The 111,814-nt window shown below is 54.9% G+C and overlaps 1 protein-coding gene across 1 annotated transcript; it reads right to left on the bottom strand.

Moving 5' to 3' along the window:
- Window positions 1-20,188: 20,188 nt before the first annotated feature.
- On the bottom strand, window positions 20,189-70,500 carry EPHA8 (EPH receptor A8). Its single transcript, XM_075172073.1, has 17 exons — window positions 70,386-70,500; window positions 57,962-58,026; window positions 48,201-48,864; window positions 34,676-34,831; window positions 33,360-33,695; window positions 30,831-30,955; window positions 30,485-30,647; window positions 29,910-30,006; window positions 29,159-29,226; window positions 28,490-28,615; window positions 27,622-27,807; window positions 26,946-27,007; window positions 26,343-26,552; window positions 23,814-23,963; window positions 22,457-22,647; window positions 21,907-22,062; window positions 20,189-20,303 (listed from the first exon to the last, which is right to left on the bottom strand). The coding sequence occupies exons 1-17, from the start codon at window positions 70,468-70,470 to the stop codon at window positions 20,189-20,191; spliced, it is 2,955 nt and encodes a 984-aa protein (XP_075028174.1). The 5' UTR covers window positions 70,471-70,500.
- Between the last annotated feature and the right edge of the window lie 41,314 nt (window positions 70,501-111,814).

The raw sequence follows: 111,814 nt of genomic DNA on the forward strand, positions 1-111,814 counted from the left end.
GACGCGGGAGAGCATCCCCCTTCCCGTGCTCACCTGCAGCACAGGGCAGAGCCTGAGCTGCCCAGCCAAGCAGGGCATCAGCCCTGAAATAAGAGGTCTGCAAGAGTCACTATAAACCACGAGGGGCAGGAAGGACACAAGTGCTAAAGCCAGAAGACGACGTGAGCAGCTCTGAGATCTCAGGAATAAGGAAGGAGACAGAGGGGACAGGGCTGGACAGCCAGCCCCGGGTAGCAGGAGGCTGCAACATCCAGCATGGGGCATCACCAACCTCCCAGCTCAGCTGAGACCCTGAAGCAGGTACGGAGGTGGCCTGCTGTTGAACGGGAGCACACAGAGCGTCCGCTCCAGCAGCTCTGCACGGCTGTCACCAGCTTTACAGCTCCAGGTTTAACCCTCCGCGTTGACAGAATACAACAGATCTGGGAGGAGATGCAAAAAGTGATCAGAAAAAATCTTTGGGATTCTTTGGCTTGCAGGTGATCAGAAAAAATCTTTGGGAGTGGGAAATTGTTATTCCACATACCAGCATGCATACTCCTAGCACGTCTACTAACAGCATGAGCTGTGGTGGATGCTGGGTGAGAAGTGCTCTGCCCCAGCCCGGTACCTGTCTGAGGACAGGTTGCAGGAACAACCTTCTGGGGTTGTGTTCATTTGGCAGGAGGCAAGACCAGCATGAAGATGGGCTTCTGACCTGCCGCTGCTTCACCGCCCTCCTCTGAGTGCCCAGAGAGCCTGGGCACTCCCGGAGGGTCTCCAAGCACTTTCTTCTGAGCACCACTTGGACGAGATCAGCCTCTGGGCAGCACCTGAAGGCAGACACTGGAAACAGCTTTGCAGGACATTGGCATGTGCTGAACTTCCCCCATGGCCCCCATCAGCTCCAACATAGACAGCACCGCGGAGAGGCAAAGGGCATCCTCTGCAGGGGGAAGAGCAAACCAAGATGTGGAAGTATTCAGCCTCTCACTGAAATTAAAAGAGCTGAAGCTGGTCACCCTCCGTCTCCCATAAGAACATTAGCAGAAATACTTTCTTTTCTTTTACTTTCTACACAATAATTTAAGAAGGGCTGAAGCAGCTAAGCACAGCCCTCTGCCAGCATCCATCGCCTAGCTGCGGGATGTTGATGGAAAGGCAATGCAATGTTAGTGTCGCAGTGGCTTTTTAAGGCAAATTGCTGTTGAATAGCAGAAGTTCACCTGGGAAAAGCAGCTAAGAGGTGAGGCAGAAGGATGAAAATGTCAATGTGGGGGGGCACTGCCATTGTCTCTAACTCAGGTTGTGTGGGGTCCCTATGGAAGGATCCCTGGAGGGTGTGAGTAGGGTGCTGTACCCAAACACCACCAAAAAACCCGCTCAGTGCTCACCCCCCTCCAGGCTAGCCCAGTGGCTGCATAACTGAGGGTGCAAATCAAACACGCGTAGGAAGCAGACTGACTACAAATAGCAAGCTCCTTGGGACACCCAGATCAGCGACACAGGGTAGCAAACCTGTTCTTCTGCAGCAGAGGACCTTTCCCACCTTGTGCTTCTGACGTGATGCTCCAAGAGCATGATTTTGGGTTGCATCCCAACAGGAGACTACATGCACATCCCTGCAGTACCATCCTCTGATTGCACTGCATCCAGGAAGCTTTCAACCCCCAAAATCTCAGTGTTATGGCCCTTTGCAGAGCAGCTGATATCACCTCCTTCCCAAAAAAAGAAGCCCTTGAAAGCAGCTGCAGAGAGACACTGACAGAGCAAGCAGTGAGGGTGAGACTGTGCGTTTAGCAGGGGGGCAGTCCTGGGCTGCTGCAGTCTACCAGCCTGGGTGGAGATGCAAGCAGGGGTGAGAAGCCAAGGCACCTCTTGATTGCAAAGAAGATCTCGCAAACCTGACCAGGGGCTGGAGCCTGTATGCAATGCAAGAACTGAAGTAACCTAAACCCTTTCAGAGTGATTCCCATTTTTAAGGGCTCATGCGGTTGGGCAAGCATGTGCATGTGAGCTCCAAGGCAGAGGAGAGGGGTGAAGCATGGGGCTGTGCTCCTGAACTGCACTGGGACCCAAGCTGGGAGAGGCTGAGGCAAAGGCTTTTGGTTTTGGGGTGCTCTGCCCCATGCCCAGCTGAACGTGCTGGCCTCCGAGAACACGACCACTTGCTGCAGGCTGCATCCCCCTGCCAACAGCAGCCCTCCATGCCACCAGAAGTAGTATTAGGAGAGGACAAGAGGTGGCAGCAGCCCTCACCACTGCCAGCATCCCTACGGAAAGGCCAGGCAAGGAGGTCTTAGAACCTTCCAGCCCGCTCCAGCCCAGGGTAAAGGTGGGAGCCTGCTGGAAGGGGACACGCTGCTGGGGGAAGCCTGATGCAGGCAGGCACCGAGTCAGCTTCACGTCCCTTTGCCTAGTGCAGGGTCTCCGTTTGAAGGATGCTAGAGGAGCATCCCGCACCCTAAGGCAGCTCTGGTTTGTAAGTCCAGGAGCTGGCTGAACCTCCAAGGATCCAAGGTGCCCAGACAGCCACCAGGATTTGGCTCAAGAAGAAGGGACTAAGCATCATGCCTAGCGCTGGCTCTGCTGAACCCCGGGAGCCTTGGGACAAATGAAGAAAACGACAGACTAGAGGGAAATTAATAGAGCAGAAAATTTGAAATGATGTGGAAATAATTCCCCCAACTTAAGGAGAGCTCCTTGTGTGCTTAATTTCAGAACACAACTGTTTTTGTGTTGCTAAATTACAATATCAGAGCGAGGGGCCCTGACTGGAGCTTATGGGACACGGGGACATTTCCATGCACATGGCGAGCTCTCCCATCTGGAGCAGGATAAGGGTTGGGGGTGACCTTAGTTTGCCACAGGGTCAGGGGCATGGCATGGTGGTGGCTGTCTCGGAAAAGCCAGTGTGCTGCTTGTCGCCTTCCTGAAGATTTGTCCCATTATCCTTTTGTCCCTAATTTGGGCCTGCCTTAAGCAGCTGTGGGGGGAGGACAAGGGGATGGGGGGGTCTGTGAGGTGTCTCCTGCCCCCTTTCCTGCCCCCCCCGCCAAACTTTGCTCCCCCCCCTCTTCACAGAGGTTTCTGTCCCCTCTGCTGTGCCAAGCGAAGGGAGCCGGCTGGGCTGGGAGGGATGGAGGGAGCAGCCGCGATGGGAAGGGAGGAAAGGGACGCTCCTGTTTCATGGAAAGCTCCTGAATCCTCCCGCTGTGAGGGGTCTGGCCCCAGCTGCGGGGATGCTGCCGATGCCCTGACCTGGCCCTCTGCCCTGACGTTTCCTTGGCTGGCATTGGGACAGGCGAGGGCTGAGCTGGCCCTGCAAATATGTCCCACTGCTTGCAGCCATCGAAATGCAAATGCCTGAGGGAGTGAGCACTGGAGACCCAACTCTGCCCCTGTGCCAGGACCTGTAGGGATGAAACTCTCCCCCTGGGCACGTTCCCCATCCAGGGAGCTGAGGCATCTCTTGGGCAGAGGCCACAGAGAGCAGAGACTGCAATGACCCTAGGGAAAAACATGCATCCATGAAAATGGTGTCCCCTGCGCCCCATCCCAGCCCGGGCATCCCCTGCCCATGGGCTCTGCCGGCGGGTGTCAGGGGAAGAGGGCAGAGGGAAAGATGCTCTTTCAGATGCTGGAAATCTGTTGGGAACTCCCCAGGGAGCCCCTGGCGAGAGAGAAATCAGCTTCTTTCCTGACAAAAGAAGTTTTCAAGGTGCCCTTTAGGCTTCACAGCGCATAGCGAGATTGATCTGTGCTCAGCCCCCCCAGAGAAAATCACCAGTCTGTATTTTCTCTTTCCTCACACATAAATGGGCAGGAGCTGCCCACACGTCCCTGCCAGCAGAGCTGGGAGCAGACAGCCCCAGGCAGCCAGACGGGAGGCAGGCAGGGCCAGCATGGGTCCCGCGCAGCCCTGCACCGGGCATCAGAGCCGCGTCCAGCCCTGCCCCGAAGCCAGGGCTTGGTTTCCCCCTCTCTCTGCAGCAAACACGGCTGGACAGGGAGAAAACCTGTCCTGTGCATGCTCCAGGGCAGCCTCCATCATGCATGCGTGACCATGCAGACCTGCATCCCTGATGGGACGCTCCCAGTTAGGAAACCAGGGTGGCAGCTCCTCTGCTCCATGGTGCTGGGCATCCAGGCAGCACATCTGCACAGAAAACTTTCACGTATCACAGGGATGCTGCAAAAAGCCCTGACTCACATGAGCGACACTAGGAAGGGCCAGCTGGAGTGGCCTCTGTCCTCTTTCTGCTGAGCTAGACTTCTCCTGGCGTCCTTGCTAATCAAGCTGAATGGAGGTTTCAGCCTTCCTGGAAAATTCCCAGGCTTCCCAAGGCTGCATCCACAGCCCAGTTCATCCCTGCCTGCCCTAGTTTCGTCCTGCTCACTGCTGAGCACCGGCAGTGCTGTGTATTCCCCCAGCACAGGCAGCTTGACATAAGCCGAGGAAATTTCACTTTTATTACAGCAGATGGAGTCCGAAGCTCGACATCCGGGAGAAGAGAAGCGTGCCCGCCATCCTCCGCATCCACAGCCTGCACAGGGCTCGCCAGCCACCCCGCCAGCCTCTGCCAGGGCACAGACCATCTCTGGGCAGGGGACCATCCTTCTGCATCCTCCCAGGGTCAACGTCTCTGCTCTGATAACCTCGCCATGGACAACCAGAGGTCCCCTCTCACCATCCTCATGCACACATCAGCTATTTACCCTTTCGTACACAGATCTCAGCAGCATGGGATGGTGCTTCCCCTTTGGTTAGGATATTCCCAGTTCCCAAAAGCCTGGATTTGCCACCTGGACTGGACCGGTCCCTCTGGGCCGTCTCCTGTGCTTGGGTGGCCACAGCTGGCATTGTCTCAACGGTGTGTCTGCTGTCCTTCTCTTCCAGCACGTAGCATCTAGTGATGGTCTGCTGGCAGACTCATTCACTCTGCCCCCAAGGGCCCCCGTCCCTCTTTCCTCCAGCTTTGAGCCCCAGATTAGGCTTGTTGGGGAGACCTGGCCGAGTGTGGTGCATGGCCAACACAACGGCAGGTGAACTGCACCGCAGACAAATGTATAGAGGAAAAAACACATCGAACCCTCTGTGCACGTAAATGGCCCCAAACTGAAGTGCAAGAGCTGGAGAAATGGCCCAGGATTTAGGAACACCTGGAGGTGTTATCACCCACCCCATGGTAGACACAGGCTCTGGTCACCCCTCAGGCTGGGTATAGCAGAACGGGTGAGGGACCAGGAGGAGCTGCAGGGTAAGAAGACCTTCCAGGGCAGGACCACTGTAACCAGCGCAGGAAGGACCTGGATTTGCACCGCTAAGCTTGGCCCCTGGGAGTGCCAACCACTGTCGGGTGGAGCAGGGACGACGCTGAGGCAGACCATAAAGCCTGGCCACAAGAGACAAGAACGATAAATTCAATTTGAAAAAAAAAACCTCTATTAACCTATGGGACTAGTGGGGCGGGGTGGCTAATTGTTTGCTATGGCTGGGACATAGCAGGTCAGCTTGCCCCGCATCTCCCACCAGTGACTCCAGTCCAGCGGATGTTACAGGGGAAAAGCCATCCCCATCCCCACCAAGGCTTCACCGGTGGCCTGGGGCAGCCAGGCGGTGAGGAGTGGAGGGGCAGAGGAAGGCAGAGCAGGGGGAGCAGAGGCAGGGTGATGAGCCTCCTCCGCCACCCTTCCCCCAGCACAGACCGTCATGCCAGAGCCAGCACCCGGTGGCTTTGGTATGATGGCTGGGACAAGGACGAGCCCGGGGAACTGCAGGGGAGAAAAACCCCTGGCCGCTCGCTGTGTTGTGCCAGCAATAGCGTGTAAAGCGCTGTCTGTGCGAGAGGAATCGCGTGTCAAGTGCTCCCCGGGGCTGCGGGATCGCTGCTCACCGCCGCCTGCCTCCATCCCTGCCCTCCCCGCACCGGAGGCAAAGGCAGAGCGGTGGAAAGCATCTGGAAGCCGCATCCCGGCAGGCAGCCCACCCGCCGGGCAGGGAGACAGCAAAGGCTGCTGCAGGGGAAGGGCTGCATCCATCGGCACAGCCCAGACTCTCCTGAACCGGTGATGTCCTCCCAAAACCAGCCACCCCAGGACAAGGGGTGGGATTCGGGTGTAAGAACTGGGTCAATCCTTCGGAGGCTGAAGCGCTGAAGTCAGTGCATTTAGGCTGCTTTACAGCATCTCAGCTCTTGGCCTGTCACTACTTCATTTATTTCAGCAGACTGGCTTATACCTGTCACGCGTTGGAGGTCGTTCCTGCTCCATCACGTCGCCTCCCCTTGGAGCGTGGGCAGAAGAGCATGGAAACCCCTGTGCCCTTGGCTAAGGGGCAGTGCAGGGGAGGCATGGAGAGCTGGTGTATGCGATCCACCCACATTAATGGTGCCACTACCATTTCTCAAACTGCACCCAAGAAGTCACACCACGTGTGGGCAGACAGAAAAATTAGCTCTGGAGCTAATTGCACCATTTTCTGAATTGCACCCGCTGAAGGTCAATGAGTCTCTGAGCGGGAATAGAGCTGGTGGTACACGGCTGTGATTGACGTATAAGAAAGGACAGAGCTTTTCCCAGAGCAAAGCTACACCAGAGAGGATGGACTGGATTGTTCCAGCAGGGAAAGAGTGAAAACACACAGCCCGGAGGGTCCGAGTTGGCAGGGATGTCATGAAACGAGGCTCAGCCAAAGATTTAGGTTGGAAGGTCTCTCTTGAGGTCCACAGTCCAGCACCCAGCTCCAAGGACGGCTGACTTCAAAGTCAGATCAGGTTGCCCTTGGCCAACTGAGAGCTGAAAATCTTCACAGATGGAGATTTTTTGGCCCCCACCAATACTGCCTGGCAAGTTTTATGCGTGCACATGATTAACAGCAGAGATGCAATTCAGGGATGCAAAAGGCAGAGGGAAAGTTTTCAGCTGCAAAATTACCCAGCCCTTTCCAGATACTCAAGCATTTAATTCTGTGCAAAGTTCTGGTGCCTTTGATGCCTCCTGCGGGCTCTTGTGTGGCAAAGAGATAGCCGAGTTCCTGCCGAGCATAAGCCACGTGCTCGCGTGTGTGGATGGAGCCAGGGAGGAATGGCTGTTCTTGCACAAAGAAAGCTGAGGCAAGTTGGGATGCACAAAGATTTAAAGCCAATGGTACATATAGGCTTCAAGGTTACCTTACAGAAACACAGGGACAGAGAGAGAGACAGATGCACTGCGATCTTTGCTGTGCCCCTTCTCCCTGCCCCACGGAGCAGCTCTGGGGAAGCCCGTTAGCACTCACGTTGTCCCAGATAACTGAAAAATTTGAACAGTAGGAACGTCCTTGCTAGGTACAATTAGCTGCCTGAAATAACCCAGCTGAATTCTCAGGAGCCAGGCTTATTCTGCAGGCCTGGTCATTAGGAAAATCATCAAGATCTTGCTGAAGAGAGAGCATTTATCAGCCTGTTTGGGAGCCAACCCTGCGTCTCCAGGGCAGAAAGAGAAGCTGCGTCCTTTGTGCAGGAGGTACCTGGTTGCACACCTTGACCCGTAGCCTCCGCACAGGGCAGGGTCCAACCACCTTTTCCCTTCGTAGTGCTGCTCCGTGCCCGGCCGTACCCCATCCCGTCGTGAAAACAACTCTGCCTTTGGCGTAGGAAGCGCCGTGGCGAATGCCAGCCTAGGAGGAGGGGGAAAGCCAGATGCTGGCAGCAGCAGCAGCGAGAGCAGGCTGCAGGCAGCGGGGCTTGCTCCAGAGCGGCAGGGGGACAGCGGCGGGCAGGGACAGGGACAGGGACAGGAGGGAGGGAGCGGACGGCCAGCAGGCAGGCAGGAGCAGCAGGCAGGAGCAGCGGCAGGCAGCGGGTGGTTAATCAGCCGTCTGCTTCCGTGACTGAGCTCGACGTTTGCAGCAAAGAGCTCCGGAGAGGAGAAAGCTTCTCGCTCATGAAAGAAACATCAGTGCTAATCGAATCAGGGTCCAGCCCAGCAGCACGCGACAGGCCACGGCGGCTCATTCATATTTCATGCTTTGCTCCACTTCAGCAAGATAAAGGCCAGTGTAAAAGGTGGGGGAGCCCTGCCCGGCATGGGTAGGACCCCAGGACCATGCGGGGAGGCCAGGGGAGAGGGAAACTAAGGGCTGAGCTGTGCATGGAGTGGGGCAGGGGTGCAGGAGAGTGGCTGGGACTTGCCAGCGAGTCAGTGATGTCCCAGGTAAGCTCAAAGTCAGAGCTCACCCATTTTCAGGTTCTGGCCTCTGAAGGTCAGCAAAGCAGTGGGTTGCATGGAGCTTTGTTCCATCTCTTCCGTGGCTGCTGGAGGCTTTTCTTGGCCCCTGGTTGTGGGGCAGTTGCTGCTCCTCGGTGCTGCTTGTGATGGGTGGGAGCCCTGGGAAGCTCAAGCTGGTCATGGCTGGCAAGATGAGGAGACAGCTCCCATGGCAGACAGTGACAAGGCTTTGGTTGCCTCCAAAAAGAATCTCTTCAGGGGCTTTGCCTTTGTCTGCAAGAGACTCCAACGACCCTACTGCTGTGGGATGGGGGTGTGGGGCGCAGATCCCATCAGCAAGATGCACAGAGCTACTGCTGGTGTAGGAGAGGCAGATTGCGGGCAGGCTCCTCAGCCTACGGCAGGAGCTGAGCCGAGGTCTCTGCTGCAACAGCGAGGGGATGTGAGCGGCTGTGTGGGGCACTTTGCTGCAAAGGTCCCAGCAGGGACGGTGGAGGGAGACCTGCAGGGAGGAAAAGGCTGATGGAGCCCATGATCAAGGCTGATAAGCAGGAAGAGATAAAAACAGATTAAAGGACAGGCAAGCTGGGAGTTAGACAAATGGGCGGGCAGCCATCTCCACTCCTCTTGGAGCTCTGACAAGAGGGACCGAGGATCAAGACAGGAAACTCCCGTTTTAGCTCCAGAGACTTGGCCCTTTACTGGTGCCCATCCCCAGCGTGCCCAGACCAGTACACCAGCAGACAGCAGCTGGTGAGCCTGTCACTGGGGAGAGGTTTTCCTGTGTTGGGTTTCCACCTCCCAATAGCACTCTCTGCTCTGGCTCAGGGACCCAGCATGGAGAAGTAACTGGTTTTGGTGGAGATACCGCTGGTGCTGGCTCAGAGCAACCTATGGGTGTCTGCAGGACGCTCCATCCATCCCATCACTCTTCCCTCCCTGTCTTGCTTCTTCCCCTCCTCTGAGCCCATCGGCTTTGTCAGGAGCACAGAAAATAGCGGCAGTTCAGATTCCCATACAGTTCGGTGGCAGCTGGTGGGTCCTGCCCTCCGTGAAGCACAGCTTGGCCGCAAGCCAGTTGTCCTGACCCCCCAGGCTGCACTCCCGGAGGGCATGGGCTGCCTGCTGTGGCCAGACCAGTGGTGCAGGCTCCAGGAGGAGAGCAGGCAGATGCCAGTGAAAAATCTGGGGATCCCTGCACCCCCCTGCAGGCAGCAGACACTGCTGGCTCCCTGCGACTGCCTGCACCGCACCCTGCTTTCAGCCAGAAGCCATCTCCTGGGCTCCCAAAACTTTCCATCTAAAACTGGTGAGACACTTCAGCGTCAAATAAAGAGGTCTGGAGGCATTCCCGGGCAGGTCCCCCAGCCCTGTGGTGCCAGGAGCGTCACTGGCAGGGAAGACACCTCCTCCCCAAAGCAGACCTGTCCTACCCCAGGAAGATGTGGAAGCAGGGACATGGCTAATCCAGGCTCGGGGGTAACCGAGCCGTGCAGAAGCAGAGCAATGCCACCATGGAGGAAGAGTAAAGGAGGGACCCCTTGCCCTCCTTCCAGGGCTGTAGCACCCCTCACCTTCCTCCCAGGGCTACAGAGGATGCTAAAATGTTCTGGGCCGAAAGGGTGAGACACTGATTGAACCCTACAGGCTCCAGGTCCCCTGCAGGGCTGGGGTGTAAGGCAGCATCCTGCACCACTCAGCCTGTGCAGCAGTGTGCGGGCAGCAGGTCCCATGGTGGGACCTGTGCACAAGGAAGGGTCTGGACCTGGGCACCACACGTAGCCTACGGCAGCAAGGGGCTCACCTGCGGGCAAACCCAACCTCCTGGAGGTGACCCAGGGCAGGATGTACCTGTCTTGGCCTCCACAAGCTACAGGTTTGCATCCCCGCCTCTGCCCACAAGGGAAGATGCTGAAACCGCAACAGGGAAAAGAAGCATTTGGGGCAAACAAGCAAAAATGCCAGCAATTTCCAGCACAGCACTTCCAGATGGAGCCTTGCCTACCTCCTCTTACCGTCAAGTCTGTAAAGTCACGACAGGTCTGCCTGGATCTGCTCTCCTGTCCTACGCTCTAGCTCCCAGCACCTACACAAAACCACAGGCTCAGTGGGAGACAGCCGCTTGGCAGAAGCAGGAGCTGTGGGCAGTCATCACAAATGCCTCCCAGGGACACCGAACATCCTTAAAAAACTGGGGCATCTCACCCCAGCTGCAATGCTGGCCCTCGAAAACCAGTCCCAGGTGCCAATCCTGTGTCCCTCAAGTGACGTGTGCTGTTGAGTCCTTATCATCAACCACTCTTAAATTCCCTGCCTTGCAGTGCACTGGGATTTTAGAGAGGCTTGAAAAGTAAATGTGATTATAGACATGGCAGTAGGCTTGGAAAATCGAGTGAGAACAAGAGGATGCAGGACACTGGAGAGATGCAGCTGGCACAGACGCACTCGTCTTCCCAGGGGTCTTTCACCAGGCTGGTGGAGAACTGGGGGTGGACCAGGCGCGGCTCATCCTTGAGCCACTTCATTTTGCCACTAACAGCTTGCTCGTCACCCCCAGTCCTTCTGCCACAGTTGTAGCTGAGAGAATAAAGTTTTTGCTGGGCTGCACTGGGATGCTGTACTGGAACCTAGCAGCCTGGGGATGCTCAACGAGAGCAGGGCGGGCAAGGAGGGCTCTGCCCCAAGGGCAGGACGGAGTCCCCGTGCCAAAGGAGCGGTGTTGGGGGCTTGGCTAAAATGAGGATGTTTAAAAGCTGAGGATTTTGTCAGTGGTGGGAGCAGTCCTGGGAGAGGATGGAATTGAAGGCGCTGCTTTGCGAGGGCAGAGAGTCGGTGGCCGCGGCTGTCAGCACCGACACCGGAGGGCTTTTCAAAGCGCAGGGAGCTCCCCGCAGCCCACCACGAGCATCGCTCAGCCCAGCCACGTCTATCTGTCCATCCTGTCCTCCCAGAGGTGGGCATCTCTGACAGGCACTCTGCAGAGAGAAAACAAGAACTCGGGCTCCCCCCAGCTCAGTGCCCCTCCTGGCTCCCCCGGATTCATGTGCAGGGAATTTCAAAGAAGCTGAGACTCTGCTCTTCCCAGGGAGGAGCTCTGTGTTACCACCCTCTTGCAGACAACACATCGTCCCCATCACAGCTGTCCTCCTTGGGCACTGCCTTGCTCAAAGGACACAGACAGGGAGGTGAAACCCAGTGCAACCCATGGTTGTGAGCACCACAAGATCCCCTCACCACCAAAGATGCTTCACCACCCTGCCCGTTGCCCTCAGCAGGTTGTGGGACCAGCCCAGGGGGGCCCAGGAGGAAGGTGAAGGAGAGGCGGTGGGATGCTTTCAGGGAACAGCAGAAGACACAGTATCAGGAGAGCAGGCGACAAGGGTAAAGTATGGAAAACCAGAGAACATGAGCCACAAGGAGTCTCGGGGGCACTTTTCTTCAGGGCGGTGTCTCAAGGCTCATTGCAAGCTTGAAGCAAAGCTTTGCCTACAGGGAGCTGTCACAGGTCCCTCTTTCATGCCTTCTCCTGGACATATGTAGACGCAAGCTGAGGCTGCCATCCTCTTGTCTGCAGGGGCACTGCTACATCGCACGCTCTTTCTCCGGCTGTCATCTATTCCCATAAAGCCTGTAGAAACACGAGCTCCTCTGTGCTTGCTCTTCTCTGTCACATTTGGCTGAAACCCACCGCTGCTCCAGGAGGGGAGAGAGATGCAGGAGAGGTACAGGCTATGGGGGGATGCTGCCTACGACTGCATCACCAAGCCCTTTCTGGTAAGAGGTGAAAGGCCTGGAAATGTTTTGGAAAGCTGTATCATAATATTTGAGTGGTTTATGTACAGCATTTATTGATGAGATCTGCTGCTTAGAGATATTTTACTGCCTGAAAATTTCACAGGATCCAGCAGGGCCGGTGGAAGGGACCTTCGGGTTGTCCTGTCCAGCATCACGTTCACGGTGGAGCTGTCACTTGTCACACATCAGGTTGTCCCATAGCACCATGTTCCCCTCAGACTCCTCCAAGAATGTCCTTGCTGCGCATGGCTGGGTCCTGCCAGCCTCTCCTGATCACGGGACCTTCTGCTGCCTCTCCCCCCACCAGCACCAGCCACCGGGGCTCTATGAACAGGTAATCCCAGACCACTGCAAACACAGATGTCTGGTGGCACCTGGACAGACATAGTGTGGCCAAAGGACCCGCAGGCTGGAGGGGTGAGATCTGAGCTCCTGGCTCAGGCATGGGAGCAGGACTCTGAACGGACAAGGGAAACTGAGGCAGGGAACAGCACTGAGGACATTAATGCTTCATTTCGGGCTGGATGTCTCTTATCCCAGCAAAACACGAGATAGGTTGTGCTGGGAACCACAAGCCATGTCTGTGCCTATTCCCTTAAATATCATAGGGTTGATAAAGAAGTGAACTGAAATCAAAGTGCTTGGAAAAGTGAGGATGCAGGGAGGAAGGTCAGATATCGATAGGAGCAAGGGATGTTTTTTTTTTGCACGGTGAGAACATGCACAGAGATGTGCCCATGATCAGAGAAGGGGCCACACACCAACAAGTCCCATTCTGTTTTCATCTCTCCGAGCAGAGAAGCCAAAGCTGCAAATATTTTGCTCAAGATTTTTTTTTCTTTGCAAAGCTTATACTCAAGAAACCATTGCCTCTAGTCATGAAAAGCCCTTTTCCACACCAGGCATGGCTTGCCCAGACCTCTTATTTCAGCTCCTGCCCCACTCAGACCTACCTTCGCTCCCCTGTGCTCTCAGCTCATCCCAGTTCCTCCTGCCTCAGCTCTTCCCAAGTCTCTCAGCCACATCCTCGTTCACCCAAATTTGTTCTAGTTGCACTCCTTTTCCCACCACCCATCCCTCCATTCTCTCTTGAAGCGCCCCGTCTCTTGCACAAGATGCAAACGCATCGCGGTAGGGCTCAGCGATGGAGGAGCATCGATGGAGCTGGCAGGACTCATCTCTCCTCTGGAGCATCTGGAGTCAAGGAGGCTGTTGCTCTGCTCCCCGAGACCCCGCAGAGCCCAGAGATTTCCAGCTCCCCAAGTTCACTCCTTCCCGCACCCCAACAGAGGCACATCAAAGAGCACAGCCTTTTGTTGAGTCCCTGTTTGAAGTTTGCTGCTAATTTTTGATATGCATGCAGCGGTGTTTGGCTCGTGCTCGTTCCCAGAATAAATGCTTGTTGCATTGCTCTTAAATGATTGGAGACCTCCAATTTTAATCTTTTATTCATAATCTTCTTCCAGCTCAGACACAGAAAAAACCATGTAAATTCAAAACCTGCGAGAATTGAAAATTTCATAAGTGCTGCTGACCCTTCACTGGCAGCTCTGAATGTGAGACAAATAAAGGAATTGTAATGAGGAACCTCATCTTTTGACAACAGGTTTAGAGGAGCCCAGCACTGAAAGGGGCTTCATCCCTCCCTGCTGTGTGTCCGTGTGGGACGGGGTCAGTCCCGCTGGGCAGGGAGGTGTGAGCCTGCCGCTCCTGCCTCCCCATCACCTCCATCACCTCCATCTCCTCTCCTCTGCGCTGAGAGGTGTAAGCTCACACGCTGCCTTTGGAGCACGCCCTGCCTGTGTTGCGGCACACATCGATCCCCGAGCTCATGCCCCAGCAGTGCACCAAAGCACGTGCACCCAAACTGCCTCCGGCACCCCACGCTCCCTCAGCTCCTGCCTCTACATGAACCTCTGCACCTCTCCTCCTTGGTACACCCAGTTAATTTGCACCCTTCTCTGTGTTTGGGAAGGACACAGATTGCTCCCTGTTGCCACCCCACCCACACTCTCCATCCCACTGCCTGCTCCCTACAAGGGCCACTTTTCAGGACAACTTTGTGAGGGGAAGATGGGAAGGAGGAAAGGAAACGAAACATATGATGAGTAATAAGAAATCTATATGAATGAAAGACTCTGGGGTCAGGAAAACATCAGTGAGTGCCTGGGAACAATTTCACCTTCTTTCAGCATCAGCAAAATGAAAATCTCTAATGTGCCATGGATGGGAGTCTAGATGAACACGTTTCAATGCCTTCACCCTTTTCACGGGTTTTCTATGTGGTGTGCAATCCCTTAGTCTTTTTTAACTCTTACTTCCAAGAATAAGCAGCATGGTGTGTAGGGGAGGTGTTGCCAGCTTTGCACGCAGAAATCTCTGGCATCTGCGGGTGATCTGCAATTCCCTTCTGGAAGGACCAGCATAAGCAGGAGATGCAGCAACTGTGCACTGGGATTTCCCAAGACACAACTGCCAGGAGTTTTCATCCAGGAAATTTGAAAGGCTCTGTTGTTTGTCTGGATATTGCGGATATTTGACAGCCTGCTCAGACGAGCAGGTGTAATTGTGTCTGGGTTGCTGGATGAGGGACCCATAAACTGCCAAGAGTGCAGAGAGCCGAGGATCCTGCTCACATGCTGCACAGCAAAACAGCACATCCCAGGCTACGTGGGTGGTGGTGGGTCCCGGGTCCCTGAGGAGCTGGGCTGTCTGTGTCTGGGGATCCCCTGGTGCTCCCCTCTGAGTGAGATGCTTTAGGTTGCATCCCGTGGACCAGTGGGACCGCCCTGGGTGCAGGGATGGGATACATGTCGTGTAACTGGAGGTTAAATCAGGCTGATCAGTCCAGGTTCCCTTTTACACCCAATGGAGAGAGGAATGCACCTTCAAGGCAGGTGGTGAAGTGCCATTCGTTTCCTCCTTTTCCCACTCCGTGCAGCAGACGACTGCGTTTCTGCTCTGAAGCCTGTCCCATCTTCCCAGCCCCTGCGGCAGAAGTCAGGGTTGCTGGGGTCCTGACTCATCCCTCCCCAAGCCCAGCTCGCTCGAGGTGGGGAGACCCTCCCGGATTGCAGAGCAGGCACTTCTGTCAGCCTCTGTTCATCCCGGGCCGAACTGTGCTGCTATCCCACTCCTTGATGGTGGTTTCCAAGACGTGACCTATGGGATACTTCAAAACCCATGCAGAATTTAACCCCTAACCCTTCCAAGGGTTAAAACAGCAGCTGTGGATGGTATTTCTATCTTACATCATATTATCCTGAGTAATTTGCTTGGACATGATGCTAAACGACTGCGCTAAAAGCAGAGAGAGAAGGTGGTTTGGGAATACAGCCTTCCTTGGCAGACTAAGCTGGTATGTGATCAGACAGGAATCGTATCAGTAAATACGAAGCGGAGTTCACCATCTGTTAACACCATCCATGGAGTGCATCTGACCCCTGCAAACCTGGACAAAGTTGGCACAAACTGAGCGTGGGTGCAGAGCGAAGACGGGTGGCTTCATGCAGGGCTCTGCAGGTGCTCTGTAAGTCCAGACTGCCACCTCCAGGCGCACAAAGCTTGCAGAACCTCGCTTGCTAATGACACAGCCAAATTTGGCCTGGACAGCTGTAAATGAAATGCTTTGGAGATGACTTATTGGTAGCTTGGGGTAATATTGAGTGTGACTAGAAAAGGAAAGCTGTTTTACTGAGGAAAGACCAGCTCCCAACGGTGCAAGTTGGGATAAAATCTCTTGGGGGACATTTAAGAAGGTGTGAAAATCCTGATGGTTATTTTGATACGTGAAGAGGTTTATTTGCTGTCATACATAAGCCAGAGTTTCCATCGCTTCTCCTCGAATGGAAGAGTTTGCCTCTTGACCAGCTCCTTTCCCTGGACAGGTTCCCCAAACTCTCCCCACAAGGTTTTCAATCCTGAGCTGGTTCCCAGGATCCCTGGATGCCAGCCCTGTCCCCGGTTTGGCCATACTGGACAACCACTGCCTGTGGTGGGGCTCAGCCTTGGGAACATGGAGCAACGCACAACATCTGGAAACGTGGCTCTGTGTCCTGGAGAGGAGCCCCCGATGACTGGCCCTTGACTTTCATGGCAATTTCTTCCAGAAGGAGAAGAAATGACGTGTTAAAAATGACACAACCCTGTCTCATCTTCCTGGGGGTTGTGAGCGGGGTGGTGCCCTGGGCATGGTCCTCACAGTCTTTCACAAGGTGATGCTGTAGTAGCTGTGGAGCAGCTCTGGCCCCTACCCAGGCAGAGCAATGCACACCAGGCTACCGGAGTGCGTCTGCCCCTGCCCGTACCTGGGGGAGGGAGCCAGGCACCAGCATCACCCACCCTTCCGTGGATCAAGTGTTTGCTTTGGGACTGAGAAATGTAAGAAAACTTTGTGCATTTTGCACAATGTGGATGCTGGCTTTATTCATAACTGAAATAAATTAGTGAAATGTGGGTCCTCAGTGAATACTGACATGTCCCGGCATTCCCAGGCTGTCCCACTGTGCCCAGTGCCAGCAGTGTACCGTGAGTGAGGTGTGACATGGTTGCTGTCCCTGTCTGCATGGTGGGACGAGGGTCTGAGTAGAACCTGCACAGCTGTGGGCACTGGACATGCATGCAGAAGGAGCGGGATGAGTTGACCTTCAGAGGTCCCTTCCAACCATATTTTGTGAAGTCTCTGGCAGATAAACGCTCCAGCAAACCAGAAATGTGGAATATGATGCCTAAGGATGTGTTTGGTGGGGAAAGGAGGAGAGTCCAGGACAGGACAGGTCAGGAGCAACAGGAGGAGCAACAGGCATCCTGCAGTCATGATGTGGGTGTTAGTGATGGGAAAGGCAAATATCGAAATGGGGTACGTAAAGGGGGGTGCAGCGTGCAGGGCTTGTGAGCTCAGCCCTCAGTGCTGGGGAGGTTGCAGCTTGCCCAGCCTGGGGCTAGTGGTGGGCACTGCAGAGAGCGGTGAAAGGGGAGACCGGGAGGAAGGACGGGGCTGGCAGGATAACTTGATTGCACGTAGAAAGCTGGTGCAAGGAGGGGCTGGGGCATCTGGGAGGACAGGGCTGCACAGCACTGGGGGGGGCCAGGCTGGCCTCTCCCCGCAGTAGGGACGTGGAGTAGGGCTGCACTGCCGGGGGACGGTCACCTCCATCCCTGGAGGGCTCCGAAGGCTGGGGGCATGCGAGCAGGCAGTGACGTGGATAAAGCCAATCCCACCCTGTGCTGTGGTGCCCTTTAGATTTTATATGGCAAGAAAAATATGCTGCTTTCCTGCAAATGCTTGCGTTGTCTTTGTCCCTGCAACTCGTATGCTGGCAAATTCTTCACTGGAGGGCAGCTGGAACCACAGCAAAATGCCTACAAGAAGGGTTTTGCAAGCCCACCTACAAGATACTTCAACATAAAAGGCTCAGACTTCAGGGGAGGGTTGAGGTTTTACTGGTTTGTTTTTTTTTTTTTGCCTTTTTTAACAATTCCTGAATTTCCAGGAGAGGGTAAACCTGGATCTGGGAAAACCTGCAAGAGACTCCCAAGGTTCAGAGGAGCCCCTGCAAGCAAGATCTCCCGTGCTTGTGTGATCTCTTGCCCTACGTAGCAATGACTTGGTGGTTTTGGAGAGGCTTCTCCCAGCCCGCAGCACAGCAACCCCCCCGAGGGACCCTACAAACTCTCAGCCTCTTGACCCTTCCCTCACCTCTGGGCCCATCCCACAGACATTCCTGCTCCCCAGGGAAGCATCCTTCACATGTGGGACGCTTTCTGGAGCAAGGGAAGGTGGTGGCTAGCTGGACGTCCCAGTGCTGGCCCCCCTGTGCCTCTGAAGCAGCCATGGAGACCCCCACACTCTTTGCAAGTGGTGAAGCAGCTCTCTGCAGCACAGGGACAATAACAGGCAAGGAGATGGCCCATGGGAAGAAGGAGTTTTATTGCCCAGGAGGAGGTGCGCGCTCTGAACATAGAAGGCAAACGCTGCCCCACCATCCCCACAGCCAGGAGCAGCCCAACGACCCCACGCTGCAGGATCTGACCCATGAACCACCTGGAAAGGGGCCATCTGGCAGCTTCCAACCTCAGATCCTGCAGCCAACATTACCAGGGTTGCCCAGCAAACCTCAAGGACACAGGTCTGTGGCACTGGCCTGACCTCTGCGCTCCCCAGTTTGTCCATGATGGACTCACCCTCCGGGGAGTCCCAGATGTTGGGAGGAGAGGACACAGCCAGCACCCACCGTCCCGTGCTGCAGGGCTTGGACTGACCTCCGTCATGACGCTGACGCTGCAGGGTGGGTGTGGGACAGGTCTGAGTGCAGGACGCAGGGTGCAATAGAAATTAAACAACACATTGCATCTGTCCCCCATTACAAAGAGCTTCCATAGGAAGAAGTAAAGTGCCCGCCACAGTCAGAGAATCCATCAGGGCATAAACGCCCTAGATGCAAAGCTAAGCCAGCCCCAGAAAGGCCAGTTTAGCCAGGATTATTGCAACTGAGAAATGGCTTTAACCCTCCCCCCACCCCCCTTGTGCCCAAACAGCACTGGGAGGAACAGACCTCGGGCCAGGTCCTCCCAGTACCTGCATTTGAGTGACGCTGGATTTACTGTGCCAGTGCTAAGGACGGGATGCTGGGGGCCAGGCTGGTCCCTGGCAGTCAGCGTGGCTCCTCTCCAGCATTTCTCCTTCTCCAGCAGCCCCCTCCCCAGCCACGCTCCCAGCAGATTTTTTTGCAGTGAGTTCAGCCCCACGACTGAGGCTTCTGTGCTTTGAGACCATTTTTGTGTACTTAACATCATATTTCAGTAAAACACTTCCCAAACCCATAGAAAATTGTATTTACACCCAAGAGAAGCCTTCCCAGCCCACAGCCTGCCCCCCCCGCCCGCCCCGCTCCAGCACATCTGCACCTCTGCAGCCAGCTCAGCCTCTCAGACCAGCTCCACAAGTCTTTGGAGGCCACTGCTCCATGCCAGGCAAGCTCAAGGAGATGCATGTCAAAGGAGATGCTCCTGTGGAGGAGAGAAGAGAGCTGTGGAGGAAAGGCCAACCTCCCAGTCACCGGGCTGACCAGCTGGGTAGTGCTGAAGATCCTCTTTGCCCAGAGCCCCTGTCCCCAGCCATAGGACTGTGTGATCGCAGCTGGAAATGTTGCTCAGGACCCCTCCTCTGCAGATGACATGGCAGCCCTGGGCACAGGCAGGTAGCGTGGTGATGGGACAGTTCTTGGGTTTCTCTAGGGCAATATAAGAACAAAGTAGTTTGGCAGAAGTCTCTCTGTCCCTCCATCACATGAGATGGGAGCAAACTCTCTCACTTCTCTCTGCTCTGGTACAGATTTGGGGGAGGCCAGGATGGGTGTTCTGCTGGGGAAGAAACCTGAGCTTGTGGCCCTAGAAACGTGCCTGGGCTGCCATGGGATGCCTGTGCTGGATCCGGAGAGGAGCAGCGCTGGTGGGTTCAAGAGGTGGAGAGCCTCCTGCAGCACCCTGGGGCTTCTTGAGGCTCCAGATAGCAGACCCCGGCCACCTCTTCTCCATGCTGGGGAAGTCTCCTCTGCACGCAGAGCCAGCCGTTCCTGGCACTGACAGCTTGTACTCTGTCCCCTGCCCTCCTGGGCTTGGTAGAGGTGGACCATGAAGTCACCTGCAGGCTGGTGCAGTTCAGGAGGTCCAGGCTGGAGTACACTGGAACTGGGAGGTACTAGGAGCAGGGTTGTCTCTGCTGTGTGGCAGTGTGTGGGGCTCTCCTCAGTTCAGAGATCCAACAAATTCCCCAGTTGTCAGATCCAAAGGAGCTGTGTGCCATAGCAAGCCCAGTCCCACTGCTCCTGGTATTGCTGTTGCATCTGATACCCCTCCATCTGCAGGTGCAGCTGGGGCCATCCCGCTGTATGAAGGGGTTACCACCTGTCCTGCATAGTTGTGTGGGGACCCCCAGTCCCACAGGGACACAGTAGAGGATGGAGAGAGGCATGACATGTCCCTAGCCCACTTGGAAGGCTGCTCCCCCCTTCAGATGGGGGAAGGAGGCAGCAGGACCATCAAGGTATCTGGAAAGCCACGTTTCCACTGACGCTGAAATCAAAGAGATGCTGGTGGGGCTCCAGGTCCTGGTCTGGTGCCCCTTTTCCTGCTCACCACCCTGCTGCCCCTTTTCCAGGGTAAGTGTTAAGGAATGCCCGATGCGGGTCTGCAAAGCCAGTGATCAGAGATGCCTCCTAGGGCCATTTTTCTTCAGCAGCTGGGACCTCATGGCCTGGATGCTGCTCAAGATCTTCTTCTGGTGGCCCATCATGGTGATGCCCAAACTCCGAATGTCCCTGGAGAACAAGGACACTGTCAGACACCCCATGGGCTGAACCTGTGCCAGACCCCAGAGAGAAACTGCTCCTCCCTGTGTGCACACCCCATGGACCAGCCCAGGACCCCGCGCCTGGCTCCTCTCCGCTTGCCCATCAGCACAAGGCTGCTGCTGCTGAGGGACGGAGAGGCTGCCATTCCCTGGGGCACATCCTCCTGACAAGGCTGCTGTGACAGCCCCGGGGGGGGAGCAGGAGCAGGAGGGGGATCACTCCTGACAGGCTAGTAGGTGACAAGATCGATGCTCTGAAATTGGATTCAGTGTTAGCAAGATGCCCTCAGATAACCCAGTCAGAAAGACGGATGGATGATGAGCCTTCCCCACTCAAAAGCTTCCCTGATGTGCATGAGAAACAAGGATCAGTATCAGCTCAATCCCACAGCAAAGGCCCCAGGTACAGCCCCCGATCAATACACGACAGCCCTCTGCCTGCGTCTCTCCGTCTTCCCTTTCACTGGCTCCTTCTCTACCTGCCGCACCTCGACCAAGGCGTGGACTGTCACATCCTTCCGGAGTCACGGGAACTACCCTCTGGCAGCTCCGTGCCTTTTGACAGGGAACAAGTCTCCTCGGAGCAGGAGAGGTTGTTGCCAGCCCTGGCACTAGTGCTAACACCAAGGGATGGGGAATGTAAGGCCAGGGTAGGAGCAGGTATAACTGCCGTCTTTTCTGGTACCGCCTGGAGCATCAGCCACCTCGGAGACCCCCTAGACAGGTGGCAGAGCAAGCTCCTTACAGCAGGAGGAGAAGGATGGGTGGTGGGACACATCTTGCCCAGCTCTCCTTACTTAACCGAGCCTTGGTCACTTGGCTATGACCTTCCACTCACACCGAGGCCCTGGATGGTGCCTCCCTGCCTAGCTGCACTGAGCAGGGAGCCAGTCCAGCGCACTGGGGTCTGAAGAAGATCTGAGGTGCCCCTCAGCTCCATTTGTTTCCCAATGATCCCAGAGAAGTTGCGGAGTATGTGCAGCCACACTCTGGTCCAGACATGCCTTTTGCAGGGGAAATGAAGGTGAGAAGTGCAAGGAGACAGCAACCTCATATCTGACCCTGCTTTGGGCAGGAGGTTGGATTATATGACCTCCTGAAGCACCTTACAACCCGAATTACCTATGAACCTGTGATGACATTGGAGAGTCACCACAGGGCACCAGAGGTGACTTGGTACTCACACCCTCTCAGTACAACTCCCACACCTTCTCTCAAAGGTCAGCACAGCCTTGGACATTGTCCCAGGTCTCAACACCGGTTCCTTAGGGGTGTATCTCTGGCATCAGGGACCAACTAGATTGAGCAAGCCAAGGCAGGACGGTCACTGTTTGGGGCTAGTGGGATCATAGAATCATAGAATCATTAAGGTTGGAAAAGACCTCTAAGATCATCGAGTCCAACCGTCAACCCAACATCACCATGCCCGCTAAACCATGTCCCTAAGCGCCTCATCTACACGTCTTTTAAATACTTCCAGGGATGGTGACTCCACCACTTCCCTGGGCAGCCTGTTCCAATGGGATGGTGCAGGGCAACCCAACTGGTGCTGTTTGTTCTCTGGTACTCACTCGATGTTCATGCGCATCACCATGCCCAGGGAGGAGTACCCTGCCATGGCAAAGTTGTCCCGGTAGTGCCCCAGCCGGATGGAGTCCAGCCAGTCCTCCACCGTCAGACAGGTGGCCAGGTCGAGGAGACCCCTGTCGAAGGGTGTTTGGGTGAACCTGGGAGCAGGATGGAAGGGGTTAGCCCAGGAGGTGTTGGTCCTAGGTGGTCAGACTGTGAGGTCCACCTCAAGGAGCCTGTGACCCTGCAGAGGAGGGCAGGACAGAGAGAGCCCTCGCAGGCTGGTAAAGGCAGGCACGCCACTGTGTGGGCACTGCTGCACATGCTTGGCCAGACCCTGGCGTGGGGGTGCCATGGTGGGAGCAAGGCAGTGAAATGCAGGATGCTGCCCACCACAACCTGTGCCCGTGGGCCCCATGCACGTCCATGGTTGCAGAGAAGCCACTGCTGCTAGAGCTGGACAGAAATATCCCTTATTTGCTGCGAGCCACATGTTCTGCCCAGCATCAGCTGTCAACCCCTGCTCATCACGGAGGCTCAAGGAGTCCTTACCGGTTCACGGTGGCTGTGCACTTCAAGTTGTCAGGGTTGCGGATGAGCTTGTCCAGGATGCCGACAATCTGGGAGAAGCGTGGCCTCTCGCTGCGGTCCTTCTGCCAGCAATCCAGCATGAGCTGGTGCAGGGCTGTGGGGCAGCCCATGGGGGCAGGCAGGCGGTAGCCTTCCTCCACTGAGTTAATGACCTGGAAGGAAGCCACATGCCAACGTGGAGCTCCACTCCTACCCGACTCCGAGCACCCCAGACGGCTGCACACGAGAAAGATCCCTGGTGCATGAGCTGCTGGGGCCATCGGATGGGGAAGCAGGGTGGTGTATACAAGATTCATGCTAAATGACAAGTGCATTGCCAGCGAGCTGTGCGCAGTCTCTGTGGAGAGCTGGAAGCAGGCTGGATACCATGCACATACAAGAAATCACAGTGGATTTATTAAATGGTCCAACAGGCCTAAAATATTGCAGCTTCTCTCCAGCAGACAAGCCACGAGAGCTGCTCTCACATTCAGTTGTTCTGCAACCAGGGCTTGCCACCGCGCAGCAAGGCTGGAGGAAACCCTGCTCGAAGGAACTGTGCAGAGGAGGTAGTGAAAGCCACTGCATCCGTGCCCTGTTGTCACCAAAGCCACTTTCTAAAATAATAAAAACACTAGGGAGAGAGGGGATTCTCAGGACTCCCAGAGCAGGGAGCAGGTAGATAGGTTTATAGTCCCCACAGGTAAAAAAAAGGAGTCCTGCGGTTCCGCAGAGTCAAAATATTCATTTTATTGCCTCCTTTTGGAAATTTTGCTCCCAGGTTGTAGTCAGGAATATAACCTACATTTTCCTACAGTTTTTATGCTACTCTTGAGGTAAGAATGGCTCCACATAACTCTGACAAGCCCAAAGCCTACTGCTGGGCAGTACAAGCCTGGGGCTCTCATTAGCCTCACGTGGGCAGCGGAAGGGATGGACCCCCAGCACTGGGAGCAGGAGGGACTGGCAGACTAATGCAGTGATCCTAGGGAAGCCCTGACCCCTTCCAGGGAATGGGGAAGGTGGCACAGCACGTGCTGGAGCTCTCCAGCCAGCAGAAAGGCTTGTACAGAGCAGCAGGCGGCGGGGGGGAGACCCACAGGGCACACAAGCAGGAGCCACGGTGCTGCAAAGGGAAAGGCTGCGTGGTGCAATGATGGGCAACACGCTGATGTCCCCACTGAGGGGACAAGCACATTGTGCACAGCCCTGTGGGGATGTGAGGAGAGGCAAGGGCTGCTCTTTGGGTCCCTTTTCCCCAGCCCCCCCTGCTAGTCTGGCTTGGGTGAGGGCAGGAGGAGAGGCAGGCTTGCCACCATGCTGCCCCGCGTCCACTCACGTCCCGGTTGGTCATGTTCCAGTACGGGCGCTCGCCGTAGGCCAGCACCTCCCACATGACAATGCCGTAGCTCCACACATCACTGGCCGAGGAGAACTTGCGGTATGCGATGGCCTCCGGAGCCGTCCAGCGAATAGGGATTTTCCCCCCCTGAAAAAGTGAGCGACAGTGGAGGCTCAGAGCATGCAGGGCTCAGGCATCCCTCCCTCTCTGCAGCTGGGACAGCAGATTAGACAAGCGATATGCTGGGATGGCATCTTCTGGAAAGGACTGAGGAGGCAAGATAAGCCTGGAGTTGTACCTGAGGGATGACTTCAAGGTAGTTTCAGTAGAGCAAGGAGAAAGCTGTGCTGTTTTACAAGGTCTTCTTCATGCACAATTCTGGCCCTCACTGTTCAAGAGAGAGGAATTCAAAGTGATGAAGTGGAGCCGAGGGCTACCAGAGCACGAAAGCATGGAGCTGACCCTGGGCGCAGGCAGAGAGCCTGACTTGGGCAGACAAGGAGAGCGATGGCATGTGCTCCCTGTCCATTACTGCTTTGGCAGGCAAGCACTGAAGAGAAGGACTTGAATTAAAGGGCCATGCTGACAAAAATCAGCAATATATGAGCTAAGAATACATTTAAGCTGGAAATGTGGTTGCCAGCCATCTGAAGAGAAAAGTTGTGGTGTAGGAAACATCAGGTGGGTTTCCCAGAGCAGCTGGGGCAGGCGTGATGTGCCTGGGAACACCTTTCAGGTATCCCCATCTAGGGAGAGTTGCCTCCACCCAACTGAGTCCTGCCTGCTCTGGCGCACTCCTTGATGGGGACTGAAGATGAATGATGTGTCCTTTGGGAGAGTCCCTTTGGGGACCTGAGCAGATCATGTACAACAGAGGAGGAACACAGGATACCATCTTATCACAAGTTTCTGAACAAGAAAGAATTCCATTTTCAGGATACCCGGACTGAGACCTCGCCAGAGATCTCCTGCTCCTGCTCCTGTCACTGCATCCTTGGGGTTCAGCTCTATCCAGACTATGCACCTAGTCTTCCTCCAGAGAAACCAGCTCTGGTGGGTTTCACTATGCCAAGATGCCTAAAACCTCTGCTTGTGACATTCCCGGTGGCTGCTCCATCCTCTAGCGACCTCCCTGCTTGCATTCATACTGGGGACATGAGACAGTGTCTCTAGAAACTGGGCAGGATTGGAAAAGGTCAGCAGGTAGGTCAATAGGTGAGCTCTGGTCACTCAGGGCACCTTCCTGACCCAGTGTGGTCACTGACATACTGTCTCTGGAAACTTGTTCACAAAGATTAAAAGCACTGGGCGAAAGCTCAGAGACTGGGTTGGTGGGAGGAAGGCCAGACGATGTGTGTGTCTGTAGGCCACGGACAAGGAGATGGGCTGCTCTGACATCAGGAAGCCCTAGCTGATCTTGGGCCCCTTTTTACCCTTCCTCTGAGAGTCCCAAAGACAAGATGCAGAAGATGCTGTACTTGAAACAAGCAGCAGGAACCTTCCCCGAAATTAAAGGATCTGGAATATCAAGTTATTTCTTGAGATACCAAAGGCAGCAGCTGAACACAAAGACACATGCAGGACACGTTCCGGCTCACTTCTCCACTTGGCTGAAGCCAAGCCAAGAGCATAAAGGCCATGTTCTCCACGCTGGGCCACTGTGCACTCATCCCTCAGAGCTGCAACCGCTTTGGGCCATGCTTTGCATTGCCGTCGGCTACCCCAAAGTAACCTGAAGCTCTTTCTGCTTCTCTAGTCTTGGTCCTTCTGAAAAATGATGCTGGGACTCCTCAGCTGCAGCTCCAAACTGGCCTCCATCAGGAACTGTCTATCCACCACATTTTCCCAGCCAAAGATGTGCCTGGGGAACACAGTAATTCCTTTCAAGGCCAGAGAAGTGCAATAAGAGCACATTCCCTCATGTATTTCATTTTGCTGCTGATGACCTCCAGTGGAGGAGCACATCAAGATCCAGAGCTGTCAGGTTGGCCAGAAAAATCTTAAAATGGCTTCACAGACTAACAGTGTCCTACATTAAAACAAAATCATCTAGGTTGCAAAGCAATTCCCACCCTTTCCAGATCCCTGAATGAGGCAGAATGACATGGAAAAACTAGTGTGTACCATAACATCCACCTACTGACCTATGGCTCTAGGACAACTGAAGGAGTGGATGGAGCTACAAAGTCTAGAGAAGGACTCCAATGGGGACATGGGACTGTCCCTGTGCAGTGGGCCACGCATGCCCACAGGAGATGTTGACTGGGGAGGTTTGAACAGCTCCCTGCTCTCCCACCCTGCTTCTCTTTGTTCACTGCACACTTCAGTTCTGGGATGTCCCTGTATGAAGGACAATGCATTAAGGCTCAGAAGTTTTCTGGGTTCATGCTCTTGGTCCAGATATCAGCAGTGAGGTCACTATCTCCATTCCTGGCCCTTCCTATCTTGACTTCTCCATCTGTCTGTGGCCTGGGGCAATCACCATCGGTAAGGGTCAACAAGACTGCAATGCAAGGAGCCACGCACCGTGGTGGTGTACGCAGCATCAGGGTCATCCTCCAGGATGCGTGAGAGACCAAAATCAGACACTTTGCAGACCAGGTTGCTGTTCACCAGGATGTTGCGGGCAGCCAGGTCCCGGTGCACGTAGCCCAGGTCAGACAAGTACCTCATGCCCGCTCCGATGCCGCGCAACATGCCCACCAGCTGGATGATGGTGAACTGCCCGTCATGTTTCTGGAAAGGAAATAGCCCAGAGTTCATTTGTGGTTTTCACCAGCATCCTATTGATGCTGCTTTCATTAAACTAACCCCCTGGTACCTCTCATCTTTGGCTTAGTACCTCCTCTAACCCCAGTGCCTCTCTCTCGTTCCCCAGCCCACCTCCTGCCCTCCCAGCGTTTCTGACACGCCGCTCAGACGGGTGCCCCCGCCTTTGCAGTGCCGATCCCGGGAGCCGGCCACGATGCCCTGAAGCCCGTGTCTGCTGGAGAGGTGAGAGCCCACAGCACATCGCTCTCACACAGGGGTTGCGGTGGCCGTGAGGCTGAGGAGCAGGAACCAGTCTCTCCTCCAGCCACTCAGCCCAGGGGGATGTGCAATGAATAAAAATACAAAAGAGCTCCTTACCCTGAGGAAGGTGTCTAGCGAGCCGTTCTCCATGTATTCAGTAACAATCATTACCAATTTGCCTGCAGAAGACAAGGGAGGTCAAGTTAGCAGAGAAGTCACCTTCCTCCGGGAAGCCCAGTGCCAGGCTTTTACTGGGAGAGACATGAATCCAGGCCTGTGGATCTCCTGCAGCCCCGCGGAGTGGTCTCACCCCTGCACCACGCAGGACGGACACAACGATGGGGATGTGGCAATAACCCCGACACTTACCCCTCCCTCCAGGAGTTATTGATGTGGCTAGGTCAGCTTCATTATCCTGCTGAAATTTGCATACCATTAGCATAACTCTTTGCATCAGAATGTGCCTTTTTGAAGGAAGACTTCAAATTATGATTCAATACAGGCAGCCTTTAAAATAAACGCTAATGGGTAGGACAACTCCTAAACCAATAACCCTGACCTGGGGCACACTGTGGAGCAACTGCCACATGGAAAGTTTGTCCTGTAAGAGAAGGCAAGGGGGTGGGATGGAGGGGCCTCTGGGTAAATGGACATCTAACAAGCGAGCAACCGGGGCGGCCCAAGGAGGGAGTGCACCCAAAGTGATCCCTGACCCCCATCTCCCAGGGAGCCCCCAGGGAGATACATCCCAGCTCTGCCCCACCATCGGGTCCCGACTCCACCAGCCACATACTCCTGGTCACCACCCCCTCCAGGTGGATGACGTTGGGATGATCGAACTGTGCCATGATGCTGGCTTCGCTCAGGAAGTCCCGTCTCTGCTTCTCTGTGTAGCCTGCTTTCAGTGCCTTGATGGCCACGGGAATCTCCCTCTTCCCTGGCAGCTTCAGGCGGCCGTAGCACACCTCTCCGGACTCCCCTGCAAGGCAAGGGAAGGTGAGGGCATGGGGACCTCCTCAGCTTCTTGCACCGACCCACCAGCACCATGGATCACCCGGTGCATGCTCGCAGCGTGCTCCAGCCCCTCAGGACTCTTGGGTTCTTTGTGCGTTGCTGCCTCCGAGTACAGAAAGGGTTGCCCATCTCCGGCTTCCAGTGCCACCCTTGGGAACTGGGCAGAAATACAGAAACCACCTCTCCCTGATGCCTTTTACTGAAGGCGATGGGCCAAGAGTGATTACAGTGGTACCTGCTTTACTGCTTTCAATGAACAAATCTGGGAGTCTCTTAGAGCAGCAGGGATGTCCCTCAGCCAGGCTCCCTTATGCTGCTCTGCTGGGCTCTGTGCTGTCCCTCAGCACCCAGGGTGAGCCTCTGTAAACCCTTGGGATGTTCCAGCTCTGTCTCTGCCCCATGCTTCCCTGCAAGCCCCTGTTCCTAAGCAAAAAACCCTTTTGTTCAGAAAATTTACCATTTTGCTTGCAATTTCATTTGCATCTTGTCACCCCAGATGCTTGCTCCGAGGTTTGAAAGCAGGGTGGCCACGTTGGAGCATGTGGGACAGGCTGAGCCATCTGCTGTGTCAGCCTGAGCCATCAGTGAATAGCAACCCTCTGTGCTAGGCTGCCTCCAAAGAGTTTATTTCATGCCTGGGGGCTCACCGGACCCGATGACCTTCTCGATCTTGATCCGGGAGGCCTCGATTTCACGGGTGAACTCGTGCACGGCTTGGCAGGGGTCCTCGTACGTGTGGGGGTCCACGTAGAACTTCGACTCGGGGAACTTCACTGCCAGGTTTCAAAGGGGAGGGAGGAGATAAGCTCTTTCAGGCAGCCCTGCTGAGAAGTAGGGGCCCCCCAGCAGCCAGGCAGAGGATGGGCAGGGGCAGGACTTCTTGGGTTGACATGCTGAGGAGCCACAGAGGTTGCAGCCCCAAGGAAACCCAAGGCACTCTTTGGCATAGCAGTGTCCTCAGAGCAATCCAGGACCTGGCTGCCCAGGTGTCCTTCATGTGATTGTCCCCCTCCATCACCCCCTACCCCTCACCCTTCACCTGTGATGAATTTTCCACTCTTCTGGCCTGCTGCTGTCTGAGATGAATGTGCTGCAGTCCCATCTCACATTGTGCAGCCCTTCAACCCCATTACCATAAGCCCCTGGGATCAGAGCCCCCGCTCGGCTCTCCTAGACACATCCCTAGAAGCAGGCAGTGATCAAAACCCTTCCCCCTGGAAACCACAGCAGTGCCAGAGGGTAACGGCCCAGGTCCCTGCCCATCCACAGGGCTGAGGTCCTTCACATCCCAGGGGCAGCAGAAGGGAGGGTCCTACCTTGCCCGTTCTGATAATGCATCTTCTCCTCGTCGGAGTCCTGGAAAGCTTTACTGTAGCCGCAGTGCCTGCCACAGGGACACAAGGGTCAGAAGAGGTGCCCCTGCCCCTCGCTCCCACAAGAAGCCCAAAGGCAATGTGGAAGGCAGTGCGTGCCAGGGCTGTAGGCAGCCCAGGAGGAGCTGGAGCTAACACTTGGCCCTCCACCAGCTGCATCCTTGCATCTTGCTGAACGTCTTGCTGAACTTTGGCAAGGTACTTTCCAGGTGCTCTCCAAGCTTGACAGTGCTAAAAGCTGCAGCCCTTTTGTCTCCTCTGGGTAGCAGCATGTGTGCTCCACATGCCTGGCTCAGCCGTGCTGAGATGTGGCAGACACAGTCCCCCTTCGACCTTTCTGATGGAGAAAAGCTCTCTCCACTCCTGACCTACCTCCTAGCTCATCCAGTCAGCCCTCGTACTGGTAGTGGTACTGGTACTGGTATTGCTATGGCTATGGTTATTGCTATTGCTATTGTTATTGCTACTGCTACTGCTATTCAGCCTGCTGCCGTGAGGGGAAGGTTTGGAGACTGGCTCTGCCTCAGGGAAAGTGGAGACAGGGTGACCCCTAAATGAAGTCTCTTGGTTGCTTATTAACCCCTGACCTACGGATGCTCTGGACAAACTGAGAGGAGAAAACTTGCGCCCAAGTTCTGCCATCCCTCCTGCCCCGCTTGGTGACAAACCGCACTGACCTCCAAAAAACACCTACCTCTTCTTGCAGATTAGGACCACCAGCAACGCGACGAGGCCAGTGATGAGCGTCAGGCAGATCCAGACAATCGTCATCGTGTCGTACCGGAGAGAGACTGGAAGAAGCAGGGTAGGAGGGAGGCGAGCTGGAGTGAGGAGCACTCTGCTGTGCTCAGAAACTCACCTACCCCACTGGGGTCATGTTCTTCAAAGTTAAAGCACCATTCCCCATCCAGCCCCATCTTTGGGGCTCTCCCAGTGTACAGGGACCATTTACACATAGGGAAATCAAGCACAGATCTGGGAAAGTCATAGGGATACAGCAAACCAGTGCAGAGAGGAGTCTGGAGCCTCAGGACCTCACCAGGTCTTCCCTGCCCTACCTGCTATGTCCTTCCTCCCTCTTCTTTCTAATGTATAAACACATCTCAGGAGGGCAACCTCAAGCAAGCCCTGCAGGCTGAAACCCCGTGAGATGTGCCTCCAGCCTCTCTTCCCTGGATGGCAGAGGCACAATCGCCGTGGACAAGGGTATCGCCATCCCCCATGCTCCCTGCCCCACACTTCCCACATCCCACAACTGCATACACTCACCTGGCTTCCCCGTTTCCACTTCCACGGTCTGACTGAACCTCCCGCAGCCAGCAGAAGTCCGAGCCCGAACCTGGAAAATGTAGCGGGTTGCAGGCTTGAGCCCGGAGATGGTGGCAGTGGTGCCCTTGGATTTCAGAGTTGAATAGCTCTGCATTTCCTTGTCCTGGGAAAAAGCAACACCAAAAACCTTGCTGCATCAGCACAGCAACATCAAAGTCTTCCAAAATAGTCCTTTGTGCAAGGCTGGCTGATAGCAGCTATTGCACCAGCAGGATTTAAACCAGGCCATGCCCCTGTCTAAATCCACCACGTTGGGACCGGTTTGCGGCAGCAAGCTCAGCGTTACCTTCTCGTAGTACTTGATCTCGTACTCCAGGATGATGCCGTTGGGCTGGTCTGGCTCTTGCCACAGCAAGGTGACGCTGTTCTGGCCCGTGCTCTCCTGGTGGACCACCACCACCTGGGATGGGGCTGGGGACACAGACGGCAGGGTGTTAGGTGCCTGCTGGTGGGGGTCCTGCATGGGTGAGGGCAGCAGGACACAGCAGCAGGGAAGGGTGGAACTGGAGCCCCATGCAGGACCCCTGGTTTAAACCATGTTTCTGTTTTAATTAAAGCCATGTGAAGATGAGTGCTGTGAAGGGGCTTGCAAACAGGCTTTTGTTCGCTTCAGTTGCCTCCATCTCTTTCCCATGGAGTGAGCAGGCTCCGAGGAGATGAAAGAGGAGGGCACTGTCCCAGCACAGGCAGGAGGGGACACTGGTGCTTCTCTGTGATCTGGAGCCAGAAAGGAGAAGGGGCTGTGGGGCTGGAGGTCGTGGAGATCCCTGGCAGGACCCTGACCCCTTCTCCCCATCTGGGGAAGGGGGAGAGGGGCAGGGGAAGAGGGAAAGGGGAGGTGATAAGTGCCCAGAGGGGTGATCAGGGACTGAGCATCAGTCTAAAGGTGCCCTGGGGGTGCTCTCCTGCCCTGAGATACTTGTCATCTGCCTGGGCCTGGGTTGGGAATCGGTCCTGTGAATCGGTCCTTGTACCTGCCGTGTCCGAATTGGAGCTGCCACAGCTGGAGGAGTGAACTCACCGGCCTCTTTTCCCTCTGCGAAAATCCCCCCTGGAAGGACCCCAGAGAGTGTGGTGGGGTGCTGCGGTGGCCAGGGGTCTGACTGATGGGAAGGGGTCAGGCACCCAAACTGCCGAATGAAAAATGGGATGTGGTGGCTCTGGGGAAGATGGAGCTGCTGCCTGCCACGGCTGCAGCGCAGGAGTTGTCGCTGGAGAAGCACAGAGACCAAAAGAGGCTGCAGGGGCTGCAGCAGCAGTGGGGCACCCAGGGACTGAAAGGCAGCAGTTATAGCTCAGTTCCTCTTCAAGCCGGCTCCTCTGAGAAGCAGCAATCACTGTTGGGACACAGGACCCTGGGGAGCTGGGACAGGGTGGGATGGTGGGAATCAGCTAAACCCCACGGGCACCTGCAATGCCATCTTTCCAAACAGCCCCAGGGCATCTCTGCTGCACACACTCCTGCCCTGCTGAGCTGCCCAGGGCTGGGGGGACAACAGTGACCAGCTCCCAGCATGGGCCATCCCGTGCAGGGGTCCCTCAGCCCCTCCTGGTGGGCAGGGACGCTCTGTGGTGTGCAGCAGCTGGAGCACCGCGCAGGCACGGCAGCTGAACTTCAATCACTACCAAATTCCCAACCCCGCTGGTTTCGCAGCACCTACTCAGCATCCACTTTCCAGCAGAGAGGTTGAAATGGGAATATTCAGCCCTTCCTGAGAGCTAAATCATAGAATCATAGAATCATTAAGGTTGGAAAAGACCTCTAAGATCATCGAGTCCAACTGTCAACCCAACCCCACCATGCCCACTGCACCATGTCCCTAAGCGTCCCCCTCCGAGGCGTCAGGCTGATGCTGCGCGTCAGCACTTGGAGGCATCACGCAGGAGCGAGCCGGCAGGACGGAGCCGTTTCCACGTGGGCTCGGCGGATGGTGAAGAAGTGCTACGGGCAGGCATTAGTAACAAAAGGGCCTTGTTCTCGTGCCAGCCATGAGCTAACCCATCGAGGCTCCCCGGGTTTCTCCTGCTGGCACCACCGCCATGAGAGCAGAAGAGGCTCAGCATCACGGGAAATTCCCGTGGGCTCGTTTCCCACTGGGAGGATTAACAAGAAGGGTCCATCCCTGCCCTGTCCTCTCTGCCCGCAGCGTGCTCCATGGAAAGGGACTTAGCTGGGCTCTGCTCTGGGGAGATGCCCAGGTGACCCTGGAGCAAGGTCCTGGCCCACCTGGGCTAGAGCATCGCTCGGAAGTATTTCCTGGGGACAGAGCATTTCACATAAGGGATTTGCAAAGATGAGACATGCATGAGAGAGACTTCTCCTAGCAAATGTTGCTGTCACCTGCAGTGCCTGGCATAGGTGTGAGCTAAGAGCAGAGCATGAACTGCTGCTTGGCCCTTTGGGAAGGGACAGAAGGCTGGAGGAACAGCCTGAAAGATTCATGCTGCACTTAGTGTTCCTGTCAATAAACAAGTGTTCTCCATGCCCCTTGTCCCCTGCAGACAAGGAGCCTCCACCACTGGCTGCAGGCTGAAGCGGAGGGAAAGGATGAAAAAGGATACCAGGAATCAAAGAAGGGTAAGAGTTGCCTTGGGCAGCAGCTTGTCTCCAGCCCATCCCAGCTCCCTGAACCCACCTCCAGCAGCAGAGAGGATAGGGTTCACATCTCCTGGGGGTCCCATGCCCATCACCAAACCAGCCCTTGGCTGCTAGGGCAGGTTCTGGCTCCTGCAGATACTGGCTGGAGCAATGTTGGAGCAACATCAGCATCACCCACACAGGCAAAGCCTGGAGGGGGGTGTCTGCTCCTCCTACCTGCCTGGTTCGTCGTGATGTTGGCAACTGCAGCTCTCCTGGACTCCAGGCTGAGGTCGGACACGCCGTTGACAGCCTCCACCCAAAAGGAGTAGTTGGTGTGGGCCAGGAGGTTGGTCACCGTCAGCGCTCCCTGCACCAGGCTCATCTGCTGGGGCACGAAGCGGATCCCACTGCCGCACGCCTCGCACTGGCCGGCGTCCCCCGCGCAGCGCCTGCAGACCACGTTGTACACGATGTCAGCGCGTCCCCCCTTGTCCAGGGGCGGGCCCCACTCCAGTGTCACCGAAGTGCCATTTACACTGGAGATCAGGTTCACAGGAGCAGAAGGGGGCCCTGGAATAGAAGCAGAGGTTCAGGCAGAGCCAGGGCTGCTGAAGGATGTTGGGACTGGCAGAGCATGGGACCAACGGGGAGGTGCACTTTGGGCAGCATGTACCTGCGCCTACAAACCATGCTACAGGGAAGACAGAGCTGCCCAGAGCGGGAAATGCTCCAAGGAGAAGACAGCAAAGACACAGACAGGTCTTGAGGTGGAATGCCATGAGGTAAGGTGCTCTGGAGCAGGAGAGCCAAGGTGTCAATGGGCTGGAGGGTGGAGAGCAGGACTTGCTCATCTAAAGGGAAGGGTAAACTCACATTTCCTGGGGAGATTAACAATCTTGAGTGGATATGCCCTAGGGAAACACAAGTCAGATGTTGCTGACCTGTCTTTCACCCTGGCTTCAGCTAGCAGCCTTTCTGCCCTCCTGGACCAACTGCAGAGAGGAGGACTCCTCCTGGGATGCTCTCGTCCCCTTTTAATAGCACCGGGCTCCTCAAAGCAGCCTATGGCAGGGAGCTGAGTGGAAACCATATAACAAGCCTGGTGCCACCGTTCACCCGCAGCGAGGGAGAGTGCAGCAGCACTTGCACTGCCCCATGGCCTCCCAGAGGTCTGACCAGCCCGGGCATTTCTGCAAAGAAAAGCAGCCAGCAAGCGGCTGACACGCTGGCTGTGCGTGAGCAGGCGAGTTTGCTGGCAAAGCCATGGTCTCGCCCTGCTCCGTTGCAGGAGAGAGCCCTGGGAGGGGAGCAGACTCTGTCCAGATATGTTTGGAGAGCAGCAGGATGAGGATGAGACCGCGAGGGAGCACAGCTAAGGGGGTCTCAGCTTGTGTGCCGAAGGCAGACCCGGGGTTGAAAGGCTGCTACAGCACCTTAGGCAGCATGCACAGAGGCAAGGGTGCATGATGGGCTCAGCCCGGGAGCATCCGCAGTGTCTGAGGACGTGGCTCCTGCCCCAGGACGGGCGCCTGGGCAGCCGGGGTACTCACGCGTGCAGGCGGCCGAGGGGGGGTCCTGCATCGCCCTGTAGAAGCTGCTGTCGCAGCGGCAGACGCGGGCCGCCCGGCTCTCCGAATGACTGTGCAAGGGGCACTTTGCACACAGCTGGTCCCCGGGGGACGACTTGTAAAATCCCAGCTGGCAGGCTGGCGGAGGAGGGAAGGGGCAGAGGTCAGAGGGATGCGCCTGCACGAGGAGCACCCCACGGCTTGGTGAATCCCACCAGCACAAAGCTGGACCCCGCTCTTACCCCCGTCCCAGTGCATGGGAAACCAGCCCTTCTCCCCAACGTCCGGGTGAGTCCCCCCTCCAGCTGTCCAGCTGGAAACTGGGCTCTGTGAAAACTTTTGGCTCTCCCCCCAGGCTGTACTTACTGCCATCCCGGTACCTGTTCCCCACTGTTTCACAAGCAGACTTGGGTGCCTCTGCTTTTCGCGAGCTGCCTGCAAAGCTCAAGGTGCTTTCCTTGCACCCGTGCCTGCTGCCCAGAGCTCTCCCCACTGCAGCCACCCCTCTGGGCCACCGCCTGGCCCTGGGGCAGGGAATGCTGTGAAGATCAAACCAGGCAGCACTGGAAATCACCTTGTAAACTATTCTAAGAGCCATCATTTATGGGGCAAATTTACGGCACAGTCCTCACTTCACAGTGGTCACCTCACTACTCATGCCGGGTGTGCCCAGGTCCCCAAGAACATCGATGTGGGCGGTTTCCAGAATTAAAAGCTCCGCACCTGGGACATGGTGCACGTCCCTCTGCAAGCCCCTGGTGTGCTGCTGTACGAAGCAACAAATTTTCTTGCACAAAACAAGGGAAAACACCCCCTCTTGTTTCACGTTGCAGCAAACCGGCAGTGCATGCACGCTGCCTGCTCTCTGCGGAGGAACAGCAAAGGCTAAATGAGGCAGCCCGAGTTTTTTCTGACAACACAACCTGCCTTCAGTTGCTCTGCCTCCTCCTGGTGCTGGGAGCTGTGCAGCAGGAGCACACGCTCATCCCACAGCCGGGCTGGCATCGGTCTGCTCCGTCCTACCCCCACCTCTCCCAGCAGCCCCTCGGGTGAACCATTTGTTACACAAACAAACAACTCGTCTCTCGTTAGGAAAATCGATTAGCTCAAGAGTGACATGTGGCATGTCAGGTATCTGTCTGGGGGTGGAAGGATCTGTCCTCTCTTGCAGATTTCGATTCCAAGAAAGGAAAAACAGGCTCTGTCTGGTCCCCGTATTCATCAAGTACTTCTAGGACCAGTTCCAGTGATTCAAGCATTATTCCTGGCTCTGGCTAATTTCTGTTTTTCCCTACCGAGGTAGTAATACCTTCATTTTCCCGTCTTTAGCCCCAGTGACCAGCTCTGCATACAGCCTCAATTTTTGCTTCCAAGCATGTAGAAGGCTTTTGTTTGCGATTCAGCATCCCTGGTGGTCTGGGTCCCTCCCTGCTGTCTGTTTGTTCTGCTTCTAGGTGCTGATTTGTTTTCTTCTTAATAACACTCCTTTCCTTGCCACAGCTCTCCCTGGACTGATTGCTACCAACATATTTCACGTATCACACTTGCACAGTAACACAACGGCCTCTTCATAACTGAGCTACTTCCAGCAATGGCAGCTGAAGGCGGTGCTCCAGCCACACACATCCCTGGTGGCTTGCTGGTCCCTCTTCAGACTCTGTCACCAGCTTCTGTGGCACTTTTGCACCGAATGCTGCTTTAAAGACAGAGGAGCAATACCACCAGCAGGATGTACACGTGCTGCATGTGCCAGAGATCTTGGTACAGCAGGCTGGAAAAAGCAAAGGCCAGCAGTTCCAGAGTTTGTTCCTAAATTCCTGCTCCTCCACTCCCCAAAGGGCACCAGAGCAAGGAGCAGAAATGCCCAAACGTGGGGATGCAAGGGAAGGCAGATGTGACTTACGAGGAAATCGCAGCAGCTCGGGGCTGGCTTTGCTCCCCAGCTCTCTTGACACCTTTCACCTCCTCAAGGGCATCAGAAGAGGAGAGAAAACAGGGGAGGCAGAGTTGGGAGAGGAGGTTTGCTGTCCCCAGCCAGCTGCAGCAAGGACAGCCCGGGACGTTTGCCAAGTGCTGGTGCTGACTGGTCCTCGTGATGCCACGCATCAAGACAGCCAGGGACTCTCTGCCTTTACCAAATACCCTCCGCCCGACGCTGCAACATCCTCTGGTCTGCAACCCCTTGTTTTTGGGGGTAAGGCTGAGACGAGTGCTGTTACACCCTGTTCTCAGGTGGGGACAAATTTAGCAGGTAGCTAGCTGGGGAAAAAAAACCCAAGCAAATCTTTAAGAAAGAAAAGTTCCCAGTTTTTCTGTGTGGAAAAGGCTGAAGACACGGCATGAGCACAGCCTTCCAGGAGGGAACCGAGCAATGAGACAGCCCCACAGTCCGAGCTGGGCAGCGTGCATGTCAGGATTTGGTGCTTCAACTTGTGTGAATCCCCCTTGGACCTGCAAACCACCCCCATCTCTACCCATGCAGCAACCAGCAACCAGGGACTCTTGATTCAAGAGGCACTGGAATGGTTCCTCCCACCAATATTTAATTAAGAGCAGAGAAATTGGTGCTATATCAGGTATGGAGAGACAGGCCAGCAGGAAGGATGGGAACACGAAGCGCAGCAGATTTGCATCAAGCAATTGTAATCACTTAGCATTTAATGCTGTAAAAAAACCCCGTTAATTACCTGTAGCAATGATTCACAATTATTTTAGATGCACTCAGGGGGAAAATTATCCTAAATGACAAATTACAGGTGAATTTGTGCACCAGGGCAGAGCTGTTGGGAGCCAGCACCTGGACAGCACGAGCAGGCAAGGAGACCTGGAGAGCAACTGAGGCAGGGGCAGGCACTGCTCTGGATGGGGTCATGCACCTCTGTGTGTCCCAGTGCTTGCTTTAGATGGAAGCAAGACACACGTGCAAAACCTTTTGCAGGCCCGGGAGGGTGTACCAGCTTGGAACCCGCACAAGATATGAAATCTCTACAGTACAGGATGACAGGCATGTCCAGCTCTGGATTGAGCTCTCTCACGCCAGGCTGGTGACACGTGGAAGACCAGGACCTCCCGGGTTAGCTCTGGTAAGAGCAAACCAGCAGAGAAGTGGCCAGGAAGAAAAATTAAATCAAACGCACCAGGTCTAAAATCTACAGGGCTCCACAGCCATGGTTGTAGCACACACTGAAGCCACCAAAATCTGAAGCCACCCACCAGGGAGGTACAGAACGGTTGTCCTGCTGTCTTCACTGCAACCAGCTACTGCCACCTGCCAGAACTGCCCTCCCAGGAGCCCTGCAGAAGGTGAGGATTTCTTTTTTTTTTTTATTATTTCATGCAATTGATACGCTTGCTCTGTGTCTGAGGATCTCGGGTCCTGCCTCTTTATGGACCACCAGAAGTCCCGCTACTGGTGTCCTTCTTCTGTTCCCAGTGCCATTCCCCCTGTAAAACCCAGGCAAGGCTGCTGGTCCTTGCAGTATCGTCTCATGGTGTGGTTTTACAGTGCACATGGGACAGCAGCAGACCTTTGCCTGCAGCCCAGCTCAAGACTTGCACATCTACACTGGTCTTGCAACCCAGACACCTGGCTGGTCCCAGTGTCACAAGCAGAGCCTACAAAAACCAACACTAAACCTGCGCTTGGCAGAGCACATATCCAGCCCATTGTCACATAGGTGGGTCCCCAATTATCACCCCAGCCTCTTGGGGTCAATACCATGGGGCTTCCACTGACCCCCCTCTCTGCACAGCACATCTTGCCTGTTTTTCCCAGCCCACCAGCCCCACTCCTGCATGCATCACCTGCCCAAGGGGCCCCGGAGCAGCAGGCTTGTCTCAGAAACAGCGAGCGTGGGGAGGTCTCTGCCAGCCATCTGTAGTTCGGTCCATTTGTTTCCCTCCCTCTCCATCCTCTAGGGACAGGACAACATCTGCTAATAAGCTGGCAGAGCTCGGGAGATGATAGATGAACCTGTCGAGGACACGCTAGCCGGGAACGAGCCGCTCTTCTCAGTCCGAAGTCGCCGTCTGGGACTAGTGCTCTGCAGGTGGCCCTGGCGGGACCACCAAGGGCTACTTCAGTGGGGCTGCAAATGCAAGCGTTGACCCCATGTCACTCCCCCTTGGCTCCCTCCTCAGCTCCAGAGGTTTGGGCAGCACGAGGGCAGGGCTGGGAGGGTGCCATGGGGCAGCTCCATGGCACCGGTGCCACCAATTGCCTCTTTCCCTGACCCTGCAACAAAGCTGGGCATCGGCAAGCAGCAGAAGAGCAGCTGTGTACCTCCCTTTGGTGGTGCTGGGAAGAGACAGAGATGGAAATAAGGGTGTCATAGCCACTGTGACAGCCAGAGACAGGCACCAGTCCCAGAGCCCTCCAGGCTGTGGGAGAAGCTAACATACATAATCCCAGCTCCTTTCAATCCAGTTTCAGCGTGGTGCCTCCAATCTCAGCTCCCGCATGACACAGACACTGAAACAGAAGCATGTTGTTCACAGTCGTGTCTTAAAAAGAGGCATCCACCTCATTGCCCCAAACCTTGTGTTTTTGCAAGGCTGTGCCCCGCTTTTCCTGCAAACCCAGCCCAGGCTCTGTCCCCAGATTGGTTGCTGGTCTGCAAGGGGTTTTGGGGGCTGGCTGGGCTGGCTCTCTCAGGCAAACTCGTGGTCCCCAGACCATTCATCACCCCATGGCTGATGCTCTGTACATCCTTTGCGTGCTGCTTGCCCCCGCACTGTCTCACACCCCTGACCACTGCCTTACCTCCCGCGCCTGAGCACCTTACATCCCTTCACGCAGCCCAATTGCACCTTGCACCCCCTTCGCACAGCTCACAACCCTTCCCACTCCCAACACAACCTTACAACCCATCACACCACTCCACCCACCCGAAGTCGTCTCATATCACCCCAGACTCCACCTCACATCACCTCCCCGCTGCTTGGCCCTTCTTCCCACAATTCAACCCATCTCACACCCCTTCGCACCCCCAAATGTTGCAGAGTGGGAAACGGGGGCGATTTTCACCCACGAAGATTTTGCAAAGCTAGCAAAACCCTACTCTGTGAGCAAATGGCACATGCAACAAAGGGCACCCTGCACAGCTTCTTGCTCAACGCCCAGATTTCACGGCTGCCAGGACAAGTTGTATAAGGAGGGCACTGCTCTTCCAGGTGGAGTAATTCCATTTGTAGTGCTGGGCAAACTGGAATCATGGTGGTCCAGACTGGCTGCATCCCTAACTGGACTTCTGCATGGTGCTGCCATAGAAAAATCAGCACATCTCACCTCTTGCCTGGAAATCAGTACTGTTGAAAGCACCCCTGACTCTACCCTGCTCTTCTTCACTACATCTTTCAAAAAAAAAAAAAAAAAAAAGAAAGAAAAAAAACCAGGAAACATCCAAATCCCAGTTTGCTGCACGAGCTGCTCTGTTGCCTGGTGCAGACGTCCTTCTGCAGGAGCAAAGTCGAGGTGACACTGTGCAGACGTATGTAGGTGAGACAGCCTGGCACGCTCTCGGAGTGAAGGCTTTTTTATGAAGCTTATCTGGGGAAATGCTACAGCTTGCAGGAGTCGGATGGAAACAGGTGGTCTAATGCTAGAATTAGAAAAAAGCTGTTTCCAAAACTCAGTCTTGTCGGGGGGTTTTAGAACTATCCAAGGCTTCTGAAAAAAACACAGTTTTCACCAGACCAAAAACAAACCCAGAAAACGCCGTGTTCCGGAGGGAGCGGGGCCGAATGGGAGCCATCCATTCGGTGGCCGGAGGTAACATTGCATCCCTGCTGCAAGGCTTCAGGGAGCAAAGATGCATAAATGAAGAAAGGACATACAAACCACCAAGAACTTGATCCCAGCCCCTGTGGGAACCAGTATGCAGCTTTGGAGGGTTTGTGAGCCCTCTCACCACATGCACGTAGCTATGGATATATACAGGGGCTGAGCTTTACAATAAGGCTGCCCAGCACTCCAGCAGAAGCAAGTGAAGAGCATTGCAGGGGCCAGCACAGCCCTCGCCCCCGCACAGCTCAGCACCACCAGCTTTTGGATCCCTTTTTCCTTCACAGGGAAGTGTCAGCAGCAGCATCAGGAAGGGGAAGAAGTCGGCACACAAGAAGCAGTGACATGGGTGGGATCTGGATCTCATGCCAAGTACAGAACAAATTTTTGGCGCAGTTCTACTGCTCTGTGGGAACGAGGAGCATCTTTCCCATGCAAGGCGATCACACCAAGTCTCCGAATATGCTGGTAGTGAATTTAAGGGCCCCAGCCTCCCATTGCATTGCACCATCTCCAGTGTAAGTACTGGTGCAAAATGCCAGGTCTTTCCTGCAGACTTTTTCTAAACTCCTCAACAACAGTTTCCCAGGCACCTGCACACTGTTAATCCAGAGCAACAACTTGTGTTCATGACCTGAACCTGGCCAAATTCTGTGGAAAAGAAGAGTTCAAATAAAAAAAAAAACCAAAAAAAACCACATTCCAAAACTGGTGAAGGACTTCGAGTGTTGCCAGATCCATCCATCACAGTGCAGCTGCTCTTCGGCACTTCTTATGGGGACTACAGAGACCTACCAAGCACAAATGAAATTTGTTTCATCCCCATCAATAACCTGAACTCCAGCCTAGCATCATTCTCACCCTTCAGCTGTGTCAGTGAAACACAGCAAACTCAGAGGAAAAGTGGCAAACCATAAAATATTCAACCAGGGACAAAAGACATATTGTTCTGTTTGTGGGGAAAGGGCAGCTCTGCAGTCATCTCTGTCCTTTTTGTTTGTTCCTAACCAGAAAAAAAAAATGGTTTTACATGTTGGAGGGGCTGCTTTGTTTTGTTTTCCTAGTAAATGCAATTGGCCACTTGCTTGAGTTTTAGAAGAGGGAGTGAAGGTGCTGGAGATACTGAGATCACCTCGTCCTGCACCCTGCCTCCTCCAGCACGCTTGCTGTGCTGAATTATCCATGCACACACAGCCCAGCAGACCTGGGATCCAAACAGACTAATTAGCAGCCAGGTCTGGGACTATAAACTGGAAGCACTGGTATAAGACAAGTGTGAATCCAAGGATCCCAGCAGCACCCATGAAGAGCCTCTAGTGCTTGGACCAATTTCCTCATAATCCTGGGATTATCCCCAAAACTCCATCAGCGTGGTCATGGCTGTGTTTAGATTCGTCTTAGAAATCCCCAAGGAAGGAGATCCTGCCGCCTCCCCAGTGGCCCATCCCAGGGCTGGATAATCCTCTGGCAGAAGAAGTTTTTCCTAATGCCCAGCCCAAACCTCGTAAGCAATTTGTGTCTCTGACACATCTTCTTTACAGTCTGTTCCCATCTGAAGTCTGATACCTGGATCCTGAACAGTCCTAGCTTATGTGGTTTGGAAAATAAACTGGGTTTTTGGGGGGGTTTTTGGTTTTTTTACGGTGCAGGGCTTTGCACGGGATAAACAGAAGGCGATATAATCTTACCAGCTGGTATTGCCTGTATTTTATGAAGCGGCTGACTGGCTTGCAAACCAACAATGAAAATCTTGTGAGTCACTAAGTTTCTTTGATTTTCTTGCCTGGCATCACTGAAAGGACATTTGCATAACTCCCATAGCGCATCTTCGAAACTATCACTGCTCCTGCCCTTGAAAGGTTTATTTTGGTACCCTCATGGCAGAAGCCCTTGGTGGTGGGCACCCAGGGCATTGGTGCAGTCTAGCTCTGGGTACGACAGCCTGGTACCCTGCCAGCGGGCACGGGACACTCTGAGCAGGCGTCACTGAGGTGCAACACAGGCACCAAGCCTGCGGCTCGGAGCTGGCATGTGTGTGATGGGACTTGCATAGAAAGTCTCCTTGAAATCCACACCGATTTGCAAAGAAATGCGAAACGTATTCCAACACGTTTGTTTGGAGTTGCAATGAGAGGGTATTTTGACATACATTTAATTGTCACCTTGAGATATGGTACATATGCTTTCAGGCAGGACCTAAGGGAGGTGGAGCCTGGTAATGGGTGCACTGAAATCCCAGCTTTGCTGATTTACAGAGGCATGCGTGACCCCCAGGCACATTTTTGGGGGCCCCATGTAGCTCAGAGCCAGGAAAAAGGGTTTTGCTTGGAGTCAGCCCAGCAAGACCAGTGTCCTGTTTCCAACCAAGCAGCCCGTATCGGCTGTTTCACGTGAAGACACAACACAAGGAGCTCATGGTTGCTCTGTGATGTTCTTACACGGGTGGGAAAAAAATCAGTTAGCAGAAAAAGGGGAGAGAAGGCTGAGGCTTCTCAAAGCATCTCTGACTTAGAAAGGGATAAGGAGTTTGGGGAGAGAAGGGAATGGATCAAGGCTCTGGTGGGCTCCCTTAACCCACTAACATATCTTTCCTCCTCCCTGCATGCTTCTCCACTCCTTCCACACTGAAGGAAGGGAGCACAGCCTGTTGTCTCCCTGGGCAGGCATCCAGGGGCAAGCAGCATCCCCACCTGCAGTGCACTGGGCAAAAGGGGTCCATCCCCTCGCGCCCAAGCCCAAGGAGAGCAGGTCGCATGCCTCCACCTTTCCTCCCCTTCCAACATCAGCATCTGGACCACATCTGTTCACACAGCTGCAAAGGTTTGCTGCGGTGGCCGCAGGTCATTGCCCAGCCCAGCCCAGCTGGAGTCCGTGTCTCTGACCCGGCTTCCCCTGCCAATGGCTTCACCTGAGTCGTTTTGTCCCCTGGCTTACCCTGACCCTGTGTGGCTAGGGTTGTGCCCACCAGCACGGTACATGGGTGATGGGGTGCAGCTGGATGGGGTTTCCCCTCCTCTCACACCATATAGCTCTGCTCCCCCCTTGCCCCACCAACCGGAAAGTCAGTCTCCACTGTCTTCATAAACGTCCATGGACGCAAAACTGTATTCACAAGCACATAATTACCAAGCTGGGTATTTTCTCCTCTTAATTAGCAATGCCGTGGTGCTTTAATTGCTCGATTAAAGTTGCCCACGAGGAAGGTTTAAGGTACATTAAATTTGCTGATTGGTTCATCAGCATGAATCCCACCAACTGGAAAGAATTAACTGGCTTCCAGATTGCTAACCAGACTCTCCAGATCCATTTCCACCAGCCGTGTGCCACAGGCGGCACGAGAGAGCCCAGCAGTAGAGGGGTTTGTCCATGAAGGACCACCAGTCCCTCTCCTATTCCCATCTCTCCTTCAGTTTGGGAGCTGGAGGGGAAAGGGTCCCGGCAGTGACAGCCTCCCTCTCTTCTCCTTATCCAAAGGATACAGGCCATTTTTTCGGCTTAAGCAGAGCTGGGTAAAGTCTACGCCAGGACCAGACCCTCGTTCAGACCCCTGTTTGGTAACTGGTCTTGCTCAGCCCTGGCAAGCTACAAACACGCGTCCTCGTGTGCAAATGGGCTGATGGAGCAGGAATTGATTAATTGTTGCTCCCTCATCACTGTTTTCCAGCCAAAGGCGACAGCCAAGCTGAAACCCCTGAGCACCACAGAGGGAAAGCAGCCAGAGAAATCCAGACACCTGGAGGCTAAGATGCCTGGTCCCAAACTTTTGATAAAAATGTCTGAACAGTGAGTCCCACTCCTGAAACCCGTGGATATACCACAAAGATGCTCTTTGGGAACTGCATTTCTGCCAAAGGCTCATCCACCCACTCTGACAGCAGGGAAGGGGGCCTGTCCCTTCTGTTTTACCCTTTTTCATTTGTTCATTAAAGAAAAAGCTTCCTGGGAGATCCTGCGCTCGTGGAGGTCTCTGTGGCTGGCGGCTGAATGGCTGGATGGGTTTGTGTCAGCTCCCGGAGAGCAGCACCGTGATCTGTAGCCGAGGCACTGCTACCGATGGCCCGAACCGACTCCCTGCACGTGTACAACTCATGATCAGCTAAACGGATTTCAGCCCAACTTTCCAGTTTTGCTCACTGATAGCTGGTGACAGGCACAGCCCAAGGAATAATTCAGATCTGCCCCAAAAGTCTGACCCCGGTGCAAGGACCACGGCCCCAAAGCCTTGGTGGCTCAGGAGCCCAGGAGCACTCCCCAAAGAGGGGCTGGCCAGTGCTGGTACGGGGGGTGTGGGTGAAGAGCCACTGTCCTCACCTGCCTGAGCCTCCCTGTCCACCTCTCTGTCCATGCATGTCCCGGCTCTCAGCCTCACGGTGTTGGAGGAGGTGGCTTGTGGGTTTCTTCCTTTCCCACAGAAGCAGACCCAGGGTTAAAGTGCTCCCCTATCTCATTTCTCTAATTGCACTGACCTTATTGAAATGGGTCTCTATTTGTCCTGTACAGCAGCTGCATATAAATAAGGTGAATTACGCTGACTGTCATCTTATCTGATAAATTGCTGGGACGGATCCTTTTCACTTATGCTATTGCTTTTTCTGCTATTTAGGCAGAGCAGTTGCTATTTGCTGTGTGTAAGAGATACTAATGTGTCTTGCTGTGGACTGATACGTTTCAAGGAGGAAACAGCAGCACATCCGAGCCTGGCTGTGGATGATGGGGGATGAGGGAAGCAAAGTCCTTCAGAGCCTTGAAACCGGAGGGGAAAAGCAAGTCGGGCAGCAGGGCTGGGCTGCCCAGGGAGAGAGACCCCGAGGGGTTTCATCCTTGAGGTGGCTGTGGCAGAAGATGCCATGGGACTAGAAGCCGGGAATTTTAGGAGTCGGCAGACCCCAGGACCCCATCAGCAGCTGTGGCCATTCATGCTCAAACCCAGTTTCTGCCCAGTAAGGTACTGCAGCACCCATGCCCAGCTACAGCTGGAAAAGGGGGTCCTGTGCCTCTGAAGAGGCAGATGCATGAGGCACAGATGCAAGGGACAAATGTCTTGTGCGATGCAGGGCTGTGACACATCTGATGCCAGGCTGGCTGGCATCCTTAGCGTGGTCCTGATCCCGGTGCCCCTGGGCTGAGACCTGGCCCCCCTGATCCCATGGAAACTGCCCCTCACATCCTTATGGCAACCACCAGGACATCACAAGAAGATGTGGATTCTGCCGGGGTAAGTGCAAGGAGTCAGAGATCCCAGCCATCGCCCTCCTGCCCAAACAAAGGGGCATCCAAGGTGATGGCTGACAGGAAAGGGGACGAGAGGCAGAGAAGTTCCCCAGGTTCCTATGCATCCTCCACCACGCCCTTCCTTCCCATACCTCACCCCGTCCTTCCCACGGGGGAAGGCACAGCCTTTCTTCTCCTCTGAAGGGCTGGGAACAGCTCTGGCCATGATCTGGTTTCCTGAGGTGTCTTCCATCACTCTGGCAGGTCCTTAGAAAAATGAACGTTAAAGAGGAGGGGGAGAAACCTCCACTGTTCAAACATCTTTAGCTTTGACAAATAAGGTGTCCGGCTGTGAAAGGTGGAAGGAAATTAATTTGGAATCACATTTTAAACACTGCCATAGAGGCAAAGTATCTTCTCTCTAATTTTTTCCCCCCAAGCAAAAAACGAATTTCCCTGATATTTATAGAAATATTATTAGGGCCACAAGGAGTGATTTATATCATCTCATCCCTGTGACGGAGAATGAAAAATTGCTGGGGCGACAGCCACTGGAATCCTGCTTTTGTCCGCCTGACAATTAAAACGGCTAATTTCCAACTCCGACAGATCCACTGGGGTTATAAATCATTCCGGAAAGGCACTTTTCACCGTGAAAAATGAACTCTGCCCCAATCAAGCACAAGAAGCTTAGATCAGAGATTTGCATCTGTTTGCTTTCGTGTGTAAATATATGTTCTCCTGCTCCACACCCACCCACCAAAGGAGATGCTAGGAAGGAGGTGCTGCCCCTGCTCGCTTGATGCTGGGCTATCAAACTCCCCGTGCTAGGAGCTGGATAAATGGGACAGGAAAGGCAGGACGACACTGGGTTGGAGCAAGTCCAGTGACATTTCTGTCCTGTTTCTGATGCCACAAGCCCTGGAGAGCTTCACTTGAGAGCCTTGCTGGTTGAGCAGCATGGGTCTGAGTCCGTCTGGATGCAGAAGGGCCAGCTTCTGCCTGTGTCCACCCCATCTGGGGCGGCAGGTTGGACCACGCTTCCTCCTGTGCCGTGCCTATGGGTAGGGGCAATCCCACCAGAAAAGGGTAGGAGGGCAGAGAAGGAGCTGTCCCACAGCTTTGCTCTCAGGAGAGAGACAAACGTGTCCAAGGAAACACAGGAAAATGAGGTAGGATGAGCACAACACTGATGCCAGGCTTCCCTCAGCCTCCAGGCTTTGAGGTGGTGATCTCCTGGGGCAGATCCTGCTGTACGGAGAGGGGTGGAATACAGGGAAGGGGTGTTTGGACCTTCTGAACCAAATCTCCGACTCGCAGCTCCTTGCAGTCATGGGTCTGGGACCCAGCCGTCCAGGTAGCCCATGCCAGTGCCCCCTCCCATGGTAGCATGTGCCTGGCCCCATGCACACTTAGCACCCACTCTTTAACGTGGGAGAAGACAACCCTTTCTGAATTATCAGATCTATCCCAGGATGACTTTCAAATCAATGGTCGCATGCTGGAGGATTTTCAGATAGGAGCATTTATTCTGCTCGTCATTCCCACTCTCCGTAGCTGCGGAGCGGCCGGGGCCGGCGCGGGTCCCAGCGGCACCTGGATCTGTTCCAGTCCAGCGTCGGACGTCCTAACCTTGCATTGTCTCCCTAAGACAAATGCTCCACTTGATGTTTCCACAAAACTCAAACAAAAGCCCCGCACTCTTATTTGTGCTGCTCCCCTAAACACCTCCCATAAAGAAACCGAGAGCAAACAAATGTGTGCGGAGGGCTCTCACGGGGACCCCCGAGCGCTGTGTTCTGTACACACACACATCCCCGTGCCTGGTGCACGGCTGCTGCCGGTCACCCCGCTTCCTTATCGCAGTTTGTACAGTCGGCAGTCTGACGTCTGCCCAGCGGCACAGAGGGCCCCCAGGAAGGCTCCCCGCACCCCCGGACGGCAGGGCTCTGTGGCAGCCCCGGGGAGGAGCGATGGATGGACGCGATAACCTTGTTTCATAAAAGCTCGATGTTTTTCTTTTTGCATTCCTCGCTTTCAAACCCCCTGCCAAAGGGAAGAGAGCAGTGGGACGTTTTGGAGAGGCCAAGTTGTGCTTTGCTGGAGTGCACCAGCAGAGATCTCAGCACCAACCAGAGCTGCTGGGGGCACCGAGCTGGGACCTCTGGGCCACGCGCTGCACGGTAGGGAAAAATGGAGCCAGTGCAACCCCTGTCCCAATGCCAGCCCCCGTTGCAAAGCCAGTCCCCATCCCAAAGCCATGCCCTGTGCACCAGGACCTGTCATGGTCAGGCTCACAGGAGCTCCCAAGGAGCTTGCTGGTGGTACCAGTGACATATTTTGGAAGCATGAAGCCGGCCAGCAAAGGCTCGGGCAGCCCTTGGCCTCCACAGCGGATGGCTATCCAAGTTTTTGTGAGCAGGTTTCTGTCGTCAGCCCTTCCCCAAAGAGGCATGAGACCCTTGCAGCCATCCCTCCCCTTGCAGGCACTGCTAGCAAGAAGCAGGGACTCACCCATGCAGGAATCCCGCTGCTCTTCGTAGCCAGCACTGCACACACACTTCCCGATGGGCACCAACCATTCTCCCTCGGCACTGCAGTACATTTTGGGGGTGTCCCTCTCCTCCGAATGGCCCACGCACTCTCCCCGAACTTCCACCAAGGAGGACGAGTCCGCCCCAGTCACAGCCTCGGAGAAGGATGCCAAGTTCCTCACCATTGCTGGGCATTTCTTGTAGTACACCCGCACCGAAACGATGGCGATGCAAGCGCCTATGTCCTGGAAGGCCAAGTAGAAACCCCTCTTGCTCAGTGGCCCCAGGCCCCGCACCTCCGTGTTCAGCTTCAGGCGCCTCACCCCCAGGTCCACGTTGGTGAAGCTTTCATCAGCTGCGATGGTGTCGATCTTCATAAACTGGCTTTCCCGGGTGCTGGCACCCAGGTCCCGGTCGGATTCCAGGTAGTAGAGGTTGAAAGTCTCCTTGCAGGTGCCCAGCACGCCCGGCATGCTGTTACAGTCCCGCAGCGTGAATTTAATCTCTGCATAGACCCGCCGCGCGCCGTCCCGTTGAACCCAGTTGGTCCGCAGCCAGTTATTCTGGTTGGGGGTCATGACATTACAGACCTGGTAGGTGTGGATGGGGCTAAAAAACTCATCCATTTCATTGATCGAATCCCACTGTGGGACAAAGAGAGAACAGGTCATTCCAGATGTCCATGAACACCGTCGAGCACAGGACATGCAGGAGTCTGTGCCATCACCCACCCCGGGATGAACTCCCTCTGCTCCTGCAGCTGCATCTGAAGGAGAGATCACTGCTGCCACAGGCCAAAGGAAAATGAGGATGAGCAGACTTTACCCAGCACTAATTTGGACAGTAACTCTCACAGCCCACCCTGACGCAAAGCTGGGTGAAGTGCACCCCTGTTCGCAGATGGGAATGCTTGCATGAGTCTGATCTGCTGATCTGCTGGCAGAAAAAAATGATGGCAGTGTGTGTTTGGGAGGGCTCCAAACCCTCCAGACCATGTCTGCAAGTCCCTTTTCTTGGTGCTCAACCTGTCATTCGCAGCAGCAGCAGGAAGGCACCTGCGTGGTGCTCACCTGGGCCTCTTCTGGCTCGTGCAATCTCCATGCACAAACTAAACAGGCTGTTTCCAGTTGGAGATTGAGCTTTGGGGTGCATACCACGGGGTGAAGGGGAAGCATGCAGTGAACACAGGATGTCCAGCAAGAAAAGGGGGCCCATGGGGGCTCAGAGCCCCCTTCTTCCCAGGCAAGGTGAGATCAATGTGGTTCCTCGGTGTGAGCCCACAGTGCTCGGCCCAGCTGAGAGGCTGAACTGGGGGTTGGCTCTGGGAACCCGGGGGCTTACAGCTTGACAGCTCTAGAGTTAAAATTCAGTGTAGCAGTGGCAGCAGGGTGAGCTTGGGGAGGAGATGCTGGGCAAAAGCAGGCTGGAGCAAGCAGGATTGCAATGGAGGGGTGGTCTGGGTGAGTTTAGAGGGTCGGGGACATTTGTGTCATCCAAGGGAGGGATGCTAAGTGGTTTTGACTGATGAGAAGTGAGAAGAAGTAGTGAGATTTTGGATACAAATGAACTCCGTAGCTGAAGCACAAGTTGAACTTAGTTGTTGGGGGCTACAGGACACTTCTCGGGGCTCGCTCTTGCCTCACATGTCTCCCTCTCCACCCTTTTCAACCCCACCAACCCCTCACCAGGACCCACAGACCTTCCCTTCTCTGGGGGCTTCCCACCACCTCTTCAGCTCACATCCCTTTCCAAACCAGGCACCCCAACCACATCCCCCATGGACAGGTCTGGACCCTTGAATTCTTCTCATGGGAGAAGGAAGAGGAGGAAGAGGAGCAGAGGAGGACTTCAAACCTTCTGACTTTTCCCTGGACTTAGAATCAGAATCATAGAATCATTAACGTTGGAAAAGGTCTCTAAGATCATCGAGTCCAAATGTACTTAGCAATAGGCTTTGAAGATGCCTGAGTCCCACCACCATGCCCAAGTCCAGCTGTGAGGGGCAGCCCCAGACGCAGCCCTGCAGAAGTTGGGGAAGGTACTGGCACCTCTGCAGCACTTGCTGCTCCACCTACCAAACCATCACCCCCCCCAGCCTCAGCACCCCCCTGCCTGCACCCTCCTGGGGTTGCCGGTTCTGCCTGCACCTCTGAAGGCAGCTGAGAGGGAGCAGCCCCCCACCTCGGCACTGTGCGTGCCCTGCCTGCCTGTGTGCTCTCTGGGGGGGCTGGAGGAGCCAAGCAAAGCTCCAGCAGCGGTGCAGAGAGCAAGAAAACAAATCTTTTAAGCAGCATTGCAAGTACATTAAACTAAACCTCCGGGCTTGCTCTGATGAGGCAAAAATGGTGTTTTCTTATGTAAGTGGTGACCGGTGTTTCGTTACAGATGCAAAACCAACAGCAGCCCAGAGAGAAGGAGCCTGATGCTCAGCTCAGAGCGGGGGAGCCTGAAGACTTCACCCCAGTGACTGTGGGAGCTGAGAGGATGCAGATCTGCTGGGACAGGCACCCGACAGCCTCGCTATGTGGCCGCCACTGCAGGGACAGGACACGGCTAGGGGAGGGCATCACACCTCCAGAGCGTAAGAGATATTAGAAAGAGGTTATCGGTGATACCTGTAAGACAGCCTGCTCCCTTCTCCCCTCTCAGATGGCAAAGTCCTTCCTCATTTAACCTCCTCGATCTGCAGCTCGTGTTGCTGTGCCTTCTGCTAGTGCTAGGGTGATCAGAGCAGTCATTTCGGTGATGTGCATCTTCAGAACCCCCCCAGCATCTTGCATTTAGGAGAAAACTCTGCTTCTCACTCCTAAAGAGCTTACAGCAACCTGGAAAAGGCAGCAGCTCCAGGTGCAAACTTCAACGAAAGCTCATTCAGAGGGGAATATGCTGGCAAAGGGTGTGAAAGTCAAGCCACTTTCAGGAGAGAAAAATATTTCTGGTTCTTTTAAAAAAATTGTCCTCTGAATTCCAGAAATGCCCAGGTTTGTCCTAGGTCCTAGGATCACTGAAGACCTGTTCTGCACCCCAGCACTTAGGCAGACAACATGGAAAGGAGCCAGGCTACCTGTGTGCTTTGCTGGAGGGGTGAGCGGCAGCACCCCTCTTATCATTCCTCAGCTTCCCCAACCACAGAGATGAGCCTGTAGAAAGTGCTGTGACACCCAGGATACACTCCTGCCACTTGGCCAAGGGGTACAGGGGTGCCCTGAAGTGTGTGCAGGCACGGCATAGCTCCCTGCACGCCCTTGCACCGGGGCCGGCGGGAGCCAGCCAGCTCCCCGCTCCTGCATCAACGTCTGCACGCACTGCGGCGCTGCGGAGGGTGTGGAAGTCGTTGTCGAAATTAATTGAGCACAAATTAACACAACATCTGTTTCCTGTCTTTTCCCTGCTGAGTTCCCCGGGGGGGAAGTGAGGCAGAACTGCGCATGGGAGGAGACACGCGGGGCGAGGGCATTGCTGAGGGTGGTGAGCAGGGATGCTCCCCGCAATGCACAGCCAGCTCCCCTCTGCAACGTCTGTGGGGCTCGGGGCTCTCCAGGAGTGTCTGGCAAGGGAAATATGATGTTATTGTGTGCACCAAAATGCCAAATTTGGTTGCTTTGGGTCTCCAGACACTCACTTCTCTCCCAAATCTGGCAGAGGAGATGGTGCTCATGACCGCGGTGTCCCCACACCCCTGTGGCACTGCCAGAGCTGGCAGCGTCCTCACCGCTGGCAGAGAGCAGGGAGCTAAATGCCCATCTCCAAGCACTGACAATGATCGGCATCAACCAGAGGGGAGAACTTGGAGGGTTTGCATGTGCAGCATCACTCTTTCAAACTTGGTGCTTTTTTGCACAGCGGCTGGACTGTCAGGTCTTTCCTAGGGTTGTACGCAGCACCTTGGGATCCCAGTCTGAGAGCCCAAAACACCACACCTGTACCACTGGCCTACAGGGCAAGTGCTCTGCCATCGGTGGAAATGCATGGAGGGAAGGCAGGCCACCTAAACTGGCGGCTCAGATGCCACAGGTGCACCTTCCCAGCGTGCCAAAAGGCAACACAGGTCCCACGACCTGCTGGGCATTTGGGATGGAGGGACCCGCTTCAGGAATCCCCGTGACTTGAAGGGTTTTTCTGTTTCACCTTAATTACAGGCTCTTATGGCCAGGGAGGGGAGTCTCTGGTGCTGGGTATCATTGGTTCAAGAGCGCAGGCTCAGCTGACAGTTTGAAGTGGCTTTTATTAAACGAAGCTCAGCCCGCTCCCCATCATTGCGATAAGATCCCCTAGTGAGACGGAAATGAGGACATCATAATTAACGTGGTGAACACACACGTTGGGGGCGGACACATGATTGCATCTGTATTCAGGGGCTTGCCTAATAGTTTAAATTAAAGTCAACACCAGTTATAAAAAAATTTGCCAGATTATGAAAGGTGAAAGATGCAAACACCAGATATCCGGGCGGCTGAGCAAGGTCTTAGAAGTCTCCCAGGGCTTGTGTGGTGCAGCAGAGTGGGGAGGAGGAGGAGGAGGAGGAGGAGGAGGAGGAGGAGTGGAGTGGACGAACACACAAGGAGAGACCACGTCCCCCTGGAGCAGCAGCTCAGCCTCCCGCCACCCTTGCAGTGCCCACGGAGGGAGCCAAGGGACAAGGTCTCCCCAGCCCTGGGTCGGCTTCCAGGAGGGATACCAGGTCTACCTGGCATAGCAAAGCTCTTGCTGCCTCTGAGACATCCAGCATTTTCCTTCCTCCCCAGAGCAAGCACTGAGCTACGGCCCCTTCCCCAGGAGCTGCCAGGTCTTTGCACCACTGTCACTGAGAGAGGAAAAAAAGAGAAGGATGTTATTGCAGCTATAAATCATTAGATGGGAGGCGTTAATGGAGATAATCCCCATGAAATCAGTCACTGCTGTGGCTAAGGAGGGATTTGTCAGGCAGTTAACTACCCTCAGCTTCACTGCAGGTGATTAACTCCTGGTAGTGACCAGCATCTGGGGAATTAGCAATAACCCAGCATTTACTGAACAAGCACCGGGAGATGAGCATTTATCTCAATTACTAGTTTAAATCTTTATTTTCCAATGTTCCATTCCTACCCATCTTTTTTTTTCCAAAGAAAATGAGTTTCGTCGCAGCTTGCCCTGTAATTTGCTGATATTCCTGGATCCAGCCAGAGGCTCCGGGTTGGAAGAGAAACCCAAGAAATGGCACAAGGACATCAAAGTGACGGAGGGCAGAAGACTCGGCCTGGACAGATGGGAGAGCCCCAATATTTTTTGGTGCTCTGAGGAGAAAGACAGGACCCTGAAGGGGGTTGAAATGGCAAGCACACAGCAGAGCTTGGTCTGGGGATGGGGTTTTTGCAGGGTGGGCTTGGGGCAAAGGGAGACCCTGCTCCGTAACAGAGCTGGTGTGTCAGATGGGGTTCAGCCAAGCCATGAACTGGTTGTTGGCTGCAGGACCAGAGCCAGGCAAGAAAAAGTCCTCTGCTGCGTAGGCTTTGCTCTGCAAACAGTTCAGTCCTGGGACGTTTACAGCAGCACTGTACACCAGCATGAAATCCCCATCCCTGATGCGCAAACACTGCTGGGAGACAGTCGTACGGTCAGAAATGTGTCTGTGCTCTCAGCTGGACCTTTAAGCAAATCTGGAGCCTTTCTGCCAGTTTTCCCTCTGAGCTACTGCAGAAGAAGGGAAGAGCCCTCTTGGCTAATTGTGCCCAGGGGCCTCAGGATACGTCCCTTTACCAGGAGCGCAGGGGCAGAGATGGGGAGGTGCAAACCACCTCTGAAGGTCTTTCCTGGTGCTCCCACCAGCAAAGCCAACATGGAGCATGCCAGGCGTTGAGGCAGCTGCCTGGGTGGCAGACGCCCACCAGCTTTCTGGGCTGACCCCAGTTCAGCGAGGGGGATGCTGTGGGGCCAGACCATGGAGGTGCTGGTAGGGGCAGATGGGGAGGACGTGGGCAGCATGGGGGGCCTTTCTCCAGCACTCAAGGTGCTCCCATTATAATTAGCTTTTGCAAGGCGTCATTCAAGCTCCTTAGATACCCTGTGTCTGAACAAAATCATTTCCTGTTTGACTTTGTAAATCAAAGTAGACGATACAATAATTATTAATAATATGTTGACTTATCTCATCAGCGTTTTAATTAGCCAGTAGAAAAGCAATTTGCAAAGGGGCCGATCAGGCTCCCTCTGATCCAGCAGGTCACGTGCCAAGCAAGGAGAGAGGAGAGAAGGGCACTGGGGCACTGGGGCGTTTTGCTGGGGAGAGCTGGGAAACCAGAGGCGCAGAAGGGGAAGGGGCAGCCTCTTTGACGGCACTGATAAGAGTTTAATTTTCAATGCAAAGGGAATTGTTCTGGGGATGGAGCGAGCTGCAAAGCTTCTGGGAGCCCTTTGAAGTTATAATTGAGAGGAGCCGCAGCCCGCAGGACAGGGATGCTCCTGGTGACCCTTCCGCTTCCTGCACGTGTCTCAGGGGTGGAGGTGAGGGGAGGACGCAATTAAACCCCTGAGTGGCAATTACAGCCAATTACCCCTCAGTTAATTGTCTGGCAAGAGGAAATGTCAAAACAGGCCACGCATGCCTCCCTGATGGCTTGACACTCCCCAGGGCCGATGGTGCTGCTGACCCCCACTGTGCCCATTGCTCCCAGCCCCCTGCTCTTGCTGGCCACAGCAAACCCAGAGAGGGGAAAAAAAAAAACCTTCCTGTGAGGCAAGGTCACCTTGCCCACAGGTGTGATGAAAACATCAGGACTTTGCAAGTTTGGTGCTTTGGACCATTGCCCTGGCTGTGTGGGCAGCTCTGGGATCTCCCAGTCCAGAAGAGGAAACCTCTGAGACTGCTGCCTTTCCTCTGGCACCCCCAGGACCCCCAGAGAGGTGGGACAGGACCTGTAGGTGCTGGAAAAGCAAGCTGTAGGGCACTAGGGACTGAGCTGGTGGACACAAGTCCCCTTCTTAAGCTCCTCAGGCTGGGGACTGGGGCTCTGTGCTGTTTGGTGCCATGCAAAGACCCAGCCAGAGCTACCCACCTCCCCACTGTCACCCAGGTGGTGGCCCTGGGCTCACGCAGGGCAGGGGAATGGAGATGTGGGTAAAGCAAAAACAACTTCAGCTGGGGAGCCAGGGTCAGCAACGCTGTCCCTTTGCAGGAGGGTGCTGTGACGGATGTGTCTGCCCATGGAGCAGAGACACTGCAGGGAGATCCTGCACCCTCCGGCACCCAATGCACGCTCCAGGCAGGACAGCCAGCAGGCACCAAGGGAGGGTAGCACGGGCAGGGGGGCACTGCCACCTTTTTTCCAGCAGGATTATCTGAATTAAGGAAACAGCAGCAAAAATAAGGGGCCTCAACTAAAATCTGGTTTCACAGTACACCAACTCCATACTACACCAGCAACAGAGCTCTACCCAGCCCAGGGCTGCCAGAGTCACAGCACGCCGCAGTGGGCAGGGACAGTCCCAGGGACACCAGCCGTGCTTCTGAGATGGTGACCAGCAAACTCAGTCCCTTTCCCGGAGCAGAGGTCACACCAGTCTTGGAGCCATGTGGACCCAAGTTACCAAGCCTGCAAGTCACCCGGCATCTCTCCCACCTGAATCTGAACCCTGCTGTAGGGGCTGCTCAGGAGGCATCTGCTCAGTGCACAAATCATTGGCACTGAGAGCGAGTATCCTACAGCAGCTCCTCTGAGACAGTGGCACGCTATCCCACCTCCTTTCCGGTGATGGCAACTGGATCCAAGTGCAAATCTACTACTCAAAAAACACCTGGAGCTGAAGGACCAGCAGGAGGGTAAAGGAATGAGATGCTCTTTCAGGATGATGCGATGCAATGGCCCATGGAAGAAGAACCACAGTCCAGACAAGGGTTCAGAGGAGCCATTGAAACATTCAGCTGGAAAAAGATGTGCAAAGTTTTTTGTGCAAGAACGCCACATCGAAACCCAGGCACCCTCCTTGAAGGTGTTCAAGACAGTTTTCACGCAGCTGTATGGTCGTCCTCTCGGTAACAAGGCCATGAGTTGGGCAAAAGCACAGGGTAAGCAAAGACTGGTGTTACCCCATGACTTACCTAGGACTTGTAGGAGGACACAGCAGCATGTCCAAGAGGTGGCTTTGGCGTTAGGTGTTATACAAGTCTTTTAGGATGCAGTGAAGGGCAGAGCAGTGGAAGTGGACGAAGGAAAACAGCCCTCACTCCCAGGATCATCCCAGAAACGTCCTCCCTCCCAGGGGAGCAGAGGAAGCCCTGGTCCCTGATCCCCTGAACAAGCCCCTCCAGGATGCCAGGATTTGCAGCAGGGCTGGGATGAGATGGCAGCAGCAGGGTGACAGGACAGGGATCCACACGACCGAGGGCAGCCTGTGCACGACCATGAAGAGGACAACATCTCCCTCACCCAGGCAATGGCAGAAGAGGCTCCAGTGGCTGGAAACCAAAGCCAGGCAAACCCACGAAGCGATGGGTTTTTAACAGCGACCTGTTAACAACGTCGCTACAGGACCTGGAGGATTTACTACCACTGGCAATTTTGTAGTCGAGGATGTTTTTTTCTAAAAGCTGGGCTTTTCTGAGATGCGAGTGAATTGACAGGTCCGAAGGCCTGTATTTATGCAGGAGATCACATCACATTAGCTCCGCGGTCCCCTCTGACCTTGTACCTCTGAATCTATTACGTTTCCAGGATAGTCATCATTGCAACAGCTAACTGCTAAAATTAGAGCCGAGTTAATGATTTAATGTATTTACATATATGATGATGTCTGATATAAATCTGATCATTGTTATTATTATGAATTCACAGTTCTGATCACTCCTGCTCAAACAGCGCGGGGACTGGAAGTCTCAAGCAACAGATCAGTGAAAATGATAGGAGGCCTGGGAAGATTTCTGTAGGAGGCGGAATTGCAAAGATTAGGACCGTTTAGTTCAGAGAGGGGATGAAAAAGAGCGGACATGAAAAATCAACACAGCAGCGAAAGCCAGGTAGGCACCCCGATTTTGCACATTTTGTGCATGCAGCAAGCCCCACTGTGCCTTGCGGTTGGTCCTGTGTGTATTTATGGGATTGTTTCTGTTCACCAAGTGAATGAGCAAAATCCTTACAGCCAGGTCACCGCTGCCATCTGAAACTCACAATTACCAGAAAGCTGCTGCAGCAGGAAAACCTGGACATGGAAATGCAAGTGAAGGGAGCGTGCGGGAAGGATCCAGCCGGTAGAGATGGCAGGCTCACATGGAGGTCACCAACCCGACATCCCTCCTGGCCACGCCGCAGGGCTGTGCATCTACATCCCCATTCCCCGTAAGAAACCATCTGCAGGGGATGCTCCCCTGCCCCTCTTGCCCAGTTCCCACAGCAAACTCCTCCGATTACAGGCGGTTGAGAGCTTCCCAGTCATTTTGGGCTGTTTCCCCTGACGCTCCCCCGGTGCAGTGAGGAATGAGATGCTTCTCAGCGTGAGTGCTCATGGGGCGACCCAGCTCTTGAGTTCCCTCAAAGCTCAAGACCTGGTGACAACCTGGTCCTTACCAGGGGACATGGAGAGTTAAATGGCATTTCCAAACTGGCTGTATCCCACTGCTGGTCTTTCAGGCTGGCATTTTCCCAAAGGTCATGGTTTCTTTGCCCCATCAGCACTGACCAAGGCACAAGCCTGGGGCTGAGATGTCCCATCCACCCTGCCCACGGGGACCCGTGGTGACCCGTACAACTGCGTCACCCGCTTCATACTTACCCCGTGCGAGGGATAAGTCATCCAGCCCCAGTCCCCCGGGATTGTTGACGTGTCTAGCAAGTTCACTGGAAAACACAGGAGCAAAACGCTGCGTTAGAAAGCTTTCTTCCCATCCTCGAGGGGTGAGGAACTGAGCCATCACAAACGACCCCTCCTCGCACCCCACTAGCTTGATTGTCCCCTGCGCCCATCGATCCACGGGGCTCCTGCCAGGGACCTGCCTGGCTGCCGCTGAGGCAGATATGGAGCGAGGGGATGGCAACAAATGATGCTCCCCAGAGCTGTTGGTTCAGGGTAGAGTTGGGGTGGGGCTGTATCAGTCCTGACCATAGGACTGAGAGCAACGTGTCCTTTTGGAGGAGAGGGGACTGCAAACAGCAGGTCGGAGGGGATGCAGAGCAGGTCAGAGTGGATGCAAAGCAAGAGGGAGCTGGGGAAACAAACTCCAAGCATCAGGTTGTCCACCAGTCCCACTCTGGGCCAACATCGATACAACCAGAGCATCGTTCCTCACTTGGACACTTCTCAGGAGGCTCCACTGAGCCCTTTAGGCTCACATCCCTCCCAGCATCACCGGTTTGAAGTCTGCACTCCAGCAGCTGCTCTAATTACACACCACAGTGCCCGGCTCCAGCACAAAATGACCCCCCATGGTCCTGGCTGACACCCCACTGGAGAGGCCAGACCGTGGGGGACAGGCTGCAAGAGGAGGCCCATCAAAGCCAACCCTTCAAAAGCCCTGTCACCACCGGGAGCCCGGCTTAACGAGGAGACACGGGCAAATCTGCAAGAAGAGGGGAGTAGCTTCTGCGGGGGGAGAGGCGAGGACGCCTTTGAACGTGCTCTTCCCGTGGAAACCTGTGCAGTGTCAGCGTGGGGGGAAGCAGGATGCCACGGCATTGCTGCATGCACAGGGTGAGCTGCCCCTCAGTGTCATCTGCTGCCCGTGAGCCCCACGCCCCGATCCCGCAGCATCAGGCAGAGGAGAGCCTTGCCGCTGCCTGATAACCCCCCGACTTGCTCAGCACCTGGGGAAGGAGCCCAAGCCCCAGCTCCAGAGGGATGGAGGCTTGGGAGAGGGTGCTGGCAAGGTGCCCTGACCCTTGGGAGTGAGCGCAGCGGGCACCGACGCCAGCACCCCCACGCCTTATTACCCCTCATCAGCACCAGGCTCCCTCAGGGACCTCCAGAGCCTCCACCTTTCCCCAGTGCTCTTTGTCCTGCAGCCACCCAGTAAGGTGAAGCCCACGCTGGATGCTGCGTCCATGCTGCTTTTCCGTCAAACTGGACCTCCAGGCAACTTGGCGCAGCATCCTGGGTCTCGGCCGGTCCCTGGGCTCTGGAAGGATGGTGGTCTCGGTGCAAGGCACCGGCTTGTCGCGGTGGGGATGGGGCACGTCAGGACAGCGGCTCCAGCCCCAGCAGAGGCTGGGCTCAGCGTGATGCTGGTCCCAGCAGCCGGAGGAACGGGTGCCACTTTCATTTACTATTACCAGGCAGGGAAGGAGACGGGGGGCAGAAAGGAGCAGAGACGTGAGCTGGTTGTGAAATGCTCGGACGTCATGCTCCTGACAGAGCAGATTAGGAGCTTTTGAGGCATTTATTAATGTTAGCAGAACAATTTGAAAGAATTTCCAGGGTTTCTTGTGTGACTCCATTGGCCCAACAGCGGGCCGAGCCCCTCCACTCCCCGCACGGCATTGCTCCCACTGCTAAAGAGGCCCCTTGCCCTCAGCACGGAGTAATTACCTCGGAGATCTCAAATCCATTTTTATTTGTTATTGTTAATCTGAAGATTTTCTGCCTATTTTCCCTGGGTAATTCGCCCAGCAGGAGCCCGGGCTCGGGAGTTTCCCTGCTCACAGTGCAGGAGCACGGTCCCAGTGACCCTCAGCAGGCAGGCTGCGGGGAGGGGACCGCTTTCGTAGACCCTCTCTGCCCCCCGCCGTGGTCTCTGCACCCTCTTTCCCACGCTGAGATGCTCAGCGATGGACGCGGCTGCCTCTCGCTCCTCTCCGGGCAGCACGAGGAGCCTGCACGGACTGGAGTCCAGCTGGAGCATGGTGCCGTGGGGAACGATGCTGAGATCGGAGCAGGCAGCCCCACGGCGGGACGTTCCCCAGGCTTGCCTGCCCAGCGGTGCGTGGGACCTGGAGCCAGCTTGCTACACCCCATCCCACCATGTGGACCATACGGTTGTCACCCAGCCTCATATAGATGAAGGAGCCATCTCCTTGCGGGTGCTTTGGTGCGCAAATAACTAGGCAAGCTTGCATTCTCTGCAACACGCCCGTGGAGCAGATTGCTCGTGCCTCTTTGCAGGAAGAGAGCTAAGTTATTTCTTTTATTCCTTAACAAGCGTTTCAGCCAAGTGCACAGAAGTCCTACGCATTAAGCCCACTGCAGTGGGCATTGCACAAATATAAAGGCATTGCACGTCCAAGAGCTCTTGTGTTAACTCACGGTATAACACACACGTCTGTGGATCTGAGCGTCCATCTAGCAGCACTATTACATGCTGTGCTCAGATATGGGGAGGTCAATACTCTCCCGAAACCCAACCGTCCGTTTCAGGGAAAGGCTACAGACCAATGCCAAGGGGAACCCGCTGCATCGCATGCGACAAGTGCCCCGTCCAGCCCCTTGCGAGTGATCTCCCGACTGCTTCTCCGGGGGCGATGCTCAGAAAAAGTCTGCCCTTGATGCCGGAGGGCGAGTGAGAGAGCCACAAAGGACCCCTTTCAGCCAAAACATTTCTCAGAAAACGTGTGGGTTTGGGAGACCTCTCTCCTACAGCTGGGCAATTCTGTTTGATGTTATGGACTGTCTGCACGTATCAGTCTCAAACTGCGAGCTCCATTTTGTTTTCCTGAGCACCATTTTGTATTTTCCCTATTCTGTGCCTTGGCCTTGCCTCGGCGTATTGAGCCAAAACACCAGGAGGTGTCAGGGGAAATTCTCGCACTGGTGGAAAAGCTGTCAAGCCTGATTGCCCGTTCAAATGGAAGCACCTAGGAGCGAGCAGGTCACTTCCCAGGGCCAACTGGGGTCTTGAGCTGGAGTCTGACACAAGGCAGATCTACTTGCCCCTTTATAAAGTTGCATCATGTAATGTTGCGTGAGTAGTGCACATTGCAATCTCATACACGCATATTATGCAGGAGTCAAAGACTACATGTATGTATATGCATATGTATATGATGTGTATGTATATGTATATGATGCATATGTATAGTTTAGACCTACATCTTTATTTTTATATTTATATCTATATCAATATCTATATCTATATATCCGTATCTGTATCCGTACCCATATCTACCAAATTATAAACACTGCTTGAGATGAGTGAGGAAGCTGAGGCAGGGACTAGCATCCAGGGGATGTACGTTTTGCCTGGGTCCATATATCTCTTGTGCTGCATAAAGAGTGAGTGCTCAGAAACCCTTCCCAATACTTGCACTGGTGACTGCGGCTCCTTCAGGGATGTATTACATCCCTACAAACAGAGGCGTAGGTACGTTGGGGTCCCACATCCAAGCATCCCGGGCTCGGGAATGGTGCCATGGGAGCCACAGCTGCCCAGCCCAGGGGAGCCTGTGGACCCTCAGCCCACCCGGGGATGCATGGTGGGGTGGTGGGACAAGCTCGGGTGTGACATGCTGGGGGATGCGCTGAGCCCCAGCCTTTAGAAGAGCAGTGGGGGACCAAAGAGGACTCTGAGCTTCCTCACTAATTGTTAACCCACTGCGGTCTTCACTCTAATTACTCCGCTGTCTCCCTCCCAGGCAGGGGCTTTGTAGCGCAGGCGTGGGGAGGAAGGGTCAGTGGGAGCAGCCCTGTTCCCTTGGGCTTCAGTTCCTCTCCATCACAACTTCAAAGGCCTCCCAAGATTCACAGCAAGGCTCCCCCTCATGCAACAACGCCTTTTGCATTGATAATTAAACTCTTATCAACTCGGTTAGGTGCTCCTGCTCCCTGCTACCCAAAGACCGGCAGGCTCAGCCCCCGCAGCCCCACTGTACACCCCACGCCGGCCCCACAGCCTCAGCACCACTCGGTGGGGGAATGACACGGGGAGGGTTATCTGCAGCGGGAAGAGAGCATCGGGCTATGGGAAAGGGGCAGGGAGAGGCTCCCCGAGAGGAGAGGAACAAGAGCCAGCAGCATTCATTTCCCATAATCTCGGGCAGGACTTTGAAGGGGCAGGTGGGGCCGGGGTGGGTCAGCTATTTGTGTCCCACTGTTTAATCCAGGGGTGTGCTGAATAGCCAGCCGTGACCCTTCCAGCTCGGGAGGAAAAGCTGAGCAACAAAGCTGTGTCTTACTGGCCTCGGAGCATCGCGGGGGGACGGGACGGGATGCTTCGCTTTCAGCATCCCCCTCCCCGGGACAATATCTTTAAAGAAAGAAAAATAGTCATTTATTCACCAACGTACGAGGCTAACCGCTGGGGCTTCGAGGTAAAAGCAGCAAGCCTGGAGGGGAGGTCAGCTCTGCCCATTTGGGAGCTTGTGAGCAGGGGATGTGCCCCACGGCTCCGGGTCGGCACCGCGGCAGTGGGGCGATGCACACCAGTGCTCTGCTGCACAAGCGGCCGGATCCAGGCAGGCTTTGTCGAGCTGCTTGTCCACGAGGCTGCACGTACTAAGGACACAGCGGGGCTGGCGCTCGCATCAGCACCCGCTGGCCTCGGCTGCCCAGAGAGGAAATTTAGGAAAGCATTGAGGGTAGGTGTAGAAGATGACACCAAATCCGGCAGGAACGTGGGATTTCCACATTTCTGGAAATGCCAGAATCAGGCTGAAAAAAAAAAAAAATTAAAAAGAAACATTTTCAAACAATTGCTGTGAAAAAGTAGTGCTGCTTTTTGGACATGCCCTAATTCCCATTTCAGGATTTCTTCTCAGACCTCTGGATTGTTGCTGTGAACTTTCTGTATTTAATTTTATATCGTTTTGTAATGCATCAGGAGTGGTAATGCCCATAAGGACTGCCCAGAGGGTCACCCCTTTTCAGTATACCAGGAGCAGAAGATACTTTGATGTAGGAAGAAAGCTTGTTTGTTCAATCAGTGCTAACAAAAAGCCGCAGTTCAGATTTTAAAAATAAAATGATCAACCTGATCCTTCCAGACCCTGCATGATACCATGCAAGATAATGTGCAGCGCAAGAGCATAACCTGTGGTAGGACTGAAGTGTCATGAAATAATGTAAAAAATGAAACAAAACAAAACAAAACACCCTGAATAAAGTATTTCCAAGGCTAAAAACCTTGAAATTACAAAGCAGCATTTTTTTCCCCTCAGAAAAAAAAAAAAACACATCAAAAGCCAAACAACAAAAAAAATGTACCTTTCAGAAATATAGGTGAGAAAATATAGATGTAAAATGCTCATGTTTCCTCCTCGGTTTGAGACTCCCGATGCTCATATGCGGTGGGACAGCTAGGGTGAATTGGGCACGCTGGCTTAGGTGACCCGAATTAAAGCGCGCACACTGCCCACCGCCGGGCAGGGCTTATAGCACTGGTGGCACACGCAGGTTTCAGTGCAAACGGTGCATGGTCAGCTGGAAATGTTAAAAAACACAGGCTGTCCCAGGGCTCGAGGACGGGGTGTACGGGGCCAGACCCGAGGCTCAGAGCGAGGGGTGAGCTCGTGTTTCCACATCCCGGGTCCAGGAGCTCGTGCCGGTGGGGAAGGAGCTATTTCGGGCTCAAGGGGCAGCTGAGCTTGTTGTAATTCAGGGCAGAAGCCAGAGGAGGAGGTGGGAAGGCTCTGGGGATGGGGGGGTGAGAAAGGTCAGGGAGGCAAGAAATTCCATGGAAACATCCGATGTGAGCAGGGGAAGGAGCAGGACCGCGGCGAGGCTGGGGAGGGGGCAGGCACTGGGGAGCACCGAGGGCAGCTGAAGGGTCCCTGCAGCCCCGGAGGAGGGCTCTGCAGACCTGGTGTCCCCAGGTCTGGATTTGGCCGTCTGGGAGTCACACGAGTTCTTTCCATCACACTGTCCCCAGCTTAAAGGACAGCAAGACGACACAGACCCGTCCATCAGCAGAGAGGAGCCCGCGCCTTGCACGGGCATCTCGTTAGCTAAAACCCTGCGAGAGCTAATCCGTTCAACCCACACACCATCAAAGGACAGCTTCTTCCATCCCTGACCAGCGTCCCCAAACTCAGAAGCTCGAAGAACAGGTAATGGACGTGCAGCCGGACCAGGACTTCCCAGTTTCGACAAAGCTGCAATCCCGGGTTCAGGGACAGGCTGAATATCTCATGCCACCAGTAATGCAATATCGTGACAGCCTTTAAAAATTATACAGGAGAGTTTTCTAAGACAAAATACACCTCTTCTGCTTGCAGTAAGCAAAACCTGTGTGGTACAGGCTTGGGGAAATAGGAGCCCTCTCCAGAGGGGTTTGTGCTGGTGTTCTCACACCAGTCCGGACTCCCTCTTCTCTTTTCTCACGTTTGTTGGATATAGCAAAATAGACACAAATGCGCTTTCAGCTTTAGCTGCTGAGGTTTCTGACTTCTGCTGCATTTTTGGGGAGTCAAAGCTCACGCCAGGCAAACCCCTAATGCCACCCCAGGTCCTTATCCCAGAGCATCTCAGCACTTCCATTCCCTGCCCGCTTGGTTATCTCCTGCCTGTTTGGGATTTTGCAGATTTCTTACTCAAAATCGGGACTCCCTGGTGTCGCCCCCAGCCGCTTCCCATGCCACCCACAGCGACTCAGGTGGACCTGGCGCTGGAGACCTGTGCCTGTAGCAGAGCCCGTGAGTCCATCGGCAGGACAAACCCTGCAGCACCCCGAAAAAGACACCCTGCCCTTCCCACTGACTCCGGCATCCCAGCACTCCTGGCAAAGATTTGAGTTTTATCCTCCCTGGAGGATTCACTAGGGAAATGTGGATTTTTGCAAATGTGTTCACTTATCTGGATTATCTGAAGGGGCTATGGATGGCAGTTTTTCAGGCTGTCGGATGCTTTTTCCCTAATTTCTCTGAGGACGTCTTTTGCTTTCACACCAGTTGGCCACCGTAAACCATGCTCAACTGTTTGAACCCCGGTGACATTTTTAAAGCAAGTTAATTTCTTTTAAAGGCAATTACTTCGCTCTCTTAAAAATAGCTTTCTAAACCAGACCATTTTCATGGACAAAAATACCAATACTAAAAACGTTTGAGGGGACAGGCTGAATATCTCATGCCACCGGTAATGAAATATCACAAGAGTCCCTAAAAATTGTATGGGAGAATTTCCTAACACAAAAGGTTTTTCATCCAAGGAAGGATCCCGTGACTTGTGCACACCCTTGATGCTGGGTGGAGCTGGTCCATCCAGCTGCAGCCAGCACTGTTGCCACTCACTTACATGGTTAAGGCATTTTAAATATGAGAAACTGGAGACAGAGCAGAAGATACCACAGGCACAACCACGATACCAGGGCTGGAGGAAGAAAACTGAGAGAGGGGAACCTGCAGAGCCCGATCTGCTGGTGCCCACGAGGGGTGCGAGGCACCCAGTTACACCCAGCGTACTTTCACGGGAGAGAACTATGGGCTTTTTGATCCAGCAAAAAAAGCCTAACAAGAACAAATGGCTGAAAGGTGAAGCCAGGCAAATTTGTATCAGGGAAAAGAGGGGTCCAATTTTTTTAAGGCTGAGGCTGATGAGCCATTGGAATGAATTATTAAAGGCAGTGATGGGTCTGCCTTTGCCGATGTCTTCAGATAAATGTTGAATTCCTTTCTGGACAGTATCCCTGGGCCAAACAGAGTTCATTAGGCTTTATTGGTGTGGCTGGACCTGATCCATAAAGGAGTTACATCCTTTATGTGGTTATTTATGACCTTAAGTACCGCACATCTACACAGGCAGGACATGGGGAGATTTTTTGTTTCTTTTGGAAGGAAATACGACTGCATGATCCCACCGCTCACTTTTGAACTACCAGGGCCGAAGGGGTTAATCCTTTCTCTGTGACAGAGGAATAATTTTGAGTGTTGGTCATGCAAACACGCTGGGGTTAGGAGAATGAACTATCAAAAACTGTCAGGGTATGAATAGAGTTATCATATGAATGGATTTGCCCCTGGAGATAAAGGCAGCACCGAAGGCTGCCAGCGAGGCGAGCAGGGACGTACGAAACACAGGACACAACCGAAACAAAGAGCGGAGGTGTCAGGGTGTCTTGATGAAACCGGTGCTCCCCAGAGCCTTGCCTGCCGGGACCCACGCACGCCGACCCCAGCGGGATGCGTGGGACGAGCCGCTCTCCCTCCCTCTGGCTGAGCATCTTTTGGGGCTGGGGTTCGTTGTTTTGGTGTTTTTTTTTCTTTTGGGTAAAATATTTTTCTAATCATTTCTCAGCAATCGAAAAAATAGGGAATTCCTTCATCCCTGTAGCAATTAATTGGGTTTTCAGTTGTATTTAAATTTGGATTAATCAGATCTATTTCCACCGTCACCAAAATGGGTGCCCGTTTTTTTTCACTGTAAATAAACCCCTCACGATTTCAGGAAACAAGAATTCAAGGAGAATGAAAAAAAGCTCACAGAGTAGGTGAATTTGGTGCACCGCTGTGTTATTTTTCTGCAAATTTTGGGGTTTGATTTTCCAGAAGTTTTATAAGCTATTAATACCAGAAGGATGGAAATGAAAATGAGACCAGAAACATATCCCCATGAGCCCACCTAAAATCATGCAAGTATTTGCTTTTATCAGCTTTGGGAGCAATCAAAAAATTACACACCCCAAAAATGATTTTTTTTTTTTTTTTTTTGCAAATGTAGCCCAAATCAACTCCCTGTTTTAAACTAATGCTTTTCCATCCCCCCCATCCCCAAAAGTCTGTATACCTAAAACCTTGTTTCCTATTCTTACGGAGGAGCACGGCATCCTCACAGTCTTTTTACAACTGAAAAAGCTATTTCCTCTCCCTTTCAGAGCTTTGCTTCTCCCGCAGCCCCGACTTCGGCATTGCTGCAGAAGGGGTAGAAAAGTAGCATTAAATAAACGCGCAGATGAGTTTTTATCTCTTTTTCTGTTTGAGCAGAGGGGCAATTAATGAGATTACAATCGAGAGATTAACAGGGGAGATTGCCACAAACCCTTCTTCTGGTCCCTGTTTTGGCAGCGCAGCAAGCTGCTGGGTTTTCCCAAGGACCCTGGCGCTCTCCCGTGCCCCATCCCTGGTGCGGGGAAGAACAAAACATCTCCATCACCTACCCCGTGGTGCGGGGAAAAGGCGAGCATCCCTGTGTCATCAGCTCTGCATCCTCCCCAGTACGGTCCCTGTACATCACCCTATCCCTGTCACCCGCTGTTTGCCTCGGCCATCCCTACATACCCTGAAATGCTGGGGGAGATGTCCCCGGGTCTCCCTTCCCTGCTGCACCATGTTCCCCACCGAGGTACCACCCAAGCTCACCCGCGGGCCATGGGGTCCGTGCTGTGATGGGGAGGAAGGTCGCCCACCTCATGGACGGAGGGCAGAGCTGAGCCGGAGGCATCACCTGGGAGGGAGCAGACCCCAGCAGCAGCATTTGAAGTGCCATTTTCTGGCAGAAAATACAATTTTGTCACCCCCCGCCCAAGCCCCAAATGTGGTGATTTCTGCTCGTCTGATTTTCTTTCAATACCACAAAGATATTTCATATTTTATTATTTAACTTCAATTCATAGTGTCATATAAAATATCCGTTTTAATATTTTTGCCTATGCAACTCGGTGTGTAATAGTGTAAATATTTTAGTCTATCACACTATCTTCATATTATTGACAATAAGTTTTCTACCTCCTTGCTCTAAAGCAATTTAACAATTTCAGACAAAATTTTTTCAGTGCTCCAAATGAAAATCTTCCACATCCTGCAAATTTTCACCCATCTAGAAAAAAAATCTGAGTTTTGGCTTTCAATGCATTTTGCAATGGCTGCTGCGCTGAAATGTGGGCATTTCCCATGGAATGGCGATTCCCTTTTCCTCCCATTTCCAGGGCACCCACTGCACGCAAGACTGAAAGGAATAAAAAATATAAGCTCAAAACTTCTTGGAACAAATCTTTGAGGAAAGAGAAAGGCACTGGGAACTCTAAGAAGGGGAAGAAAATCAGACTGAAGCTGTTTCTTCAGGTTAATACACATTTTTATATACCAATTGCCTCCCAATACGCACACACAGGGTGCAGAACACACCGACCTTAAATTTGCTTTGCGGCTGTAATTTTCTACCCTGCAGCTCTTAAACGAGCATTGGGTTTGCTGGGTAGCACGGCCAGAGATGCACGGCAAGAAGCAGACTGCGGCTGCGGCAGCAGGCAGAGGTCACAGTCAGCAGCGGGGCACCTTTGTGCACCACGGCTACATCCTCACCCCGTGCCCGCATGTGCCACGTGCTGTAGAAATTGGGTAGCAAAGCTCAGCACAGCTGGAATGCAGGAGACACCAAGACTGTGCTGCACTTTGCAGCATCTCTCCATGTTTCTAGTCCCATCCCCGTGCCAGGGCGCTCAACGACCGGCACCGCAACCGCCCCAGCATGGACGCTGCCACCAGCCCATCCCAGCACCCTGAGACGCCGGGTGCTGGCAGGAGCCTGCAGCCACATCCCCAGCTCCACTGCCGTATCGTGGGGCCCGGCTGGCACTGAGCTGCCCCGTGCCACCGCCGAGCAGTGCCCCAGTACCCACGGAGGCATGAGCATCCTTGGGGGTGGCGGGTGGAGCACCACCAGCTTTCTACAGGGTCCCTCATGCCACCCAGCACCTTCTGCCCAGTCTAACCCAGATACAGCTTGGTCTTCCCCAGAGCCCAGCTCATCCCCAGCCCCATGCATCCCCCTGACCAAGGCTGTTACTGAAATTAGCTTTCCTTTCCAAAAAGTTTTGCGGGAAACCCAGGTCTTTCCCAACAGCAGTCCAGGGCCTGGCTGTCCATACAGACGCCATAAAACCCACCCCAGCCGCCAGCCATCTCCTCCGCAGAGGAAAGCAAAGAGGCCCCAGCCTTGCTTGTCCATGCCTAGGGTTAGCTGGGTTCAGGCAGGGCTGCCTGGTTTTGCAGGGCTGCAGCACCGAGAGCCCCGGGGCAGCGCGGGCAGCACCCTGCACTGCGCTCTACCCAGGGCTCGGGGCACGGGGCAACTGCTGCACCATGGAGCAGAGGGCAAGCAAGGGCTGGGGGTGCTGGGGTCCCATCCTGCACCCACACAGCCCGTCCCCAGCAGTGAGAGCCCCGGCAAGGGCAGGAAAGCCAGTGGGGAAAGGAGCAGGAGTGCCAGGAAGCGGAGAGCTGGCAGAAAACAGGGTTAGGACCAGCAAATAGCTGGAAATGGGTAACAGAGGTGAGGAAGACAGGCAGGTGGGTGTTAGAAGATGGCACTGGGCGCAAGGACCCGGCCCGGCGGGGTGCCGCAAAGTGCACGAGGCATCGCGGTGCCAGCCCGTGGGCCTCGGCATGCTGGAAGGATGGCAGGGATGCAGGAGCAGGAGAAGGAAGGGACGCCACTGCTGCCACAGGGTAGGGACACCGGCACCGGGGCTCGCTGCAGAGGGCTGTGCCGTGCTGGCCGCATAGCAGAAGGGAGGAAGGATGCTGCTGCCGGTGCCAAGGACACGCTCGGGAGTGGGAACGGCAGATCTCCGGGTGATGAAGATCAGCAGACCTGGGAAGCAGCCGTGCCGCCGCTGCCGGTGCGGAAGGAGGCAGGCAAGCGGGTGGGTGGCAGGCAGCGGGAGCAGCACTGCCGAAGCCGAGGGGGGCCCGAGACGCCGGAGCAGGGTTGCACTGCCGACAAGGGCCGGGGATGAGTGCAGCCGGCAGCAGGGTAGAGTGGCCGGGCGGAGGGAGCAGGCCTGATGTGGCTGACACCAAGATGTCGGGAATCTGGCTGCATCTCTGCTTTCCACTTCAGAAGTTTCCAGCCCTTTCCCTCATGACAAGTTTCCCACCTGAGTGCCCTTCCAGCTCCCTGTATCCTCTGCACGCCTTCCCGTGCCCACCCGCTTGCTCCATCACAGCCCACGCCGCCCGGCCAGCAAGCACGGCCGCACGCTGCCGCCCGCTCTGGTGATGGGGATCGCCATGGCTGAGCCGGTGCCTGTGTCCCCGTCCCCTCTGCAGCCACCCCTGCACGCTGCAGCAGAGCCCTTGCAGGGGAGGCCAGGCAGAGCTGGCAGGCATTGCTGCAGAAATCAAGTCCTCCTGCCCAGCTCCGAAGTTTAGCCTCTGGTGCAAAAGCTCCAGGATCAGCAAACTCAGGCAGGCAGGAACCCGGAGCTGCGCTCCCCTGGGAAGAGGGAGAAGCTAAGCCCAGCAGAGCGAGCAAGCCCATGCGGACACATCCAAACATCTGCAGCAATCCTGCAGGTCCCCCCAACACTGCCCCGTCACGCCAGGGCCACCCCGGTTCCTACCTTCGCTGGTGGTGGCAGAGAGGCAGGCAGCCAAAGCGATGACGATGGAGAGCGAGGATGTCAGAACCCCCTGTGCCCATGCCATGGTCTGGCAGGGCCACCAGCCGCGGGACAGGGCCACCCCGGTCGTCCCAGCACCTCTGCAAGCGAGTGCCCGGAGCTACGGCACACGCCAGCTAATGCAAAGGCACTTTGCGCACATTGCTCGCATCCACACAGGCGAGCGGCTCGGCAGGGAGGGAGCAGCCTGCCTGTCACTGCTCGCAAGCCAATGGGGTGGGTGGGCTCTGCAGCGAGCCCCCCTTCCCGCACCACACACGCACGCTGTACCCAGCCCGAGCATCCGGACGGCGGGCTCCCGCTCCCCCCTGCCATCCGTCCTCCCTCCCTCGTGATGCTCCAGCAGCCCCCGCCGCTTCTCGTGCTCCCCGTCCCTCTGCACTGCTCTCGTCCGGCTGCTGCGAGAGCCAAACTTGCAGCCCAAGCTGTGGTCTGGCGGGGAGCTCCAGGAGTGAAGGGGACAGGGTTGCCCTGTCCTGGTGTAAACGGAGAGGAAAAACCCTTGCACATGCTCTCCTTGCTGCCTGGGGCTGGGGAAGACAGGCAGAACCCCCCCCTTGATGCTTTTCGTGACACATCGTCCTGGGATAGACACTCTCCACTCGCCCTTGAGCTGGGGCAGCAGAAGCAGGGGACAACGCGGCCAGGTGTCACAACACCCAGCCTCTTTACAGCCGCCTTGGCCACCTGAGACAGGGCCAACCCCTTCAGAAGCAGAGTTTGGGAGGACGCAGCCGTTGTCCCAGGGTGGGCAAGGCCAGGCGCTGGGCAAGGGGACCCTGCAATGGGGGTCTGCGCTGCCTCAGGGGCACCGAGCATCTTCCCCACGGCCCTGCCGAGGAAGCTTCTGCATCCCTCTCGCTTGGAGCTGCCAGAATTGCCGAGCCGGGTGAGTACCTTGCTCAGCATTAAACACTCAGCATCTGTCAGGACCCCCTACAGCGGCCGTGACGGTTTCCCCATCTAAATGCTGAACGATCACTAATACCTGCCCCTGGTAACCACAGATGCTGACTCCCACCTATGCCACGTGCGGTGGGGTTATTTGCTCTTCCATGTGCTCATGGCCAGGGGACCGATGGGTGACTGCAGCCCACCCCTGCCCGCAGCAACTGACCCCAGGAAAAGGCAGATGAGGGAGGACGGGCATCTCTGTTGACTGTCAGGCCATCCCTTGGATAAAGCTCACCCCAGACTTGCTCGGTGGGCCTGGGACGGCGGCGGGGAGTGCTGCACACCCCCCATCCCACCCTGGATCCCAGCGTGTTCCCTGGAGATGCTGGACCCCATGCTGGGGCACCCCACGGCACTGCCAGCAGCTTTCTATGTGCTGGAGCGAGAGGGGCTCCCTGCCCATCTCGCAGCGCGTGGTGGCAACAATTCCCCATTCAGAGCGGATGAGGATTGTGCCTCCAGGGACACGTCTGCACCACTCATCACCAGGACCTGGGAACGGCCCGGGGCGTCAGGTCCCTCCAGGTTTTTTGCCTGGGAAGACGTCCATCCGGAGACAGCGCTGGAGAGATCCTGTCATCAGCAGTATCGCAGGATGGGCTTGCAGAGCGGCTCAGGCAGGGATACGGCCGTGGCTCAGGGAGGACTCCAGCAGTTCCCAAGGCAGCTGGCAGAGGCTGGGCAGTGCTGTCAGGCTGGGGTTGCAGCTAAGAACTGGTCTTTGCAATGGGCCTTGGAGCAAAGGGGTCAGGGCTGATGGTTTCCTGAATAGCACCAAGCCACCAGGAAGCCCCAGCCCTGATGCTATGATGGTTGCACCCCTGCAGCTGGTGGGAGCGCTGATTTTCCGCCAGCTATCGCGTTGCTACTCCAAACCAGCAATCTTCTTGTGCTGAAAGGGCTCGGTGCTGGATCCCTCGACTCTTTGTCACCCAGTGCCCAAGCAGAGCCCAGCGTGCCGGAGGGACACCATCCGCACTGCTACCATCTCAGTCCCAAGCTCTGGAAATGAACCTCTGGGGAAGCAGAAGCCAGCTTTGGACTTGCAGTACTGAGTGATGCCCACTCCCAGTGTGATGCTCTAATGCAAGGGGTTAACCCTGCAGACCTCCAACACAACCCAGGCACCCACACGGGCTGTCCAGTTCCCTGGTGCCATCCCAGCCCCATGCGTCCCAGGGATGTGGGTCCTCCAGGTCTTGCAGAGGTGCCCAGGGCTACCAGATACTGCACCTCTCCACAGCTTTTGGCTTTGCTGTGATCCTATCCTAGAGAAGCTGCGGTGGTTGGGCACTGTGACAGAGTGTAAAGCAGCTTTGCAGGAGCCAGGACACAGTGACTCCAGAATAGCATAACCCAAATCCCTCCCAGGGAATGGGAGGCCTCTCAGATACGCTGTCAGGTTTGGGGAGAGAGGATGACATGTACTGGGGTGCCTGCATGCAGCGGTGGGTGCAGCAGGGTGCTGAGCCTTGGTGGAGGGCTCTGCTGGCTCAGCGGGAACTGCATACCGTAATGCAAGCATGCACGCTGAGCACCGAAGGGGTGTGGGGGTAGGGGCAGGCATTCTGGTTTCACTGGACACTTGGTTTTGCGGTCAGGATGTGCCTCGTGTGCATAATTAGTGCATGTGCCTGGAGACTGGGCACTGTCAGGAGTGTGCGAGCTGGTACGGGATGCAAACACACGTGCCAAGAGCCTGGGATGCTCCTGTCTGGAAATGCGGACCCTTTCCATACCAGGATCTACGTGCAGCTGGGGACACAGTCACAAGGCATCCCAGGAACCCCAAACAGCTCAGGAGCCAGAGATATGGAAGGCATCACGCCAGGATTCCTGGCCCTTCTCCCCACCGGCATCCCTCCCCAGGCTCCCAGTCGCCTCTCCCTGGTCTGAGCTAGATGGGGCTTCTCCCCACCGGCTGCCTCCCTCTCTCACTGCGTGCTGCTGCCTCCGCTCCTCGGCGAGTCTCTTGCCATTGCCATGTTCCTCAGACGTGGTCCCGCACCTGGCTGTCACGGAGATGGGGAGGATATTTATAGATGCTGCGGAGAGAGGAAAGCGCAGCTCAGACAGGGAGGATCAGTGAAGGTGGGGAGCCAAGCCTGGCTATACCCCCTTTTAGCACAACCCAGGTTATTGTGCATTTACCAGGGAGACCACAGTCTTCTCGCTAATTCAGCAGCTCAGACCTGAGTGGCTGTTACCCTTTTCACCCAGCTTTGCACCCAGGGATTGCCCATCGCAGCCCTGCAAGAGCGAATCTGTGTCTGGGCTAGCGGGGAGGGCAGCCCTGCCTGCCTCCGGTGTCCCTGCTCCTCCCGGGTCAGGAAGGCAACGTCCAGGCACTTCTGCTCTCCTGTAGCATTTGCAGGGCCAGGTGCCTCCGGGTCAGGGCTGGTGCAGGCAGCGTGGGTGGCAGAGTCACTCAGGGAATGGCCCCATCTCCAGGACCGGTGCCACTCTGTGCTGGACCACCAGCAGACCCAGGACACCCCCCCTCACCCCTGCAGAGAAGGGGATGCTCAGGGTAGGGTGCAGAGCCATGCTGCAGGTCTCAGTAACCCCCTGATGCCTGTCCATCCCTCTGTCCCCCCTCTCCCAGGAGGAGGAGTGCCGAGAGATGATGGGGCATGGGTGCCCTCTCCCAAGCCCAGTGTGTCCCCCTGTCCCACTCACAAGGTGTCTGTGGGAGGAGGAGGAGGATGAGCTGAGCCGGTCCCCAGGCACGAGAGCTGCAGAGACATCTGGGAGCCTCCTGGCAAAGCTGTGTGCCGCTGTGGGTGGGGGGACAGGAGTCCTGGGTGGCTTTCCCCACACAAATGGCCATGCACAATGCCCCCTCCATCTCTCGCACAGGCAACAGCCCTGAATCTGAGGCCCTTTTAAAACTGGGATTGATTAAAAAAGTCGGGGTCCTACCTTCCCCCGCCCTGCCCCGACCCCTCCGCCCTGGCCTCCCCAGCAAAGCCCCGGGGGTAGCAGGACAGGAGGGGGGTGTTGGACCCATGCAGGTGGTACGTCCCCCCTCTGCACTTGCACGTGGCTGTGGCATCCACCAGCAAAACTTGCATTTGGTGCCCCAGCTTGAGCTGTAAGCAGTAACTCCCAGTGAACTGCAGTGTACCCCACGTAACGGTGCCTGTGGGAAGATCTTTAAACTGGCATCTACCATATAAACACGCTGACATGTGATCTACATCGATCTAACAATTCATCTGGAGCAACACCCGTGCTACATCAGTGTCACTAAGTCCTCATGCTGAATCAGGGACGGGATAGATTGCTTGCCAGCAAGGTCGAGCGTCACAGGGACCGCATCTCGCCTCCTCCCTGCCTCCGGCCTCTTTTCCCTCTCCAGTGCCCTGGGGTTTTCCCTTTCCTAACGTGTTGGGCCTCTTTTTCGGCAAGGTGCCTGCCCTGAGGAGCAGGCGGAGTGGTGCTTTCCCTGCTTGCCCCAACGCTCCCTGGGGCTTACCAGTATCCCCATCACTGCCTGGCCGTCGAGCCAGCATCTTTCACGCGATGCCACAACCAAGCATCCCACCCAGCCCCTCACCACGGCCAGGCAGAGGGTGCTGCTCCCCTCCCCGTTACCGCAGGCGGGTGCCCGCTTTCTTCCATTAACGCCAGCACATAGGGTCAGCCCTTGGCATCAGTCGCGACGCGGTACGACTGTGGGAGGTCCTTGGCCAGCTGAGCAATCAGCGCCCGATTAATTCAGGTCAAGGCTGGGGAGGCCTGGCATGCCTTTCTTCCTTGTCATTATCAGAAATGCTGTGTATTAATATCCTTTATATTAAAAAAAATAATCTTATCATAATTTTTCCTCGTTGAAGGAGATGGTTTGGAATTGGAATTGAGACAAACACAAGCCAGGAGCACTGGCTGCAGAAGGGGAGAGTTTAAGAAAGGCCTTTTGGTAATATCCATCGTTCCCTTATCAGTGAGGATATTAAACGTATTGAAATGCTAAGCAGCTCTTTAATGGCTGTCTCTGATTTTCATTAAACAAGCAGGGGATGAGCAGGAGGGAAGGGGATGCAGCACTGTTCTTTCTCTAAGAAATTCTGATTGCTGGATATTAACGGCATTAATGTTCTTTTATCCAACAGCGCCAGGGTTATGCTTGCCTTCTTGCCTATTTTCTGTCTTGCTGAAGTGGAACTAAGTCCCCGCTCCCTAAGGTGGGTGCACCATTGCAATGAAGCTGTTAGGGACCAGGGCTGTATAAAGATGCAAAGCAGGGCTCCCCCAGGGAACACTTTCTTGGTACCAGCATCTCCAAGCCCCACCACGTCCATGCTGCCCAAAGGAGAGAGATGCTCATGCCTCAGCGGGGCAGCCTGGTCCTGAGAAGAAGAGGAGATGGGCAGCCAGAAGAAGTTTAGCCCAAGTGAAATCACGGCAATACCCCCAGGTCCAGGCTGGAAGCATCACCTGCAAGCCCGGCAATAGCGCAGCCCTTATCCTGAGGGATGGTGAGGGATGGGCTGCCCCTTTGAAATGGGTACGGCAGTAAGTCCTGGTGATCCCCGGGCGTCTCCAAGTGTGGAGAAAAACGCATCTGTGCCCTGTCTGAAGGGAGGTCTGGGGAACATCTGTGCCCCCTTCTGCATCCAGTGCTGTAATGACCTCAGGGACCATCCCTCAGCTTCCCAAATGAGGACATTGCTATGGGGAGCGTTGGAGGAAAGCCATCATAGCAGGTAGTGCCACAGCATGAGCACACCGCAGGGCTGGGGCCACACAGAGCCCACAGCAGGGGTTTTGGGGGGCTCTGCAGAGGGTCTCAAGCCTGGCCGCAGTGCTGAACACTTGCAGGAGCTCCAATGCACAGTCACAACTCTGACACCCAGACAAGGCTGTGACAGCCTCTGGATTTCTCTGCAGACAGCCCAAGCAATGATGCTTTGCTGGCTGAAGAAGCAAAGATACAACGCAGTCAAGTCCGAGCACTTCAAAGACACATCAGGAAACAAAACCCATGAATCAGGTGCTAAAACGGCACGAGAGCCACAAAGATACCTCTCCGCTCTTAATATCTCTCCTTTGCCTTCCAGTTTCTAACCTTGGTGTGCGCGCGGCTCCGTTCTGCACGGTCAGAGGCCAAAGGCTTTGCTGTTATAATCATATGCCTCCAGGAGCCGGGGCTTGAAAGCATCCGAAAATAACACAAGGCTGCCCATGGTATTGTGAGAGTCAGCAACCGTGGAGGAAGGCAGTGGACCGGCCGGCTGAAGTCCCCTCTCCCCATCCAGTGCACATGCATTTGGAAAAGAAAGGGACATGGGGACAGTCCCGGTGCTCTCTCGGGGAAGGCTGGTACAAACAAACAGAAATTAGCTGGAGCTAATAGAACAGGGGCTGCCACTAGCCCAAGCAGCACTGCACGTATATAATCCCAGTCTCCAGAGCACAGCAGCTCTGATATTGCCGGAGGGAATGGCTTTGTGGGCTAAGCAGGTTTGAAATGCTTAGACTTTGGGAAAACACAGGGTCCCTGCAGGACAGCTGAGCCTGCAACCCAGTTCGCTACCCCTCCGCCGCACGGGATCCTGGCATCATCCTGCTCTGGGGCATCCCTTGCATTTCTTGAACCCAGCTTGAGCTTCTTTCCTCCCAATTTATTCCACACCTTTTTCTTCGCTCCCCTCTTTTCCTTGCTCTTTGCTTTCCTGTGCATGGCTTGTTCTCTCCTGCCTCTGGGCCTTTATCCCGCACGGACAGATGAACTGCTTTGTGTCTGCCAGATGGTGGTGGCACCTCGGTCCCCATCCCCTGCCACCCACCGCCGCCTCCTCTGTTTGCACAGCCGGTCACCACTTTGCTGCCTGATACCAGCTTCGTCTTGATCCTGCCCGCACCATCAGGCTTCTCCAGTAGCAATGAGTCAAGTGCTGTCCGAGGCACCCAAAAACCCTGTTAGTTGTGCTATGGGATACAAATCCTCTTAAAGAGCAAAGGAGGCACTTCCATGGTTGCTTCTTCTTGGGGTTCCTGGACCAAAAGTCAAGCCTATCTCTGGACACTGGCAATGAGGTGGAAAGCAAAGCAGAACAACGGCCACCAGCCACCTCCAGGTCCTGCAGCCTCCCTTGGAAGCACGTTACAGCAAGTCTTAACACCTTCCAGCATCCCCAGCCTCTGCCATCCCAAGCAAAAGATCTCTGCTTGGCCCCAAACCCCGGTGCTGTCGGCATAGCCACAAGACGGGCAGAAAAGACCTCCAGCCCCACCTCAGACATCCTTTGCGCTGCCGACAAAATGCACTGATAGCTGCCTAAACTGCCGGCTTTATTTCAAGAGCTTTGTTTCTGCTGGAAGTGGAAATCTCAAAGAGACTTAATTATAGAGCTGGGCAGACACAGGCGTAATCCTTTTGAAAGCTTACAATGAGACGCTCTCTAAAATTAATTTTGACGCTGCAAAAATAACCAAACAAAGCTCCATTTAAAATGGGTGAGTGATCGGGCAACAATAGTGAAACAAATGGGAACATCCGCAGCCACTTCAGAGCTCAGCCAGGGTTGCCCCTTTGCAGAGAGGGGCACTGGTCGGGGCACCGGTCGGGCACGAGATGCCAGCATATCGGCTCCTGGCCAGCAGTACCTGGGTCCCGCTTGCCTGGGCTATGCTTTCACAGAGCTGGGCTCTTTATCATTTATCACCTTAGGAAATTTGGGAACAGGCCACCAGCGTGCAAAGGTGGGGCTGGCAATGGCAAAGGACAGTCCCAAGCCAAGATCTTCTCCTCCAGTTTGGGTTGCACATCCCAGGATCCCCAGCTGCGGTTTCAGGTTTAATATTTACTCTTTCTGATGAAGTCGAGCTGTATCAGGGACCTTGCCACCAGCTGGGACGATTTATTACCCAGCATAGGTCTCTGTGTATGCAGTTTGGAACCTGCCTCCTTCCCAGGAGCTGTGTTCCTTCATGTGGGATATTGGACGTAGGACTATTTAGGAAGAACTGTAGCTACCCACCCAGCCCTGGCTATTATACACAGATATAAATAACTTGGTTACCTTGGTTAACCTTGTAGAATTGCAGCCTAATTTCTTCAAACATCCATCTCTACACCTTATTTCACTGAGATTTAACTCCCCGTGGGGTGTGAGGGGTCAGTGAAAAGCCCTTAATTAGTTCAAGGGTCAGCAGAAGATGAACAAACAAATTGAAATTTTGTAAAATGTGTGTATTTAATTAATACTGTCTCAGAAACCAATTAACAGATTCACTTGGAAATTGTCAGGAATATAATCTATGTTTCAAGGGTAGGTGGCGAAGGGTCAGGGAGGACACGCTGTGTGTTTCACATGGAGAGAAGGACTCAGATCTGGGAATCAGCTGTAGAAAAAACCCAGCCTTTGGCTGGGAGCTGAGGTATCGCTGCAGGAAGGACCATGCATGACCACGCTATCACTGCAGCCGGAGGCAGCGGAGAAGCCACATCTCCCTTCCAGAGCCTCGCTTGCTCAGGTCAGCAGGAGGCTGTTTGCTGCTCCCAAAGGTCCGTGCAAGCAAGTCCAAGCTGCACAGAGGAGCAAGGAGCTTTTTAAAGCAGTCGCTGTGCTTTAGAGAAGCCAAGGCTGGCAGCATACCGCATCACCGGGTGGCTCTGGCTGCCAACCCACAGCCTCTTTACAGCTAAACCAGCCACGATGCTGCTGTGTCATCTCACAGCTCCGGGTTTAGATCTCAACTTTGCCCCTGGATAGTCTTCAAGGGCTTGACCAAAACGTGTTATGGTGCTGCCTGCTCGTCTGAAGGCAGCGGCATCAGCAGGCAGGTCAGGAGCAAGAGGTCACGTTGCCAGATTCTGGCATCACTTTTTCTCATGCCATGTTTGCAAACATCACGAGATGATGGGTGACATTTATTTGTGCACTGGTTTGGGGAATTGGGGCTAAATTGAAGTCCAGTGGCTTCAGAAGGGAGCTTCATCAAACCCCAGATATTATAGGACCTGAGACAAGTGCCCAGGAATTGGCAGGACAGCCACCCAACGGTCATCTTCCTCTTGCTCCGACTGACAGCAAGCTGTCTCTAATTTTTAAATATATATCGTTTTGCCCGTTCTGTCTTTGGAAACAGTCTCTCCATAAGACCAAGTAAAAAGAGCCCCAGGCGGAGCTGATCTAATCGCTCCAGTTTCCCCATGGGCTGTTCTCTCCAGTACCCCATCCTGAGGACATTGCAGCAAAGCTCCTCACCCATTGCTAGCAGCCCCTGCGCAGGCCCTGTTGTGTTGTCTGAGGTCCCGTGGGGCACCAGGCACTGGCAAGAGACCATCCAAGGCTTTGGTCTGCCTGCAAGGCAAGACACTGTCTCCTGCTTGGGCATCTCAGCCCACCAAGGCACCACCCCTAGGACCATATCTTCTTTCCAAGATATCTTTAGAAATACTTCTCAACAATCTAGTCATTCTCCTTCGTGCCCTGAGAGAGTATTTAGAGGCAATAGGCTCCCTTTGAAGGCAGCTCTGCTGCCAGTTGCATTTTTCCTGACCATGCCATGCCCTGAGGGTCTCTCATCCCAATCTAACCACGGAAAGCTTTGCGGTAGACTCCATGCCCCTTGTTCCTCTCATCTGGCCACGCAGGAGGACATCCCCTAACATCTTCCACTCCTTTGGTCCTGCAGTTACAGCACTCTTGGGGCTTGGGACACTTGACTGGGTGATGATGCCAGCAGGAATAGGTTCTTATCTGGTCAGTGGCCCGCTCAGGTGACGTCCACACGTAGCAGAGAGAAGTCTCTTCACCACTCTCAGAGGCGCCTCCTTTTGCAGAGTTACTTTCTGACGTGCTTTCAAATACACGCATTCAAAGTAAAGCAAGTAGCCTTGGCCTGAAGATTTAGAGTCCGTTTGCCTTCTGCTGCAGCACTGTCCTTCGCTCCTTTGAAGAAATCATCTGAGCTAATAGCATGGTCACCTTCTTCTTTATCCTACCCGGACATCTGCTGGTGCTTGCAGACTCCTGCATTTGCTGCCTTTCCCCAATACGCAGGGCGCTTTGCTTTCACCGCTTATCACAGTACACGCAGCATCCAGGTGCTGTGCTGGCTTCATTCCTGCTTTCAGATCTGCTCTCATCTCTGCCACGGGTCACTCTGGCGGTGTCAAGTGTTTTCAACCGTGTCTATGAAGGCTACGTGCTACTCACCCTTCAAAGTTGTCACTCTGGACAGGGTAACTTCTGCTGCCTGGCAAATTCTAATTGCGCTGCCTGGAGTTAGCTCTGCAACCAGACCTCTCTCGTTGCCTCTGTCTCTCTCTCAGTCGCCTGTTCTCCAGCCGCAGATCAGTCACTAGCTCTTCGGAGATTTCGCTTTCTTTCAATCCTCTCTGATTAAACCATGTCTTTTATATGTTCCGTTTTTTTCCACAGTGTTCCCGCGTGCCTCGGATTTCTGTGCCACACTTCCGTAATTAGCTTCCTCGGCCCGAGTCAGCTGAAAGCTACCAGAGAAATCAAATGCTTCAAAACCAGCCAGTGTCAAAAATAAGGCTACTGCCTTGACGCCTTCCTTTTTACTGCAACCTATTTCTTACAGTGGTGGTGAGAAAAGCTGCTTGAAGCTCCTTCACCATGCTGGAGAAGTCCAGCTCCAGAGGAGCTCTAGCATCCTCCCATGGACCAGTCTGCACCCGAGCAGCTGTAGGAGCCAGGTCAGGATGAAGGCATGGCAGTGGCTGTTACTGTGCGTGGGAACAACCACAGAAAGCAAACAGCTTTAGACTGAAGTCAGAATTGTGATTTGGGATCAGTATGAATATCCCTGTAGCTCTGGGATTATCTTCAGCCTGTCCCACTTTGGCACAAATCCGTTGACCTTCCCACAAAGTCATTCCTTGCTCTGACAGGCGGAGGGGAGCAAGGACAGGGGCTGCTGGGGGGTCTTTGGGGACACCCTGTCAGCTTTTCTGAGCCCCCGGGAAAGCAGAGTAGCACCCCCCCAGCTCAGAGCAAAGTGTTTCCAGAAGCCCGAGCTCCCTGGTGAGCGGAGGAGGTGATGCTGGGAGGAGAAGGCAGCACACCAGGCGGGGTCCACTGAGTCGTGCCATGGGTGCTGATCTCAGCTCACAGCATCCCCACGCACCCAGCAAGGCGGGGGGTCAGGGACCCAAGCGGGATGCGGACAAGCGTTTCAAGCACCGCAGTGAGATGCTGTGCCCCCCCCTGCACCCTCATCACCTGAAACGGCCTGTCAGACCTCCACTGGAGAGACTTGTCAAAGGCAGCGGGCTCCGGTGGCAGGTTGGGGCGGTGAAGACCCCCCGGGGATGGCCTGATGGACAGATGCCGGGGTGGATGTGGGGGGCAGACCTCCCGGGGTGTGCGCCAGCGCCGTGCCGGGGCTGTGAGCCTGCCCTTGCCAGCCCCATGGCCGGGGAGCCCCCGCCTGGGGCTGTCAGCAGCCCGTCAAGCCAGAACATGGGTTGGGGGCGATGCCGGCAGCCCCCTCCAGACATGTCTGCACTCACTGCAAGGCAAGCTCCATTTGGTCCCAGAGGGGGGATGGGGTGCCCTGCACAGGGGTGCCTGAGCACATGGGATGCTCCCAGCCCCATCCGTGGTGTGATGCCCCTGACCCCATCCGTGGTGTGATGCCCCCAACTCCATCCGTGGTGTGATGCCCCCAGCCCCATCTGTGGTGTGATGCCCCCAGCCCCATCCATGGTGTGATGCCCCCGACCCTATCCGTGGTGTGATGCCCCCAACTCCATCCATGGTGTGATGCCCCCGACCCTATCCGTGGTGTGATGCCCCCAACTCCATCCATGGTGTGATGCCCCCAACTCCATCCGTGGTGTGATGCCCCCGACCCTATCCGTGGTGTGATGCCCCCAACTCCATCCATGGTGTGATGCCCCCAACTCCATCCATGGAGTGATGCCCCCAGCCCCATCCGTGGTGTGATGCCCCCAGCTCCATCTGTGGTTTGATGCCCCCAACCCCATCCGTGGTGTGATGCCCCCGACCCCATCTGTGGTGTGATGCCCCCGACCCCATCCATGGTGTGATGCCCCCCGCCCCATCCGTGGTGTGATGCCAGCTGCACCCGCTTGCCCTCTTGCTGTCCTTCGCCTCCTGACACACAGATGCTGAAGGTCCAGCTCAGCGTCAACCCACCGATGGGTTTGCCCCAGGGCATTGCTGGCTGCCCACCCTGGGGCAGCCCAGGAGCTGGGAGGTCTCCGTGGGATGCTCCCTCGAAGATGACAGGTCTGCAGCTCGGGTTAGGGGGTTATCCCTTGTGCTCTTTGCTGCTCCAACCAACACTGAAGAAGATAATTACAAGCAATAATTTATTCATTACTGGTTAACTCATTTAGTCTGTGTAAGCCTGCTTCTAATTAGAAAACAAGGACCAGGCCGCCTCTCCTAGGTGGTCTCTTTCCCTAAAGAGTCTTCTCCATTAGCGATGCCCACCGCTAAGCCGAAAGGGAGCCGGCAGGATCACTGCCCCCCGCAGCCGGCGATGCAGTGCTGATGAGCTGGGGAGAGGCGGGGGGCCTGGCTGATTCGGGGAAGCCATCGGCAGGGCTGAAGCTGCACCGGAGGGGTGCACGGGAGGTACGGAATTTCATCGCAGAGGGATGCGCAGCTGCTTTGGGGTTTGCAAACAGGAGAGGCTGAGACAGGCCCGTTGTGGTTGGCAGCTGGTACAAGCATGCCAGGATGATCCTGAGCCCCCGTGCCAGCGCAGCAAAGCTGGCATCGCTGCAGCTGGGTGCTGCAACTAGAGCAGAACCCAGCATCCCACCCGAAACAGCACCTATCTCCCTTTCCAGGAACAAGGAGCTGCCCTAGAGCGGTGATGCTCGGGGGCAATGCCAGACCCCCTCTTCCTCCTCACCCCTCATCCAGAGGGAAAGACGGTTGGATGCAGCAGAGCGGCGAGGGGCAGGGGATGAGGGCAAGCTGCCCGAGAGCCTGCCCGTGTGCAGGCAGCCCGCAGCTTCGCGTGAGGCCACTGCAGTGCAGCCTGGCCCAGAGCAAGCTGCACACAGCTGCTCCACGACTGCCAGGCCTCCCGCTGGGCACCAATCTTCATCTCTTTGAAATACGCATTAAAATACATGAGCCGCACTCTCTGGCCAGGGCTCCCAGCACTGGATAATTGCTTCTTAAGTGCTTTCTAAATGCAAACTGCATGTTATTCTTACCACCACTGCCACCTCCCCTGCACCCAGCCTTTGATCTTCTACATGTCATGACAATATTGCAATTACCCCGTCAGTGTCGGGATGTGGAGGCGCTCCCAGCTGGAAAGTACAGGGATGCACCGGACTGCAGAGTCGTGCCCTCTGGATCGATACATGTGAGGCAAGAGTCCTCCGAGCCGCATGCTGGCCCAGCCCCAGCCTGGCGGTGGATCCAGAAGAGCACTTGGGAGTCACCAGAGAGGAGCACCGCTGCAGATCTCCTTGGTTAAAGAGATGATGTGCAGCAGGCTGTGGCTGGCAAGCAAATGCAATGCATCTCCCCGTACCGCCTGCTGCGTGAAACTTTCTGAGGATGCGTGCTCTCCTTCCCCCTGGCAGGGCATCTGCAAAGTCCATAGCCTTTAAAACCCAACCCAGCTCTCTGCTCGTGTATCCTTTTTCCCTGCAGCCCCTGAGCCTTAAATGGTGCTGAATCCCAAAAATCACTCATGTCACCCCAAAACCAATTTCTTTTTGATTTGTGGGAAATGCTGGGGGGAAGAAAGAAAAAAAAAAAAAGGAAAAAAAAAAAAAAGCCAGTATTATTCTGGATTGGTCCCAGGTGTTAATTTAAAAGCAGTGTTTTCAGACCTGGCAGAAAAGCTGAACTCTGATCCACCTGCCTCATCCTGGGAAGACGCGGCTTTGAAGGCAGCAGCAGCCAGTGAAGCTTCCCCGCAGCTCGCCCCGAGCTCTCTGCGAGCATCGTTCCTCGGTGCTGATGGGCTGCTGGTGGGGACCTGCCCCTGCGACCGCCCAGCTGGGCCATGGGGCAAGGAAGATGCTCTGCAGGGAGGTGAGACAACAAGGTGATGTTGTTCAGTGGAGCGTGGCTAGGGAAACCTTAGGGGATGCCATGGGGATGCAGCGAGGAGGAACAGCCCTCAGGTCTTTTCCGTCCCCACCTGCTCCGTCTGGCCCAAACGGGGATGGCGAGGCCGGGGCACAGGTGGTCCCCAGCAGGGGACACGAACTGGGATGGAAATGCTGTGCAAAGCACCTCCCCGTGGCGGCAGAGCCTTTTGGAGTGTCACGGCAGCAGCCTCAGGAAAAAAAAAAGAAACCAAAACGATCCTAATGAAGGTCCGCGGGAGCAGCGCGCATTGCACACGCACCACGACACCATCCGCAGCATCACCACCCGCTGCTACTGTCACTGTCACCGTGCGAGTTCAGGGGTATGGGGCTGTGGATCGGCTCCTTCAGCAGCTTGATACCGGCTTCCAGTATGCCCAGTGTGCCCAGTGTGCCCAGTGGAGCAGCGCCCCAGGGAGAGGGCGCAGAGATCTGGCGGCTCCCCTCTCCCCAGGGACAGGACAGAGCGACTCCCCATCCCACCGTGAAGGAGCCACACTGCTTTCTGACACTGGGGAAAGGTGACAGAAGGGACATGCAAAAAGACGTTATTAACACTGCTTTCCTTCCCCGTTCACTTTGGGTCGGTAACTCCCGTCTGACCACTCCTAAATCCTGCAGGAATCCTCTGGATATCGATGTCCACATCACGCCCTCCGCTGCGCCTCCATGCAATGCAGCTCCCCATCACCCACCACCTTTAATTTGGAGTACCCCACAGTGTCTCAGGCGGTATTTTCCAATTTCCAGAGCCCCTTGCCCAGTAACACATGCACTGGGTGGCCAGGACTCAGCAGGGGACTGCCTTTGAACTCACCCCAACTTGCATTCACTGCCTTGGGGTGCAACATGGTGAGGTGGGAATGTGCAGCTGGGGCGGGGGCACTCCAACCCCCGTGGCTGTGTCCACCATGTCTTGGGCCACACAGTTATTTCGGAAGGCATATGATGTCCCACACTGTCTCAGAGCTGTTGCCAGAGGGAATCCAGACATTTCATACCCGGCCAACTCATCTGCAGTGAGAGCCCTGTGGCCATCACCATGGCCTTTGTGCCCACGAGCAGCCACAGCCGCAACCTGCTTGGCGCGACACCAGAGGGAAACACCACACTAGCGAGCTGCTGGGGATCACTGCCATTTTGGGGAGCAAACAGAGCAGATCAGACATCCTGCCTTGCTCGACGCTGGCGGGAAGGTGGAGGGAGGTGGAGGCAGATGCAGGCGGCTCCAGCACAAATCAGCTGGTACTTTGCCCTCTGCTCCCTACTGCCCTGGATCCCATGGGCAGATCACTTGAACTCTGCCAGAAAGCACTTTCTTGCATCCATTTGCAAGAAGGGCCCCTTCAGCTCCCCACACACCTCTTGCGTTGTCGAGGGTGACTGGTGGATGTGTCTTCCCTGTCCCATTCGTTATTAACTCCATCTCACTGTGTTCTCTCTCATTCATCCCCTCTCAAACTAAATAGCTCCTTTCTTCTCTCTTGTCATGTGGAAATCGTTCTCCACCCTTTATCATTTTCATGATTTCACTTTCTGCCGTATCCTCTGTGATGAGACACCGGGACGCAGCGGTTCCCCGTGCATTTCTGGGCATGTGGAACATCTTCCTTCATGCTGGCGTGTCTTGTCTTAATGCATGTGGAAAAACTCATTTCCTCCCTTTTAGCGGCGATACCGTCCCCCGGTGAGAGCTCATCGCTGCGGTTCCCAGGCCCTGGGCTGATGCAGGGGCATCGAAAACACATTGCGAGAGTCTTGATCCCAGCTTCAGATGATCCTCTTCTTAGCTGTTGCATTGCCCTCCTTAATTCCCTTCTTTTCATCCTTTCATGCCAGTGTAAGAAGATGCACCACGTGTCTCTCCATGGTTCCCCGTTAACTTGCTCCTGGATACCAGGAGCAGCAGCTCTGAGACATTTCCACCTGTGGGTCATGCATGGCGTGGTCCCGTCTCAGCCATCAGAGAACTGCCAGCACCATGCTCATAGCACTTCCTTCAGGCCAGGCTCACGCTGTGTGGATCAGCCTCTCCATTACACTCAACGGAGCAGTGCTGGGACCCGTCTCCTCGCAGGGCAGCATCTCTCCGATCCGCGATACGGCGGCCAGCCTTCCCCCGCCATGGCCAACGCTTGCAGAGTCAGCTGCTTGCAGAGCTGAAACAAACACTCAGGCTGGCACATTCCAGATAAGGCTCTTTTTTATTCTGCAAAACAATGTCACACTCCTTATCTGACACGAACCCGCAGTCTTGCTCCAGTAGTTCTCCAAAGCAGTAATTTAACCCCGGACACGTTGGTGTGAACTTGGGTAATTATATCTGGAGCTGCCTCCAGCTCTGTGAGGTCTGTAGGTGCTACAGGTGCTCTGTCTCAGCAAGGTTAGTGGGATTAGATACATCATCCTCCCATGAGATGGTAGCTCAGTCCTGGAATATAAATCAGCCTCTCCTCCAGGCTGATATGTCACCTTTTTCACATGACCCGCAGAGCACGGTGCAATGCTTTACACCACGCTTCCCCTCTGACTAACCAAAGCATTAGCAATTGCAGCTGGTCGTTGGGGTCTTCCAGTTCGTGGCCAAACGATTATTGAATGTGGTCTCCAGGTCATGACCATGTGTCACACCAAGCCTGACCAGCACCACCAGCACAGCCTGGAAATGGTGGGGCTCACGGTGACTCCCCCCACTACCTCTCAGCAAAATTGAAGAATGAAAGCACAGGATTAGCCCTTCCCCGTAGAGCCAGGTCAGGTAACGAAAGGGCCACCACTAGCTGACCAAAGCAGAGAGAAAGTGCCAGCCTTGAGGACAGTCCAGGGAGACGCTGCTCTGCCCGAATGCTTGCTGGGCTCAGGGAGCCTCTCTGAAGGGCAGACCTTACAGTGGGGACCGTTATGGCACTTCACAAGTGATTAACGACCCTAATGCTTACCCCACTTCTCCACGTGGTGGAAACAACCTAGACAGCTGTGCTGTTTGTCCCCACCGTGCCTAAGCCTACAAGCATCACGGGCAAATACCTGGGCTGGGCACAGTGGAGAAGGGGAACAGATTCACACCATGGTTCTTGGGGTGAGCGTAAGGGGCAGTGACATCTGCAGTAGCATTGCCCCACTTGGCCACCCTGCTCGGGGCGATGGGCAGGGGAGCAGCACGGGGCCACGCTGGCTCTACCCGCAGACCCACGGCCACTCAGGCACCGGCTTCTGGCAGAGGCAAAGCAGGACGTGCTCAGGCTGGAGGAAAGGAAGGGATGACCATGGTCCCATGTTCTACATTTTCAGACTGATCCCAGGAACCTTCTCAAATCCTGACACATCCCATAACCACCGTCTGGTGGCAGACCTTGCTGCTGGAGAGAAAACCCACTCATCCCCCAGGCTATGGTAGAGAAAAGGGAATTTCCCAGGGTCGAGAACAAAAGGATGGATGAGGACCTTGAACATCAGCATTGTGCATAGGGCTGGGGCAAGTTTCAGGTCTGATCTCTGCATGTCTAATGGAAAGAGATGCCTCCCCGCACAGGCTATTCCACTGCAGCGGGGACAAACTCAAATGCACGCCGAGGGAGGCACGCAGATGCCAGCATAATTAGCCACAAAATAGACTTTTCAGTATCACACAATGACAAAGAAAAATAAAAAAGGCCTGCGTGCTGATAATTCCTCAGCGCGCCTCAGTGACAAGGAACTGGGACAGACCTGAGCTTCCACTGAGCCGGAGGAAAAATGTATTTTTAAAAAGCAGATTATCTGGTTAAACAGAGGGCAGGGGGCTGAGCCGAGAGATAATGGGGGGGTCTGTGACAGCTTTATTAGGAAGTGCCTAATGTCGGAGCGATTTCACGGCGGATCTCAGAGCGGCAGGCTGACTCCAGGAGCCGCGGTCTCCGCCGCGGAGGCTCGGCAGCACTGTCAGACGGGCTTAGACGGCAACTGACCCCAGCTTTTTGCTGCAGGAGACAATGGAAGCAGCAGGGATGCTTTGCAGGGGGTCACCAGCCCGCACCTACTCCTGGGGTATCACCTGAGGGTGGGATGAGCGAGCACTGTATTCATTAGCCGTCGTTAGTAGCAGGATCCACTTTGCTAACCTGAAAAGAGGGGCATGCTTGGAATCACCGGGAAGCGCCGTTGCCTCTACCATCGGTACTGGCAGCCTGATAGCTCCGGGGCTCAGCAGGCACAGGGTACAACCCTTTCTTTGCCTCACAGCTGCCTTCCAGGATGCTCTCACCTGCCTTCTCTCCTTGTCTTTTTCTCAGGCTTTCCTCACCGGTCCTGTCTAATTCCTTGCCGTGTCATCTTCTCATATGGTGCAAAGACCCCTGCAAAGCTGGCAGGGCATCCGTGCAGCCCATTCCAGCCAAGGATGGTCCCCATCACATCCCCAGGACATTCTGCATCCAGGCCCCGCAGAGAGATACCACTCCAGCTCTCGGGGTCCTGCTGCCCGCTCTGGCAGCATGGCATGCCCCACACCAGCACCTCCTGGCACTGACCCTTGCAGTACTGGGCTCCCAGAGATTTGGGAGTGCGCAGCTCCGGGGTGCATGGCCAGTACTTTGCTGGGATGCATGTGTGTGCATGGGGCACATACTTTCCTTCACCAGGCTCTTCTGCCAGAGCAGGGGTGGAGCACTAGCGGGATGCTCACCACTAAGAAACCTGAACTGGGAGCATCCCATTCCCAGGAACGAGCTGGCAATGCAAGGTACCAGAGAGCATGCATGAAACAAGGCTTTGCCAGCATGACTCCTGGCCTAGGTCTCTGGGAGCAGCTGTAATCGGGAACAGGGGGCACTCGAACCAGACTCTAATCCCAGATTTTACATGAGCTGAACAGGTCCTGATCAGCTTGCCTGGGGTTTACGGTGGGATTGACAGCCGCTCCCACGCCGCCCGGATGCCCCGGCCAGCCAGAGCAGCCCCGAGTGGCTCCCGTCATCCGGGCCAGGGCTTCCCTGCGAGAGGAGGGCAAGCTCGGATGCTGGGACTGGCACATAAACGCGCCCGGCCGCGGCTCTGTCCACGGGCATCAGAGGGAGGATGTAAATCCAGGTCTCCGGTAACAAAAGGCTCCAGCGCCTCTGCCCCCAAAGCTGCCAGCTCAGCGTGAGAGGACTCCCCAAGGCGCAGGGGAGCCAGCGATGAAGCTGTCTCTGACAAGGGAAACTAAAGATGTAAGAGGGAGCATGAAATCATGGGTGACAACCATAACAGGGGCAGCTCCAGACATGAGAGGGGGAGCGGGAGCTGTTCTGCATCCACCCAGGAGGCTCTGCCGCCTTTGTAGAGAGCGGTGCATGCCGTGGTGGGGTGGAGGACCAACGTATGAGATGGAGACAGTCCCTGCACTGGCCCCACTGCCTGGTGGTGCTCTGTCCCCTGTCTTTCACCGGCACCGGGACTGGGTGACATGTTGCCCCAATCCTGGCCATGCTGCAGCTTGCAGACTCCGGCCGCTGGAGCTTGCCGTCTATTGCCGCGACCCCGAATGAGACGCATTGAACCACGAAGGGGATCGCAGCACCCAGGGTGCAAGATTGCAGGGAGACAGTTGTTGACAGACGAGCCCCAAACCTGCCTGCCATTTTCCCCTGCTGCAAGAGCTCATCTTCCCTGGGCTGCCGGCCTGGGCAACCAACTCGGACAGAAAATGCTTGCTAATTTTCCCGTGAAAGCGTTTTCTGTGCTGTTATCAGTTTAACCCGGATTGCCTGAGCCATTACACCGCTTCGTCAAAACCCCCGGAGCTGCCGAGCGCGCTGCCTGTGCTGGCAGGGATGCTGCCCCGCCGCCCCCCATCGCCTCCTCCCACCTCCCAGCTCCGCATTTCCCCTTTGTGCGCCTCTGCACAAGGGCACCAGAATTTAGCCACCCTCTCTTTCAACTTTTCCCCTCTCTCCTTTCCCCCCCTCTGTAACAAATCAGTGAAAAGAGGGAAGAGAAGAGGCTCCAATGACAGATGGAGCTGGCGCTATCATCTCTCTTAACTGTCACCGAGAAAATCACACGGCAGCCACTGAAATTCAAATTAGAGTTTTGCTGAAGCTGCTAAAACTCATCAAAAGATATCTTTGAAGTCCACTGGCAGGCTGGTCATTTCTTTTAAATTAGTCCCTGTTGAAAATGAAATTGCAGGGAGTTGGTGTATTAGCATATTGGAGTGCGAGAGACAGCATAATGCTGCCTTTCCAGGGAGCAGAGACAGTTTGCTTCTGCACAAAGACCGCACTCAAACCAGGCTCTTATTGCATTAGGATAAATGAAGGAGTCATTTCAAAGCTCCCCATTAAGGGGGACGGGCTGGCACTCGGAGAGAAGACGGCACAGACAGGTCAGTGCTGTCCCCGCATTCGTGCCCTCGGAGCCAACCTCCCGGCCGCAGCATCGCAAGCCCATGCAAATGAGGAGCTGCTTCGTTAGCAGAGCCAGCTTGGTGATGAGGGAAGAGGGGCCCTCTCCAGTCCCAATGCAGGGACTGGCGGTTCCCAGTGATGGGCAGGACGTGCAGGTCACCACAGCCCTCTGGGGAGGATGGCAGAGCCAGGATCAGTCCCACGAAAGAAAGTCCGGTCCCCTGAACGCTGGCTTTTTCCACGCTGTGCTTTCTTCCAGCACCTTCCAGACAGACCGGAGTCAGCATCCCGTTGCCCCAGAGGTAGCTGAGACCCAAGGAAGGGCCCTGGAGACTCCCAGACCATCCCTGGGAAGCCGCAGCAGAGCCAGCCGGACCCCAGGACAGACCACCTCTGTTTGATCGTCTGGCACCAGTTTGAAAAAGAGGGTCAGTCCCAGTAGTGGCTCCTCCTAACACCAACCCCACGTGCCTTGCCTCTCCAAGCTGGGCGCCTGTCGGGGATGAAGGCAGAGATTCACAGCCTCCAAGGTCCTCACGAGCCAAAGAGCGTGGTGGGACTATGGGAAGCGCAGCAGGATACTGGAAACCAGTGGCTGGCCACGGTGGGGTGGTGGCCAGCGGCCCCGAGAACAGCTGTAGCATCTCCCATGAGTGAATATTTCTCAGCACGGACAAAACTGGGTTGACATCCAGCTCCAGTTCAGTCCAACCCAGAGATTTGCCCAGAAATAATGGCCCTTAGGATGAGTACCAACCCTCTTCTCCCAGGCTTTGCTCCGCACCATTCTCCCCTCTCCTGGGAGGCTGAAGCACAGCATCGCTGCCTACCCAGGAGGCAGCCAGCCACCGCTGGCTCTTTCCTCAGCCCTTCAGGGCATCCAGTTTCCTCTGCCTGCCCTGAATCTCTAAGCAGAGGTTTCCCTGTCAGCCCAAAACCTTGAGATGTCAGCTGCTTTTGGATAGAGCTGTTTCTTTCATTACCGAGCTGATGTGATGGGATTTTGAGTGGCACTAGTAACACTCCTGCGTCTTTACACATAATGTCTTCGAGCCAAGAGCTATCGGCTGCAGATTTCACGCAGCTCTGAGAGGGGTTGGGAGCGGGTCAGAGGCGAGAAGTGTGGCCAATTCCCCCCGAACTGCAGGAGAAGATGGAGCAGAACTTGCCCCAGAGCATGTAACCTGTGATATTTTCCTGGGCTAATGCAAATTGCACCAACACAGGCGGAGAGATGAGCTCCTGCCATCGCAAGCACACATGGCCCTTGCTGAGCAGAGGCTTTCGCTGCAGGTTTTAGAAACCTTTAGAAAGGTCGCTGCAGTCCGGGGCTGAATGTCTCTTCCAAACTGTTAGCTGTTTACTGTGGATTTGCCCTGGATTTCTGACAAAGTGGCACAAGGAGGCTCAGACCCAATCGAACAACTACACCATCAGGGTTCATCATAGTGAAAACTTTTTTCTCCACCGTCTTGGTTAATTCTTGGTGTTTGGCTGCATTTCCCAACCTTGGTCACCAAAGTGTCTGAATGGGGTGGGGACACTCTGGGGGTCATGCAGACGGTGTTGTGTATAGCCCCCCCACCCCAATTTCCCAGGCGAGAGCAGCAAGCAGGGAAGGCGGTGCCGGGGTTATGAGCGTGTCTTTCTGCTCTGCAACTCAAAATCCACCGGGCAGGAGGAGGGCTTGAAGCAGCAACTGCAGTTTGCCAAGGGTCATGAGCCTCCGACTTGGAAGGAGAAGCAGTGCCCAGGGATCACTGGGCACATCTCACCACTGTTGCTTTTGGCAAGCTGGTGGCCAGCTGGTCTGCAGCTGGTGGTGTCGCATCCTGATCACCTTGAGCAAGGCGCTGCCTGAGCCGGAGGTTCAAACCTCCGAACCTGGTTTTCGGTGTCTCACCTTGTCCCTTTGCATTCCCCCAAAAACCCCATCATTTTGGCTGCCAGCAGCCTGCATCGGAAAGCAGTAGGACAGCCAGAAAGCCATGCCAGAAACAAATTTCTTGCAGCTCTGGACTGTTAATCACCCTCTCTCTAAGATGATGCCAGAGGATGGGATGCTGTAGGCTCCGATTGCTTTGCTTTTCCCGCAGCAGGGGGGTGCCAGCGGGTGTGCGCCCCGGGGCGAGGGCAGCAGCATCCTGTCCCCAACGGGACAGACATCTCCATCGCTCACCCCGAGCGCCAAAACCACTGGGCATCAATAACGATAGCTGCCATGCTCCTTATTACTGCCATTGTAATGCTCGGCTCCCGAGACACCGGCTGCGATAGGAGAGGAGGAGGCAGTGCAGGGGCCTCTGCTCCCATATCAAACACACGGAGGGTTGCTCCTTTCATCTGCTCCGTGCGATGAGAGGAGCAGCTGGTGCCTCCTCTGATCCACCCCTGCCCCGCCGCCTCCTGTCTTGGCAAACGCGCCCCGGCCCGGCCATCCAGCCGGGGCGTTAATTGGAGAGTGGAGAGGATGGCAGGGAAAGGGAGAGCCCGGACTCGGCAAGGCACAGCCACCGTCATTAACTTTTCATTGCGTCTGCCGCTTCCTCTTAGGGAGAAAGGCTTGAAACGTCACCGTTTTCTGCTTTAATGACCTAAGAGGCAGCCACGTGCCAAGGAGTCCTTGCATTGCAAGCCCAAGCCTGGGGAGGTTTCCAGCTCAGCCCTTGCACGTGGGGGTTGCAAGAACGGACAGGGTCCCACCAGCCGGGGTGTCAGCTCCCCAAATATCCCCTTTCACTGAGCCCAGACACCCTTGCGTGTCCTTTTCAGGACATTTCCTCAGAGATTTGGCAAGCTCGTGAGAAAGATGGGATCGTTTCCCCATGGGATCACATGGAGGAAGGAGCAGGGACTGCGTGTCCCAGGCACGGACACGGTGTCAGTCCAGGGACCAGTGCAATGGCCACAATGTCCCACTCATCAGGAAGTGATCTTGAGACTTCTCCATTTAAACATGTTTTTACCAGAAAAGATCCCGTCGATAAGCTCAAAACGCAGGAAATTGATGTAAAAACCTCAGTGGGAGACTGCATGAATCGGAAGGGGATTTTATTTAATGCCATTTCCAAGGTGACCTGGTCCACTCACCCCCAGCACCCACATAAGTGTCCAAGTGGTCTGGCCAGGATCACTTGTTCATGACAGAGGGGACACGGGATGTCAGTCAATGATCCTCTCTCCAGCACTAGTGATAACAAACTGGTTTTAACACCATTTGGGAGGCAACGGTGATTACAGGGTGATGTCTCCCCTCAGGATCTTGCTTACTTCAGCCCTTGCAGATCGTGGGCCAGGTTGCTGCCCATTTCTTCATTTGTGTCTCTTTGTGTCCTCGTTCTACATGTCTACAGGTACAGCTTTCCTTCTGGAGGTCTTTCCCAGATGTAGCTCAATTAACCTCCTCTGCTGCGGGCAGGGCAAAAAGGCTGGTTTTGCAGGACGGGTATGGAGGGAGAAGTCCAGGTCATGAGCTGTTTGCAGGGGGGGTCTGGTCTGTGCCCTGTGGGGAAGGAAGAACTAGTCCAAATTTCTGCTCCAGGGGGATCTTCAAACCAACACGCACAACCTGTAGAGAGCATCCCTTCAACATCTTGCTCAAAGAATTTGTCAGGGAGACAAACACAGTTTCATAGTGTTCATGGAAAGCTTTATCATCCATTCGGGTTTGGCATCAGCCTTGATGTCTGGTGGTGAATAACCCAGGGTCCACTGGGGCAGCTTGAGAGGCAGAAATTGGTCATGAATGCAGATATGTAACTAGAAAACAAGGACCTCTTTAACGCTACCCAAGAAAGGAGCCACGTTCTCCGGAAGGATTAATGGCAAGAGTAGCTCAGTCTGTGCTGGGCTGAGGGAACCACGTGCTCACCTCTCTCTGCTGGGGCTCTGACATTTTTTCTGTATAGGGACAGTTGGGTCTGGCTTGACGGATGGCCTTGCAGCAAGCTCCCAGCGCTACGTGTCTCTTTGGGCAGGATCCCTGTAATGAAGTCTGACAGCACCACTCAGATCTGCTCTCCTGCTCAGCATTATGTTAATGAGAGGGCAGATGAAAAAGAAAACTACATATATCTTATTTGCCCATTCAAGAGATAAATAAACAACCCACTAACACGAGCGAGCAGAGTTTGGAAAGGCTGGTGCAGAGCCTGACACCATAGAGATAGGCTGGTGCAGCACATCACAACTCTCCTCGCATGTACTGGATCACTGTTTTCCTTCCAGAAGCAGAAATAACATCTGCAAACAGCACGGGCCCAGCAAACGTGCCCCAGTCCCCACAAGCACATGAAGGGCTGTGAACGAGTTTTGCATCTCCAACCAGGAGAAGAGGAATCGCCATTCGACAGGTAGTCGAAGCACAGACCAGCTCTGAATGAAGAGACCCTGAGCTTCTCCAGTCTGACAGCATCCAAAGGGGTCGCTTTAGAAATTTGGAGACTCCTGAATCCTATTTTTTCCAAAGAGGTATTTTTGCCCAAGCCAGCCATTTCATACTAATGGCTTTGAGATTAGCAAATCAGCATTTTGCATGAAAAAAAAAAAAAAAAAATCACTGTCCAGCCCCAGTCATCCTCCTGCATCCTTGATCCCGCTGAAGACGTTGAAGCCTATCAAATCCAGCAGGCACAAAGCACGAGCTGGAAGGATCCACACCTCTACCCTGTGCCCATGGTGAGCTCACCAGACATGCTTACCAAGCACCTCCTCATCTCCTGAATCCCTGGACACAACACCAGCTTGGTCATCTTCTTCCCCCTCCCGCACTGCTGAGGGTTGCCTCAGCCATCCTCGCGGTCTGGCTTTCTGGGGCAGGAGTGCGACCACGAGCCCTAGCCCTGTCCCCGCTGCCGGGGATGGAGACCTTGGTGGCCCTTGATGCAGCCAACACGCGAGCAGACTGCTAATGCCGGAGGCTGTTCACAAGAATACATCCCTCAAGCGGTGACAGGGCCAATCAATACGGTGGCTGCTCTTTAGCAATCCCTGGCAGGGAGCAACAGCCCTCCCAGCGCTTTCTGCCAGGCAGGCAGGCAACCGTTCGTCTGCAGAATGGATTAGGGGACAGATTGACAACGGGTGGCTCTTCCCCCGCCACTGCCACCCACACAAACAAATCGCAGCTGTGCTGCACGGCCGCAGCAGGGTAGCCTGGGAATAGATGGGGATGAGGTACAGGGACCAGGTCACACATCCCGTGCACGCAGATTTACACCCTCAGGTGGGCGGCTCGGGGATGTGCTGGAGGACAATGTTGGTTTTCACGGGCCCCCCTGATCCCAAGGGCCCACGGGGCACCCTGGACACTGCATGGCACAGTGGGACAACCCACAACTGGAGCTGTGCTGGGCCAGCGGAGCAGCCCTGGGGACATGGCAGAGGGCTCACAGCGTGATGCCACCAGCATCCATCCATGCAAATCGTGTGCAATCCCTGGGAGCGGGATTGCAGATGAACACCAGGAGGGTGTTCAGCGGGAGGCAGATGAACACCAGGAAGGAGGCGTCGTGGTCAGGAGCAAGAAAAAGTTTTAGCTCAGCACCCTGGCTTTAAATTGGCTTAACCTGTCTTGCTGCAGAGCCCAAACCAACGAACCCCTTATAACAAACCAAAGCTACAGAGATGCAACCAGCTGGGCCAGGCATTGCTCCCAGAAAGTCCCATATCCACCCCATTGTGCAATGGATCTGGGTAACTCCAGCACTCTGGCTGCATCCCCGTTCCTCAAAAGGCCCTTTGAGATGGTGCCACCTCTCCACAGCACTTGTTCTTTGTCTGCATGGACTGCATGCATCTCTCCTGCCCCTGGCTGCACCAGTGCTTGGTACTCAGCTCTCCTCCATCCAAAACCCCTGCATGCCACTGAGCTGTGCTGGTCCGGGGACGTGGCTCTTCCCTGGGGCATGCGACCGGGGCCACCAGCAGGGTCCTGAGGGACCACGCATGGCCAAAGGGAGCCCAAGCAGCCCAGCAATCCTGCTGCTGCCCTGCCCCTGGGGCTCCCTTGGACAAGATCCTCAAAAGAACTAAGGAAGAAAGGAGAGGAAGGATCTCCCGCTGCCACCACAGGTCCCGCTGGAGCAAAGGATCAAGGGCTTGACACGGAGTCTGCGGGGCTGACAGCGTACTCAGACAACCGCTCATGAAGCGGAGACGAGCCAGGGAAGGCAGCCAAGCCTGTCCCAGGAGAGCCCATCCCTGCTCAAGAGCAGAAGCACGTCGGAGCCTCTTTGTTGTCTGCTGATGGGAGGGAGCATGACGGCCCCGTGGAGGTGCCACTGCCAGTGCAGAGCTTGCTGGGACACAATGCAGAGCTGCACAGTGGGACCACGTCAGCACGGTGGTGCAGGGCCAAGATGACTGGTATGGTCAGGACAGCAGTGGGAGCTTGCAAGGATGCTGTTTTCACTGGTGCAGTGCTCCCAGGACAAACGTTGCAGCACAGAGCGTCGGGAAGGTGCAGTCTCCGACCAAGTGAAAGCCTCTTCCTCGGTGGGAGAGATGGGGAGGAGATGGGGTAGAGGATGAACCAAAGCAATGGGACCAGCTCTGGAGACTGGGAGAAATAGCTGCAGAAGCAGCAGGTTGGAACACATCTCGCAGCCCAAGCCAAATCCCAAACCAGCGCCAATATCTAACAGAAAATACAGAAAATACACTCCTGCCGTTGCTGCTGCTGGGTGCAGGCAGGGAGCGGCAGCGACAGCTCAGAGAGGTGCCCAGAGCAGGCTCTGCCGAGGAACAGCCTTCAAACTGAGAAGAGTCTGCAAATAATGCCTGAGAGCTCTTCTGTGGCTCTTAGCAATGATGAAATTGTTATTATTTAGCAAAGATCCCCAACTTTTCCACGTGCCGCAGGATGGCACAGATGTTCGTATAAAGGATCTGCTGCTGCAGACCTGCTTCAGTGGAGAGGTATCAAGTGAAAATACTGTTAGACTGGACAGCTAAACTGCACCTACATGGAAAAGTCTGAAACAGGCTTCCCCCAGCATCCTTGAGCAGTCAGAAGCAAAATGTATTGATTCTGCTGAAATTGCAGAAAATAGTTTAAATGCAACAGAGGTCCTTTGCGCAACCCAAGCCAGAAGAGATGGTTTTGGACACCAGGTTTCCAGGCCACCTTCTGCTTAGAGAAGCAGAGGCATCTTCCAGATCCAGAGCAGCGCTTGGCTCTGGGGAAAGAGCCCTGGGAGCCCTGTCCCGAGATGCTGGATCTCAGCCCCTCTGGGCTGTCTGCGAAAGCAGGGAAGAGGGAGAGCAACATGTAGTAAGCAGATTAACTTTGTGCCAGAGTAGAAAAGCCACGGAAGCAGCTGCGGTGCCACAGCTGGAGCAGGGAGCCTGCCCTGAGCAAGGCGGACCTTGCCACCATGCAGCAGATATCGTCTGACCCTCACTAGCTGGGTACCGTGTCTCCCCCCATCATTTCAAAGAGACAAAGAGAGGAGACTGTCTCTTCCTCCTGAAAGATAAATGCCTCCAGATTGTAGCCACTCGACAGGTCCACTGAAATTCATCCGTTCTGACTTGAAATGAAAGCTGTAATAAATCTCCCTGTTGAATAGGAGATCAAAGGCAGATCATTAGAGCTCTTGGATTACCCAGTGAGAGTGCACTTCCATCAGCTGCTGTGCTGCTGGTTCCCCCGTGTCCAGAACAACCCCTCCGATGGTGGAGCTTTGACTCTAAAGAAAAGGACAATTTCCCTCGGAAGAGGTCTGGACTGTGCCCCTCTCCTCTGCCCACCTCTTCCCTGGCTGCTCTCAGACAGCTCTGCGTGGCCTGTGGCCATGTCCTTGCCCGCCACGCTGGTACAAGCTGCTGCACAGCACGGAGAAGGACATTGCTCCACCACAGAAGACAGAGCAGAAAAGTTCGGTGTTGGCCCAGCCCTCAGGATCAGCTCTTCCCCACATCACAAACCTCCTGCATCATCTTCCCAGGGAAGGATAATCCTCCCCAAGCTCTGGGAATAATCCCAACTCAGTTGTCCTCCTTTAATGAAAGACAGACCTCAAGCTGCAAGGTAGAGCCCTGCAACACTTCACTGGGACCAAGTGTCCATATCGCCCCTGGCTCTGGAGAGATGTATACGGACGTTGTGCTGATTTTCCACTCCGCCCTGTGGTGGGTCTCAGTGAAGGGTTTGCTGACCCGTGCCCACCAGGGATCAGGAGCCATCCCTATGCCAGTCTCTTCAAACCCATTTGTTGGTAGCAGCCTAAGATATGGCCATGGTCTTCATGGGCTGCACAGGGAAAGTTGTCCCCCTTTTCTAAATCTGTGTGGGCTAACCCCTTCTCTCTGCTTGGACCATGAGATCCCAAACACAGCCAGTCCCCTGGGCTTCCTCCTTCCCTCATTTCAACCTCAGTAGCCATCTTCTCAGTGACACATCCAAGTTGGCATCTGCTTGTGGGTGCAGGGGAAGGTTGTGTAGCAGGAGCAGAAGGTAAAGGAGGCTTCAGACTGCAGGTGGGGACATCCTACAGCAGCCATACAGCTGCTTGTCCACCCTTCCTGGCTCCTTGGTCCTGCCGAGGATGATCTTCTCCTGATGTGGCGAGACAGTTATGCCTGAGCCAGCTGGAGGGATGCTGGAGAGCAGATACATCAGGGTCAACCCTGATTCTCTAAAAGGTTTTATTCCTCTAACAGCGTAAGGCAAGTTGGTCTTTCCCAATGGTCTGGCCCGTGGACCGACAGATTTTCACCAGAACAAGCTGGCAAACATCATCTGACGTCCCTCGCTCAGCACAGGTGGGACCCACCACTTTGCTCCAGATCTGGGCGCAGCAGAGCCGGGACCGGGCTCGTGGGCTGCTTGCCCAGCAGTGCCTGGAGAGCCGAGGAGGACAACTGAGGGACCGGTCCATGCAGAAGCCACACAGAGGAGTGAGGTTTATCTCCACGCAAAGCGTGTCGCACTCAACAGAATGAATTTCATTCCTGGAGAGATTGGTGGTTTTTTTCCCCGCTGAGCCCAGGTTTGCTGAGCTTAGCTCTGAAATGAGGGACCGTAGTAAGTCCATTAGCTTCAGAGGAGTTATCCTGCGCACACAGTTCGACCTGTGATCCCTCATTTTACAAAAGGCTAAATGCGGAGAGGATGTAGCGGTGGCAGTAAGTAAAAGACCCTCTGCCATTTTACAACACAGGAGGACTTGGCTGTGATCTGAAAATCAATACTGGGGGTGAAAGCAGGGTTGCATGGGGCTTGTTTCACTGTCTGAAATGCGTGGTCCTGGCAATCAGCTTCTCACGTTATAGCTGCCCTTCTGTACTGCAGGATGGGGTATGGGGCGTCTTACACAAAAGGGTGTCCAGAGGCACGGGGTACATGTGCTGGGGGTGCCCCATGATGTGGGGAGTCCGGTGCCCTGTGATATACCCAACAACCCTCAGATACAGGGTACCCCACAGCATGGGATGGGGGTGTTGACACAGGACACCCAGCACCCTGAAAAGAGGCACTTTGGCTTGATTTTCACAAGGTACCAGCCTGGCTGGCTGCAGGGAAGAGTCCGCAGCTGGGAAGAAAGCAACAAAAAGGGTGCCAGTGGTGGGGCTCTGATAATGAAGAAACAACCCTGCGATTTGTAGCCGAGCTCACAGTTTTGGAAGCCCATCTCATGGCTTTTGAAGTGCAAACCGGCACAACACCCCCCCCCCTCATGGATCAGCTCACTGCCGAGAAAAGCCCACAGCCCTTTGTGTCACCTCCATCGCAGGAGGTTTCCCGGACCCCTGAGCAAAGCCCCCGCCGGACACTCGTGCGGACGAAACTGCTGAGCGAGATCAAACGCAAACCATTCCCCAGGCTCCCCCCCACCTCCTCCAGCTGCCCGGATAATCCCCCGGACTGAAAGGGAACCTGAACCCTGAGTGGGTTTTGTGCACCGGGAAACGGAGCTGAGCCCCCAAACCCTCTTTGTGCCGGGATAATGGTCACGGTACCTTCCATCCCCACACCGTCCCGCTCCCTGCCGACACCGGCCGGGAAGATGAGCTCCGGAGCTGTCACCGCTTGGAGCTTCAATCCAGCATAAACCAAACTTTTTGTTTAAAGGAGTAGTTTTTTTTTTTTTTTTAAAAAAAAAAAAAAAAAGCAGCATATGTCTTTGATCTTGAATAAAGCTTTTATCACAGAGCTTTCAGTCCCGGTGAGCAAAGGGGATTATCTTTCTCTCGCACAAAAGTTCACCTCCCGGTGCAGGTCACGGGAGGAAGATTTCACTGGAGCGGGAGGCGTTTTCTCCGGGGCATTCACCCCAAGTCCAGCAGGCAGCCGCTCCCAGGGAAAGCTTTTTACAAGCTAACCTACTGCCTCAAATTCTTTCAGATGCAAAGGGAAGAGAAAAAAAAAAAACCACCCTCCGAAAGAAAGAAGCGGGTGCAAACTCCCTGACAATCGCTGCCAGCCTCATTTAGCAGGAGAGACCTCAGCCCAGCACCCCACCAGCTATCCTAACTCCCAGCGAACGGCCAGGACTCAAAGAAGTCACCTGAGGCTGTGTCCTGACCCAAACCCCAGCCTGCACGCAGCCAGAGCATGGGCTGAATTTAGTCTTGCACGGGGTATGGTCTGGATCTGTCCCCATGAAGCTGCTCCCCATGCAGGGTCACCTCTTTCCCCATCGATAGGTTAATGCAAAAGCCGCTTGCTGCCCGCGCCACGGGAAATTGCTCTCATTACCGACACATGTGCAGCCTCCCTGCCTTCACCTCCCCTGCCCGTACCTCAGGCAGGCAGTGCCGTATAACGGGATTTACCACCAGTGCCTGGAAGCTGCTGCCTGCTCCCAGGGTCCGGCAAAGGGTGGGGGGCAGGAGGCAGCATCACCAGCATGCTGCAGCCTGCCCCAGGAGGGCAGGCGTGCATGGCAGGGCTGCCCGAGGTGCAGCACCCATCCCTGCTCTCCTGCAACAGCCGGGAGCCGCAGGGAGCAGAACGCTGCCGGCCGCCTCCTCCCGACTGCAGCCGGGAAGGAAGGGGGCGAGGGGGGGGAGTGCCAAGTTCCCCGCTCCCAGGACATTAATCGACAAATACGCCTTGACATCAATTATGTTGCTTTCTTGTTCAGCCAAGAAATAATTAACTTAAGTGAAGCAATTAGGTAAACTTATCAAGTGAGGTTTGCAGTACCTTAAGCAAACAGCTAATTGGGCTGCGAAGGGAGTGGGGATAAAAGGGGATGGGGGTGACAGACCCAAAGGGGACCTGGGGGTCCCCAGGAGCTGAGGCTGCCGCAGCCATCAGTTCAAGGGGCAGATCCTGCGACGGGCACGTCTGGAGTGAAACGTCCCTCCTCTCCTTCGTACCTCTGAAACACCCTGCACGGGGGGGCAGGTCGCAATCCCCCCCCTCGCTGTCCCTCCTGCTTGTCTCGGGACACAGGCAAGAGAAAAAGACCCAGGGGTCTCCTAAGAGCAGAGGTCAGAAATAAAGCGATCGATGGGGAACCCCGCCGTGTACAAGAGAGTCGGACAAACGGGTCCCAAGGTGTTTGCTGGTAATAGCAGGTGAGGCAGAGGATGGAGATGGACCTCAGCGATGCTGGATTCCCTGCAGGGACAGCAAAGACACTACTGTGTCTCACTCCCAGCCTCCTACACCAGAGGAGCAAGAGAAAGGGTAGGGATGGACTGCTGGGTCATGGGGCAGTGTCCCACAGGGAGGTGGGACGGCGGCGTGGAGAGAGGTGCTGGGCTAGGAGCCCCCATGGCCCAGAAACGCTCCTGGAAGCCCCCCTGCTCCCAGAACCCGTCACATTAGAAAAGATTTAAAACTCTGCAAAAGCTGCCTCGAGAAGAATGACAGAGGGTCAGAGCAGCCAAGCCACGCGCCAGCCTCCTGTCATGTGTGGAGATGGATGCCGTCCCCCCCGGGCCCCCGCCGCCTCCTCGGGCAACGGGTGCATCCATGTGCCGGTCTGGGTTAGGGTCACTTTTCAAAGACTCTTCAAGATTTTTTTTCTCCGTGGTGCATCTAGCCCATTTTTCCTATCCTTCAAGCCAATGAACTACTGAATTTTCAGATTTAATTTCCAGATTTCAGCAGAATCCATGGCACGAGCCCCTTTTAAAGTTTCCTAAGGTGCCGAATCAAAATGCAATACTATAAATCATTAATGCACCCCCTGTGTCGCAATGAAACTGGAATATTTTAATCACCGAATAATGAAGTCAATACTCACAAATCTCAGCTGTCATTAAAAGATCTGCATGCCTCCGTGCGCCCAGCAGGAGAGGAAATCTTGCAAGTGGACCACATTTGCCCACTGGAGGTGCAGCCAGAAGAACCGCAACGGCGGTGGGACGTGAGGGGCTGGTTTTTGCAGCCCTGTTTTGCGCTCGGCAGCGAGTCAGCATCCTTCGTGGTACCTGCTCTTTCAGCAGCATGATTGCTAACAGAAATAAAGTCAAGCTAACCCGCTGTGTGGTTCCTGGGTAGGAATAACCGTGACCTGAGCGCATTACAGCTTGGACGAGCCAGGGGCTTTCCAAGTGAACACTACCAGGCTGCTTGCCTTGGTACCACGAGAGTTTTCTCCAGCCCCACTGAGGACAGACTGGAGCTAGTCCAGAGCCGGGGTGTCCCGCACACGAGGCCAGACCCCCTCCTAGAGCTGGAGAGGTCCTGGAGAGAGCAGCGTGGAGAAAATCAGAAAGGGCAAATCTGGAAGACGGTGAACAGAAGGCAGAAGGGCAAAGTTAAAACAACTCTGCAAATGCTGGGACGTGCCTGCAGGCAGCAAGAGCCGCCGTGTCCCCGGCACAGATGGAGCATGTGGCATGGAGCCGCAGCAACAGCGCAAGGGGGGGAGGACGGTCCCCCCCGAAAAGGGGACAGGCGTCAAGCGTTACCGAGTAAGACCAGCTTCCTCGAAGAAAGGAAACCCCTGGAAGGACAGCATCAGGCGGGCAAACAGCCACGGCCAGCACGGAGGCTGGACACAGAGAGGTGCTGGTATCTCTGCCTGACCCCAGTTAGGGTGTTCACCATGACGCACTGCTCAGGTGCGCGGTCCCACTGCTCGTAGCACCTACCTTGTGGTGTCTTGCACTGTGACAACAAGCCCAAGTCCCCAAAACCGCAATACTGGTAGGATGGAGCTGCCAGATGTCCGGGTACTCGTGGAAACTGCAAGGTCAGATCAGCATCACTGGGACAAGAGAGCAGCGTGGTCCAGGGACCCAGCATTTTGGCACCTCCAGAGATGGGTCCAAATCACATTCACAGCAAGATGCAGCTGGTGGGACCTGTGGGAAGTAGAAGAGGTCAGAAACTGCCCTTTCGTTTCTTCACGCAGGTAGGAGCAGTTGTCACAGTGCTGTCATAGGGCTATCGTCGTGGTCACCTACACCACAGGAAACCTCCCCGGCTCTGGAAAGAGCAGATCAAAGTACCACGCACCAGTCTCTCTGGATCCAGGGCATAACTGGGAGTCAGATGTTCTTCCCCCAGGAGCCAGGTGAGACAAATTGTCCACCTCAAGTTGTCCAGCTCCATCCTTGGCACTAGGACTGCGCTGAAGCCCACACCAAAGGTCTCTTGGGTTTGGTCCATTTTTTCTCTAGCAGGAAAATGGATGCAGTGCTCTTGAGTTTGAGGTTTGCCTGACACTGCTCTGTGCTGCAGTAGGGAAGCCCACCCAAAGCCATGGACTCAATCCTTGGGGGAGAAATTGGAGAGATCCGCCAAAAAATTGCAATCACAGACTCACAGAGTAGTTGAGGTTGGACAGGACCTCTGGAGATCATCTAGTTCACCGCCCCCCCGCCCAAATCCTTGCTGTGACTTTTTCCTCCCAGCATGACAAAGCACTTGGAGATGCCGTGCTGGTGTAGATGGTTCACGCTGCAGGGTTTAAGAGCACACAGAGGCACAGCAGGACATTCAGCCAGCATCTTTTATGGGTGACCATCACCAATGCCCATCAGGTATGACTTCTGCTTCACTGTGTTTGAAGCCATGATTTCCAGAGCTGGTCCCCTGGACAGGAGGGGCCTGGAGCAAGTCCTGCCAACCGGTTCCTAAATTCATTTCAACCTGGACAACACTCATCGGCTTTGCAGCAGTGTAACGGGGTTTGGCCCTCCAAGAGAGATGACCAAAACATTCATTTAAAAGCTGAGGGGGCTGCAGTGCTCCGAAGGGATTTCTTTCCCCGTCAGGCTGCTGCAAAAGTGTTTGCATGGGTGACAGAGGATTTTCACCTTTGGAGCATGAGACCGGTTGCTTCTGAAGAGAGGATCCTGAGTGAGCTGGACCAGCGTGGCAAATCCCGTTTCCTCATCGATTTTCTTGAAGGATGCTCTGGAGGAAGCTGGGTGTACGTATTCGTGCGAGCAAGGGATATTACAGACTCGTGCAGTGAGATTATAACCAACACCCAAGGTCGTTCTCTCCTAAACCCCTCTTTTCAGGCGTTAACAACGTTAAAAAAAAAAAAAAGAATTCTTTGTGCTGGAGATGTCTCAGGCTTCATCACAGACGAAAGGAGTTTTTAGGGAAAACTGAGACGAAATCTCCGTGGATGTGTTCTGCATTAGCTGAGCTTAAAAAAAAAAAAAAAAAAAAAAAAAAGCAGGGGGGAAGCGCTCCCTGGTAATACTGTTTGTCATAATCCTCTTCTTCCATCACCCTGCCCAGCAACAGCCGCTCCGCTCTGCCACCGCTCCTCCTACGAGACCGGGCACGGATGCAGCCCTGTGTGAGCACCCCCCTGCTCCCCCCCATCCCCGCTGGAGCCATCTAGAGCAGAGCGGGTGGGTGGACCAGGGAACCTGTGCATGCCCCTGAGATGCCCTTCTAGACCACCCCTTGGGCAGGCAGATGGAAGACTCTGGTCCCCACCACCACCTCCCTTGTTGCCTCCGGGGGAGAATTTCCAGGCTGGCTCCCCCACGCTCAGCACCAACAGGACTGGCCGGCGATGCCAGGAGAAGGCAGGAGGCATTTGGTCTCAGCAGACAATTCTTCTGGCCACGCTTGCACAGGGTTGGGAGGGGAAACCTGGTCCAGGTCTGCCCAGCCCACGCAGCCCCATGTACAGACCATGGAGGAAGACCCGCAAAGAGAGCTCAGTGAAGGCAGGGGGGGACACGGCCCAGCGGGCAGGGCCAGAAGAAAATGGAGCAACCCACCGCTGAGCAGATACCTGCCCCAAACAAACGAGACCAGAGGATGGGGATGGCTCCCCACAGTGCAGGGAGGGAGACCCCCCCCCCAGCCCTCATCCCAGGAACCTCGAGCCAAACAGCTTCTGCAGGTTAAACTGCCAGGCTCGAGCCCCCCAGGGCTTGTTTAGGGTCTCCAGAGCACCAGCAGTGTGTTTTTCCCCCCAAGCCACCACCCATCGGCCCCGCAGCACGGTGCGGTGGGCTCAGGGAGGGCGAAGGACCAAGCCAGCAGAGGAGCTCTGCGGGACCAGGGAGCGCTGGAGGTGCCAATATCCGAGCCCTAAGGGCCCAGCCGGTGTCCCCAAGGCAGGTCCTACAGCCCCTGCGGGAGCCCATCACCAGCTAACGGCCACAGACATCCCCCTGACCTGCAGCCCTTGATCCCAGATGCTTTCGGACTCTTTCTGCTTCCCATGGCGGGAGACAGCCCGGCTGCTTTCACGTTTAAACCAACAACAATTTGTCCCCCCCTCACATTACAGGTTTGATTATTGCCCCCCCCCCATCCCCAGCCCAGGGGAAGCGATTGTTCCCATCAGGAGACCTCTCCCTGCGAGGACCTGGCGTGAGCACAGCCCCAGGAATGGTGACACGGAAAAAGGAAATTGCGTCCCATCGCTTTTGCAAGGTGAGCTGCCTGCTCCCCGGAGGGGAAAGGGGAGCTCAGGGTCCCTGCCGGGGCTGCAGGGCTTTGGCAGGGGGAAAGCAGCCAGGCAGGTTGCAGAGGCAGGAACGCAGCAGCGGGCAGCGTGCCAGGCTGTCCCAGGGCTGCCTCCACCTCTGCTGGGGCACGCGGCCGCGTGGGGACGCGGCCGACACACGGAGGAGCGCAGGGACCCCGGTCACCCCATCGCTTCCCAGAGCCGCTCCAAGATGCTCAAAATAATCTCTCGGGCGTTTGCAATTCTCCGCCAAGTGCTGAATCATCCTTCTGCAATGTTTGCATTAGGCATGCAGGAGCGGTAGAGCCTTTTGCAGTGAGGAACGGGAAGCGGGGGACAGGTACCGACACACAAGCAACAAGAAGTATCGGCAGTAACGCTCTCCGTGCTACCTGCTCTGCTGGCCCTCCTAAGACGAAGTGGAAGAGGGGACAGAGCCTGCCAAAGCTTGGCAGAGGGACACAGGCAAAGAGAGCTGGGCTGATGGTTTGGTTTCTTCAGCGTGAAAGCAAGTCACTGTGAACCCCCAAAGCAAGTCCTACCTGTCCTCATCCTCCACTAGAGCTGTAGGCAGACCCAGCCCCAACTGGGCAAAGCTCCTGGGATGCCGCATCCGATCACCTACCACAGAGTCCCATCAACTCCTGGTCAGCTCTATCACCGGTAAGCTGAACAGCAATGCTACACCTCTAAAAAAGAAAAGCCCACTGAGAAATAGATGAGTAAAAGTGGCTTATTTGTTTAGACTTTCAATAAAACTTTGACAGTATCCTGCACTGGGGGATTTAAAATCTTGCAACCTACCCTGGTTACGCACAAGGACACCAGAACTTTTGTGTGTTTAATAGATCTACTGAGATGTGGCAGATAGCAGAGGATTATCTGGGTTAGTCGATGAGAGAGGCTGTAGGGAGCTGCAGAGGGAATTCACGGCTAACAGAGACCAGTTTCGCTGCAAGGGAAACGTAGCGTTGATAAATGGAAGTTCACGCACGCCATAGGGATCATCTGACCTACTCCTGCGTATCGCCAAATTCACCATCATCTATAATCACCCTGGAAAAAGCCCTGTGTGCCACTGGACAGCTCAATGACAACAGCCATTAAATGCTCAGAGACAAAAGAAACAACTTAAGGTTTGAAGTGCAATGGGCTAAACAAATGTCATATTATTATGACATTAAGCATCAACCAACAGGGTGGCCCTGCTCTAAATACCATCTCAATTGTGGCCTCTGGGCTGGAACAAGTGAAAGCAACACAAGTTGGATAAAGGGAACCACCCGCATGTTTGTATTTGCCAAGGGGTCCTTCCAGCCGTCCCACCCACCTTCCACCCAGCACAGAGCCCTCCCTGCGACTCCTGCAGAAGGCCAGAATGGGAGTTATCTACCAGCAACTGGAGACTTTCCAGATGTGCATCCACGTGGAGTCTCTACAGACAGCAAAGCCTGGGGGCTCAGCTCATGGCAAGCGTACGTCGAGATGCACCATCTCCGTGGGATGAGCTTTGGGGAAGATGCTCTGGGTGATGACAAAGCCCAGGTGAAGGTGGATGCAGGGTGAACCTGCAGGGAAACCTTGTCCAGGTGAAGCAGAGCAGAGGGATGAGGGTGGATGGCAAGGACTGGAGCTCAACCCTTCCCTACCAAAGAGCTGGCCAAGAAAGCCAATGCCATGGAGTAGGTGGCATATGGCCTTGGCCTCGTTGGGCAGAGAAAGCCAGATTCACATGTCAGGGAAAGCCATCATCATGCCCGTCAGCAGGTTCAGCACAGCTGGAGGGGCACGGATTATCTCCACAGGCAGTTTGAAACCCGAGGCAGGGCTCTGCTCACTTTAGTACAGCCAAGAGGAAGAGAGCAAACTCCCATCTCTGGCAGGAAGCCTCCAGTGGCTGGAAGACCTGTGGGCTGAGATGATTTTGCATGGCACCTAGCTAGATCTAATCCATCTAGACAGACCCATTTGTTGGCAGCTACTTCGTGCTCCAAGCGAGGATGTGTACAACAGACCCATCCTGGCCAGCCCTCCCCATCTGCAAGAGGTTCTGGGGCAGTGGGAGAAGGTCTGGGAAGCACAGAGAAAAATGCAAGCAGACAGCCTGCCCAGACCAGGCTTCCCATATGCTGCAGGGCTCTAAGTATCCCTGATCCAGGGGATGAAGGAAATATCAGCCAGCAAACTTGACCCTGAGCTCCCCGGGAACAAGACAGGGATTGACTGCTTCTGTTAGAAGTGAAAAGGTCACTGTCTGGACTGCCCTCAGTGCTGGGCATCTCAAGGGTGTCCAAGAGGGGAAGGGAAATCAGGCAAATCCAAGCATTTGTGCTCTGTACAGACGGACTCTGACTAGCGTTGATGCCCTTCAGCACTTTGCCTTTGCTAGAGTACAGAGGCAGGAGCGAACACAGTTCCCTGACGCAGGGGGGTGAAGGCTGCCACCGGGTCATTCCTCAGCCACGCCGAGCAATTACAGCTCCCGCACTCTCGTGCAATAAGGCAGATTTTCCAGCCCTTGACTTGTGCTGGTAGCTGTTGCCTGCACAGCCTCCAGTTTGTCATTTACTTGTCACACGCTGCCGTGAGCGAGCAGCTGTAGGGGAATGACATCTAGTCGCAGCAGTGCTCAGAGCAGGGGGCAGCAGTAAACACCTCCCAACTTCTGCCAAAAGCAGCTACTAAAGCCCCCAAACATCACTCACGGCTCCGCACGCCTCCGGTTATGACCGGCAGACCTTAAGATGCTTTCAGACATCCTGACCACAGTCCCCTCCTTTCTCCACACGGCCGGCATCGCCTCTTCCCGGATACGCAGCCTGATATTTAGCGATGCTAAGATGCACACAGCTCGACTGCGCCCACGTGCCAGGCAATCTGGATCCCCACTGCTCCTTATCGCTCCTCCAACCTCTGTCTCGCTTTGCCGACAAGGACTTTCTGTTTCCTTGCAGGTCACAAAAACAGGTGCCACGGTCTGACCCATGGGTGCTTCCCCGCTCCCATTTGTAGATGAGAGCTGCATATAGCAACTTAACAGCAGGCGCTACTCAGCATCCACATGTCTCGTATTAAATGGACTAAGAGATACACTTATCAGGTTTGCTTAAATATGATTAGAAACCTGGGCAGATTTCCTGCTTTGATCATAAATGGTGAAGGGAAGGCAAAGTGAGAGCTTCTGCTTGCGCTCTCATCGTGTGCAAAAGGCTGGCTGGAGACCCGATAAAAGGAATTACTGTTTTAACGCAGGAAATTAGGAATCGTGGCGACTTACTGCAACGAGGCACTGTACAGCCGGCTGTGCTGGGGGATTAGACGCATTAACCGATGCTGGAGAGGCAGCCGAGCCCCCTCCATTAGCCAGCCTGCTCCTCCCCATTACAAAAGGTTACTGAGCCCATCTCGCGGGGAAGCGCTTCGGCTCTCCCCATCTGCAGCAAACCACCGATATTCAGGAGAGGGAATTCCCTCTGGCTGCTGAAGCGTCTCGTCTCTGCCCTGCGAAATGCCGCTCGGCGTTTGCTGAGCTGGAGGCCGTTGAAAACGTCGCTTCCCTTTTCCAGTGCTATGAATTCGCTGGGGACGGGCTGGCAGCCTGCCAGACCGATAATGAAATCTGCCAAGACATCAGCATCATCCGGGGCGCAGGGGCTCCCAGGGCTTGCCCGACTCGCACAGAGGGTTTTCAGTCTGCTGGTACCTGCTCTCCTCCTCCTCTCCCCCAGGAGAGGCTTCAAGCGACATCCAAGCTCTCTCTGTACTCCTGCCACCTCCATCCCTCGCTCCTGGGCAAGGCACCAGCATCTTTGCACCTAATTACAGATTTAAAAACAAACAAACCAACCAACCAACCAACAAGAAAGCCCAGAGCACAGAATTTGCACATACTGTGTTAAAATAACACCTTGGGGCTGCAAAATTACACTTTGCATTGGGAAATGCTAAGTGGGGGCTGCTCACAGCCGCTGCCGTACCCAGCGGCACCCTGCCTTTTTCTGAAGGATGCTTCAGCGAACAGGACAGACACCGGGTCAGAATGAAAGTTGTGCAGAAAACAGACATTTCCTAAGAGTCACAAGCTTAATCCTGCACCCTAAATGGCACCAATTAATGCATGCAGATATATAAATCATTAACTGATCTAACGTCCTCCATGGGATGTTACTCTCCAGGCTTCTGTTACGGGCAGTCTGCCCTTTTTCCAAAAGCATCTGGCACCTGCAACAGGAGGACACAGCGAAGAGCAGGACGGTCCCGTGCTCCGGCCTGACCTGACAACAGCTCCTCCGCTTCCTTACAGGGTCAGAGGGGCACAGGACCCCACATAACTCAATGGGTCACCCAGCACCTGGGAGGAGACCTGCAAAAATCACGTTTTCAGAAATAAGGATTTTTCCTTCCGATCAATTGCTTCACATAACACTGTGCAGCTACATCTTTCATTCTCCGTGTTTTATTTTTACAGAGGAAAAAAATACGCAGCATAACAAGAAATCGCTAGTGATCAGCATCTTCAGCGCTGTGCACACCAGACCAGGATGTGCCCTGGGAAACGCATCTTCCTTCTGGGTAGGACATAGGTGTTGCTAACACTGCAATTTGCTCTGACATGCATATTTCATCCATCAAGAAGGAACTGGAACGGGGGCATCTGAGTTATTATCTCCTCATAATGATACGGGGGACGCTTTGATGGTCTCTGTACAGCTGCAGAGCTCTCACTGGGTGTATACTGCTGGCAGGACTCTGCCGAGGATACGTCCACGCAGGCTCTTGCAGGGCACAAAGGCAGGAGAGATGGCCCTAAACAGGAGACGTGAGCCTGAACTGCGCCTGCTGTGTGATCTACACCGTCCCCCGTCAACTGTGTCAACACTCCGTCAACAGGGACCAAGCGGATCAAAGCCAAAATGCATCATTTGCATGCTCTTCCCTAGCTAAGCTTCCTCTGCCGTATGAGAGGGCTGTAAATAAGGCAACTTCTCCCCAAACCCTGCTAAACCTTTACTCTTCCTCCAGAGTTTTTCAGGAACAAAGGGAGATCAGCTTCACCTAGCGCTCCCTGCAGATATTGGCTCCCAAATGAGGGCTAAGACATCTGCAAAGCATCACCTGGAC

Source organism: Calonectris borealis, chromosome 23 (genome assembly GCF_964195595.1).
Source record: "Calonectris borealis chromosome 23, bCalBor7.hap1.2, whole genome shotgun sequence".
Lineage (NCBI taxonomy): Eukaryota > Metazoa > Chordata > Aves > Procellariiformes > Procellariidae > Calonectris > Calonectris borealis.

Coding starts and splice junctions, on each gene's coding strand:
- EPHA8 (XM_075172073.1), bottom strand. CDS start 70,470: ATGGCATGGGCACAGGGGGTTCTGACATCCTCGCTCTCCATCGTCATC. Junction 34,832..48,200: donor GCAGCGGGATTCCTGCATGG/GTGAGTCCCTGC, acceptor CTCCTCCGCCAG/CCTGCCAGCTGGGATTTTAC. Junction 26,553..26,945: donor CGCTAGACACCTTCCTCAGG/GTAAGGAGCTCT, acceptor TTTCCTTTCCAG/AAACATGACGGGCAGTTCAC.